General features: G+C 32.3%; 1 protein-coding gene across 1 annotated transcript; it reads right to left on the bottom strand.

Annotated features, from left to right (window-relative positions):
- Positions 1-30,750: 30,750 nt before the first annotated feature.
- On the bottom strand, positions 30,751-97,496 carry LOC129217467 (peptidyl-prolyl cis-trans isomerase FKBP8-like). Its single transcript, XM_054851770.1, has 11 exons — positions 97,162-97,496; positions 79,292-79,436; positions 74,894-74,981; positions 70,100-70,207; positions 69,164-69,238; positions 67,658-67,688; positions 61,834-61,920; positions 53,609-53,698; positions 48,135-48,212; positions 42,627-42,749; positions 30,751-31,005 (listed from the first exon to the last, which is right to left on the bottom strand). Exons 1-11 carry the CDS (start codon positions 97,306-97,308, stop codon positions 30,925-30,927), a joined length of 1,053 nt encoding a protein of 350 aa, XP_054707745.1. The 5' UTR covers positions 97,309-97,496; the 3' UTR covers positions 30,751-30,924.
- Positions 97,497-144,179: the final 46,683 nt, after the last annotated feature.

Below are 144,179 nucleotides of genomic sequence, written 5' to 3'. Positions count from 1 at the left end.
AAACGTTTTCGCTTTCGTTGACAGGGCTACAGCCCAGAAGAAAAAAGGAATCAAGCTGAAATTTCACACACATATTCCTTGTGCTCTACTGATGTGCCTTTTGTGCCATTTGACACCCTCCCCTTCCCCCCTCATTTTTACCCCCCATATTGCATCTTCCCGTGATTCTATCGCAGCCCCTCGGGTAGCTACGGTAATGATTTTTTGTATACATATTCTTGGGGGGGGGGGGTCATTGAGTACATATACAAAAATTCAACTCCCATGGACATCATGGGCCGGAGTAATTGAAGTTTGAAAATCACTAATTTTCCCTAAATTCTTATGTACTTACTCTCAGCTCATAGGGTTTGTTTATCTCGGACTGCAATTGCAAGGTTAGAACAGATCTAACAGTTATTCCAAAGTTGTCTTAGAAAATGAAATTCAATCAAGACTAAAACATATCTAACAGTTGCAACTAGACGTTAAATCGCGGATATCACAAATTTGCCACAGCGACTGCGCATGCGCGCAGACTTAGCTCATTGGGCTTTCTGTTTTCAGATTCTATGTTGTTTGTTTATACTTAAGCAGAGAAACAAATTAATGAATGAGATTAGAATGCTGTCCTCCCTCCCCCCAAAGTTTTGCCGATACGAAATTTCCTTCCCCTTGTTTTTCAGTTTTGATATATTTATGGAGGGAAGAAATTTTAAATGCCGGCGCGAAACTGGGGTTAAAACCATTACAATATTTTACGTGACAAATTATATGAAACTCTACGCATATGAATACGGCACATATAACTTTTTAATTGAGAGCGAAAAATAGCACTTTTTTTATTGGTTTGCTTATTTTCTAAATTAATGGATTTTTCACAAACAACAGATAATGAATTGAAAATATATGAAATACGTGTGTGGATATCCGCGCTTTGCAGTAATTTGTTAGCGAAAAAAAATTTTGCAATTAATTTAAGCAAGACTTTTAATGAGCTTAGTCCGCGCGCAATATGCGCATTCGCTATGGCAAATTTGGGATATTCGCGATTTGACATCGAGTAAAGTTGTATAGATCTTCTGACACATTCAAATTCAAAATATTTAATGGCTTAGTTTTTTTTTTGCTTGGTGATAACATGCGTTAATTTCGTTTTTTAAATGAACTTTTAAACAAAACTAAGTATTAAAAAAGACAAAGACTTCTATCAAGAAAAAGATCAATCACCAATCATTTAAAATTATCCCATAAAACGTAAAATAATCCACAGTTTAAGAAAAAATGTAATCAAACAAAAAGTGAAAAGCTAGATTAAAATAGCCCTCAAGCTGTAAAACATTTAAAGAAACCTTCATGAAAATGTTGAATAATCTGTTAAATAAAGAAACTGTAATAGAATTTGTTGCGAAGTTGTAAAATACTCGAAAACAATATAATTTAAAGTATAGTATTTATTATCGAAGAAGTTTTCTTTGTAACAGAGAGGATACAAGGATTGCAATAAAATTTAAACCGCCCAATTCTCGTAAAATGAACATAGAATCTTAATAGTCAAAAAATAACTTGACGTAAAATTAGGCTAGCCATTATTGTTCCTTAAAAACACAAAACAGCGTTGTTTCAATTGAAAATTTTCTTACTTGAAGTTCTCATTCTAAAAATAGACAAACTAATAATATCAATGCAAAAAGATGTGATATCTCATCGAAAACAGCCCTGTTGTAAAAATTTCCCCGCCAAGAAAACCTTTATCTTTTGCGCACAAAAAAGAAAACCTGCATCCTAAACCCAAAAACCCTCAGCCATGAAAAGTTAAATTATCTAGTTTGCCTGCCAAGTATCTGCCAAACGATCATCCTCCCTCTTCTTCTTTTTCATAACAGCTACTTCCATTAGAACCTCCTCCCACCTTCAACTCCTCAGAAATATGGATAGATCTTTTAAATTGTTTATCTTGTTTGGCGGGAAGCTTTTCAAAGTGAAGTGGTTGCTTGGTGAGCAAAAAGCTTCCCGCCAAACAAGATAAACAATTTAAAAGATCTATCCATATTTCTGAGGAGTTGAAGGTGGGAGAAGGTTCTAATGGAAGTAGCTGTGATGAAAAAGGAGAAGAGGGAGGATGATAGTTTGGCAGATACTTGGCAGGCAAACTAGATATCATAACTTTTCATGGCTGAGGGTTTTTGGGTTTAGGATGCAGGTTTTCTTTTTTGTGCGCAAAAGTTGAAGGTTTTCTTGGCGGGGAAATTTTTACAACAGGGTTGTTTTTGATGAGATCGGTTTTACAAACTTAGCTTTCTGGGTGCCTGAGTAAATGAACTCTCAAAACTCTTAAGCATCATTTTATTAACCCCCGACACACAATGGAAGGAGGTTATAAGTTTGACGTGTCTGTGCATCTGTGTGTCTGTCTGTGGCACTCTAGCGCCAAAACGGATGGACCGATTTCGAAAAAAAAAATTTTGTTCGAAAGGAGAGTTGATCAAGAGTGTTCTTAGCTAGGTTGCCATTAATTAACGAAGATATTAATTAAAAACCTCTAAAACGTTTTTCGCGATTTTTCCAGTGAAACATATTTAAAAAAATTTTTAATTTAATACCAAAATCAAGAGATTTTTTTTCCGCGTCTGATAGAATGTTTGGAACTTCCATGTTTCATATAATTCGAATTATAACGTTTTTTAAGAAGCGGATTTTAATGAGCGATAAGCCTTTATTCACGCGATTGATAACCGAATTCAGTGTTAGCCGACAAGGAAATAAAACGCAATGATTTAAAATTTTTATCTGATGCTAGTTTCTATTTGATAGAAAATAAAATACTGGTCGTTGATTTTTAATAATGTAAGGCTTTTAAAAGGATTTTCAACTTTCCCTCTTGATTCTGCAGTTGCGACTCAATCGAGGGTTTTTTTTTTTAATTTTTAATTTTTTGGTTGCTTGTAAAGAAACAAAATCGAACTTTTGACTGGACATGTAAGTTTAACAAGTCACAAAGGTTAAACGACTACTATTCTGCTCAGAACGCTATGTTATACTTTTATCAGTACTAATTAATTTTATGATTTCACACGAAGTTAATTAATGAATAAAAACTATACGTAAAAATAATAAGCGCTTCGCAACTTACAGTATTTTTTAAATCTTTAAGCTTAAAAAGAAAGTTCTTGAAAATAACTTGAAATCCCGTAATTCCAATGCATTCATTACAGAGATTTTGTCCTATTTTCAATCAACCTAAATGAAACATAGCAACTGAAGTTCTAGTATATGTGTGTTTTCTTCGTCGGGAGAGGAAACAACAAGAATTGAAAGAGTAAATATTAGGACGCAGACAAAAAAAAAGTACATTATTCATGAGTGGAAAGAAAATAGGTGGAGAAATTCTGATCGCAATTTAAGTTTTCTGTTCGAAAAAGGAAGTTAAAGTCATGAAGCTTGCATTATATATATATTTTTTTTCGGAGGTAACATTTGCAGATGTATTATTTTTCAAAACAGGACTGAAGTATTTTTCAAATGTGCACCACCTTTTACGTAAAAAAAGATCTTTCGTTTGAAATCTTACTCAAATGGACTGCGCTTTTCAAAATTTCTTGAAATAAGAAAGAATTTAAAAATAAATATTGGAAAAAACCTATTTTCAAATCAAGAGGAGTATTTTTACAGTACTTATTAAATATCTAAAGTCAAAAGTAGAAAAAAAAAAAGGAAAAATCTTAGCTTGACAACAAGGCTTTAAAGTAGTGGCTCTTGCGACTGTGGGGGGAGGGGGTAAAACCTCGAATAACTCCCTGGAGATCTACCAATACATACTGTTTAGACTTATCCTTTTTCATTTAATAATTCGTTGTTTACAAATTAAGATACTGAAAAAATAGTTGTTTAAATACTGTTAAGGATTAAATGCTTACCGTATACTACTTTTTGACTTTATGTATGTTACACATGTAAACCCAATTTTTCAGCTAAATAAAAACTAGGCAATACTTCCGTTTTCTACTTCCATTGTGCTTTATTAAACTTCTCATTTTGACTTCAGTTAATCCAACTTGTCGGGAAGTTCTTTCAAAATTTCAGGAACAAAACGGCCAATGATTGTTTTCTGCAGTTACTTTACTTAAAACCATTACTATGCCTCCGACGATTAGTGAAGGCCGAAAGTTAATGATGGAAATGGAGACGACTATTTAACAGAAATGTACATTTTCCTCGATGAAGCAGAGGCTACGTTAGCCAGCCACCAAATATCCTTCCAAAATGTTAATGACTGTGATAATTGCTTACCAACGGAGAGCGAATTAGCACTTTTTTTAACACCCCAATTGAACATTGGTGATGTGCTAAGCGTTCGTTGGTAATTATTGCACTTTAACGTTATGATAAGCCGCCGTTTAGCAGTTTCACAATAAACTGGGTTATTATTTCCACTAATGAAGTTACAGGGCCTAAAATTCAGCAGACTAAAATGGCAAAGTTGCTTTTCTATAATAACTGCCCTAAAATTCGATATTTCTGGAGGAATAGCTGCAAAAGACCAAATAAAAGTATTGGATGTTTATTTATGTTTAATACTTAAAGTAAAATTACTCATTCGTTGCTCATAGTAGAACTTTAAAAATAAAAGTAAATAAAATTTCAGTTTTAATGATTGGTTTTTGTGATAAATCTATCATTACGACGTTTTAATGAGACTAAATATACAGTGCTGGCCAAATTATTAGACTAAGACTGTTTTAAAAGCAAATTCTTTATTTATTACATAACTATAGACACATTAACAAACAGTGAAATAATTATCTAATATTTAGTATGGATTCCCTTGTTCGAGCATTTTAAGTCTTTTTCGCATACTTTTCACAAGGTTTACACCATTTCTTAACTTTTTTAAAAAAGGAGGTAAAAATTGCTTATACTCACTATTATATATACTCACAATACATATACTCACTAATTACCTAAAACTAACTTTAAATATAACAGAACGCCCTAATAAAAAGAACTAGTGAACTGTTTAAGCTGATTGAAGTTATGTTCCTGGTAGGTAGTATTGATCTCTATATAGCTATAGATATTATAGTTCAGATCAGTGGTAGGTAGATAAACAAAGAACATAAACAAAGCAGACAGTGCCGCCACCTGCAAGCATTAAATTATGCTAAAATAACGCAATAATCAGTATACAGTATGTATTATATTTTAACAGTAAAATAAATGGTATTTTAGTACAAATAGTGTATAAAAAACAAAAAAAAAAAACTTTTTAGTCTAATAATTTGGCCAGCACTGCAGTTGTGAGGATTACAGTCGAGCCCGCTTATTGAAATATCGTATAATAGAATATCCTGCTTAATGTAATAAAATTTCAGTGTACTACATCGTTGAAGCGTGTTATTTTTATCTCGGACAATGGAATATCCCGCTTATTAGAATATTTTTTCGTGCAAATTTCCTGTTCCATTAAACGGACTCGACTATTTTCACACGGTATAATGAAGTCAGTTCAACTAGCAATAATGAATAAGCTTGCTTAGGTATATTTCAGTATGCAAAACCAGAATACTTGACCTGGCACAGCATTGAATATTAAAGTAGTACTTATTTGTAAGTTATGGTATACAAGTAAGCAGTGCTCACCAGGGGAAGGGGGTAATGACGCAGATTTCACCATTGAAATTTTTAGGGGAGTATTTTAGGGACATTTTTCTCTTTTTGAGGGGAAGAGGGGCTCTCTTTCTTTTGGGAGTTTTTGTGGTATTTGAAAGGGTGGAGGGAGGGCACCATTTTTCTTGGAAGAATGAACACTTCTGTATAATTGCAAGCGTAATTTTAATGATCCTTTTTATGGAATGGAACTAAACACTGCATTTTGAAATAATATTTTATTCTTGGAAATCAAAAATTTGTAAATAAGAAACAGAAAATGAACAGTTACATTGAAATAAAACCTATTAAAATACTTTATTGCTCAGTTTATATATAAAGCTATTATTTCTGAAAAATATTTACAGAAATACCGCATTTCTAACACATTTGAGCTTTTCATGACCTGTAGATATATCATACATACTTGAAACACACACATGATTACAAAATATGAAGCCTCATGTTTTTTATGGAATTTAAGAAGATTCACAGGCACGCATCATACGAAGTTTTCATACAAGGTTTTCTGACAGTATTCATTTGTTCTGAGAAAGATAGTAGCATAAGATTTTCTGAGATTTGCCTGAAGTTTGCGAAATTGAAGAATCGGGACATATAAAGTTGGGGAACATCAATTTTGCTGACTTAGATCTGCAATTTGTTGCTGACTGACTTGTGGTGAAGTGAGTAAAGATTGTGCATAAGGGTTATCGGGGCGTAAGAGCACGAAGACTTCATCCAGTTGGGCGAGAAAAGTATTCGACTGCATAGGTGAAAGTACATTCTGATTGTTCAGATCATTTGGTATAAAATATCGCTAATCTGCATTGTTTAACCAAGCTATTTGCGTGAATTTTCATATTTTTTTGCTCTAAATTTATGGAATGGACTTCCTTAGATGATTAGTATTAGCACCAGTAGTTCTTTCTAGCAGCGATGTTGTTTAACTAAACGACCGCGTAACCTCTCCTACCAAAACAGCTGTGTTCGTGCATCTGTTACTTAGGAGAGATTGCGCACTCTTTTCATTTCTTTACATGGCAGGAGAGATTTGGTGGCCTATTGGTTACTTTGTATTGTAAAACGAAAATGGACAAACTTTAAATTAATCGAATTACAAAGTACCTAACTATGATTTTGAAAATTTTCTGACGTTCCTTGTTTTGTTTCATTTATTCCTTAAATTTCAATTTCTGAGTCCTTTCTAACAAATTTACATTTTCTGATTCAGTAATGATTCGGTTAAAATATTTACTACCACTATAATAAGAGTTGTATATGAAAACCTTACAATGATGTGGTTTTATGAGTTATTGCTGATGTTAACAACGTAATTGTATAGTTATTATTAAGAGCAATCTCTCTTACACATGCCTCCAAAACTCTCCGACCCTATAAGGACAGATAGCTCAAAACCACCCTCTTGGTTTGGTTACAACTATTGAAATTATATAAAAACGTAACAGCAAAATAAAAATGAAAATGCATGGACAACAAATGATGTTATAACTATGCATGAATAGTCCAGCAAAACATTGGTAACTATAGAGTGTTTTCAACTGTTCTACTGAATTTTGCAAACTCTCCTAGCTTTACCTTGTGACCTCGGAGTCTCAAGATGATCTCAGTTTTAGTGTATCACGTCAAGTTTTAAATCAACGTAGGGCTCAAAGCTACCAATTTCTGAAATGAAAGGCATTTTATTAAAATATAGGACAAAAGAAAAAAAATAGGCCAGAAACTATTACATACTTTGCAAACAATACGAATAAATTACCTCTTTATGTTACTAATGAACATGGAATTCTTTTACAATGTCCTTACGAAAAATTAAACGTTTTGTCGTGACAATCAAGTAATTCAAACTTTGTCACAAATAATAATAACACTATTTTGAAAAAGAAACATATTACGTCAATTTAAAAAGATTTAAGTCAGCCATTAAAGGTTTCTTGTAATACGCCCTACCAAGGAAAGTGGTCCCATTCATGTAAGGTGTAGAGATAAAATCTGACATGTTAAAAGAAAACTAACCACAATTCCAATACCGGTCTGCGAATTTTACTCTAAAACAGCTCAGGCGTCAGTAATCAAAGTACATGTGGAGGTAAATTAAGACGAAAATTAAAGAAAACGTTCAATTTTCTAAGATAGTTGGTGCGAAAATCACATAATATGTGTAATTGCTTAGTCAATAACTGTTTCTCGGAAAAGGAAGAAAATACATATGTTTTACATGCAATATGTCGTGTGTTTTATTAAACACCCTGAATAAAAATTAAAAACAATAACACCAGTTAAAAACTAAGTATTTTTTTAAACTGATTTCAAGAATGAAATTATGTTTCTCCGCTTCATTAATTCAAACGTAGTTAATAGCAGATTTTTATTCCTGTACAGGGCCCGACTAACTAAAAGTGAGGCCCAAGGCCTACAATGCTTTGGAGGCTCCCTCTCTATTTCTATCACTTTAATTCAAAGCAAAATAATGTTTAACATTTATTTAAAAGAGGAATATGTATTATTTTCACAAAAAATCATGATTTTTCTATGTTATTCATTAGTTTATTTTAAAAAAATTGGGGCCCCTGGTCCTAGCCCAGTTGGCCTGTACGGTAATCAGACCCTGTTCCTGTACCTTAAAATGCTGGTTGTAACGTAAACCCACCTTCGCGTGGTGAACCCGGGGCAACTTCTCCAACAGCAAATCGGGCAAATTTTGACTTTCAGTCGTGTATCGGCATTCTGGTATCGGTATCCTGCCAAGCCCATCTTGCCCACTTTGCAACAATGTAATTATACTACACTAGAATAATGCATCGCAATACAAGGAAAATCAGTGACTGAGAGATATTGCAGTAAATTCCCGAACACCCGCGGAATTGGGTTACACAAGTGCCGTGGATAATAAAAGTTGCGGATAAACCGCTAAAGGCTAAAATGAGGGACAAAATAAGGTACAAATTGTCCCCTTCCTCAAAAACTTAGTTGTATATGCTGTATTGATGCATATTTCTTTCTTCAAACAGTGAAAATATATACAGCAAAATTTTTTTGTATTTTTGCGCAACATAAATTAGCATCAAGCAAGAGCAAATGTAAGAAGAAATAAAATAAACAAATAAATAAAACAAAAGCAACTGAGTTTAAATTTACAATTTTTTGAGAAGAAAAAAAAAAACAGCCGTTGCTTTTTACTGCAAAAATACATGTTAATGATTGTTGATCGACTTGCGGATAATCCGCCCTGTGGATAATCTGCTCGCGGATAATCGGGAGTTTACTGTAAGTCATGAGACTGCGTGTGAAAAAAAACTTTTGTTATTTTTTTTTTTCCAATGGGGTTGTTTCTTTCAGTCAAAAGTAGTACTGTCATTGAAATTGATAAAATAAGCAAAAAAAAAAAAAAAATAAATAAAATAAAATAAAATAAAATAAATAAATAAATAATATGGACCCAGAAAATTCTTTCATTTTCCCAACAGTTATTTTTTAATTAATTTTTTTAAGTGTCTGATTTTTCAAACAAGGCGTGGTCTTGATGACATCACAAATGATGCTCTTTCGCGCATCTTTCTACTGCGTTTCCACGTTATGGTAATCAAGAAGCGAATTAAAATTGCGCTCTACGCTTGCTATTAACCATATCGTTACTAATACACGTGAGAAAATATGCGAATTAAATATTTTACTCTGTGAATGGCAACACTGAATGACATTTCATCATTTGTGATGTCATCGGCAGAAGCATAAACAATGAAAGCGCACCGATTTAAGTAATTGTTTCTAAATTTTAAACTTAAACAAATTATTTAAAAAATGGTCAGATCCTATGTTTTTAAACATGCTCTTTCAGAAAAAAAATACTTTTAAAATTTTGGAAACGATCCCATTTCTGTTACTCTTTTCTTCTTGAAATTTTTAAATGTCATGTACCCTGTCATTAGATACAACCTTTATAATACGTTTTAAAAGATACTGTGCCAATGATTTTATCTTATTAATATCCCGATGTTAAACAAGCATCGAAATATGCGAGTGTACATATTTCCCTTTACTTTTAGATTCCATTAAACGTGAAAATGCAGTTGAATTCTCTAAACTATTTAGATTCCCCGATATATGTTTCAGATTTATGCCATCTCTAAAAGTAATTACTTTTATGTCTGGAATACCACACTCAGCGAAATTGAATTGTTCCTTTGCGTTCTGAACCGTTCAATGTAGTCTACGTCGTTCTGAGAATATCAGTAATATCAGAACAAATTACTTCTGAAAAGCAATTGCTGAAGAACGTTACATTTTTATATTGATTAAAATTATGGAAAAACAAAGAGGTAATATTTTATATCACTTGACATTGCAGATGATTTAAGCCTCGTTGCGAATAAAAAAAAGGAAGGAAGGAAGGAAGGAAAGAAATGTTTTTTTCTAAAACGAAAAGTCTTTCGTTATAAATTTATAAACTTAAAACGATGTTTCGTTTTAAATTTATTCTATAAAACATTTTTAACTGTGAATCTAAGTAACCAGTTCATTTTCCTATTAATGAAAAAAAGAAATCCATATGTATTCTATATTGGTATCTATGCAACCGATGTTTGTGATAAAAAATGATTACAAAATAATTTATGCAATGATGGAAAATTCCAGAAATTCATTTTGAATCTTGGGGAAAAAGGAAATGGTTTGAATCAATTATACAAAGCTTTGCCATTTTTCATTTTATATTTATCAACCTAGTATTTTTAATTAATTTTTCAAAACCTTTTATTACAAAAGCAAAAAAGTAAGTAGTATTAAAATTGCGGCAGCTTTATTCAACTATAATTGCTTGAAATTTATCAGAGCAATAAATAAAGAAATTTCGCTTATTATTCGACGTAATATTATTGTATTCCAAAGCAAGAAAGATGTAGCTCTAAAACTTAAGTATCGGCGAGCACTCTTATGAATATTTCTTTCAAATATTTAGCAAATCCTTTTTTTAATCTCACAATTGATATTTCTACTACTTATTATTATTTTGTTCCACACTTATAACTACAGTGACTCCCAAAAGTGTTCGTATACTTTGAAATTTATTAGTGAAACCAAAATAACGCGAAACTGAATTCGAATATGAAATCCAATAGTTTTTCACATCATTCAGTAGTTTTTTCAAAATATTGACGGTTTTTTTTTATTTGAAATAAGTCAAAAAAAAAAAAAAAAAAAACCGAAGAAATAGAGAAATAGCACGCTACAAAAGTCATCGTGCACTCAAATATTTTCGAATAAATCCATGAATTAAAATTATTATACGTCATTTTTTTATTATTTTTGCATTTTGTTTACACTTAAAACTCATTTGGCGTTATTTTTTTTGTTTATTTATTCCCCAATATTTTGCTCATTACTTTAAATTTGCTGGTATTCGTAAAAAACAAACATCATTCGAAATTTGAATTTTTTCCTCACAGTAATGGTAAATTGGTTTGAAATGCCACTAAATTGGTTAATTTATTCAATTCTATAGTAAAGTGCTTGATAAAATGCTTTAAGACGGAAACAAGGAAAGAAAACGTCAACCGGCAAAGTTAGCAAAACGTGATCGAGATTTACAGTTAAAAAAAATATGAAAAATACACATTTAAGTGCTGTAAAAGTTTCTGCTGAATTTAATGAAAAAATTTACATTTAATTTTCACCAAAAATTATTCGCCAAGTTCTCTGATTAGCTGGATTAAATGGGAACTCTTCCCGCAGAAATTTTCTTGTTCATGCGAAAAACAGAAAGCTTACGCTTTACGCTGCAAAATAAATGGTAAATAAGCTCAAAACGTTTTGGAATAACGTCTTAGTTGCAGATGAAAATCAATTCAACAGTTTTGGTTAAATTTTTATATAATTGTAAACAGAAGAAAAAACGAAGAACTTAATCTTAAGAATTTAGTTGGATCAGTTAATCAGGATGGCGAAGGTGTTCTTGTGTGAGTGGGCATATCAGCATCAGGACTTAGTAATTTGAAATTTTTCGATAAAATTATGAATCATGCTGTTTATTTAAATATTTTAAAAAATAATTTTTTAACTCTTAGCCAAAAATTTGGCTATCGGAAACAACTTCGTTGCTTATCAAAATAGCGATAAGAAGCACACGGTTTTCAACGTCTGCATCTAGTGCCACGGAAGTTGTACTAAAGTTTAAAAAATATCGCCTCAATCTTCAGATTTGAACCTAATGTAACATATTTAGAGATATCTGGAGGCTAGATTACGAAAACACGACTTTGAAACAAAAAAAGCTAAAAATAGTAAGACTCGAAGTATTGTTGAACACTTTCTCAGAAATTACACAAAAAAAAAAAAGAAAAAAAGTTTGTGTGTGTATGTACGTGTGTGTGTATGTTTGTATGTGTAGGTGTATGGGTGTATGTGTGTGCGTATGTGTAAGTGTAGGCAAGTAAGTGACGCAACCTGGAGACGGTTTTTGCTAGAGGAACAGCATCGTGAGGCTGGCCGACGCTGGTGCTGCAGAGGGAGGCGGAGGGAAAATAAAATCACTGGAACATCAAAACAGTCAACTGAGAACAATAAGCAATCGTGAATGCTCAAAAAAAAAAAAAAAAAAACATTGAAATCTATTCTTAGTCATTCAAAGCTGTTGTGGATGTTGAATGATATTCTACTAAATAATAACTTAATAAAAAATTAGATTATTCATTAATATATAGAAATTTTTTAAAGTGGACAAAAACTTTTGTAAGAATATTTCCAATATTTTTTAGTTTTTGATTTCTTAAAAGTTAAGTTTTAATATTTCATTAAAATGTTTCATGTAGTTTTGTTAAACATTAATCATAGATCTAATAATTAAATACCTATTCCGAAAAATTAATTCTAACCAATGGATAGGTGCCCATTTCATTTAAAGTCGTAGGTGTGCGAACACTCTTGGGAGCCACTGTATATCGAATGGTAAATAAAGTAACTTCAGATTGAAAAAAAAAAGTTTTGGTTGCTCATGAAGGATTTACCGATAACAAGGAGTTAACATTTTTACTCCTTTTGAACTGTCACATGCCCTAGTTCATCTTGGGTAAGATTCATTAAACAACTGAATTAAAGATTAAGTCAAAAATATTTACATTACTGCATTTGGAAAAAAATCTTTTACGTAATTATTTCACGGAATTTATGAGATATATATTCCAAATAGAAAATTTAAGCATTAAAGTACTTAATTTTAATAAGCACAGCTATCAAACTTACAAAAAACTAGTTCAGTTTGGATGCTCTAAAATTCCTGATACGGTCTAAAAACTTTGTTGTGCATTCAGAAAAGTAAAATATTCGTCCCACTTAGTAACAGAAAATAAACATTGAAGTCTAAATATCTGTCGCAGTCATCTGGCAAAACGCCATGTTTGTTTCACTTCTAATTTTTCTGCATTATGCCAATAACTGCGGCAAAATAACAACAATCAATGTTCAAGAAAAAGTAAATCTAACTTTAAAAAGAGAAGAAAAAAAACATATACAAATTGGGTTTTTTAACGTGTGATTGATTGAATAAAATATTGGTCACCTATTCGTTCGATTTGACTTTGTGTTATATTTTTTAAGCTCAATGAAAAATGTTTACTTAGTTATTTCCCAGGTAGCTGTTAATTACATGTACATCATAATGCTACTTTATTACACACATGCTTCTGAAATAAATACAAATCGCAGAATGTTTTTTTCTAGTTAAAACTGAAACAACTCATTAAATTTACTTTATTTTAGGTTCCAGTGAAAGAAGCAGTAAAGGAAGTTTATTAACTCAATATATTTAAACACAGTTCATGAAGCGCAGATAGTTTATTCCATAAACCTAAAGTAAGTCATAAAAATGATTGCATTTTTATTTTAAGCCTCATTTATTTAATTCTAAATGTTTCTGCAAGCTTACCATAAGTTTGTAAAAGATTTTCATTTCCTAGCTAACCGTTTCTTTGAGATAAATTGTTCTTTAAGCGTTAGCTCGAGTTCTCTTTATTATTCTAAAAGTAGCTCTCGAAATTCTGCTGTTTGTTCAGAGATTATTGTTTGCAAGACGAAGAAAGATATAAAAGCTCTAAAAAAATATTAAAAACTTTTACTTGGGATTTGAAATTTAAGCTATTTGTTTTCAAATGTGTTTGACATTAGTTCTGTAATTAAACAAGATTGTAAAGAAAATTAAGTTAACAAATTTTTCTTTGAAATTTCCGAGTCTGAAAACCGTATAACAGTTTTAGAATGAACTTAATATAAACAATGCACTAAGCGATAAATTTTCGAAGTTCGCTAATTTTCGAAAAGGTATTGGCTGAAGTAGAAAGCAATATACATGTAAAGGAAAAGGATTAATCGTCGTCTGGCTTAAAACTTTCTAAGGAAAAAAAAACAAAAACTCACAAAGACAATTGTAGTTTCTAAGTTCTTTTTCCGGGATAAGTGGGGAGATTAAAAAAATTAAAAAATAAATTCATTTCCCATAACTTGATTATTTTGATAAAAGCACCGAAAAACCGAGTAATTAAGTCTTAAAACAACTGCTTGAAAATTTTCCTTAAAATATTACTTTCATTGCGTAAAAAAGGGAAGTATGTTTAGAAAAATATCTCTTTCAACAAATTCTGACTTTTACTATTTATATGTATTAGAGATGGGCAATGTCGTTCTTTTTAATGATCCATTCATTTGATGATCGTTGAAGTTTTTACCCGCACATTGAACTCGTTCATTCGAACGACCTCATTCATTTAAAAAAGTTGCAGATGAATTATTTTTGAGAGTTACTCATGCTCATTGAAAATGTTTCACTGAATCAGTAATATTCTTTTAAGGAAAGAAAGCAGTAAAACTATCTAACAGTAGGAAAATATGCGAATAAAAACTTAATTAAAAATATTTTATTTAGGTGAAGTTGTATAAGGCAGTTATAATTAATTTTGTAAGATATTCCTTGATAAACGAGTGACGGCGAAGTAAGACGAGACAGCTGTTTTTTATCAAAAAAGTCGCAGGCGCAGGTTTGATTTTAACATGGTGCAAAATTGGGTGAGTAAATTTTATTTAATTAAAAATAATAAATAAGTTGACGTGACGTCAGCAAACTTCTTTTAAAAAATCATTAAATACCGTTCCATAAAACATTTTCTCTGTTAAAGAGACAACTAAAAAAAAGAAAAAAACAAGATATGAACTTGCGTGAAATGTGCATTGTTTCTAAATAGAAATATCTTATCTATATATGTATATCATCTAGTATAGTATGATAAAAAATGAAAAGGAAACAAAATATATTTTGAATGTGTATAAAACAAAAGTTATATGAAAAGACATTTAAAAAATAATGTAAGAACTTTAAGTAAGAGAGAGAGAGAGAGATCTATAAAATAAATGTTATCGTTCAAAAAAAGACCGTTTATTTTTTAGACCGTTTATATTTTGACCGCACTGCACCGTTCATTTTAAAGAGTCGGGTCTTTTAGAACCGTTCGTTCAAGAACGATACATTCCTAATATGGATAATGTGGTTTCCTCTCTTAAGATTAGATACTTTTGCCTGCCCTGCAACTGGGTTGCTTTCCCGAAACCCCTCTAAAGTGACCACCTCATACTCATGTTCCAGAAAAATCGGTCGTTAAGGGAGGTGATTTCTTAACAGAGATTGCTTAGAAATACGTAGTTAATGTTATTGTTAAAAAATTGCAGAAATGTAAAAAATATTAGGATGTATTAATAAAAACTTCAAGAAGCATGTTAAAAACAAAATTAACTTTGTCGCATAAGGTAATAAGATAAAAACATGGTTAAATTGAAAATAGCAATAAAAATTGAAAACACGCGCTTTAGTGTTTCAACGATCTTCTTTTTCAATGCAAAAATATTAGCTTGAAACGAAAATATTTCCTACAAAAACTTTTGTCAGATATCCTTGTAACCCCGAAACTTGTGTTAACAATTATCATTGACAATTGTTCAATTTTAAGGTTGTTACTGCGATTTGAAATTTATTTTGCTTGACAAATAGTAGGACTGGACGTTTGCTAAAAATTTGAAAAATGTCCAAACTAATTTTCAGTTATTAACTAACTGTCAGGGAAATAACCACAGCAGTTTCTTAGTGAATGCTGTACAGAAAAATGCTAAATATTCTATAAAGTTCGGAGAAAAATGGAACATACTTAGAAGTGGGGTGTGGAATATCTTTCTCAAGAACAAAATGCCATTCTATTTCATCAAACAAACTATTGAGAGTACTTTCCTTTTTTCAGACTAAGGTGTGATACTGACCTAAATCTCACTTTCCGGCACACCCTTGAGGAACTTATCGGAAAATGGTTAGCGGTAATGCAAAGATCCCCAAGATCTGTTTAATAGAAGGAACAATAACACACATCCCTTTCATTATTTTGCACACGAAGAGAATGTGGTCGTTTCGATAGGGAAGCCATTATAAGGAGGTCGCTTAGTGGAGGCCAAGATGGCATTAAATTAAATAAGGGAAATTCTGTTCCATAAAATTTTGGTCTTTTAGAAATTGGTTGGTCTGAAGGAGCTAACTAATGTGCGTTGAATTCCATGAATCAACTCGCTTTAAAGATATCAGAATGCAGAAACGGTAATTGAAAGTTTAAAAGTGCATAGGGTCAGTTCTGTACCTCAAAACCAAACTAACGTAAAACACATAATCGCTACTTTACACGAGACAGAGAAAACATTTGCGTGGTACACACAAATAATGGGATTTGCGTCTTAAAACACTGGTAAATAATTAAAAAGGATTTTGTTATTTTTTAGAATTACGTTCATAGGCTCAATACAGAAAACGATTCTACATATGAGGCAGTGAGAAGCAAAGGGATGCAAGTGGCAAAATTAAAAATTTGGTGATAATCAGTACAAATGGTAGGTAAACCCCTCCTCTATCTTGGGGCAAGATATAGTACTATAGTATATTCCAATCTAAGTTGGCACTGAAGGGAAAGGTACGAGATGTGTTACTCCGCGATGAGAAGTATTTCTAGTAAATTTGGAGGTTTAAACGGGTGTAAATTCCCAAATGATGTGAAAAAAATAGAGAATGTATGTGGTTGAGACATATAGTTAAAGTTGTTGTGTGTTAAGTATACTTAATTTATAAGAATTTGATTACGAAAGGAAAATCAAAGCGCCGTAACTCGACTTTGTCTTGGCGAAGACTTGAGTTTTCAAGGTTAACCTTGGCGGGCTTCCTGTGGAACGGCAAACCCCCCAGAACTCGTTTCTCCCCACTTCGCATCGCCCAAGGAAAAACATCTGATTGTCATTATGACTCTTGAAAGAACTCTCCTTATTGTGGTCAAAGCATTTCTGCCTGGTCTTTTTTCTCATTTATGCTTTCCATCGTTATTTCCAAGCAATTGAATACATTTTTAAAAACAGTTTTCGTGAGTAAGAAATAAAAAATGAAATGAAAATATTAATTTTTAATTATTTACTTGCTGCAATTACAAATACAATGGGATTTTTTTTCTTTGAATTCGAGATTTATTTTACTTGGTAGTTTTAAATAGCTTTCGTTTCTTACATAATGAGCCCAAACTTTAAGAAAATTATTGTGAAAAAATGAAAGAAACCCGAATTTTGTTTGAATGTACCGAATACTTGTTGTGTACAAATCCTTGCTACGGCAAAAGTCGTTTTTTTCTTCTTTTCTTTTTTGGATCGTTTGAAAAGTTTATGGAGGAAAAAAATATAATGCTCTTACACACGTATGTACAGATTCACTATTACAAATTTACACCGATGAACTGCTGGATGAAGAAGTTTTACTTTTTCACTTTAAATTTGAAACATACACATCTCCCTTGAAATACGAAATTAATTCGCCCCACCCTCCCCAGGTTTAGAACCCCTGCCTTAAATTAATTTTTTATATTAAGTAAATTTACTCACTCCCAAAATATACCTATAAAGTAGGCTACATTAACTACGCTAAGGGTTAGTAAAATAATTTTTAATAAACTGAGTTTCGGGGTTAATCATATACTTTCACAGTCACGCAAAATTGAGAGCCATAACTTTTCTATTTGCATAAACCTCGATGCATTTTCGTTTATTATTTTTAACTTTTTTCATAAATAAGTTGAGCTTAAAATCGACCTTTTTTTTTTTTTTTTTTGAAAAATTCAAAATTAATATCTTCTCTGAGCTCCGAAATGCAGTAATAGCTAATTGTTCCCATGAAGTTTCTAAATTTTTTTATTTGAATAAATGTTTTTAGAAAGGGCAATCTTTTTTTTTTTCCGAAAACTGGTTATTTAATCTTGGATCTTCACCGTTATTACTAGAGTATAAAAGGAAAACGCGTGTACAGAGTTGAAGTATGTTATTTTAGATAATAAAACAACGCTGAGTTACACAAATTTGCCGAGAATTGCAGACAGGTGTTTCGGGGTTTCAAGGAACACCCAGTTTTAATGCAGAAAAGTGAACACGATCTTTTTTTTTTCTCGATGAAAAATCGGATCCTTGAAACCTCAAAACAGGTGTCTGTAACGAATTATCATTGTTACATTTTCTTTTACTTTTCTGCACAAAGGTACTTCTTTGATTTATATACATATGTATAAAAAGACACAATGGCACCTTTTCCGAATTCCGAAGAAATGGTTGGCATTGGCACAGTCGGATTTTTAAATCAGAGGGATTATGGAAAATAATCTATAAACATTAAGAGTTCCTTTTTTGTTGCAAAGATTTCAACGAACTTAGGATGCATTTCTCAACTCCAGAGAGCAAGTCGAGAGCATGTGAAAAATTAAAGAGAAGTTATTCAAAACAGAGGTAAAGAATATGGGGAGTAACAAAGGTTGCAGATTATTTCAAATATGCAATCAATTTTGTCCCGAAAGCTAAGTTTTATTTTTAAATGGCAATTTCAGTTTAATTTAGTCATTTTTTCTGAAAGCACAAGTTGTAAAGAAGCTATAAATTTATATATACATAAGATATGGATAAGAGGAGGCACATATGGAATACCATTTCCATGTCAGAGGCAAGGTAAAAGATCCACTTCTTAACAAACTAATAAAATTGCAGGCAAGGACTGAAAATTAACATTTTTTTTTTTTTTCGCTAAAGGCTTGTTGATGAACAGCCTTTAGCGAATTCTGAGGATCTGCAATAGAAAAACGAAGATGCGCTTTGGAGAACATGCATGATAGTTTTTCATTTGTTATACTTCTGAAAAGAACGCGGTTCTTTTCTATGCCTTTGGTACCCATTATTACTATGGATAAATGTTCACAGCTGTGTGCTAACGTTCTCCTTACATATATCAACTTCGGTCGTCTTATTTTTCCTTTTGAAATAGATGATATATACATACTGGATGGTCCGTATTTTGACGAGAGGGCACATGCTTTTTATCAGCGAACGAAGAAATCACCAGAGACAGAGTATGCGTCTTTCAGAGCATATTCTCTTCTTTTAATTATTACTTTTTATTTGTTTTCCTGCTAATTTTTTAATCATTCAGAATTATTTGTTAACTAGCAAAAGTACCCGGCGTTGCCTGGGTCAGTAATAATTATTAGAAAAAATCGTTATTTGCTTTTATTTTCTGTTTTAAGTGAAAGAATTTAAAACACATCTTTTTGACGTGATTAAAAATCGAGTTTCTTCCTTACCCATAAAACTAATAAAATTTCATATCCAGACGCGAGAAAAATTGTCCAATCTCGTACACCTACAACTGGACTTTCATATTCTGCTGCTGTAAAAAAAGTATTCAACACCATAAGCACACAAACTGAACCTCCAGTAAACAAAGTAACCAGCAATAAAATACCGAAATTTAAAAAACATGAAATTAATCTTCTCATGTTTAAAAAGATTAATCTGTTGATATATTTTTTTTTAACATGGAGTCTAAAACCTTCTCTGTATGGCTAATGAAGTACGAAGTGATTAAAAAAAAGTAGCTGCGCTCGTAATCCCCTTATACTTGCTTTAGTTATTTCGGGAAATTTCAATCATTGTGGCTCTTGGTGCGATTTTGCCGAATTTGCGAAAGTCGTATCGAGGTACCTTCGATGATGCTCCCCCATTCTTTCCTTACTTTGTAAAACGGTATGATATTAATTTTCGTTACAGAGATATCGTCGCCAGATGCTGAGATATTTTTGGTCACCATAAAATGGCGCTAAAGAGTTTCATCCGAAATGTTACCAAAATAAGTAATAAAATTTGGTGATTGTTTGAAATTGTGCAAAAAGGAAAATTAATGGAAGTTTTTGCGCTGTTTATAGATTTGCCTAATTTAGTTGCTGGATTATTTAACACAGTAAAAAAAGTCTTTTGAAAATTCTTTGATTGGCGATATTTCGTTTACATGGTGAAAGCTGAGAAACATTATGACGTAGTCTTCGGCTGCAAAAACAGCAACGTTGAAAAAACTGCCAAATGCATCAGCTACGGAAATCTTTCTGCAAAAATTTTGGCGATCTGCTGGTTGTTTGGATAATGAGTAAGTGTTCAATCAGCATAAATAATAATAAAAACTATTAATTACATTAAAGTTCCGTTTAAATGGAAAATCATCAGCCAAATCATGTTTTATTTGCCAATCTTGTGCAAAAATCTTACTTCAAGATTTGACTTGAGAAAAGCCTTGAACAATCACGAAAAGCAAAGAAAGTCAACAATACAACAATTGTCGCTATCGACAGGGAGTTGAGATGATACACTAAATACTGTATTGAGTTGAGGAAAGCCTTCGAACATGGATCTAAAAAGCTCATAACTCGTTTTTTATTCTACTTAGAAATTTCGAACAGGTGCCATCTTCAGCAGAAAAATCAGAGCTTTCGATGGACATATAATGTAAATATGTGCAAGTATTTTTTCATCCCAATATTAGAGAATTTATACAAAAATTGTGTTTTATTGCCCCCCTACGGGGGTTTTGCCCCCCATAACGGGACGAAAACTACCCTATGTGTTATTCTGATGCATAAGCTATATTATTGTAAAGTTTCATCAAAATCCGTTCAGTAGTTTTTGCGTGAAAGAGTAACAAACATCCATACATCCATCCATACATCCATACATCCATCCATACTGACAAACTTTCGCATATATAATATTAGTAAGATTACTTTGTGACCGATAGCTCTCCGCCGCTGTAAAATGAAATCCCATTCACAGCCTTGCATTTGTGATAAAAATATGATGAAATATATTTGAGACAAATGTAATTTCTTTGAAAACTTCAAGGATAGTTGTTTCGTTCTTGGTATTTTATATTTTATTTTTCCCTCGCTAAATTCGGCAAGTCGCGCCGCTGACTGGCACGCGCCCTACGCAGAGTAACCTCGTTTCCTTGACAACGGCTGCAATTCGGCTCGCCTAGCTTTCCCTTCAGTGCCAACTTACTGTGAAACGAAGTATAGTAGCCCTGGTAGGTGCTGCTGTATAGCATGATTTAGAAAAAAAATCAATGAAAGCTTACCTAGGTCGTTATCTTTAAACGCGTTTTACTCAAAACTTCAAAATGTCCACTTGCATCCCTTTGCTTTTCACTGCCTCATATAACGTACTAATAAATTAAAAATCGCAATTTTTGGACTTACGGCTAGTCTGACTGCGAGGTACAGAGTTAAGGGAGATATAGTTTCATTGCTTCAACTTTAGATCTTTCCCTTTCTTTTGCATGAATTGAGAAAAAACATTTTGTGCATTGTGTCCAAGATTGCTCTCTCTCTCTCTGACAGTAATTGGGTATGAAATATTTGACTTCATGTCTGTTTGTTAGCGAATCAAATCATGTTTTCTTTTGCCCCAGATACTAGAGGGTAAATGGAGAGATCCCATTTATATCTTCATGTGTTTGATACGCGCAAGATAATCGCAATATACAAAATTATTTTAGAAACTCACGAAGTTCTTCACCAAAAATACTTAGTCTGAGGACCGTATGTCGCATGCGACCCTCTGAATTCTCCAAATGTGAGCTGAAATCCTTTTAAAAGAAAAGTAATTTAAAAAAAAACTAAAGCATGCTCTGAATTCATGTAAAATACCCACAAAAGTGTTGTGTTATTTACATCAACAACTTACAAAAAAAAAAAAAAAGCAAGAATGAGAAAGATAGTTTTGTTTCCCAGTTATCCCAGCCTACAGCATTAGAGGAGGTGCCAAGTAAAAGCAAACAGTATCACTTTAAAAAACTTTCGAGAAAACACGAAAAACTATTATTTGTTTAATGTTGGTCTTTACACGAATAAAAAGTTGTTAATATTGTTCAGTTTGTACCTAAAGTGAATATTTTGATAGAAATATGCTAATTATTAATTATTTAACGTTAAAAATTGGATGTGTTCTTTTTTATTTGAACTAGGTGGATATGTGTTTTTATGCATGAACTAGGTTGGGATGTGTTTTCTTTTGTCTAAACAATTTGTTTTCCCAGTTTATTTAGTAAAAAAACAACAAATCAATGTACAGCCTGGTAGCTTAAATTTCAAATCCAATCCGTTGCAATAGCTTCAAATATCACTAGCTGGTGATTTAAAGCCGATGTTAAACTCGCAAAATAGTCTACAAACTTCTTTTACTTCCTTTTGCAAAAAAGGAAGTATTGTATTCGCGAAAAAATTTTCACTCAAAAATCGACCTTAATTTCCATTTTACTCACCCCCGAATGAATATTGAGTTTTTTTTCGACTCGACCACGCGTGGAAAATTGCCTAAGAACGTATAGACACGCGAAATATCCATAATGACGATTCCCGAATTTCGTGACGTCTGTATGTACGTATATGCGTATGTATGTCGCATAAATCAAGAACGGCAAGTCCTAGAAAGTTGAAATTTGGTACGTAGACTCCTAGTGGGGTCTAGTTGTGCACCTCTGCTTTTGGTTGCCTTCGGGTGTTTCTAAAGGGGTCTTTTGCCCCTTTAATATGGCGATATATCGTCAGTCTTTTGGTCGCCAAGTTTTGTCGTCAACTTGGCAACAAATTTGACTTTTTTTTTTTTTTTCAATTTGGCCACTGTTAGTGATATTTAGAGAGTAAACTATTGAATCACATTAAAATTGCCAGTAATGGGGAAATGACATCAAATTGGAGTAAAAGGAAGTCATGTGATGCACACATCAGCTCGTTATTTACTTGCAATGTCGTTACATCAACAGAGTTGTTTTATAATTGAAAAGTTTTGTAATATTAAAATCAGAATGCAAATAAATTCCCTTCGACTTTTTGCGATAATAATGACTTTCTCGTATTTTTAACTTTTTAAAAAACTCTCGAACAGAATTTTTCCCCCTTACAGCTTTTCTGCTAGTTCGATCACCATTACGATTTTCCTTTAGACTTAGATTTGTAATCAACTTTTTAGTTATATTACTTAACCCTTATTGCTTTCAATTGAGTAAGATGCATAAAAAACTTTTCACTCACTGGAATAACTTTTCCATTACTTTTGAAAACGCTATAATTAACATTGAATCCATTTGAGCATTGTATAGGAGTCACATGACCAAACTACAGCTTCCCATTGGCTGAAGTGGATTTGTTCTTGTTTGCTTAAGACACACGTATGGGTATGTTCTTTTATGCTCATAAGGTCAATTTTCAAACTTCTAAAATAATAGAATATACTTTTTTTTTTGAGTTGAAACCAACTACACTACTGTATAGGAATAAGGATAACAAGTAAAAATCAGTCATTAACTCAATGTTGTATTTTTGTGGATCTATTTGCTTTTGCATGGCACTTCCTCATTTATGGTGTAAAAGAAAGCACCTCAATTGCTCGTCAAATAGCTGGGGAGGTGAAATTCATAAATAAATGTGTTTAGTGAACTTCCACGTGACAAGTATAACTAGTTGAAGCCAGTTACTTTGCATTTGTAGGCGGACTGGAGAGGAAAATATGAGATCACTAAACTTTAAAAAACAACTTTTTTTCACATTGTTATCTTCAAGCAATGACTTGACGACGCATACACTGTTGTTTAGAATGCCGCGGAACTCTCAGAATGTCTTCTGTATGTTGCCTAGTCCTCACTCACCAACAGTTTAGTTTCAAAAATTACCACAAGAGTGTAGAAGAGTTTGTTCCTATTTACCCTATGTTCTGTTTTATTTAATAACCGTTTTGTTGTCCAGGTTGTTTAATATTGTTGGTTCACAACAATATTAATAGGAAATAAGGCTGCTTTAGAATATAGTGTTCCACTAGCGTGTTTAAGCAAAAATTCAATTTAGGATGCTGTGGTAAATGCATTGAAATAAAAAGAAAATGTGCCCTTAATCTTTTACGCCTTCTATGAAGTTTTTTAACCGTTCATCTGGCCGTTTGCTTAAAATTTAAACCGTTTCTAAACGAAGTTTTAGAGATCCTATATAGGGAGAGATTGGACAACAGCGCGTCGATCTCCGCCATGTTTAGTCCAAGTGTTGTCAGCTCGAAATGCTGCGCCGTGTAAATTTTTAGCTTTCCCACGGAATATAGGACATGAAATCTTTAAAGAATGATTTTTTGTTCTCCTCGTATTTTCATTAAACGGAGTGAGCGCCAAGTTTGTCAATCCGGCGCCAATCGTTTCGTATCGTCATAGAGCTTACAAAGAAGATTTTTTTTTCTCAAAAACTTGTTCATAAAGATAGAAAACAAACAGATATTAGTGATCTGCACATTGCATTTCATAATATCATAACTAACTTCCAATTTTTTCGATACAATGTACAGTGATATTTGGGGCAGAAGATGCATTACGGTCTACGGTGGGTGAGCATTTTTGGACATAAGATGACCGCCGTTCCGAAGTTGTCCAATCTCTCCGTATTTAGGATCTCTACTAAGTTTCAGTTTAAAAGAATAAAAAAGAAATAACAACGTTAAACTGAATTACTGCAGGCACATGCTTTGCTGTTGCAAGGAACTCCTTTTTCAACGCAAAGTGAGCTTATGGATGAAAACATATCAGGCAAAAGCTTTTGTCGGATGTCTTTTCCTCCATAATCGGCAATTTGTGCACTTTAGCGTTGTTATTTCTTTTTTTCATTTTCAAGCACAAAGGTATTGATTCAACTTAATTTTCAGTTTTTTAAATCAACTTGAAACAACCACAGCAGTTACTTATAATTGTTTTCAGAAGTACAAAAAAATGCTAAATACTTTATAAAGCTGAAAAGCTATGCAAGTTTTTTTAACCGATCGTGAAGTGTTGTTTGCATCACATCACTCTCTATAATTAATATATGATGGTTAGACAATAATTGTTCTTTTACACCTGTTTATCGTGTAATGTAATGTTGAATTTTCATTTCTAACCGCTCATACGACCATTAACCCGAAATCGATCCTTTGAGACCATTTAAAATTTTCCCATTAAAAATTTATAACCCCAATTAAAATTTCCGCAATTCCTAGAGTATCGAAAGCAACCCCCTTGAGTAACCTAGTTTGATACAGATAACAATCTGACTTCATTTCTATAATACCTAGAAACTGAGGGATTGGAAAAATAGCAATCTTTGAAAGTTTGCTTCTCTGTACTATGATAGTGATTGCGGTAAAACTACATGTAAGATTTTGAAGAGGGGAAAAAAAAGTTGACTTGGTTTTTCTCTCAAGTGTTGACAATATTTCAGATTGGAAGTAGGAAAAGAATTAAAGGTACAAAAAGCATCAAACTCTTTATTTTTCTTTGTACGGCACGCTGTTTTAAAATACGCATAGCTCTGTAAATGCCGGTTACATTGACACCAAAAGAATCTAATACATGTTTAAAAACATCATAACCTGATTCAATGCATACAACTCTAAAAGCAACAAGTTTTAGTACATTTTATACTTCTAAAACCTTAGAAAATATACATGCAAAAAGGCAGCGTTGTGAAAAAAAAAAAGGTACCCTTTAAACTTTTTACATTTTTTAAAATTTTCTTCAGAGTAATGGAAGGGAATAGGTACGTTTGCTAAAAAATCAATCAGAGAAATAACCAAGTACTCCAACCACCATTTTGAAGATTACTGCTCGAGTTATTTCGGGAAAATATTCTAAAATAGATGCAATCAATATATCAAAAACTATTTTACGTTAAATCCGAATCCAGATGCTTTCATGAATTTTGGATCATGTTTATTTTTGGCATTACAAGAAGGAATCTTTTCGAATAAATTTGGGTTTCATACCTTCTTATAAATATGACAGAAACATGATATTTATTGGTAATGCATGGAAAGTGAATTGAAAACGAAAATCTGGGAAAACAAATTTTGGTAGATTCAAGCAAAAGTTTGAGTTTTCTTACATGTTTCACAAGAAAAGCAATAAATGTTAAAGAAATACTTTTAGCGTTTATGTTCACATTTGCTTATATCATGGTTTTTTAACCGGCAGAGCGATGTAGTGGTTAGGCATTGGCCTCTTATGTCCAAAGGGGCGGGTACAAAACTCGGCTCCAGTCGGTTGATTTTCCAGATGAAGAAAATCGTTAGCCCCACTGTCGTATGATTATGTGGAATGCAAAAGATCTCCTGAGTATTCTTTTTTGGACTTGAATACTCGGGGCAAAAATTTAAAACTCCTAGTGAAGTTTCATATCAAAAAGAATTCGAGTGGCTCCATTTGGGGGGGAAACTGGCAATGAAAATTCTGTGACACTGGCTACAAGCCCATAAAGGTGAAACATGAAAATTTAGCAGAAAGAATAGAGATATAGTGTCATATATAGGTGTAGATATAGATATTAATAGATATATATTTAAATATGTAAGGATAAATGAATAGATATCTAGATAACCTAGATAAAAATAGAAAGATAGATAAAAATAGATAAGTATAAAGATACTTATATTTATAGATAGAAATAGTTTAGATAAAGAGAAAGATAAATATATTGATTAATCGATATGAATAGCTTGATACAGAAAATTATAGATAAGTTGATTTACAGGTAGAGTGAGAAATAACTGCATAAATAAAAAAAAAATTTTTTTTCTTTTTAAATTAGCACTGTGCTGTTATACAATTTGATTTTTTTTATGGGAGAGGTTATAACAACTCCCCTATATCAACCCTTTGGTATGTCACTAAGATAGCGTTAAAATTTTAAGTGAAGCCAAGCCTCACAGAAATGGATGAGATGAAACGATACAGATACATAGAGAACATAGTTTCTCGAAAATCGGTTTATGTATTGAACCGTTTTTGTTTTAAACTACCCCCTCCCCCCTTTTAAAAGTAAAAGTTTTAATTGATGGTTTCTGAGAGAAACAAGAATCATTAGAGAAAGAAACACTAGTTTAGTACTAAAATTAACGATAAATGAATTTTAAAAAATGAACACTAGAGACCTCTTGTTTCTTACTTAAACAATTTTTTCAACTCCTGAAAGCAACAAATCTGTTGTAATACAATTCCTCCCCCTCCCAAGATAATTTTCAAGATAAAAAAAATCTCATTGCCAGTGTTTTTCTAGCACTGTCTACATTTTTTTCAGCTATTGTATACAATTTTAAAGCATTAATTTTATCATTTTGCTGTATTTTTCATTTTATAATTAATTGCATAGTTTACAACTTGTACATACTATTTCCTCAAGCAGAAATAATGCTAATATTCAGTACTTTCCCAAAATTGTAATATAAATTTACTTACTTTAATGAAAATGCAGCACTTCTAAACTTGGGGGAAAAAACACACACACACACACAACACTCATTTAGAAAAAAATAAGTCAAAACTTTATAAAACTACAATAGATCTTCGCTCAACAATATGAAAAGCCTTAACCTGTTTTTATTCTGAATAATTTTCTCCATGAAGTTTCATAATGTAAAACTAAACCTATTACAAAGAAAACATAATAGGGCTATTCTATGAAAAAGTTGCCACGTTGTCTCCCATGTGACTCGTATATTTCATGAAAAAGTAATAATTTTAAAGGATGGTTAACAAATTTTGTTCACTACCCTTTAAAACTATTACTTTTAAAGAAATGTATGAGCTGTTATCATGTGTGGGACAAAATCTTTTTTTCGTAGAATGACCTATACAAATTGATCTCTAATTTGTAGTTGCACAGGTCTAACATTAAATGATTTTAAGAAGAATGTATTAGATTACCTATATTTCAGTTAGTTTGTCCGCTTAGAAACTCAGTTGGATTTTATTAATTCATGACCTTCTGAAATTCACCGTTTTGACACTAGCAATGCATTCTTGCATCTTGCCCCCCCCCTCCCTCAGGCTTCAAAATGAAACAAAATATTAGATAATGAGGCTATTTAACATTAGCATCAAAAGTGAAAACTGTTTATACTGAGAAATCTTTTTATAACACCTAGCAATTTTTCACTTTTTTTTTCCACTGGTACATTCAATCACGCTCAAATGCTAACTAGGGAGCAAAGTTCGCAAGTTGATTTATTTAAGATACAGCATATTGGTCAGAAGAGAAAAGATCCAAATTAGGTTCAATACTACACATGTATAAAAAAGTTAAAAGGGTTTTGTTTCTATTCAAAGAATCAACTCCTCTGCATTGTTTGTCCATCCAATGCATGGTTGGTAACTCCTCTGTCATTGGTTTCATTTCAAATTTTTTGTCAATCAATTTACATAGTTCAGTGGCATTTTTATATACTTCTATCTGTATGTGTAGTTTTTTAGTTTTGTGAACAGCTGTTGCTTCATGATATTGTCATTAACATACAAAAATGATATTTTTTTTAATGCTGTCACCGAAACATTACATTACAATTTCCTCCAAAGCTGCAGCTTTCTGGGTTTACACTCCCTTCATTCCCCCCAATTCAACATTAAAATTTCTTTTTTTTTTGAAAAATATTTTAAATACTTGTTTTCCATCTTTTTTTTTGCCTCAAAAAGGCAAAATATAAATCTTTAATTTTATCGGAAGAGGGGTAATTGTTATTCTCATAATTTATTACACCCAAAATGTAAAATTAAATGCTTTGTCAGCATATTTTAATTTTCCTTAAATGAAAATTTGTAGCAGTTTTAGTCCTCAAATGGATCACAATGCATCATATACCTATTTTGCATAAGTTTATACAAGTAAAAATTTAACATGGCACAGCCAAAAAAAGAAAAAAGTCATTTTATTCTATTGTGACAACTACTAAGAAAAATATTTAGTTATTTCACAAGTTGAATGGAATTGAATCTGATTGAAAATTTGAAGTTTCAATGTGTAAATTGACAATTTCTCCTCTTTCAAAAATTTAAACTCTGACGATTGGCAGTCATAACTAAATATGAATTAATAAACTACTGATTGCAGAACACATACTTACTGACATGATTTAAAGACATTTAAAGTGAAAAATTGTTTCATGAAAAACTTTTATAACTGAACATCTTCTGTACCATGGCTTTCACTAATTTTCCTATGTGTGACTTACCTTTAATAAGTTTTTGTTTTACCAAAGCTATAATTTCAAGAAATGATTGTTCAAATCAAAGATACTAAAAAGTATCTGCTGCATTAACATCAAAAAAAAACTGCTGGACGTTTGTATCAAATGCGGCGCTTAAATGAATCAAATAAACATAGTGAAACATTTCCCACAAACATGTGGTGCACCATTGATGTTTTTTGCTTAATTTTGCCTTCTTTTCACGGATAATTCTTTTCCATCTTTTACTAATAGTGGAAGGAGGAAGCGACAGAATATTGCATACTTCAAACAAAAAAAGAGCTGGAGAGAGATGGTGTTTTAAGAGGCTTCTGTGCTCTAAACTTATGTTTTTCGAAGCACAAGTAAGTTAATATTTGAATTTTGTGATTACTTTTTCTTAATATTTCATGATGATTTTTGTAAAAAAGAATTATTAAAGAACATGGGCGGCCATATGCAAAATTTTAAGGAAAGGCTCAGATATTTTCAGATTTAGTACAAATTACAGTTTCTAAAATTTGACATTTTTAATACCTTATTCACTAATGGCTGCATAAGAAATGTTTTTACATTTTCAAAGAAAAAAATACTAAAAGTAAGGAAGTTCAAATTTCCAAGGTAGGGGTTGAGTCCCCACTTATCCCCCATGTTAAAGAATGAACACTTTGAATGAACAGATACTTTTAACGATACATATTTCATTAATTAAATTGAATTCTCTTAAATTGTATGTAGGATTTCACTTTTGAAGAAAAAAAAATATTCCTCTCCAAAAGTCATTAGTTTCAAAACAAATTTTTTGTCAATCAATGTAAATTGCTCAGTGCCCTTTTTAATCTACAAAGATCCGGAATGTGTGGTTTTTAAGTTTAAACTACCAATGCTTCAGGACATTGTCATGAATATTTATACTGTTACAAAAGGGTTACAGGTTCTACAAAGCTGCAGTTTTTTTAGGGTTTCAAATGTTCCCTAAAATTTCAAAATGAATTTTTCATTTTTTTGAAAAAAAATTTAAATACTTGTTTTTCACCTCTTTTGCCTCAAAATGGCAAAATAAAAAACTTTAATTTTAACAGGAACAGGTAATAGTTATTCTTACAATTTATAACACCCAAAATGTAAAATCAACTACTTTTTCAGCATATTTTCATTTTACCCATTTTGACGGTCATGAGATGAAAATGGATCACTTTGTCATCACATGCCTTTTTTGCATTAGTTGATGAAAGTAAGAATTTAACATGGTATATCCAAGTATTAACACTATATTTCATTGCCATAACTAAAAAGAAAAAGAACAGTTATTGCACAATTTACTTAATTGCAGTATTTGAAGTTCCAGGTATTTTTCTAATAACTCTTATAAAAGGTCAATATGAATTGAAGGAGAATGAAGTTGTCAAAGGTGAATAAATGTCCAATACTTCGAAAGCAGACCTGAAAATTCATTTTATTTAGTTGCAGAGTGACTGGTAAACACTTTTAGCTTAGTGTTTGTCACAACATTTTAAGGTGTACATAACTAAAATCAAATTTACATCTTAGAAAAATTCACTAAAGTGCTGTTTTTAAATTTGCTAAGTCAAAAGACAAAATATGAAAAATGAATGTTTTTTTTTGTTTTGACACATAAAAATAATTTAAAAATTTTAAACAATGAATAATACATCAGAACAATACTAGAAAAAAAAATGACTTTATTAAATGTCGTTATAATTAGCTAAACTGTACAAATAATTTTCCTCATCTGAGTATAATATCAAAAATTACAACCAATATTTTGAAACAATCACAAATATGACTTCAATAGTTTCACTCATACACTGTACATATAAACGGTATATCATTTTTTCATGCATAATACTGTTTATATGCTACCATCGTTCCAGCAGCTACAGCAAGAAGTCCACCAGTGATAAACCAGTTCTTCATCTAATCAAAGATAGAAATTATAAATTTAAATGCCAAAAAATATAAAACAGTCAAGTATTTAATGATTCAGTGATGATATCCTGAATGAATCATTCTTCCTTTTGAATTCCAATGCTGTCTGAAATATTAAAATTCCAGAATTTGGACTTATTTGTGACTCAAGAGTCTAAAAAAGGAATTGTAGTTAGTTTAATGTTCTTATTTTGGCGAAAGGCAGAATGAAAGATTTTTACCGGTAACAATGAAATAAGGCTGAATTTTTTCTCTTGTTAGACTAAAAAACCTAAGAGATAAAATATTTTCAGAACTATGAGACTCCACCTCCTGCTCGTTAATGCTCACAGATTCCTTAAGATTGGTTTGCAAATATTTAAATTATCTGCTGGAAGAATCGGCTTATAATATAAGTTAAGATTAGAAAAAAAAGGGCAAATTATGCTCCCTTTCTGATAGTAGTAATAGCAGTAGAGAGTAGAATTTAATTAAAGAGCTCATTATAATTGGAACAATATGAAAACCTTGATGCCACCTGAAAAATACGCATAGCAAAACTAAAATCAAGTATTTAGCACTGAAAATGTTAAAATCAATGCAACATCAATAGGCGCAGATAAAGAAGTTAAAATTGTGAAATATTGTTTGAATGCAGGTTACAAATTGAATTTTTCTGAAGCTAAGGTCATTTGCAAACTTTCCACTGTCTGCGTGCTGGATTTTTTTGGAAACTTTTTATATACAGAAAACTCTCAGTATATACATTGCATAATGAGTCTTTTGCAATCCCTCACATTTCTTTGATTCTGCCAAACAAGTTCGATTTTGCATTTTCAAATACCTCAATAACCAATCGGTGCTCAGCAAATGCAGCAGCCGTCCCTAAAGTATTTAAACAGCACTCTTCAATGTTTTCTATCCTTCAGTTGGGCACTGATGAAGGAGGTGACTGCTCTCAAAACCAGTCTGCCTATTATTTTTATTTGCATCTATTGATGTTACATTAACATAATAATTTTTTTTTGTAAGAGCTTTGAAGAGCACCCCTCAGTTGGAGTCTAAACTAACTTGTACCCAATTTCCCAGATATTGGTGCTAAGAGGCTCCGAAGCATAGCAAATTGACTTGTTTTGTATGTTAGAATTTGGTAATTTTCAAAATTGTGGTCTTCCAGTAATATTTTGCTTTTTAGCTCCATGCTTGAAGGATAAGAGTGGTCAGAGAGCAAAAAGGAGGAAATCTAAAATTTTTTTGTAAAATCAAGCAGAAAAGGGATGATATCCGGAAACTGCATCAAAAAAGCCCCTGGAAGCCATGATATTCAAAAATGAAACAAAGAATGGCTAATTTAGCAGTTTCAAAGATAATTCGAATTTTTTCTGTATTAATATGTTTTTAATAATTGGGTAGCAATTAATACATGACACATTTTATTTTTAAAGCATAGTATTTGTAAAACAAAATTAGGAAAATGGGGATAACTGTTGTGCGTGTGTTAGAAAACTAGTTGTACATTAAAGCATTCTGTGATAAATTTTTTAGCATACATTTTTGGAGCAGGAGGCAAATTGAAGGAAAAGAAACTAAATCTCTTTTCGTCAAGATATTTAACTATGGCTTTGCTATTATTGCTTTTCTTTTGCTACTAATATCTTATTTTATACAAATTTGGGACATTGCACCATTTCTTGCAAAATTTGTTTAGTTTTACATAAATTTACATTTTGAAAGAGAGGCAGCAATTTCGGACCCGAGTCCTCAACTAAAGGGTTGATCTAGCCAGAGTTTAATCATGGTTAAATCACTTAATATTGTCAATTTTTCTTATTTTTTTAGAGAAAAGTATTTTTTTTAATAAAAAAACATTTGAATTTATGGTGTTGAAAATGAGAACGTAAATTTTAGAATTAAGTACATTTGTAAAGTAAAAATTTAACTTAGGTCTCCTTACATAATAGAACATATTTTTTATAGCACAAACTGAAAATAAATATATAAATGATTAATTATCTTTTTTCTTCACAATGGAACTCAAAATTTGGTTTAAAAAACTTCATAATACTATTTCAGGATCAAAAGCACAACTTGCAGTTGCCTTATTTAATCATGAAATCCCAAGAATTTTAACAGGCTGCAAAGGCTCAACCATTTGAGGTTCACCATAAATATTTTGTACGCTTACTTAAATATATATATAAAAAAAAGTAACTGCGCTAAGTTTCATTAAAATTCAAGGCTGCCGGAGTCGAACCAATTTTTTTCTACTGACTTTTGCATTTTTTCTAAAATAATTTGAAGCAATAAAACTAATACATGAAATACACCGCCAGCTCAGTCATTTCCAGCCGAGGACTGCAGTTTCGTGCTTATTAGCACTCATCAGCCTGGCATAGGAAAGTGACTGAGCTGGAGATGGAAAAACCTCTTAAGGAAGCCGAGAGTGCCAAACAAACTAGTTGCTAATATAGAATTAGCTCAGACCAGACGAGTGACCGAAACAATGGTTCGGTTCGACTCGAACATTGAAGGCAAGGCATGGTATGGTATATTCAGTAAGTTACCGCCCATTAGCCAGGGATTTCATGTATTTCTGCCTTAGCCCTGGCTAATGGGCGGTAACTTACTGAATATACCATACCATGCCTTGCCTTCAATGTTCGAGTCGAACCGAACCATTGTTTCGGTCACTCGTCTGGTCTGAGCTAATTCTATATTAGCAACTACTTTGTTCGGCACTCTTGGCTTTCTTAAGAGGTTTTTCCATCTCCAGCTCAGTCACTTTCCTATGCTGGGCTGAAGAGTGCTAATAAGCACGAAACTGCAGTCCCCGGCTGGAAATGACTGAGCTGGAGGTGTATTTCATGTATTTCTGTCTTAACCCTGGCCATAGGGCGATAACTTAGAATATACAATAAAACTAATGTTGAAATAATGAATAAAATAAGCAAATTTTAGGTAGCATATGGTAAAATACACCCAATCATAAAAATAATTGAAATATTTGGAGGAAGTAAAATGATTGAAATCTCAAGCAAGGCATGTAATTTTCAGTGAAGCATGTGTTTCACGACAAACTCATTTGGAAAATGAATACAAAAATTGTGAATGGTTGCTCACAAACACTGTTGAAATTGCAACCAATAAATAGCAATGTGTGTTTTTAACCACAACTGTTTTGCTTTTCTGATATTTGTGCAAGAGATACAAATCAAAACCAGGAAATTTTCAAGAATGGGACTGAACAGTACACAGCATTTGATTAAATCGAGCCGAGCAAGAAGCTGCCAAAAAAAGCAGAATTTGACATAGACATGAGCACAAAGATGCATTGACATCCAAACTAAAAATCATTCATTTTATGAAGCTGGCAATGAGGATTCAGTGCAAGTAAAACATATATGAGTCATTCACATCAAGTGGTCTCTGCTCAACCTCCCGGATTTGGCTGAAATTTTTTACAGGTGTCAAGAGCGCCCATATGCAAAATTATAAGGGGGGGGGGGGGGCTCAGACATTTTCCCCATGGTTTAGCAGGATATTTTCCACATGGAAACTGATTTCAGTGCAGATTAGAGTTATTTCAATTTGACATTTTTAATAACTTATTCATTAATAGCTGGAGAAAAAATGTTTTTACATTTTACAAAGAAAAAAGCACTAAAAGCAAGGAAGTTCTAAATTCTAAGGGGGGGGGGAGGGCTTGAGCCCTCCCTCTTGCCTCCTCATATGGGCGCCCTTGAGAGGTATAGAGATGCCTTTGAAACTAAGCTATGCAAGTTTTCAGCTCCCGAGATCGAAATCCTGAGGATCTAAGATCTCCCAAAGTAACAAATTGTGATCTTTAGGCTATGATTGCAGAAAATTTTATCACACTGGAAGCCTGAAATTTTGGGAGCTCAAAGCATGTTAGGCCGTTAATAAAGTCAAGTATTTTTGTTAACTTGAGCTCGTTGAATTTCGTGTAGCATGCATGAAAATTCATGAAAAAGTGCGATGGAGAAAATTTGTCCTGGATTTTAGGTTGGCATAAAATCTAAACAAAAAAAAATTCAAAAGATCCTACTTCTGATTCTACTATAAATATACTTATTTTTAACGGGTTACAGATACAAAGCTTAAACATCTATTTTCTAATTGAGGTTGCCATTGAAAATGGCTATCAAAACCATTCAAGTGAAAAATAGCCTATTTTCAAAGCGCTGTACTTCAAGTTCGTCACCTCTCATTTTCTTTTGTTAAGACCATTAGAAAGAACATGTTTTTCTCTATCAAAATAAGTTTTTTCTTTAATGGTGTTTTTCCACAAAAGGATCAAAAAATGAGCTTGAAATTATTTCTGTCAAAACAAATTGCTATGGAAGCTCAGGTTTCGGAAAATTTTATGACACTGGAAGCCTGAAATTTTAGGAGCTTAAAGTACTTTTGATTGTCAATACGATATAGTATTTTTGTGAGTTTGAGTTCATTAACTTTTGTGTAGCACACAAGCAAAGTCTTGACAAAATGCAGTGGAGAATTTTTTTCCTGGATATTAGAATGTCAGAAATTCTGCAAGAAAATGATTAAAAAACTCATACTTAGTAATCATGTTGTCAATATACATGTTTTTAATGGGTTAAACTTACAAAGCAATATTGATTCTGTAAAATATAGTCATCCAAAGTGGCTATCAAAATCGCTCAAGTGAAAAATAGCTAATTTTCAATGCAATGTAGCTCAAGTCTGTTACCTTGCATCTTCATTTTGTTGATTCCAAAAAAAGAAAAAAAAAAAAAACCATATTTTTTCATATAAAAATAGCTTTTCTTTCAGATAAACATGAAAAAATGAGCTTGAAATATTTTTTGTCGTTTACGATCTTGTTTAACAATGAATAAAGAATGGTGATTGCCATGGAAACCGTTTATAGTGATTTTGCAACTGTTATTATTCGGAAATAGTTTATTTTTCTTTTAAAAAGTTTGGCTGCAAATTAAATAAGATAGAAACAGAAAAAACACACAGAAAATCACTTGAAAATAACAAAACAAAAACAAAAAACTGTTCTTTCTAGTGGCACTAACAAAATCAAGATGCAAGTTAACAAACTTGAGATACAGCACATTGGAAAATAGGCTAGTTTTCACTAGAGCGATTTTGGTAGCCACTTTGGATGACAATATATTTTGAAAAATCAATTTACACTCTGCAACTTTTACCCCTTAAAAACATGTATATTGACAATAGAATGATAAAGTACGAGCTTTATGACATTTTAAAATCCAGGAAAAATATCTCTACTGCATTTTGTCAAGACTTTGCTTGCGTACTACACAAAAGTTAATGAACTCAAACTCACAAAAATACAAAAATGTATTAAGAACTAAAAGTACTTGAAGCTCCAAAAATTTCAGGTTTCCAGTGTGATTAAATTTTCTACAACCTGAGCTTAAACTTAGTAATTTGTTACAACCGACAGAATCCCAAGTTCATTTTTTTTATCCTTAAATGAAAGAACACCATCGGGTAGTTCTCAAAAGGTGGGAGCAAAAAAGTTAATTCTGAGCAATTTTTAAAATTTTCAAATTTGACGTCAATTTGTTTTTATTGCATAGTAGAAATTAGAACATCATACATAAAAATAAAAAGACAGCAGTAGCCCGGTCAATTTAGACATAAAAACAGTGATCAAATAACAAAAATTCCGGGAAAGCTAAATTTTTGTATAGACCTTGGGTTTAGCATTACAAATAAAGTGCCAAAAGTCCCCGTCGATCCCATGTGCGCTAAAAAAGTTATTTGGAGTCAAAGGTCAAAATTTTAGGTTTTTTTATTTTTCTCAAAAATGGTAAGTTTTATCGAAAAGTACATCAGACCAAAGTTGTAGATCTTGAAATTCTCTATAAAAATTGTCCTCATGATTTTTCTCCAAGACCAAACCATTTCCCAGATATTGCGTACGGTAAAAAGGCAGCCAGTCATTTACAGAATCCCCTCTACTCGCATGGCCTTGAATAACATCTGGCTATTTTAGTTCGTGTGGCGTCGTTCACATACCCAGGGATGCCCAATCCACTAAGGGCATGGGAGCACCCCTCAATTTTGCGGAGCCCCCCTTCAAAAGCAACAGCCCCCCCTCCAAAAACTGAGAAAAATACCCCTCAAAACAGCCCCCCTTTAAATGTTTTTTGAGCTCTCAAACGGTAACCACATTTCATACAATAAAACATAGTTTGGCTGGTGAGTTGCATTATTATCTAGATTCCTGACAATGTTTGGCCTTAGTGATACATAGTGGGTAAGATTTCTGGATTGTAATATGACTCTAAGTAATCTATCTCTCTTGGTTAGACAACAAACCGTGGTTGACGCTTCTTCATCTAATTTTGCGCATCATCTCACTGCTTTAGTATAATGTGAGGTATTGGAAATCATATAATTCAGTAGTTATGCCCTCAAGCACCATTTCTTTTAAAGTTTTATATGATATTCCTTTTTTAAGATGATCCGAGTTTTCTCACTTCTGCTTATCAAAGAACTCAAGTTGAAATCAGGGATTGTAAATTTTCGCTGTACAATCGAATTCTTCAAACTTGCCACCGTACTATGTTTCGATCATCAGCTCTCGTTCTGCAAATTGGTTACTTTAAGAATCTAAAAAATATAACACTAGGCATTGTGGATGACCATCATCAGAGAACTTGTTTTGAGACGGATTACGACGACCAGTTCGAAGATGGACAATGAACATTTATAATTCCAGATTTCAATTTTGAAGCTGAGGGCCTACTATGGAGCTCATCGATAAGCAGAACCGGTAAAACTCGGCAGCTCCCTCAGTCAAAAAGGGGATTTCCGATAAAACTTTGAAAGAAATTGCTTGATGGTGTACCTACTGAGTAGTATGGTTTTCAAAACCTCAAATGTCATACTAAAGCAGTGAGACAATAGGAAAAATAAGAGAAAGAAGTGTCAGGTACAGTTTGTTGTCTAAACCAAAGGGATGGATTTATTAGAGTCCAATTAGAATCTAGAAATATTAAGCCACAATACCATCAAGCCACAATTTCAATCAAGAATGAAAATTATGAGAAGTATTATAGTTCAACTCGCACGCCAAACTTTTGTTTTATGTGATTACAGTTAGAGGGCTCAAAACCCATTAAAATTTCCTAACATCTTTTGTTTCAAAGGGTGATTTATGTGGGCTGTTTGCAAGCTATTTTTTTTTTAAATTTTATAGCTAACCTTTGTTCTCTATATTAGGTAAATTTGACATTTTGAGCCAAAGTTATGGGTTAAGAGGAGAATTAACATTTTTTTTTAACTAGATAAGAAATGCTTTTACTACTTATTTTTTCCTTATCTATGTAAGAATTAATTAATATGAAAGCAAACTTTTACAAATCATAACTTCTAATATTTTTTCTCTTAGTACGGAGCAACACAATGTTATTCAATTCTGACACTATATTGGTCAAATTCAAGATTCAACATATGTGTGGAACTTTAAAATACAGTTTATTATTAAAATGATCTTATGCAATGTGTAATCCACACAAAAAGTCTGCTCTTAAGACTGATAAAGTCAAATTTATCCAATTTTGATATTTGATGAAATTATTGTAACTTTTTCCAGTTTTTAAGTATTTATGGTCAACTTCAAGGCGCGAGCGACACCTCAAGATATTTTTGCGGTCAAAATCCTTTTGCATAACCAAATATCTCTACAAAAGGCAACTTTTCCGGGCTATTACTTAGCATTTTTCAGATTTTGATTTTCTTCAATCCACCCTAATGAACATATCCAGTACTTCAAAAGTAAGTCCACCTCGTACTAGAGGGGGATTAAGTGAATCTGAATCCAGCTTCTGTTGTAAAAAACACTGCTTATTTTGTGGCGAGAAAGCGGATGTAGAGGCTGAGAAGAACAAAACGCAGAATTATCGCAGAAAAATTCATAAATTTTCAACACTTGCGTTCAAAGAATCCCTTTTACAATTAGCTAAAGATCGTTCTGAGGTGTGTCAAAAGTTGCCCTTGCACGTTTTAATTTTGAGTATGATTTAGTCAATGCTTTATGCATTTTTCTGCGATAATTCTGCGCTTTCTTCTACTCAGCCTCCTTATCCACTTCACAGCCACAAAATAAGCAGTGTTTTTGAAAACAAAAGCTGGATTCAAATTCACTTAATCGCGCTACAGTACGAGGAGGACTTACTTTTAAAGTACTGGCAAGTTCATCCTCACATTGCTGCAGAGATTGAACTTTTCCGGGTGTATGATTTTCTGAAATCCGCGCGACTTGTAACGAACTTTTGACTTCTTAAATAATCAGCATTCTTATAACTTCTCCCGACACTTGCATCAAATAAAGTTCGCATTCCACGACTGCCCAGCACAACAGTTTCACCTTCAGTCCAAAGTTTATTGCAAATAAAGCAAAATTGTGACATTTTTCTTAAATATGGATCAGCACAAACAACAGTAGATGCTTGTAATAAATACGTTTATTCACTCGAACTGCACGTTTAACTAAAAAAGAAGCAGGTACGTCAGGGGTGCCCACCTAGGAGGGGTCATGGCCCAGATTGCAACATCGAAATTTTTAGGGAGATTGTTTTGAGGGGTATTTTTTCATTTGGGGGGAGGCTTGCTTTTGGGGGGGATCTCTGCGATGATGAGGGGCGTGCACCTTTGCCCTTAGTGGGTTGGGCACCCCTGGGTATGTGAACGAATTCACACGGACTAGAATAGCCAGATGTTATTCAAGGACATGCGAGTAGAGGGGATTCTGTAAATGACTGGCTGTCTTTTGAGGGTAGGCAATATCTGGGAAATGGTTTGGTCTTGGAGAAAAAATCGTGAGGACCATTTTTACAGAGAATTTTGAGATCTACAACTTTGGTCTGAGGTACTTTTCGATAAAACTTACCGTTTTTGAGAAAAATCCAAAAAACCTAAAATTCTGACCTTTGACCCCAAATAACCTTTTTAGTTCACATGGGATCGACGGGGACTTTCGGCACTTTATTTGTAATGCTAAACCCAAGGTCCCAACAGAAATTTAGTTTTCCAGGAATTTTTGTTATTTCCATTGTCTAAAATGACCGGACTACAGGTACTTATAAAACTTATTAAATAGCTAATTTAATGATCGGTCTGTAGGTAACAGATTTTGGGTATTATCATAATGTAAGTTTCACAATTTTCAAACTTTTCCAATGAAAATTTTATCCATTTTTAAATTCTGCAATTAAAAATAAGGAGGATTAATGTAGTACTTGAATGACTTTATATACTGGTCTTTAGATAATAAAATTTTGCTATGTTTTTTAAAAAAACCAACAAACCATCCATTTTGCCAGTGCAGGTAAAAAAGTCTCCAAAACTGACGCGATTGGCGAAAACAGGAATTACCCGCTAGTAACCCTTTGCTTATCATACGCTGTGAGTTGTCGCCAATCGAGGTTTGCTTGGCCATTTTTGTGCAAAGAGAGAAATATCTAGACATCAGAACATTGAAGAATTATTTATTTAATAATTGCTGTTTAGATATCGATTTGTTGTCGTAATTTGAAAACATTTTATCCAAAATATCAGCAAAATAACAGATAATCATGCTGAAAATGTTGCAGAGTTATGAGCTGCCGCAGTTTTGTTTACTTAAATGTGTTCGTTATGATCGGAAACTTGTGTTTCTACTGTTATTTATGTAATGTTCAATGCATTACACATTAATTATGCAAAATACCAATGGGTTAACGAAATTAACACTATAATAACCTTTTTTATTAAGGTTATAAGACAGTAGATCATTTATTATAATGAATAAATGGACAGAATTATTTGCGTCTAGATCATAACGCAATTTGGACATCTCACATGCATGTTTATGAAAAATGATTTTGCTTCAAAGATACTGCACAAGCATATTGAAAACACTTCAAAAAAATAAATAAATAAATAAAAATTGATTCTGAGGATCGAAAAATACCTTTCAAAGATATAAACCACTTTTTAGTTCTCAAATAATAGCATTGTCCAAATCGTAACTTTTGGACATGCATAAATTTCCCACTTACTTTTTTTCTAAAATCATTGACAAAATAAATAATCTGTCTTTACTTTTGTAATTTGTGGAAAATATTATCAAAAAATTATTCAGTTTGAGATTCATACCCTTAATTTTTTTTGAAACACTATGGAAATAATTCAAAAAAAATTTTCTTTGATGATACATTAGCTCAGTTGAATGTCCAAAATTGTGCCTCTTAGCAAAGAAAACATTTTTTAAGGGTATCACTAGAGCATTTTTTCCATAATTTATGTCAATTCTTGTTTCTATAGAGTATTATAATTTTACTCAAAAATATTTGAGTGAATTAAAATAAAAATTACTTGGTGTTAAAGCTTCCAAGTTTAGTTCTGTGTTTGCTCCCACCTTTCGAGAACTGTCATATCAAAGAAAAACTTATTTTGGTAGGAAAAAATCTGATCTGAAAAGATCTGAAACGAATAGAAGATGAGAGGGAACAAACTTGAGATACAGCGCTTTGACATTCTATCTATTTTTCAATTGAACGGTTTTGATAGCCACTTTGAGAGACTATATTTCTTTGAAAATATATTTTTAAGCTCTGCAACTGTTATCCATTAAAAACAAGTATTTTTACAACAGAGTCACAAAGCACAAGCCTTTGAATAATATTTCTTAAGATTTTACGACATTCTAAAAAATACAGGAAAAAATTTCCCCGCAGCGCTTTTTCACAAGTTTACACGCATGCTACACAAAAACTAACTAGCTCAAATTCACAAAAATACTTGAGTGAATTAATGGCCAAACATACTTTAAGCTCCCAAAATTTCAGGCTTCCGGTGTGATAAAATTTTCTGCAATATTTTGTCACAAAAAGCTGATCTGCCATTTTGGATCATATTTTTGGGAGAGCCTAGATCCTCAGGATTTTGATCTTGAAAGCTGAAAATTTGCATTGGTTAGTTTCAAAGATATCTCTACACCTCTATAAAATTTCATCTAAATCGGAGAGGGTCGAGCTGGGACAATTGAAAAATTAGGTCAGTTGACATGGAATTTCTCATATATTCGTTCTGTGGAGTAAAAATATTTGAAACATTTAAAAATGCATTTTTCTTACACTTAGCTTAATCGAGTTGGTATCAACTGTATCGCAAAAGCTATTGCACTGGCCCTTTTGAAGTTGCACATTTTTCTTTACATTAATGGTGATATAATTATGCAAAGTTTATTAATTATAATCATTATTTTCTTTATTTTAACGCATTTTAAAAGAGGAATGATTTTTAATCTTTTTGGTGAAGAATCAATAATAAAACATTTTCAGAAACTCATTAGTAAAATCACTTTGATTTTTTCATTTCAGATGATCCAGTGATGAGTTATGAAGGCATTATTGAGGCATAAAAGCAGAAAGTTGCTGTCAATGGCTCAGTTCTTTTTGAAATTCAGTGAAAACTTAACAAAATATTCTTCACATGTTACTTCATTGAGTAGTAATTGTAGACATATATAAATAAATATGTATTAACTGTATCATCAAAAATATGCTTTTTATATGTCAAGAGAATTGACCTTACTCCGCCCTTCAATGCTTAGCACTTACTTGTGAAAGAGGGTTCATCTTTTTTGGTTCACTTCTTGGAAACATTCTTTGGTACATGGCTTTTTGTTTCATCTCTTCTTTTTTGTGTTGATTTTTTAACTTTGTCAATTCAACTTGAATTATCTAAATGTAAAAAATAAAAATAAATGATAGTGTTTAGAAATGAAAATAAATCAAACTTTTTTTTAACACTTATTTTACTAAATATACAATAGTTAATTGTACTAAAATAGGAAACTTAAGACAAATGTATCCCTTTTTTTTTTTTTTTTTTTGTAGCATTGTCAATTTCCTCTCCCTTTATTTTTCATTCAACGTTTTAACAATCACAGGGATCAAAGTGACCAACTGACAAAATATAAGCCATTTTTTGAAAAAAATATAGAACACATTTTGAAAAAAATATAGGATTTATAGAACACCAAAAAAAAAAAAGATTAAATTTTGCACCCTCTAATATTTTTTTCTTTTATGTCAAAGCAACTAAAAATATTCATTTGATTTTAACAACGACAACCCGTGCCGACTTGCGTCTGAAATTGTGAACCAGCACTTACGTACTAGGCTGAATCAAGAAAATTTTTTTGGGAAATTAAAATATCATGTTGATAACACGTTGCCTCTATAGCCCCGTAAGTACCACAAAAACATTTATCAAAATCAAAAAATATTAAGGTAAACAACAGGAGGCCTTTTTTCAAAAAATGATTTTTTCTATTCATTTTTTTTTTAAAAATATATACAAAAATTTATAAAAATCAATTTCAAAAATTATTAGCAAACACATTTTCAAATCAACATTTGCAAGTGAGTAATAAAAAAATAATGTATTTAAAATGAAAAATTAACTGAAACATGAGAAAACCCATATTTTGAGTACTATGTGGGAGATTGAAATACTGCATGATAGCAAAATCTCCTACTTAATGCTAATAATCTACTTTATAGTTTATATTTTTCAGCTTTATAATTTCTCAATATTTACCTTATGATTTTTAAAAAATATATATAAAAATAGTTTTCTAAAGAAAATTATAAATTTTAGGCCAAGTGCAGGATACTTTAATGTTTTTTAACTTGAATAAATGTTTTTGTGGTACATTTGGGGCTATCAGGGCAACGTTTTATCAACATGAAATTTCAAATCTTCTATTGGATCTAACTCAACTATATTTTAAACAGTTTTCCCTTTAAGAACTTCTTTTTTGATGAAGCATGGCATAATTTTCGATGAAAGGTCACATAACTTGTATGCATAAGGTGTAGAATTCCTCTGGAGTACCAAAAATATAAGATTTTTTTCGGAAATATAGGATTTATAGGACATATAGGATGGTTTTTGAACTTTTTTGAAAAATATAGGATTTATAGGAAATATAGGACGACTTTGGTCCCTGCAATCACGAAATTTGTGTTCAAATGAGTTTTCATGCAAGAAAAGAAAAGTTATGTTCATCCAATTCATCCAAATCAAATCTCCTAAATATATTAGCTTTTCTTATTTCATTTCATATTTTTCAATTTTAAAATTAATTTATTTTTCTTTCTTTCTTTCTTTTTTTTTTTTTTTTTAATAGGTGCATCAAAACACCCAACATCTGAGTTGAAGATGGGCTTATTTAGAATCACTGCATATTGTCTTTGAAATGCTTTTTAAAGACATACATTGTAAAACTGTATCCTGATTTCAGAACATAAGTATAAATAGTTTCCCATACACAGCTTAGAAAACATAAAATCATTCTTTCCCAAGTCTGATATTTCTTCCATGCCCTTTGAATGTTTAGATACACTATTCTGACGTGTAAAGGTTACTGGTATTGAAGTCGTTCATGAAAGTCAGTTGTATGTACTGCACTCTTATGGCATGTGATCACTGGTTGTATGGTTTCTTGAAAGGACAGATATTTTGTGGCATTTTTGCAACTGAAATAAAAATTATCCCTAGCACTACCAGCCACTACTACTGATTCTGAAATGCTGTGAAAATCCTTGACATGGGTGCAAGTATGGTGATGTGTTCAAGACGGAAAATATTTTCAGCCCCCCCCCTCCCCCGCCCGCATGCGGGCTTAAGGAAAAATTTGTGTATAAATGTTGTAGATTTTAATAATGCCAGTTTTGGAATTTGTGTTTGATTTAAAATTTAATCCTTTAAATTGCAATATTTAAGCGTTTTGGCATCATAATTCCAAAAAACCTAATTTCCGGCAATAAGGGGGGGGGGGGTCTGGGGGCTCTCCTCCAGACATTTTTCCAAATTTGAGTCCAAAACATGCTATGGTAGGCCATTTTGATAAAGTTCCGGGAAAGGAGGGGTTCAGGGACTCTTATATCAATTATTTCAAACTGATAGTCCGAAAATCACAATATTGGGCAACCTTCAAAAAATATTAGGGAAAGAGGGGGGGGGGGAGGCGCTCTGGGCTCTCCCCGAAATTGTAGCTTTAAAAACGAAATTGTACTTCCTCTTTCATAACGTTTGTACTCCCTTTGTTCAAAAAACGCAATTTTAGACGATGTTGGATAATGTTAGGGGTAAAAGCATTCGCAGCTCCCCACCATTAGTTTTTTATCGATCGTAAACATTTTTATTGTAGCAATAAAATCGCTTAGGACATAAGATTTTCACTTTTGCAACATAAATCAGTTCTGATCGGAAAGTCTACCCAAGGTAGCGCCAACAAAGCACAAAAGAAGGAATGGTGTGGGAAGGGTATGGGCGACTAATGATAATGAACTGGCACCATTCCCCCCACAGTCTTCATTTGAAAAAGAATTCTTTTATAAGATAGCAGATGGTGAAAATAGCAATAAAAAAAAGCTTCAGTGAAGTAGATATATTTTTTGAACAAGGTACCCTTTCCAATATTCATTAATTAAAAAAAAAGTAATACGGGAACTGAATCCTAACCCCAGGCAGGTTCCCCGAATCGCATCCCTCTTAAGGCACTCAAATATAGCCTAAAGTGGCGCTTTAAATATTTCAGCATCAAAATATTTTCGCTCTGAGTTCACTACAAATGTCCTAAATTTCAATTTTTAAGGCTTCAGTTCCTTTTTTTTTTTTGTAGGAATAGTACTCCCTTTACCTATAAACATGACTTATGACCGCCTAAAAAGTTTTAATACTTTGATTTCGGAAACTTTTTGAAAGATTCTTCCAACACCCTTCCCCTTAAGTCATCCAAACATAGCCCAAAACAAAACTCTAAAAATTTCAGAAATGGAAATATTTCGGGCTGGGGTGCGGAATAACACCCCCCCCCCCCTTCCATTGTGTTTACTAAACGCAGTGTAAGTTTTTGTTTAAGATTTATTTTTCTATTGAGAAAGCAACTCCCCTCCACACATCGCCATAGACAACCCACAGTTTTAAGATCTCAATTTCGAAAATGTTTCGAGAAAGGCCCCTGAATTCCCGAACTCTTAACTCACTCAAAAATAGCCAAAATAACATTTCAATACTTCAGCACGGAGAAATTTTCGGGTAAAGAGACCCCCCCCCCCCCGAACTCCTTCCTCTAAGTTCACAAAATTTGACTTCAATTTGCGGTTTCCACTTTTCATCACCGAAGATTTAAGAATTTAAATTATAAATTTATTGAGATAAAGGCTTCCGATTCCCTCTTCTTCAGTCTTCTTAAGATTACCTAAAGCTGAGTTTCGAATACTTCAGCTTTGAATATTTTTTGGGGAAGAGGAACCCCGAACCCAAAGACGGTCTAAAGTTGCGCTTTTAAGACTCCAGTTTCGGAATTTCGCCCAAAGAGAGCCCCCTCCCTCCCTCTTGACATTGCCAAAGACAGCCTAAAAGTTCTAAGACTTCAATTACAAATACTTTTCGGGAGAGGGTCCCAAATGCCCTTTCACTTAAGTCATTTAAGTATAGCCTCAAATAGTTTTAATACATCAGCTACAAAACATTTTCACGTTAGAACACCAAAACCTTATATCATAAATTCACCAAAGATTGCCTAAATTAGTGTTTTTAAGACTCCAGTTTGATTTTTTTTTTAAACTTCCCCCTCCCCACTTTTACATCATTAAAGAGAGCCTAAAACTTTTTGACTTTTAAATTTTTAAGAGTTTTGCAGAGGAGAAATATCGAACCACTCCGAGCTTCAAAAACGGTTTTCAATTCATTTTTGATATTTTATGCTGGAGTCCTTGAGTAGCCCCCCCCCCCCACTCCTCTCAGATTATCCAAAATATAAACGTTTTAAGACCTCAGTATCGTGGGTCAATTTGCGGACTTACCCTCTTTGCAAGAGCAGCGTTTTTTTCACAAACTCGTGCTGCCTTTATTTTTCTCCTTTCCTTTCTCTCCCCCTCCCCATATTTCTATTCTAGCGAGTATTAGATTCAATGACATTGGAATTTAGTGATTCCTCAAGTCTTTGTCAAAAATGCAGGAACGGTTGCCCATCGGTGCTTCCAACCAGCTTGAAATTTTTCCTCGATTATTTCCAAAATTCCCAATTTCATTAAAGTATAAAAAATCCCTGAGTTTCCGTTTTACCTGGTATGCGGATGCCCTTTGCCGTGGCGAAAACATTTCATCTAGTCAGCAATCACTCTCATTCGGTGGTTCAGATTCAACTCTTAAGACATTTTAAGAGCGTACATAGCTTTCATAAATGCGTGTAAAGTTTGCAAAAAAAAAAAAAAAAACACGCGCAAATGAAAAAAAAAAAAAAAAAAAACGAAAAGATGATCGAAAATAGCATAAGAAAAGGCTAAGTTTTCAATTAGAGTCGATTATTTCGAAAAATCGGGAAGAATAGCGAGCAACTCCTTGATCTGCAATGCAGTGAGTTTGAAATAACAAAGCTATACCTAAAAAAAGTCACATGGCGCGAGTCGAAAAGCCACTCCTCCAAAAGTACGTTGCAAACGAAACAAGCCCATGGCGGAAAACCGAGAGAATGTCGATGTAAATTCGTGTTTATGAACGGTCCAGTAATATATTAAAGCACATTTTTCAAGCACTCAAATTTTCCTTTTTAAGTAAAAACTTAGAGAAAGTCAGCGAATTTATTTCCGTCCCGACCTCCGTCTCGGAAATTTTGTCCAAGACGGAAATCCGTCCTGAGACGGAAAGTCTTGCACCCATGATCCTTGAATGAAGAATTATGCAATAATTTTTACACATAGGTGATGAAGGTCAATGGAATATTGACACATACTACTTATTTTAATTTGTGGATTATGTTTGTTTTTAACCCCACTTAGGCACTGTCATGCAACATTGTTTTTTTCAATTGATTAAATAAGTTTTCAGTGTTTTTTTTTTTAAATTTTATTAACATTTTATAAACTACTAAACAGCATAATACTTAGTTTCATTGCAATAAATATTTACAAGTTTCTTTAGATTTTTAGACTATAATTTAAAGAAACTGTTCACAGGTATGAGTCAGAATTATAAGTAATTTTTCTTCAACTTAATTTATAGTATTAACAGTTGCTCAAAATTACAATACTCTTATAGTTGAGAAAAACTACCTTGGAATCTGGTTCTAAAGCAGCAGCAGTTTTCAAACAACTAATGGCATCTTCTGTCTCACCTAACATTGACAAAATCTAGAATAATAAATCATTACATTACAATTGTACAATTAGAAAACACCAATATATTAAACACCAACCTAACTACAAATATAACCTACTTGTTTCTGTAATTGAAAACAACATCATTACCATTTTTGCTTAATATATTCCTAAAGAATATACAGAACAATAATTGTTTGGTTTTATCTATCAATAGTAAAAAAATAAGTATCATATTCATAGGAAGGCAGACATAAATAATTTTCAACGTTGAACCAACAACTATACATTCCAAGAGAAGGATCAACAAGAAGTGGAACATCATTTTTTTATAACAGTATGTTTATGAAAAATAGTGTGACATGCAACAAAGGAAGGGAAGAGGGTAAGGCAATGTGTAACTTTGTGACACATTGAAAAATGCTGAAAGAAGGTGTGACATCATTCATGGACAGCCCCAAAGCTAAGAAATAACGAGAGAAAATGTTCATTATTTAACAAATATCTCTGCAACATATTAACTACTTATTTACCAGTGTTAGCATCATTGAAATAAAAAAATAGTGTTTCAAAAGGTATTCAAAAAGTTATCACAAATTTGCAAACTTTTTTTTAATTTTAAATTTTAAAAATATTTTTAAAAAAGAAAAGAGTTGATGCACTATGAATAAACAATTTCTAAGAACAACATAATCCGCCCCTTTGTTGATGATTGTTAATGAGAATTCATGCTAAGTTGCTATTGTATGGTTTGTACACAAAATTGAAATATTTTTCAAAGTGTATTTAAGGACTTCTCAAGGATAAAATAATTTTCCAAGGAATCGTTAGGACTATTTGAAAGAGTGAACTTTTCTACAATAATAAATTAACAAGTGTTGATTTGGTTACAGTTCACATAAAAGTTTCAGCATTAAACAAATCCATTTACCCTACACTATTAAAGCTTCAAAATCAAACTTTAATAGATTCTAAGGATCAAATTAACTACCACTGACTTATAAGATTGAATAAGTAATATTTAAAAATTAAAGACTGATGCAGAATAAAAATTTGCAAAATTTCAGAAGACATCTCAAGTTCTACTGTGACTGAAGTTAGGAAACATATGATATTTTTGCAATGATTGTTTGCGTTATACAAGCCATGATTTTTAATGTACATATATATTTGGCATCTAATCTATTGTTAATAGTCGCATGCGATTCAAGAGTACCAGTATTTCAACCTGCATATTCGGCAATAACAGTGCTGATTGATGTGGCCAATTATTTAATAATTAAAATAAAATTAATAAAATAAGTGAATTGTTAAAACAAAAAATAAAATAAGCAAATTTAAGGTAGCAATGTTAAAATAGTCCCCAACTTTTAAAATATTTGTAAAATTATCAAGATGCAAAAGGATTTGGATTTCAAATACTGCATGCACACTTTTCGGCAAAGCATGAGCTCAATGTTAGCGAGTTTCAAAGACAAGATTTTTATTAAATGAGTCAATTTTCATTGAGAAAATTTAGTTGAGTGAAAGATTTAAACAAGTCGATTCTTTCAGTGGACTAAATTTGTCACTAGAGTTTTAAAAAAAATCCCCAAAACAATCTGATTTTTTGGGGGAAAAATTAAGATTTTTGTAGTATACAAAAAAAGAAAAAAAAAAAAAAAAAAGAGAAAAAAAAGAGGAAAAAAAAAAAAGAAAATCTCCTCAAAAATATTTTTACAACTGTTTTAAATGTACCTTTTTAAAATAAACCACTAGATTCAAAGATACACATTTTGATATTTTTCAAGGCTTAAAAGCACTTGAAAATTAAACTTTTTCAAGCAGTTTTCAAGGTGTTTTAAAAGCGTACAAATGATGTATTCACTCACAATTTACTAAGCAATGTAAATATTCAGATGCTAAAATAATTTTTAAACACAAACCAAATGAAATAAATTTAAAATTAACTTCTTCTCTGTTCTTTTATATAGTCATGTATCATGCAATTATTTTTAGAAACACTAAATTATTAAGGACGTCCCATTTTAAAAAAAATACATGAAAATGATAAAAGCACGAAGGAAAATTCATCAAATTTGATCTGGTCTCTTAATATACAGAAAACAACATTATTATTTATGTACAGTTGTTAAGTGTACAGAATATATTAATCTCTGCTTTAGCATTTCAAACACTTTTTTTTTTAACCAAATTATAAACATTAAAGAAAAGAAAAGAGAATGCTGTTGATAATTTGTATCAAGGTATCTACTTGGAAACAAAAAGGGTTTGTGACATTAATTCTATGCCTTGAACACAACATGTTTTCTAAATATAAATGCAAAACTTGAGGACATAGAACAGTTTTCCCACATAAGATAATGTGCATTATTATACTACTCAAAATATTTTTACATAAAGAAAAATTCATAAAATACATGAGCTTATTTCAATTTAAGGGGAGAAACCAGTTTAGGAGGCTAAAATTTTAGTGTTTTTCATGATTTTTTTTAAACAGGAAAGAAATAATCAAAATTTCTTTAAACTTAGAGAGTCTTAGATTCATCTTTTTTTGAAGTGCACTCAGTAATTTTTTGAAGTCATTTCTACCAGAATTAGTGGCATTAGAAGCTGCTGTCCATGGAAGGTCCCCCATCAGGATTTGTTGCTGGTAGGCATTTTTGAAGCCACAGATTTTGTATGCAATCATTACAATTTTTCTTTCTCATAAACAACATATTTTCTAAGAATATGAACCTGTCATCAAAAATGTTGAAAATTGCACATTTCTGAGGCGTTTAATTACAATGTTATGTTTTTCTATCTTTTTTTTTTTCACATGTCTTGCATTATTATTATTTTTTAATTCATAATATTATCAAAGAGTTAGGTTCATACAGAGTATAATTGACTAAAGAATATGCACATAAATTTTCAGAACGATTGGTCAATAACTCTTTGGGTTAGAATGCCCACCAGTTGAAAAAAAGTTGTTTTGAGAAAACATGTTGGGGAAAAAAAATGCTGTGAGCGTTTCTGAATCTCCACAGTCACTTAAAGTGCTCATAGCAATGGAACTAATTGGAATTTTTCCCTGAAATTTTGGCAAAATTTTCTTGAATAGTTTTACTAATGTTTTCTGACATAAAAAAGTGAATATTTTTACCCTTCTAAACTGAATAAAGAACTTAGCCCCATCCTTAGTGATATTTACATGCATTACTTTGAGGTCAAGTTGTTTCAGAAACTACAGTTTCAATTCTATGTTCGCTATGTTGATGACTGTTTTGTTCTTATGAACCACGGTCAACTAAGCATTGATGATACTTTATCCATTTTAAATTCCATTGATCCTCATATTCAATTCTCTTGTGAAAAAGAACAGAATAATTGCCTTCCATTTCTGGATGTTCTCGTTTCTCGAACTGAGTCCGGTTTTGAAACTACGGTTTATCGTAAACCTTTTGCTGTTTCCTTACCCCCACATAGATTATCGTCTCACCCTCCTAATCAAAAATATTCAGCTTTCAACACATATGTTTATCGTGCAATGAATATTTGTTCTTCACCTGAGCTTCTTAATGCGGAACTTAACTATATAAGAGCTGTGGCTGTTGATAGAGACTATCCGCCCACCTTAGTTGATTCCATTTATAAAAAACTTTGCAAAAAATCTCAAAATGTTGTTCTTAATAGAACTTTTAACACTAAGAATTTAGTTGCTCTGCCTTTCTTCACTGGTATCAGTTTTCAGGTTGCTAAGATTCTGAAGCGATTCCAATTCCAAGTGGTATTTTCTCCTATTAATAAACTTTCTTTCTCTTCTCTTAAAGATTCTATTCACCCTCTTAATTGCTGTGGGATCTATAAAATTGTTTGCAATTGCGGACTCGGATACATCGGACAGACCCGCCGTTCTTTGAAATTTCGGTTAAAAGAACATCAAAGCTATGTGAGAAAACAACAGCTGAATAAATCCAGTATTGCTCAACACTGTTGGGAATCGAATCACTCTTTTGATTTTAACTCTTATCAAATTATCCAAAAATGCCCCAATTCGTTGGATCTTGATTTTTGGGAATCTTTTCACATCCTGAGGAACCGTTCTAATTTAGTTAACGATCTTACTGCAATTCCCTATTTTTCTTCTGTGTGGACTCCTTTGTTAAAATTGGTTTAGATTTTCTATTATTTTTATGTAAACGTCGTACATTTCTTACTTTTATTTTTTCATTTTTTGCTTTCTTATTTCGTTTTGTGATTAACTAATTCCAATATGTTTATCCTTCACTCTGTTTTTTCTGCATTTCTCCATTTGATACATTGCTTCCATACATAGTTTTTCCCGCTGGTAAATTTATTGCTAATTTATTCAGAGTGGTTTCATTTTTGGACTTTTTGCATTGTTTATGGGTTTTCTTTTAAAATTTATTACTTAACGGTTTTTTCCTGATGGAATTATATAATAAATTTTGTCTCCATGTGTCATTTTATCTTTTTTGTTTTGTTTAATTTCTATTTTTTGATATTTATACTACCTCCTGTTCCACCGTGTTGCTTTTCTCGGATGACTTTTCATCCAAAAGCTCACACTTCTTTGCATTGAAAAAGGTGTTCCTTGTGACACCGAAACACGTGTCTGCAATCATTTGCAAGTTTTGTGCTTAATAACGTTGGATTACTGACATTTTAACCTTCTAAACTGGTTTCCCCCTTAATTTCCTACTAAGACAAACCCAATCTTTTTGTTTTGTATTAATTATTTTTTTGAACCAGTAACTGTTTTGTGACAAATCTAACTGTATAAGGTACAGTTTGAAAAACATAAAAAAAAAAAAAAAATTGTGAAGTTTTAACATTTAATTGAAAATATAAATTAATAAATTTAAACAAAAATATTAAAGCCACGTCTAAACATAAACTACTTAACTAATTTTGATTACCGACACATTCAAGGCTCATCCTATTTGAAAATCTATATCCTAACAGTCGATATAAATCAAAAATATGGTATTAATGGAAATGAAAAAACTGATACACAAGTTACATTAATAATAGAATTTTACAAAACCAACACTATAATACATTTTGTGCAAAACATAGCAAAGAAATGGCAACTTTGCTAATTGTTCCCTTCATGTTGAAAACTTTCTTGATTAAACGGAATTGTAGATATTTACAGAATTTCAAAGAATCTTTCTTCCTAACATTCAACTTAAGTAAAATACATTTCAAAATGACAAAGAAAGAAATAATTAAAAAGAATTAAAATTTTAAAGTTAAGCTGCTATTCTAATAAAGAATTTCTAAGTTTGTTCATTTAAAGTAGGAAAATTTCTTATGTCACACTAAGGAACACAAAAAATTGAAGAACAATGGAAATAACCACAATTAATAGAAATGCCTAAAAATATAATTCTAGATATATATATATATTTAAAAAGTACCTTTCCTTTCCTAAAAAGTGCTTTAACATTTTTAGGTTGAATAGCTAGGACAGAATCAACAGATTTCCGAGCAGCACTGTAGGCAGACAACTAAGGAATAAAATACAATTAAATTACACTACTTTTTATTTTAAAAAAAATGCAGAGAGAAAAATGCAGTTTTAAAAAAATGCAGAACATAAAGAAAAAAACCCATTATAAATAAATGTCATACTTACTTTCAACATACCACACCCCGGCAAGGAAAGTGACACCATTAATTTTTTTTTATAAAAAAACAGCATTGAAGAAAATTAAGGTTTTATGCAATAAGTAGTTTCAAGTGATTTGATTTCAAATATTACAATAAGCTAAAAACCATTATGATGTTATGTTTACTGGCTAGCTTTTGTTGTTAAAATTAATAATGCATATTTAAAGTATGAAATTTTAACAATTTGTTACTATTGATTATATTGTTTTTACTCCAGCAGTTATCTAAGCTAACTTTGTGTGAGTTTTGTGGAACGAAAAAGCATTAAATTCGGATTTAAAATTAATAGCAAGTATGTTTTTCTCCAATTTTGAGTTGTGTCACTTTCCTTACCGGGTCACAATATAATGCTACCTGAATATTCCCTTTGAATGAGTTTGTAAAATTTTTAAACATAAAAAGTGAGAAATTATTAAGGGTCATGCATTGTTATATGAACTAAATACAGTAGAGCCTCGATAACTCGACATCCGAAGGGAACATGAAAGCATGTCCACTTAAGCAGATGTCAACTTACTGAGGTTCCATAATTTTAATTTCAAAAGAGTTTCTGTATCACTTACTTACTAGTGCTTAGCATTCAGATAAAATATAACAGAAAACAAAAAGTCTTGCTCACGCTTGTTTGAAAAACATGCTTCATTTTACCTTTTTCTCAAGGACTACCCTGGGTACATTTATTCTACTCCTTCCTAACCTTTTATTATTGCACTACCAGAACAAAGTGGTGGTTGACTTCTCTTAATGAAAGATGCAATTCTATGAAAGTGCTTTCCAGAAAAGGATTGACTGATCAAGAAACTACAGTCTAAAATTCTGAGAAAAGGTTAATATGGAAGAATGTTGGTAGCAAAAGTTGGACTAACATAGCAATCAGATGTTGGCTTATAGGGGTTCCTGCAAATGTGTGTCAAGTTAGAGAGGTTTTAGCCCATTGAAATTAGCAATGGTCAAACCAAAAGAAAAATAAATGTTGAGTTATTCATGTGTCAAGTTACCAAAGTTTCACTGTATTCTAGGGCAAAAGAAATGAGCACTTAATTTTCAACAGAGAAAATGATGATCATCATACGGATTTATTCCTTGTGCGGGTTTTTCTTAAAGAGCCAGATGGTCCAAGCGACATGTATGGGACTGATCACCAACAAGTTTATCCTAAGCCAACTATCTGAAATGATTTTCTAGTTGAAATATGCATTGTTTGTATTCAAATACTTAAGACTGCTTCAGACACAGTCAATTCAAGAATTTTCTGCCTTCAGTTTCAAATGATTCAAAAAGATGACTTTTGCCATAAGGTTCATGTATCAAATCATCTTCCTTACGATTAGTGAGTGACATTAAAATATTCTAATTTATTGAAATCAACAAACTTAATAACTCCTAGGGCTAAAAGTAAACATGAAAAATTTAATAAAAAACAGTAATTTAGCAATTTTATTAGGTATTTACAGATCTTTAAACATCTTATCACTTTTTATGATGTGAGGCACTCATTTACAGTATGTTCCAGTTTGCCACTCTTCGTTATTTTCTGTTCCAGATGCTTGACCATAACATTTTTACTATTTCATCTTTATCATCAAGCTTGGGGGTGAGCTGGTTGATCCTCGTCCTGCCCCTGGATAGCTGTTTTTGTTAACGGTGAACTGAACGCCAGCACTCCGTTTGGTGACCGGAGCAGAATAGTCGCAACGTAGTCCATGTGTGTCGTAAAAAGTGACTAAAATGGATACCCAATCTAAGGTGTGAGGCACCGTGCTGATGGATGAGTGGCATCTGGGTTTTCTGATGTCTCAAACGGTCCCCTCGAGGAACCAGGCGAAACCTCGTTGTATCCAGCCTTGCACCTGTACAGGGAGGCTATGCGGGTGTCGACATTTTTTCACCTCCCAGTTCTCAGGTTCTCTTATGGATAATTCGATTATAAATAAAGAAACAAAAAATGATTTGGAAAATAAAAACAACAAAAAAAATGAAGGGTTGGGTTCTTCTGCTGAAGGTACCCAATCAGCCTGTGAAATGGCTCCTATGGAGCTGGATCCTGGCGTAAAAGGTGTAACAAGCAACCTTGCTGTTGGAGGCGGCGAGGATGCAGTTCTGCAATCTGCCAACTCTGCAGTAGGGGGGCAGGGTGCACCTTCAAAATCACAAAAGCGCAGACAAAAGAAAAGAAAGCAGGCACGGGAGGCGAAAGCTACTGGGCCAGCCATTCCTGAGAAGGTTGGAGGAACCAAACGGCTTCGGTCGGAGGTTTCAACCCCTTCTCCTGCTCAAACTACCACAGCTAAAAGAGTGAGGACAGGTCACTTGCTGACCTATGCTCAGGCAGCAAGTATGTTTAAGTTGGCTGTCATTAGAGAAACCTATCCAAGGGAGAGGTTATCCCAAAATGAGGCGGAGAGGATCCAACTCGAAATCCTCAAAAGAACGGATCTGATCCCCACTGGGGAGCATACGCCAAAAATCCAAAGGGCTGTCGCACATGCTGGTGCATTGATTGTCCATTGTGACGATACTGAAACCACTGTGTGGCTCTGGAACATACTCAATGGCAATGTTGAAGTTGTTGGTGGCACTGCACTAAAGGTTGTCTGGGCTAATGAGTTACCAAAGCCTATTAAAGTTGCCTTCAAAACCAAGGATGTCTTTACTAGAGATGCAGGAGTGTTGCTTAAAAGAATCAACAGATTAAACTCTGAGTTGAAATCTGAGGAGTGGCGTTTCATCCACAAAGTGGAGGAACAATACACCATAAGATGGATCTTTGAGGTTGATCTGGAGTCTGCTGAAGCAATCAAAAATGCTGATTATGGAGCCTATACTGGCCTTGATTGTGGTACCTTCAAGATTCTGAGTGATCCCAATGTCAAGACCGGTGTGGCTCAAGTGGAGCAGGCTTCTACATCAAAGGAGCAGGGTCCCTCTTCACAGGAGGAAACCCCAAAGGTAAGCAGCTCTGAAGAAGAGAGTACTATGCTCTCTCTTAGTATGTTAGAATATGATTCTGGCTCTGATGAGACTCTCACGCCTACTTCGCCTATGTCGCAGGATGAGACTTTATCTGAGTCTAAAGGGGTGGTGGCTGTCAAGCCTCCTTAGTATTTATTGGGCTTTTGCCCCTTCTCTCTTTTTTTTTTTTGCTCTATTATGATTATGGGCATTAAGATAGCATAGATTAATCTTCACCATAGCCGTGCTGCTTCTGCTCTTTTAAGTGGGAGGATGGCTAGAGGCGATTTTGATATTGCATTGATTCAGGAACCTTGGACCAGACATGGTAAAATCCTTGGTCTAAATGTTAAAGATCATAAGTTGCATTATGATCTTACCTGTGCTAGACCCAGAGCCTGCATTTTTGTTTGCACTAGGTTAAATGCACTTAATCTCATTAAGTACTTGGACGGAGATAATGTTGCTGTCAGGATCACTTAAGGAGATGTTAGACACAAGGAAGAAATTATCTTTATGTCGGCTTACTTACCTTTTGAAAAGCAAGAACCTCTCTTTGAGAGTATGAAGGCACTCATTGAGAATTCTAAAAAGTAACAATAAGAAGTTCATCATCGGTAGTGATGCCAATGCTCACAATGTTGTTTGGGGCAGCTCTGATTGTAACAAACGTGGTGATAACTTGTTGGAGGACATTTTAATGTATGACCTTTGTCTTTTAAATAAGGGCAATGAACCTACCTTTGTTACATGCAATAGGAAGGAGGTTATTGACCTTACAATCTGCAACAATTCTTGTGTTGATCAGGTTACAGATTGGAAGGTATCTGATGAAACAACTTTATCTGATCACCGACTAATCTCTTTCTCTGTTACAGGTCTAAAGAGACATACTTTCCCTTTTAGGAATCCCAGGAACACCAACTGGGAGACCTTTAAGGAGGACCTCAAGTTGTCAATTCACGGTTTGTCTGGTAAGTTTAATTCATTATTGGATTTGGAGTTGTCTGTTGGCCAGTTGCAACGTGCCATTCTCCAATCCTACTACCAGAACTGTAAGGCTAATGTCACTGACTCGCCAAGGTCAGTTCCTTGGTGGTCTAGAGAGATCAGTAATCTACGTAGCAAATGCAGAAAGCTCTTCAACAGAGCTAAGAAGAATGGTGATTGGGGTACTTATAAAAGCACCCTCACTGATTACAATAAAGCCATCAGGGATGCTAAATATGCTTCCTGGAGGAATTTCTGTGATAATATTAAGGATGTTCCTGCTATGGCCAGAATTACAAAATTCATGACCAGAGACGGGAATTGCGACCTAAATACACTAAAGCGCACTGACGGTAGCTTCACTGAATCTGGAGGTGATACCCCAGCAGAGATGCTAAAGGTCCACTTTCCCGGTTCAAATGTTATAAATGGCCCACTCCCTTCAGCCACATTACCTGTTAGATGGTGTACAAAGTGCAAATGGGACTGTGCTAGAAGCATTGTCATTTATGAAAGGGTTCTTTGGGCAATTAACTCATTTAAGCCTTTCAAGACTCCTGGTATGGATGGCATCGTTCCTGCCCTTCTTCAAAAGGGTATTGAGGTTCTTGCCCCTGTACTCTGTAGGATTTTTAGAGCTTGTATTGCTTTCGAGCACGTTTCAACTGCTTGGAGGCATACCAAGGTTATCTTTATACCAAAAGTTGGAAAAGATAACTACTTTGAGGCTAAGTCTTTTAGACCTATTAGTCTCACCTCCTTTTTATTGAAGGCTTTGGAGAAGTTGGTTGATAGACATATTAGGGAAACAGTGTTGAAAGTCTCCCCTCTCTCTCCTTCTCAGCATGCTTGTCAGCCTGGCAGGTCTACTGAAACTGCCTTATATAGTCTCTCCTTTATTTTGGAGAAGTCTTATAAGGACAAGGAGTTAGCTCTGGCTGTCTTCCTTGATATTGAAGGTGCCTTTGATAGAGTCCCTGTTACTGCTATCTTGAGAGCCCTTGCCAGTAGGGGTATTGATGTAACTATTGTAATTGGATTGAAAATTTGTTACGGTATAGGTTTGTCAATGCCTCTCTTAGTGGTGTCGATTTAACTGTTCACGCAAATGCTGGATGTCCACAGGGTGGTGTTCTTTCACCTATCCTTTGGTGTCTTGTTGTAGATTTGCTGCTTGAAAGCATTACTTCTTCTGGCCTTTTTTGCTGTGGCTATGCTGATGATGTGGTCATTATGGCCAGAGGCAAGTTCTTAGACACTGTCTCCTCAATCCTATCACATGGTTTAAAATGTGTGGAAAGATGGTGTCATTCTGAGGGTCTTTCTGTAAATCCTCTTAAGACCACTATGGTTGCTTTTACATGTAAAAAGCAATCCAGGTGAGTAATATTACTTTTTTCGGACAAACTCTCAGCTGCGCTGACGAGGTCAAGTATCTTGGGATCTATTTTGACTCCAAGATGAACTGGAAGAAACACTTCACCCACTGTTTGGCAAAGGCTAATAAAGTCCTTTGGTCTTGCAAGAGAGCTATTGGTAGAACCTGGGGGCTCAGCCCCAGTGTTATCCATTGGATCTACAAGATGGTTATCTGTCCCATCATTACGTATGGCTCTATTGTCTGGTGGTCAAGAACTAAACTTGACATTGCTAAAAATGAGCTTAACAAGCTGCAGAGGTTAGTCTGCATAGCCATGACTGGCTGTATTAGGACAATGCCTACTGCTGCGCTGGAACTATTTTTAGGTTTATGTCGCTATGCGGATTGAAGCTGAAGCTTTCCTGTGTATGGAGAGGCTTCAGCCTGAAAAACAGAAGTAAACTTGCCCAGAGGACAGGAATATTCAATACCATCGCCGGGACAAAAAGTCCCAGCCCCAGTCCTTTCATTCATCTTAGAACCATCAAGTACTTTGATGAGGATGTACTTACTCATCCTCTTTCTGGCCTGCCAAGTGACTACATGCTTGGCGAGTATGCTTTTGATAAGCCATATCAGGTTATCTTTCCTTCTAGGAGTGACTGGAGGGATGTTACCTTATCTCATGGTAAAGATTGCACTCTCTGGTACACCGATGGTTCTAAGATGAATGAAAGGACTGGGGCTGGGGCTTTTTGTCCCGGCGATGGTATTGAATATTCCTGTCCTCTGGGCAAGTTTACTTCTGTTTTTCAGGCTGAAATTTATGCTATCCGGGTGTGTTGTGGTATTTGCCTGAGTTGTGGCTATAGAGACCGTTGTGTTCATATATGCTCTGATAGTCAGGCTGCCTTAAACGCACTCAAGAAGGTTGTTATGACATCCCACATCGTTTGGGAGTGCTATAATTTGCTCTGCAATCTTGCAAAGCAAACAACAAAGGTTACCCTTTGCTGGGTACCTGGACACTCTGGAGTGCAGGGAAATGAAAAGGCCGACTATCTTGCTCGGAATGGTTCTGATATCCGTTTTGTTGGCCCTGAGCCAGCAATTGGGATTTCGAAAAATCTTATTAGAACTGCTGTTTTTGATATTTTCGGTAAAAAACAGTATAATAACTGGCGCAACCTTGATGGACAGCGGCAGGCGAAAGAACTTAATAGAGGTTGCCCTAGTATTAGGGCAAAGGAGCTCTTAAGTCTGAACCGCAACAGCATCAGAAGAGTATTGGCCTCCTTACTGGTCACTGTACCTTGAAGCGCATCTTACTATTATGGGCGTGTCTGATGACCCAATTTGTAGAGGCTGTCGCTTTCATGAGGAAACTGTTGCACATATTCTGTGTGATTGTGAGACCTTTTCTGCCTATAGGTTTGAACACCTAGGCCGCCACTTACTTGATCCTTGGGAAATCTATGACATTCACGTTAAATGCCTGCTAATCTTTGCTACGGCTACTGGTCTCTTTTTAAGATTTTTGTTTGGGGTTTAGTACAATAGACCTCTGGTCGCAGTGCTTGGCTCTGCTGAGCCCCCCTCTTTTTCATTTAATTTCATTCATTCATTTCATCATTAAGCTTGGCATCAAAGCACCTTTTTGTGCCTAGCCCTTTTCAAAAACTTCTCCCACACAGCCCTCTTTCCATGTATGGATCTCCATTTTTTATTCTCCACTGAACTGAAGTCTATAGCAGACAGTCTCAATATCCTTTCTTTTTGATAATTATATTTACAAGTAGGGTTCGCCGATATATATCATGATATATACCACGATATATATCCGATATTTAATTTGAAAATATGATATTTTTTATATTTATTTTTCGAAGTACGACATTTGCGATATGAAAATTAAATGTACTAATCATACTAATATTTTTTTTATTGTTAGAAATAATAAAAAGTAATAAATTCATGTAACATATTAATGCATCATTAATATAATGTAAATAATATAATCTTCCTTCTTTATTTTCTATTCATAAAATTATTAGTAATGTAACAATTTTAATTGGTCAGAAAAGAGAAAAAAAATGTTTTATGGATGTGTACTGACTTATGCATATTTTTTATTTCTGAAGTACACAAAATTTAAAAGTAGTTAACCAAAGAAAAATGAGTAAAGTATTTAAAGCTTATGTAATTCAATTACAATTAATAGAAATGTATCAGTTATGCTATATTTTATTTCTAATAGATTAAATTATCACATTTCAGAAATGATTGTAATAAATATAATTTGTACTTATGTCATTCAAAGTACATAAATTTTTATATAAAATACATATTTATGATTATAAAATAATGAAGGAAACATTAATTTTAAAACTGATGCATTATAGTAATAACATAAGAAAAAAAACAGCAGTAATTTGAGGGAGCAGTTACTATTTAATGACTTAAACTTGTGTTGATTGAAAATATTGGATAATATCAAAATATCAGATATTTTCGAAAATATCATGATATTTTCAAACTGTCACTACTGATAATTAAACTTCAAGTGAACATAATAAGAAAGAAGCTGACAAGCTGCATCCTGATCAGAACTTATTCGAAAAAAATTTAGTAATTAAAGAACTGTGTACATAATAATTATAAAAGAATTACTTTCAGATGAGTAGCAGCAGTGTTGTTATAAACTTTTAGCCTCAAATCCACTACTTCTTGGAGCTCTGCATTTGACGAACCAGAACACTACATGAAAAGAAAATACATGGCTATAGCATATTTTAATCATACAACATAATTCTACATTTAAATAGATACAGTTATTATCGGAAATTTAAAAAATAACAAGTTTAGTAAGTATCATTGTTAATAAAGCCTATGGCAAATCTTTATCACTTCAGCACATCAGATTATATTGTCGCCTCAGAGCAACAATAGGATATCTTAGCGTTATTCCTGCGATTAATCGTCTTTCTTAATGTTGCTCTGAGTCGATATGTCAAGAACTAAATCATGGCAACATCATCTGCATATGATTAGCTTTCATAAATAAAGATCAATCAACTGGTTGTTCACTAGTATGACACAAGCACAAAAAGATGAAGAACATTTTTTATTAGCCGTAATGTAATTTCTTACATTTATCTAGCATTCATTATAACAACAGCTTGTATGAGGTATTTTATTCTTTTGCCACACACTGTGCTCAATCTTTACTAATAATAAAGCTGAAAGTCTGGATCTCTAGATGTCTGCATGCAGGGCCGGATTTAAGGGAGGGCAGGTGGGGCTACTGCCCGGGGGCCTCCACAACAAAGGGGCCCCCACAATAAAATTTTTACAAAATATCCTAACTTTCACGGGTCGAAAATATCGGATATATATATATATATATATATATATATATATATATATACATATATATATCAAAATATTCAGATATATATCAAAGTATCGGATATTTTCGAACCCTGATTAGGAGCCTCCACACTTCCGAATCCGGCCCTGTGTGCATGTCTGTGACATGCATAGTGCCTGGACCGTTCGGCCGATTTTTATGAAATTTTGCACAAAATTTGGTTAGTAGTTTGCTCTATGGGGGTGTACATTTCAAAGCTATTATTAGAATACTAAATTTTGTTCCTTTTCTATTCTAATTTTAAGAACATTTTCCAGAGCAAATTATCATAACATGGGCGAGTAAATTACCATAACGTGGACGAGTAAATTACCATAACATGGACGAGTAAATTACCATAACGTGGACGAGTAAATTACCATAACGTGGACAAGCAAATTACCATAACGTGGACGCGCAAACTAACATAGCAAATTGGCGAGAAATTCATCATCCATTATTTGTAAATATACAGGTGAACCAAATGACCTTTTAATTGTCTACTATGGGCAAAGCTGTGCGAGTACCACTAGTGTTTTCATAAAAGGTTTCAATAGATTTACTTCTAAAATACAAATTAAAATATAAGATCTGACAAACGTAATACAGTAAACTTCCGATTATCCCGGAATAGGGTGGCTCGCCAACTGCAGATAAGCAGATAATCCGTAAACTGGTTAAAACGATGCTTGTGCACGCAAAAGCTTGAAAATACTAATAACACTTGCATAAATTCAAACTATAGCTTAAAAAGTATATGTAGAAATGTATGTGAAGATTAAAAAAGGATAGCTCATTATTGTGCAGATTACACACATACACCAGCAAATTGTGCAACCAGATGACCTGCATCAAATGAAACTAAGTTACACCAAAAACACACAGGGGAGAAGTGGAGAATTTTTTGATCCAATCACTCGTTTACTTGCTGAAGTAGTGCTGATCTGAAATTTTGTAAGTGGGTTAGATCTGAAACTTAGTAAGCAGTGTCAGGCCTGGATTACCCAATAGGTCACCCTAGGCCCTGGCCTAGGGGCGCAAGCTGAAAAGGGTGCACATCATAGCAAAAAAAAAAAAAAAATTATAAACAGCTTGTTGAAAAAAAAATGTGACAGGCTAATAAAAATGAAAAAAAAGTTCAACTAGAATAGATTGCAACCAGCCCATTAGGCAGAAATAAGAGCAATTGGAGGATAGGGAAGGGGCCCCCTAAAACACCCCCCCCCTAGGTGGGAAACTCAGTTAACAAATTAATAAACTTATGCTTAAATAATCAACTGAAAATTTTACTTTAATTCCAGAAAACAAAGATTCACTCTCTCTAAAGATGCAAATTAGCATCTTAAATACAGGGGTGCCCCCCTAAGAGCAAGAGTCCACCCCCTAAAAACCATAAATGTTCATAAGATATAATGGCACCAAAGCGTGCATTATTAAATTATTAATACACTGTAACCATATTATTGTTTGTATTTACATGTCTCTCTCCCATTGACCATTAATTTTGTACATTGTAACAGAGTTTTATGTTGAATAATACAGCTTTTTTTATGCAAGAAACGGTAATATATAGTTAAGAAATGGTTCAAAATAGTGTGAGAGGTGTTTACAAATGCCTAAAATTTTTTAGTGTGTTTCTAAAAATCCAAATTCATACATTTTTCTACTACGCTAAATTTCAACTTACGCGAGAGGAGTAGTGAAATGCATTTCTCCCGCAAGTCGGAACTTGATTGTATTTTAATTTTCAACACGGCCGCTCCTCCAACTTCAAGTGCTTTGATATGAACCATTTCAAGGTCGACTTTTCACTTCAGCGTGTTAAAGCAGAGAGAGTGAGAGAGGGAGGGAGAAATTATTGGCAACATACCATCAGCAGATTCGCGAAGGAGAGGGGGGACGATGCGGGGGAATGCCAGAAGCTAGGTTTGAAGAGGTATGGTCGTTTTTGAAGCAGTAATTAAAAGAGAAAGCATCATCAAAAAGTTTATGAAACAGTGAAAGCTTTAACTGTAATTTTTGCAAAAGTAAATTCAAAACTAAATCCTCATTTCGTACCGGATAACCCCACATCAACCCCGGATATCTCTCGCATTTTTACCGGATAACTGCCTGGATATCCTGCAAAAAACTGTCGAATATCCAGATCCGGGGTGGCTTGCCGGATCGGATACCTCATAGTTCCGGATAGTTAAAAAATCAGCCGGATAGGCCGGATACCGGATAGTTACCAGATATCGGGTGCATCCCTAATTTGAATACTATTTATTACACAAAATAAGACCAAGTTCTTATAAGCTTTAAACAGGAAACATGTTAAAAGCTTGGATACTTATGAAGTGGAAAAAAAATGTTACTTAAAGATTTTACTTGAGAAAAAAAAAGTTTGTTGAAAAACAGAACCTTGAACAGTCAGATGAAAGCAATGCAATTCTAGCTATAGACAGGGAGTTGAGAGGATACAGTAAATACTGAATTGGGTTGACGAAAGCCTTCAAACATGGAACTAAAATGCTTATAACTTGTATTTAATTCTACTAAGGAATTTCGAACAGATGCTACCTTCAGCAGAAAAATCAGCATTAATTTGCACAAGTATTTTTCAACCCCATATTAGAGTATTTATGTGAAAATTGTGTCTTAAATTGTCAGCAGATCTCCTCAAAAATCTGCCATGAACATCACAGCATCATGCTGTTTCTGGATTTGGGGTGCTGGGAATGTACCCTGAATAATCCTGACAGTCGACTGTTTTTCAACAAAATATATGCTCATAATCTAAAAATACTAAAAATGAAAGAAAACCAACACTTAATGAGAAACAATGGTTCCATTCTAGGACAACATTGTAGGGAATTATGATTCAAACTGTAAGGTACCCGAGGCTGTTGATGATACCAAAAAGGGAAAACTAAAACAAATGTACGCAGAAAGTTTAAAGAAAGCAGTTGAAAAACAGATTAGGAAAGGCAAATTTTCAAAACTTAAGGTAAATACTAGGTGACTTTTGGTTCATTCTCTTGTCGCTACTGAACAGTTCAAAAATTTGACTCTACTTCGTATTTTAATTTAAATGTTTTCCAAAGAGCAAAAATCAAAAGTGTACTCCAAATGGTAAAAAGTTTTAAACTAAATGCATTTTCTTCAAAATCTCTTTTTTATCCCTATATCTCTCAAATTTTCTGAAGTATGTTTTAGGAAATCTTTCAGGTTCATTTGACCATCAGAGTCAAAGACTTAATTCATAAAGCTATCTTATTTTTGCTTGTTTTTGTTCTTTTAAGGTTCTGCCATTACCTACTAAAGTCACCTTTTTTGGTTGAATTCAAAATGTTAAAAAAAAAAAAAAAAAGCATAACGACGTCGACTAGCATACCAGGAAATTTGAATTTTCCGGCATGTCACATAATTTGAAGTTAAATTTGCAACAAAACAAAAGTAGATTTCCTCATTCAGTTCCAATCAGAAAGCAAAAGCAAACCACTGCAAGGAAAAAATTAATAAATCCTGAAAGTAACATACTTTCAAAAAAAATTGTGTATCGCATAAATATGTGCTTGGTATTTGGTCATTATTAACGGCTTTAATTATATGCCAATAAAGTAATCAATTCAGATGCAATCATTGTTACTGGGATTTGTTCATACTTTTTTTAAATAAATTATTTTAGGTTCCTTTTAGAGAGGGAAAATTAGTTTTTATTTATTGAATAGCTATAGTAAATTCTTTAGCACTGGTTTAGGGCAGTAACTTACTACCTAAATATTTAATTACTTTTAATTTAATTTTTATAAAATTATTCATTAATAAACAATATTTTTTTGTTAACATAACAACTGACATTGCATTCTTACAAAATTCAACTGTTTATAAAAACTAAAAAGATATTTATGAAACCTATATTAATTTTTAAGCTGAGCGTATATTTTCTAAAATATTTTTTCCCCCTAACCTCGATTTTTCCGGCATAAAAAGGACCAGGCAAGTGTTATTGAAAATTATATTATTATATTAGCAAGCGCACTCATGTACAAAATATTGTGCCACAGTATTACATTTCTGCAATGTGTAACTAGATCTAGTTTAATTCCCATCTTGTTATCAGAAACAATACAGAAGATGTGCTACAAAATTATCAAAAAGTGGCACAAAGTTTGCACTTGACCATATGCAAGTTGTAAAAAAATGCATAAAGGCATTCTAATTTCTTCAATAGCTTCTTTTTTGAAAATATACACAAGCAAATAATTAATTTAGTTTCTGGTTAAGTTTTTGGAAAATAACATTTTAATATTTGTTTTGCCAATACTATAAATGTCTCCTCATGTTAAGTTTGTGTCACGGTTGTTTTATTAAATTTTGCTTATGAAAAATAGCAATTAATATAACTAATTGTTCACATATTGAATTTATTCAACACATTTTTTTCCAAACATTGGACAGAATAAGAGAACTTAAATGTATGAATTATTAGATTATTTCAAACAAAATAATAATAGAAACTGCAATTACCATGCTTGATGGGTGTATTAAAGCATTTTCGGTTTTACACATGAATTTTCATGAAATAAGTCAGCAGCTGTCAAACGTTTGGAAAAATTAACGGAAATTAAAAATCTGGTTACCACATGCCGAAACCTTGAGAAAGGTTTAAAAAATAGCATGTTTTTCTTTCTTTCTTTTTTTTTTTAAATGGACGTTAAAACTTAGAAAATAAGCTGAAAAATAAGCAAAAAATGAAATCAGTTTTACGGGCTATATAAATTATCTTCATTAAAACCATGTATCAATATCTTATCAATCAGGTATCAATACTGACACAGAATAGTATTTGGCAATTGCTTATACAAAATTCATCTTTTTCATATTTTGTCCCATTTAAAAATAAGGAACAGTAATACTTCATACAGATAACAGCATGCCACATTAAAAACACATTACAAGAGAGCTAAACTCACCACTTTTACTCAACAAGAAAGTATTTCTGAAAAATGAAAAAATTCTATCAAAACTATTATTGACTGATATGAAATGTTACTGAAATGTAGCTTCATTAAGATCATCATCATTTCAAAGTGAACTTACATCTCTTAGACTGTCAAGATATTCAGCTGCCCTACAAAATAAAATTGGAAAAACGATTAAGGACATAGTTATATAAGAGCACAGTTATGTTTTAAGTATATTTTTCACACAAAACAATTATAGATAAGTAGCCAATTCTTTTGTAAGATAGCTATTTATCAATAAATTTTTCAGCTTGCTCTTTATATAATAAAAACAGAAGTCTTTTAGGCATTTTTTTTATATTTACACAAAAAAATCTCCAAATTGCGGATTAAGTATTATTGGAAACTATAGTGTAAAGTGATTAATCATCACTGCATTTTTGATCCCAGCAATATTACACACAGGCAGATTCAGTGTGCTTGGAGAAATACATAAAAAACATGTACCAAACTGTACGTCTATGTACCAGTTTTTTTTTTTTTTTTTTTTTTGAAAAATGCATTAGAAAAATATTACAATGTGCTACATCCAGAAATGTATGCACACAACCACTCCACAGGGTGCATGCAAGTCTAAATATGTGAGGTTGATATCTTAAAAATTCCCCCACCTGCAAAGATGGATAGACGTGAATTAAATAGATTTTTTGTTTTGAAAGATTGAATTCAAGGTCATACTTCTTTCTTGTATTTTTGAGTTTTTTTGTGACCTTAGATCGATGGGGGAGGGGTTGGGGAGTAGGGATAATATTTTTATTTGAAGGGCTCTTCCTCTTGGAGGTCTTTACAGCTTTCGGAGGAGTGCAAATGTTCTTGGGGGCACAGACCCTGTTGTAAATGTCCACTTTTTACACCACATGAAATGTTACAATTATTGTGTAGAAAATGTAATCATTTAAGCAAAACTATGGAAATAAATTTTTTAAATAACTTTTGGTAATATTGAGTTCAAAAATGAATCCAGTGTGTATTTCAATGATATGTTTTGAATAACAAATGCTATAATTCAAGTTAACTGCTTGGAGTTTTTATTTAATTTTCTAAACAATATTTCAAATAGCATACTTAATTAGTATCATAAAATTACATTATTATTTAAAATGATTTGAACTGAGGCTATTTATTCTAAGCACTGTTGTAAACTATCTTTCAATGAAGAAATTTTTTTAAATGAAATTAAGAGCCTTTGAAAGTGATTATGCTCAATTACAAAAAATATTTATGTTTTCACAATTACACAACATTTCTTTGAATTACTGTTTCAATTATGCATTCAAGAAAGCAACAAAATTAAATTTTGGCACAAGTAAAAAAAAAAAAAAGAAAGATAAAGAGGGGAAAAAAGAAAACTTAAAAAGGAAATTTTTTAAAAGACATTAGTTATTAAAACAATAGGAGAAAATTAATACATGAAAGGGATAAGATATCAGGAACAATATGTAAAACATGCACTTGGTTAACAGAATATGAGATTCTGTTTAACAACATTGATGGGAGAAAAAATTGAAATCAATCCCTTATTGAGCTGGGTATGAAATAAAAAAAAGCTGGCTCAATAACAATATAGTAATGACGTACCTACCTTTCATAACATTGAATGGCTGCCAGATATTCACCTCTCTCATAAAAATAGTTCCCTCTGATACGCTTGCCATTTCTAAGTAATATAGAATTCAAAAATTTAGATGAATCTGAAGTTTTTGTGTATAAAAAGGTAAACACATATAAGGTAAACACACCAGTAGTGGCCAGAGCTAAGTAGTGCTTCAGTAGTGGCCACTTGAAGGTTTATATTTGAAAAACAAGGATTCCAGGTTTCCCAATGGATTTAAAAGTGCCCAAGGTAATATCTCCCGCACATTTATTGCACTTTTGAATCCATTTTCCAAATGGAATACTATTTTTTCAGATCAAACCATAAAATGGCGGCTACTGAAGCACTGGCCACTACTGGTGTGTTTACCTTACTTATTAAGTATAAAATTCAAGTAAACAATATGTATTTATAAACAATACGTATTTTTTTTTTGGAATAAAAGATCTTTTATTGCCAGAGAACTTTTCTGGTTTCAAAATGTAAATGAACAGTTTTTAATAAAAACATGATTGAGATTAAGTATATTTTAATGATAGTAATACAAAACAAATAGTTGTTACGTTAAATACTGTTATAAGCTTTAATGAAATTACATAACATATTACTGAACACAAACTATTGCAATAACAACCATTTAAGTAAAAATCTACCTTTGTAAATAGAAATAACTTATGCACAATAAAAGTTCAGACTAAAGGAGCATACCCTCCATCATAGCATACCTCAAAGAATACCCTCAGTGCGGGAGGGGGGGGGGGGCACATCCTTAACGAGTCCAACAAAGTGAAATAAACTAGCACTAAGACTTATCAACATTGCAAATATAATTTTTCTCAAAACCAAGCACTTTCTATGACATTTGAGATCATTGCATTATGATTATGATTGTAGTATTTTAAACAAAATAATATGTAATGATACCCTAATTTTAAGCCTTCCGAAACACTTAAAGAATCCTCGTTGACAGGTTCAATATCTTTAAGCTCAATTTCACACTCAATAGAGGAATCAGGTGGCACATCAGGTTCTCTAAAAAAAAAAAAAAATCTATATTTATGTAGGAAAACAATATAGGAAAAAATTAAATAAATAGTTTGATTTATGAAACATTTAAAAAACAAGGAGATTTTACATCATATTAAAAGTTATGCATAATTGATCCCAAAAGTAGTTTTTATAAAAGTATGAAATTGTCAAAAATATAATAAAACATTAAAAGGTTATTTAAAAACATTTTACTGATTTACTGTACTTTATTTTCTTAATGTTTTAAGCATACTAGTTGATTTTGATCATACAATTTTTGAAATAATACTTGAAAACTTAGAAGGAAGCAAAAACAGATTATTTATAACAAATGTTAAAAATCCAAGCGCTAGTGATAAGAACTATTTACCCAATAATAGAAAACAAAGTTAAAAAAAAAAAAAAAAGAAGAAGAAGCATCTTTATATATTTATAGGCAAGCCATTTTCTTTCGTTACCGATTCCTCCTCTGTTTGTGAACCGATTTCCTTCATTCTTTTTTTATTCAGAAGCTATTGCAGAGTTTTAGTTTCATCAATAAAAATTTTTGAAATTGAATGCTAATTAATGGAGATATTAATTAAAAACGCATTTTCGTCCTAAATGGCTCTTTCTACGCGAACGGATGGTCCAATTTTTTCGAATTTGATATGGTTGAAAAGGTCCTTAAAAAACACTCCTAACGAAAAAATTGTCAGGGCGCCCAAGGTCCAATAACCTAAATCCACTAGAAAAAATAGTTATAAGCGTTTTTTAGTAAGCAAAACTCCAAAATTTTAAATTTATCTCTTTTCCATTGTTGAAACTCATTGTTGGAAGCGTGAAACATTAAGTTTTAATTCATTTTTTAAACCGCTCTTTCATACGAAAAATGCATTTTAGTGCTTCGAGTTTGGTATGGTTGGAAAGATCGTAAAAAATACTTCTAAAAACGTCTCCCCCCCCCCCCCGGTTTACGGCTCAAAAACTGAAATTCGCTACGATGACTAGAAAAAGAGCTAGAAGCAATTATAAGTTAGCGAAAATTCATTTTTATTTGCTTTTTCACGCAGCTTAGTTAGCATGAAGAAATTGCTGGATAACATTATGTGTTGCCATTTCTCGCTTGAGCGTAAAGAAATTAAAGTATTGCATTTGTTTTTTATTATTGAGGCTTTTTGAGTAACTACGGGCGATGAAAATATTTTCATTTTGATTATGTTTTCGCGATTTTAATATTAAAGTAAATCATTTTCCGGAGCGAGGGAGGACTTTCAGTTTCAATAAAGTAACCGCCCTAAAAAAAAATTAACAAAAAAAAAAAAAAAACACACACACACAAACAGATGTCAAGGTGAAATTTTCGATATAATTGGCGTATTATTACGGCGTCCAGTGCTTTCGTATGGACAGTTATATTTTTCAGCGAGTACAGTTCGTTCATTTGACTGTTGGAAATTTTGTATTTCTAACGGCAAAGGTCATGCCTACTTTCACAAAGAATATTTTTTGTGCAGAAGTTTTACATAATAAATGAGTTTTGCGAGATCATTTCATTCAGGAAGACTTCCATAATTGTGAAATTGGCAAACTCCATCCATTGGTGTCAAATTTTTGGCACCAATGCCAGCACAAGAAATATTTTTCTTTTGCATTTGTGAAAAAAGAGGAGAAAAATGTCTATTTGCAAGGAGCTGACTGCGAATGAAGTCCCTTTTTAAGGTGGGGTTCATTAAATTGTAACCTTTCGTGACAAGGGGAGGAAATAAATGATAAGAGGGACATACAATATGGAGAATGTGACATCAAGCCTTTTTTGATAAGAACGTTTATGAAAACAGTGTGACATGTGGCAAAAGGAAGAGGGGGTATGGTGAAGTGTGATACTTTGTGACAAAAGGGAGAGAGAGCAAAAATTTTGAAAAGTGCATTAGCCAGCAATACCCTAAACAGTAAACAAATCACAAAGATGTTTTTTTTTTTATTTTTATAAAATTGCACTGTTATTGCGACGTCCAGTGTTTTTGAATGGACAATTTTTAATTTAGCAAGTAGGATTCGTTCATTTGACTGTTTGAAATTTTATATTTCTAATGGCAGAGGTCAAATGTGACTTACTCAATAATATAAAACTTTTTAAACGAAATGTGTTCATGCAGAAGTTTTACGTATAATCTGAGTTTTGATGCTTCATTTCATTCGGGAAGATTTCAACAATTTGGAAATTTGTGCTCTTCATCTATTGGTGTCAAATGTTTGGCACCAATTGCAGCGAGAGAAATATTTTTTCTTTGCATACATGAACAAATAGTAGGGAAATATATATTGCATATGGTTAACACAAAAAAGGGGCTCTCCACGAATGAAGTCCTTCTTAAAGATGGGGTTCACGAAATAGTAACAGTTTGTGACAAGGGAGAGCAAAGAAATGACAAGAAGGATATACAATGGGGAGAACGTGACAATAAGCCTTTTTTCAATAGGAACGTTTATGAAAAACAGCTTGACATGTGCCAAAGGAAAGAGGGGGTATGGTGAAGTGCGAAACTTTGAGACAAAGTGGGAGAGGGTTGAAAATGTTGAAAAGCGTGACATCAGTTATGCTCCGCCCTTAACCATAAACAAATCACAAAAACGACCTTTTTTTAAAAATTGTGGTGTTATTGCGACGTCCAGTGTTTCGGAATGGACAGTTATATGTTGCTACGAATAGAGTTCGTTCATTTGTTACTTGGAAATTAATATTTCTAATGACGAAGAAGCAACTTACTCAATAATAGAAGACATTTTATAAGTAATATTGTTCACACAGAAGTTTTACGTATAAACTGAGTTTTGATGCTTCATTTCAAACGGGAAGATTTCGAAAATTGGATAATTGGTGATTTTTATCCATTGAGGTGAAATTTTTTGTCTCCAATGTCAGCGCGAAAAATGTTTCTCCTTTGCATACATAAACAAAGAGTAGGGAAATATCTATTTGCATAGGGTTAACACAAAGCAACGTGGTATTCAAAATACAATTATTCAAGCCAAGAATTTGACAACCACACCAACGTTTCAATAGGGTTATTTCCTTCAGTCAAAAGTACTATTTTAGTCACTGAAATTGATGGAATAAGCAAAAATAAATAAATAAAGTGGAGCCTGAAAAATCTTTTGTTTTCCCAACAGTTATTTTTTATTAAATTTGTCAAATATCCGATTTTGGAAATAAGGCGTGGTCTTTATGACGTTACAAGTGATGTACTTTGGTGCGCTAATCCATTGCCGCACTAAATGTTTACGATTTGCTGTCAACCGCGTTTCCAAGTTATGATAATTTGCGATGTGCACTAATGGCATAAGTGAATGGCATTTCATTGCTGCAGGAGCGTAAAAAATGAATTTCAATCTGCGCACTGATTAAAATAAGTGTTAAAAATATTAATATTTATCAAATTATTTAAAAAGTGGTTAAAACCCATGCTCTTTCAGAAAAAAATACTTTTAAAATTTTGGAAACTACCCCATTACCGAAATATCTCCTTTCATCCATTTATTTTGAGATTAACAGACAAAAAGCAAAATTGGAACGAATTATTACTGTTTGGTATTGTGTATACATATAAAAACTATATGTTTCCAGATGTGCAGTAAACATGAGCAAGAGTAGAAAAAAAATGTTGCAAATAGTTAAATTCATACAAGTTTTTTCAAATATTCATTTATGAATATGGTCGAATTTCGACCACTGGGCGAACACTAGTGAATATAATTTCTGGATTTTTTTTCTTCCTCAGAAACATCAACTAAGAGTAAAATTTGTAAATAACAAAAATTGTGATTGCAAACACGAAACATTAACCTAAATTCTCTATCGGAAAACGAAACCTACAGTAAGATGGAGGAAGAAAGACGCATTTTCTATCGTAAATGTTCTTTACTTTTCCCTTTTCTTCTTTTTATAGCACTTCTTTTCAAGAAAAATGCAGCAAGACATTTAACTTTTTTTTTTTTTGAAAATATGGAGAGGACTTCTATGAATATAATTTTTTTCTCTGAAAATAGAAGGATCGAAGTTTCAAGCGAGAAAATCAATATTAAAGTACATAGCAAACTTTTCTAATGCAGCACACAAAAAGCCAATTTAAGAAAATCACAAAACCATGTTAGTGGTAAAAGTCGATATGTTGCCTGTCATAATTTCCAGAGTTGATCACAAATTTCCCCAAGTTTTCTAGGATTCTTTTAAAATTCCCTGTTTTCCAAGTTTCCAGAGTGAGTGGCCGCCCTATCTATACTGCAAACAATATTTATAAACTAGAAATTCGCCCGCCAAGGTATGACGGGTGAAATTTGCTCCTACTCTTCTGCACTTGAATGAAGCAATTGCCTGTTAGGTGACATTTTGATAGTTGAAATTTTGAAATTTTAACCCTAACACCAGTGTATTAACCCTCAACTCCAGTAGATAGCGTTAATTGTTTTCGTTTCTTCATTCCCCGGAAATGACAGTCTTACCAGTAAAACTGTTAAGTTACCGAATCGAGTTCAGCCTTGTCACAATAAAGCCTTTCCCTGCATGTTGAACATTACCAAAACATATCATCAAATTATTATGCTGTGGCGTGAGTTTCATTGTTCAAACATGCGGGTTACTCAATCATCGGTTATTACTTATATGTGGATATATAAAACAACAAGGGATTCATCTTAACAAATAATTACCTGCCTACTTTTCCATATGCAAACTTTGCAGGAACCTTTACTCTTGCACTCTCTTCTTTTTCCATTAGACATATAACCAAATCAAGGCCTGGAAAAGAAGAAAAAGTTGAAAAGAAGTCCTATACTGTTAAACTAATAAGAAAAATAGAATTTGACTAATTACTAAGGAAATTACATGAGTTGTCAAAGAGATCTATAATTTAAAAAAAAAGTTAGATAGACAGGAGAGAGGTGAGTGGATGTGATTGTGCTGCATTTATCCAAAAATAAAATATGAAAAACTTTTCTAGGTTGTTAGCAAGAGTCTAAAGCTTGTTCATCTACTGGGCAACCTAGAAATAATTTTTCCCATTTGATTTTGCATAAATGCAGTACTGCCCCATTTCTTTTCTCCCCTGCTGGAAAAAGATGTTGGAGAATATTCCTAAATCAATAAGCAATTAATAAAGTTACATAAAATGTTCATAAAAGTAATGAAAAGAATTATTTTCCTGATTAATAACTAATGTTGATTAATTTAGAATTACCATTAAAACAATTCAGAATAAACTTTTAAGTATTTTTGATTATTTAATGCAAACTTAATGTTTAACTGGGGGGAAACCAGTTTAGACAGGTCAAAAAATCCCATTTTTTTTTTTTTTTTTTAAATGTCATAAGATGTTAGTAGAACTGTTCAAGAATATGTTGCCAAAATATCAATTAAAAATTCTGTTTTGTTCCAACGCTATGAACACTTAAAAAACTGAAGATTGGAAAATGTCCACAGCAATTTTTTTCAATTGTGTTTTTCTCAAAATAACCATTTTTTCAACTGGTGTACATTCTAGGTCAAAATGTTATTGGCCAATCATTCCTACATTTTGTGTGAATATTCTTTACTCAATTATACTCTATATGAACCTAATTCTGGGATGCTATTATCATTTTTAAAAAAATCCAAAAAAGATGAACAAAAATGGTAGAAAAACGTGAGTTTTGTGATCAAACACATCAAAAGCATGAAATGTTTTATTTTTTTAACCAGAATTAGGTTCATATTCTAAGGAAATATTTTGTTAACAATAGACAAGAATTGTAATGATCACAGATAAAAATTGTGACTTCAGGAACACACACCATGTTGTTGGCATGCATTCCTGATGGCAGCCATCCATGGACATCAGCTTCTAACTCTTCGAAAAAACTACAAAGTTACTTCAAAATATGAAGAAACTATCCTTCCAGTTTGAACAAATTCTGATTATTCATTCCCTGTTAAAAACTGAACTTTCTGCCTCCTTAACTCCCCTCTTAACCCAGTGATTACCGAATAGTAGTTCTGATGCAAATAGAGAAAATTTTTATGCTTCAAGTGTTAGTTTTTCGGATGAGAACTGAAGCATTGAAGTGAAACTTAAAATGTGTTTATAAATTCTAGCAAAGTCATAAAAACACTAAGTTTTTACATATAAAAGGGAATTGTTTTTGTTGCTTTCTGATAAAATTTGCGTTGAATGTACACCCTTTGCTGCCCCTGGAAAAGTTCAAAATGACTGGTCTACCTTTGGTCAAATAGTTTGGAGACCTCTGCTCTAGTATATAAATTGCAAATGTATGTTCTGCTTAAAAAATATACTCTCCATAATTAAAATTTAGTACAGTAAAATCCCATTGCAACAAACTGTAATGGTCCCCAAATTTTGTTTGTTGTAATGGAATTCAAGCAATGCAATGGAAATTGAATAAGGATCAAGAAATTGACATTTTGCTGCATTGGTATTTCTTGAAAGAGGATTTCACTGTGTTTACTTTCTTTTAAAATTGTGAAAACATTATCCATGACTAAGCACAGCCTCTAATTAAACAGAAAATTTAAAATATTTAGAGTCATTTTTTACTGAATGTGCTATTTATTGCATGATGCTTTCTTTCAGAAAATATTTTTTTTGCAAAATATGTACTACATTAAATACTACTTTCATCAAGGAAAAACATAGTTGTAAAATATTGAAATAGAGTAAGAGAACAACTTTTAGTACAAATGTTCCCATGTACTAGTCGAGTTGAAAATGTTTAGCAGTTGACCTTAGAATAGTGTCAAATATATCATTTATCATTGGAGAAAAACTGTACTAAGATCAGGGTTCATACTCTATTTGGATGAAAAAATTCCATGACTTTTCCAAGATTTTTTCATGACTTCAATGAAACTTTTCATGATCTCGTTACACAAAGAGAATAGCACTATTTAATCTCAAACTTGGTAATATATGGAAATGAGCATTAGCAAAACGTCTATATGAATGCCTCAGCCTCATTGAAGCACTTACTCGTAATGGAAAAAATATAAGTGCACACTTAAAAAAACTAAACTATTCTTATTTGTCTTCATCATATAAATTTAAGTAAAGCAAAAATGCAGTGAAGCGAATATGATGATGCTTAAATGTCTGATATTTCTTTAAAAACAGGCAGAATGATATTGAATGTGACAAAGGTTGAATGAGTCATCACTAAGTTTCAATAAATTTGCTTCAAAAGTTACCTTTTAGTGTCAACAGTGCCTTTAATCCACGTAACTTGACAGTATTTTGGTTCTTTAAACTAAAGCCACATAGTTTAGTTCTTTATGTTTTTCTAAACCAGATCTTTTTACTTCCTTTTACAAAAAAGGAAGTATTGTATTCGCGAAAAAATTTTCACTCAAAAATCGCCCTTAATTTCCATTTTGCTCACCCCCAAATGAATGTTGAGTTTTTTTTTCGATTCGACCACATGCGGAAAAGTGCCTAAGAATGTATAGACACGCGAAATATCCATTTTGACCATCACCGAGGTAATTACAACGACTTTTCTCGTGACGTCTGTATGTATGTGCGTATGTGTGTATGTGCGTATGTATCTCGCATAACTCAAAAATGGTATGTCCTAGAAAGTTGAAATTTGGTACATAGACTCGTAGTGGGGTCTAGTTGTGCACCTCCTATTTCGGTTGCATTCGGGTGTTTCTAAAGGGGTCTTTTGCACCTTTTTGGGGGGAAATCATTGTTAATTTCGATGCAAACTCAAGTGGTGTTATAATTTGGCGGTCACTTGGCGATATATCGCCAGTCTTTTGGTTGCCAAGTTTTGTCGCCAACTTGGCGAAAAATTTGGCGATTTTTTTTTTTTTTTTTTTAAATCTGCTTTCAATGTGGCCATTGCTAGTGATATTTAAAGAGTTAGAGAGAGAATCCCATTAAAATTGCAATAATAGGGAAATAGCATTAAATTGGTGTAAAAGGAAGTCATGTGATGCACACATCAGCTCGTTTGAAAAAACCATTCAGTAATGAATCAATCTTCTGATTCAAAAGTATATTTGTTTTGTTTACAAATTTGAATATTTTCAAATGCATATAAATTAATAGGTTCAGAAATTCCAGAACACGTTTAATTCCGGACATTGAACTTAGCAGTGGGTCGCATGGAATAGTTTTGCATGCCCTATGTCTGGCACTCCTGTTTTAGAGCATCAGAATTCTTCTTTTTCTGTATTCTATCTCCTGACTTAAGATCTTTATTTTCTAAAACATTCAACAAATTAAGATAAACTCTGATAAATTTAATAATAAAGTCCTTACGAGTGATGGAATCAAACTCGCATGCAATTGAATTGCTTTTTTTTTTTGAGTGGGAGTAGCAAAACTAAGAACATGAAATTTTGCTACTACAGAATATGAAACATAAGAAGTGTTGAAAATAACAGAAAATTCAAAATAAGTGATGTCCAGGAAGTAAAATCAAATCGCAAAAAATGGAAAGCGGCTGCAACAGAAGTGGATGCAATGAGATTTCAAAATTCAGATTTGATTTTTGGATCATTCAATTTTCCACCTTTAATAGCTTTTATGTGCTATACTGTCAAATCACTCAAGATTTCTAATGCTCCTTTAGCTACTGTTCCTTTCTCTTTATCCAGGAAATTTTTCCATGACTTGAAATAAATTTCCATGACTTTCAATGAAAATTTCAATTTTCCATGACTTTTCCAGGTCTGAAATTCTGTTATTTTTTTTCCATGACTTTCCAGGATTTCCATGACCCGTACGAACCCTGTAAGATTGAATTCAGATTCATGCCAGCAATTAAGCAGTTGATCTCAGCTTGAAATTTGAACATTAATTGTCAATGGCAAACAGTCAGTAAAAGAACCTATCAATAAATTCACTCATTAAGCCTAATTAATGATATTTAACATTTTAAGTTAAATGATGAGTTACATTTCATAAATTTAATTTAAGGAAAAAAAAAGAACTTAATAAACAATAAAATATTCTTTACAAAAAGCTGGTAAGAGCTAGATAAAATTTCAAGAACTTAGATTAATTATTTACTCTACCCTGAAAATTACAATAAAAATATTCATAAAAATACCTAGAATTACATCCATATCCCCAACGATAAATTTCAGGTTTTCATTTTCTTCAAACACTTTATCATTTATGAAGTACCTAATACTGACTGTAGCTTGATCTCCTTTATTGGGACGTGTTTCAAAACCCAATCCAGGCTTTAGCACCTGTAAAAAAGTCGTAAACACTTGTTACATTGAAACAAAATCTGGTTAGTTATAAAAGTTAATATTGTAAGTAACTTTCAGTTACCATGTCAGCAGTCAAAATGTAGCACAAAAGTGCCTGCAATCTTACACTGACATTACCTAAACTAAAACCCATAAGGAGTATTATTCATATACCCTAATTATTGCCAATAAATGATGGATGGAAAAGTACTCTCTGTCTTTAACCTAGGCCATGTTCAAGTAGAGTTTCTGGTTGACCTGGGCTTCATGACGTTTGATTGATTATATGACATTGAACGTTTGATGTTTCACGTCAGTGATTAGTGCAGTGTGTGTCCATAGAATGTTTTCAAATACAATTAGCTAACCGGTAATACATTAGAACCCTTTTGGTTAGTCATCAGTGAGCTAGGGTTAACCGGTTGCTCTATTCAAACATACTCATGTAAAGAAATCTTGCTTTGTGTTTAAACATTAACAGTAGTTATAAACTTTGCTAAGCGTGCTTATTTTGGCACACAATGATCTTGATAATAACTGACCCCAAAGCAGAATACTTTACAATGTTCTGCAACATAAAATCATTTGACCGAAATTGTTCTGCAAGTACTTCAAGCATTGTACGCGAAAAAACATGATATTTTCCACAAATTGGGTGCCAAAAATCAAAATGGTTCATATCCGAGTTTTTTTTTTTTTTTTTTTAACTGGACTGTTGCTATTTATTTCTGTGAAAATGAGATATTTCCAGAAACATCACAGCTTTCAACCAAATAACTAACTAAAGAGCACTGAATTTGGGAAATTAGTTGATCATGAAAACTATAAAATCAATAAAAACTTTAATAAGATGTCAAACCTAAACCGATTGAGATTTTCCAAAAATTGTTTGTATGCTTTCTAAAATGCATAGAAAGAGCAAAGATACAAAATTTTATAAAAATTAGAACCTAAGTGTCAACCACATTTTTTTGGTTAATTTTACATGGCATGAAGGAGCAATTAAAATAATGTTACTAAATAAAGAAATTACTAAAATAATAAATAAAATGAGTCTAATTTGGGTTGTATACACTCAGGAACATTGAAAATAGCACACCAACAAAGAAGAAAGGTACAATTGTGAAATTTTGCATATAAGAAGAATGACATCTGATATGCAAATGATCCAAGTTTGGTGTCAATGCGCATGACCATTTACCCCACAGTATTGGTGAAATTGGGGAAAAAGTTCTATAAAAAACCAGTGCATAATTTAAGATTTATAAATGTTACGATTACATACGGATTGTCGGAGAACTTTAATGAGAGAAGGATGCCAGGTAGACAAGTTAGAAAGCGTTTCTCACAGTTAAGCAAGTTTGATGGAGGTTTGGTAATCGGCATGAGAATTGCAGGCTGGAACCCGATCCTCGTTACTGCATAGGTGAACCGTTCAGAGTGCTCCGTTAGAAGCTGCTGGAGGCAGTGGACTCTGAGATGGTACCCACGTGCAAAAACCCGGGTCTGGAGGGACCGGGAAGAGAGATGCAGAGAGAGGATGGAAGGGTAGTGTGGCAAGTGTTCGTGGATCCCATAGTGACTCGTTTCACCATACAGTAGACGTAGGCAGGGCTGCTGAGAGGGGGGGAGGCAGCAAGGGCAAAATTCCCAGGGCCCGGCCTGAGAGGGGGCCAGGAGGCCTCCTCAAAAAGAAAAAGAAATTTTTTTCAGAGTATATGCTGCTAAGTGAACTTGTTTTTGGTGTTGGAAAAGCAAAAACTTTGGGGAAAATAACATTTTAGAGTAGTATCAATACTTGAGCGCAGTGGCGAATCCAAGAGAAAAGCTATAGGATTGTAACCCCCCCCCCCCTTCTTACACCTGATCCCACAACATCCTCTAAGAAAATCATTTTGGTTCAGGGACTTCCATCCCTACAAACTTCTACGAGAGTCCCAAATTCAACTCCCTCTACCATCATGAGACGCAATCTAGAATCTAGAAACGTTCCTGGGGAGTATTGGAGGCGGGGCCTCGTACCTCCCAAGTCTCTCATTGGTCAGATGAATCCTCCGGAGAGGAAATAGCTGAGTGGTCGGCAAGTTAAGCCGATGACGTAAAAAGCTTTCCTTGGCGGTCAAACATGACTAAAAATTTGGAGTCCAAAAAAGAAATTAAATGAAAAAGGGGGATAAAAATGAAAAAAAAAAAACTTAGTCCTCATCAGTAAAGATTTGGACTAAAGTTGAAATTTTGCCTATTAGGTTTTCCTGAGTTTTTAGAAGAGGGAGGGCCGTCCTGAGCTTGGAAAAGACTTTCAATAGATTGAAGATTTTATTGATTTCAGGAAAAAGTTGCATGAAATCGGAAATTACATTGCTGGAGTTAGGCTCCTTAATGTTAGGGGTGGAGTGCCCAGGGATATTTCTGGAAGTAACCTCAGAGTAGGAGAGACCTACTCAGCGGCTAGCACCGCTTTCGCGCTTAATGGCTCGCTTGCCTTCCAGGTTGATTTTAGGTTTGGGGAAGGCCACGCAACCCCTATAAGAGGCTACGTGATCACCCCCACAATTAACACAATTGGGCTTTTCCTTGTTAATTTTGACTGGGCATTTGTCGCGAGAGTGTTCCCCCCCGCAAATGACACAGCGGACCTTACGAAAACAGTTTACTGCCAGGTGGTTGAACCCCTGGCAGATGTAGCTTGAAATCAAAACCTAATGTTTACAAAGAGGGCTTATAACTGTGTTTTTAGGACCAACAATTAAAAAATTTTCCGGGCAAAGGTTGCTCTAACCTCTTCTGTTTCCAAAACTTTAACAAAGGCGTTAGCAAACATAGCAATTTTAGGATATTCATTTCCATTTTGGAAAAATTAGAGAGCATCTCTGATACTCCTGTCTCCCCCCCCCCCCTCCTTTCCTCTCGTTAAAAATTATCAAAAACTTCATTTTTAGGACTTCAATTTCAAGAAATTTCAAAGTTGACAAGTTTTAACCCTTCATAAAGTGCTCGAACTTTTCTTCCTAACATTGCCAGCGTCCATGTAAACTGCAATTTTAGAACTATAGTTTCAAACATTTTGCGGGAGAGGAGGACCTTCACGAATGTTACACTTATGTCTGTAGGTTCATATGGTTATTTCTCTTTTTCTGCTGAACGCAATTCTCTAAATTTGATTGTGCGATACTAGTAATGACAGCCCCCCCCCTCCAAACAAAAATGTAGACCCTCTCTCTCTCTCTTATTATATATATGTTTGAAAAAAAATTGAATGACTTAAAGAATTTGGAAAAAAGTCGAGGTCAAGATGTTTGTTTAACATTAGTACGGTTAGCTTTTTTTTCTATATTTAACCAGCTTTTTTTATACTTTTTACAAAGAAAAACTATTAAATACGATCCCGTTTTTCCACTGTACACTGACTTATGGTATGACGCTTAAGATTACTATGAAACTGATGTCGCGGTGTAGAAAGCACACTAAAAAGTGAGAGCAGTCAACAGTATTTTTTTGGTGGTTGGAGGGGGGCCCGCATCTCACTATTTTGTTCCGGCGCTTGGGTTGAGCTATCGGCGGCCCTGGATGTAGGGGGTAGCAGTTGCTTCCGGATACATTTCTAAACGTTTTGCAGAAGGAAATCTGCAGTCCAAGCGTCCTTTCAGAGTACTTCCTTTAACACCAAAACATGGTAACTCCGTCTGCAATGGTGCGAAGACAGAGCGATGCCGGATGTCACTGATTGGCAAAAGGTGGTGCTCAGTGATGAATCTTGATTTGTTTTGGGGTCTGATAGTATCCGCGCACGGATGTGGAGGCGCCCTGGAGAAAGGTACCACTTCAGCAATTCTATCGCATGACACACTGCTCGTACAGTAGACATTGTGGTCCGGGAGGCTATAGCCTATGATAACCGGAAGCTGGGGGTGGAAAATCCCTTAAGGATCCTTAAGAGGTTTTTCCACCCCCAGCTCAGTCACTCCTATGCCAGGCTGATGAGTGCTAATAGGTACGAAACTGCAGTCCTTGGCTGGAATTGACTGAGCTGGTGGTGTATTTCATGTATTTCTGCCTTAGCTCTGGCTATTAGGGCGGTAACTTACTGAATACATACTTAATGCCTTTTAGTCAACTCTCCATATAACTCAAATATTCTCATATCTCTAAATTGTCATTGGGTCTAAAACACTTCAGAACACTGTGGGATTCATTCATAATTTAAAGGTTTTTGGCTTTATTCCCCTAAGGCAGCGTTTCTTAATTTCTTTGATTAGTGAAACCCTTTTTAGTGTTCATTTTTTTCGTGGAACCCCTGGTGTTTCAATAGTTTGCAGTGGTGTAGCCAGTATTCTGTTTTGGAGAATGCCCAGCTTCTTTCCTCAAAGAGACTATCACATTAACTAATTGTCATTAAATCACTAATTAAATACACATAATTATAGATCATTGAAATTATTGCCGATTATTAATAATTATTTCATTATTTCTTTTTGTAAAATACCAGTACACTCCTATTTGTGATTCTGAGAAATACTCAGAAATTTTAAAAGAGATAAATTACCTCAGAATTTATGCATGAGTCAAGATGATTAAAATAACTTCTTAATTAGGAAAAGAAATACTGATGTGCTTTACCTACAAAAGTGTTAATAATTCATTTACATTTACGTAGAAAAAGTTTTTAAACCTTAAATTAAAAATTTAAAATATCTCTTATCTTTCAACATTTTTTTGATTTATTTCCAAATCAGAGCAGACAGAATTAAAGTCATTGTATAGGATATAGGGGTCTTAGACAGAACTAAACTATTTTGATTATTGTGACCAGTACTCCTCCTTAAATCGGTCATCACTCGTTAAATGCTTAAATTGTCCTTTCAACTTCTGCCATAGATACTTTTCACTCCAGTGTCCCCTATACCTGCCACTACTTAGGGCTTAACCAGTTGGATGGAACCCTGAAGACAGCTCTGATTTTTTAAACCAGACCAATAACCGAGCAATCCCTGTACCCCTAGAGGTATTGTTTCACTTGGAGGACTTTGTGACCACAAGCATATTTAACGTCGCCCAGTCACCATTAATTAAGATGGTGGATCTTAGACCAGCGAGGATTGAATCTAGGACCCTCCGGTCACAAGTCCGATGCCTTACCACTCAGGCCACCACGGCCTTGCCATGGATACTGTGAGAGTGGCTAATATCAAGCTCAAAATATTTAAAATTGATGTCAAAAATCGTAATTTATGTCAATATTTGGTAATGTTGTAAGAGAGAGATTTGGGGTGCTTTCCCGAAGTGTGTTCAACCCAAATCTCCCCTCCCCCAAAAAGGAGTCACTTTTAAACTATTTTTGGCGATATTAGGGAGTCAATAGCTTCTTCCACAAGTTTTTCAAAATTGAATATTTTAAAATCCAATTTTATGATATCTTTGGAGACAGTAGCTGAAAAATAAGCATTTTGGAATTGATGTTGAAAAATTCTGAAGTTAAAACCTTAAAGGCACTATTTTATGCTATTTTTGTATGTGCATTATTTTAGGCGAGAAATAAAATTGTTCCCATAGTGGCTAGCATGGGCGGATCCAGGGAGGGGGCCATGGCCCCCTCTGAGAAAATTTCAAGAATAGTTAAAATCCCCTTTTTGAGGAAAAATGCAAAAAAAAAAACCCTTATAATACATACTAAGTCTAACAATAAGGAAAACGAGAAGGGGGCCATGGCCACCCTGATAAAGTTTAAAAATAGTTAAAAACCTTTTTTAGAGTTAAATATAAAAAAATCCTTTTATTCCTCGAAGTCTAACAAGGATATAAAAACAACGTCGGGAAGCCATAAAACCACACTGAGGAAGTATCAAGTATAGTTTTTCAAACCCCCTTTCCTCACTTAAATTGAAAAAAACAAAACAAGAAAAATTTCATCGTAATTCATCTGAAGTCTAACAAGAATGGAAACAGTGCCAGAGGTAGGGCATGGCCACCCTACGGAAATTTCAAAGATATCAAGTGAATACCAAATATTTGGGTTCATTTAGCATAATGGGCTCGTCTTGTTAGATGTGTTTACTTCCCCCATGGAAGAAAGAAAAGGGATATGTGTTAGTAAGTGTCCAAGAAAAAGTTATACATTTAATGATCGTGCATTAAGTCAAAGTTAGATTCAAGATTTAACCAGACTTTATGCAGTGCTATGCTGCAATGTAATTATTCTTCATTCCCTTTTCAATGTGGGAACCTCCAAACCACTCCTCTTGTTAATATTACCAAAGATTGTCTATAAGCCACGTTAAAAAAAAATAACTTGTAAAAGTTTCCAGGGGAGGGTCTCCCAACTCTCATTTTCGTCAACATCTTCGAGATCGGCCTACATTTTCAGGGCCGGATTCGGAAGTGTGGAGGGCCCCGGGGCAACGAAGGAGTGGAGGCCCCTAACCAGGGTTCGAAAAGATCATCATATTTTCGAAAGTATCCAATACTTTGATATAAGGTAGGTGCGGGTAATAAGGCCTACCTAAGGGAGATTTGGAATAAAATGGAAAGAAAAGGATCCGAATCAGCAAATTTAATTAAAGTACCATTTAATTACTACACGAAAATAAAAAACGGTCTTTCTTGCCGAAAACAAACATAAAATTAATTATTTAAAAAACCTTGCAATTAGGCCTTATTATACTACAATAGGGTAATAAGGCCTAATATTTTAACACTCGTAAATAATCAAAATAAGCTATTAACATTGGTAATTGAGATCATTTGTAATATCCTTAAGCATTACTCATGCTGAAAATCTTCAAAATAACAAGAAAAAAAATTAACAGCCATCAGGGCACTCAAAAATATCTTCGTCATTGGCTGTCAAACCGACGCATTGCTCGTGATACCACCTGTTGCATTTTGAACAGGTCCTCATGTCAATCATTTTATCCTCCTCACAAGCGTACAGTACCAACAAGCGTCTTTTTTTTTTTTATCATCTTTCTTTGAGGGTTGACGTCATTTTTTGCTTTTTCTCTTTTCTATATTCTTCAAACAGTTCTTTGGTGACTTTAATTCCTCGATAATTAATAGATTTTCTTCTTAAAATTGATGTTTTTTCAGTATTTTTCATTGAAATACGCATAAGCTCCTGAAATGTTTTTTTTTTAGTTGAGCTAGTGGTACATTGTCCTCTTCATCGTCCGAACTAGAACCGTAAATCATTCCGTACGTCGTTCCAAGAGGTTTGTTTGGGGTACTATTAATTATTTAATCTTGTGCTGTTGATGTGGAAGGCCTTAGGGTTATTGGCGTGAGGGAGGTGCGAGGTTGCGAATTTTTTTTTTTGAAATTTGTCAGCTTCGGGAGCTGGAATTTCTGTTAATACAGACGGAGCAAAAGCTGTTTCTGAAATAGCATGTGGATTCAATGGATACAAACCAGTGGCTTTAAAACCGCTTGTAATGTTAATATGTGTCATGCATTTAGACCAGACATTTGAAAGAATAACATTAAACCGTGCCTTGGTGAGCTTTTTGTCTGGGTTTTGTTCCATAAATGATAAAACTTCTGCATCCCAGTGGTGTTCAAATGATCGATAGACGGCTTTATCAAGGGGTTGGAGTTCATGAGTGGTGTTCGAAGGTAAACAGTATAATGATATATCGAGAGAATCGGCGACTTCAACGATTGTTAAGTCTAGGTGACAAGCCGCTCCATCAAATATTAAAAGGGACTTTCCTGCACTTTTAAATCTAGATAGGTGCTTTAGAAATTCTGTAAAAAGTTCATTAGTCATATAACCCTTTGTAGATTTTTCTACCAAAGAACTCGGTGGCAAATTGTCATATAATTCTGCATTCAACCGTTTGCTTTTAAATATTATCATTGGTGGTATAGCAGTATCAAGTGCATTTACACATCCAGCTATTGTGACACTTTCGGCATATTCCAAAGACTGTAAATGCACTCTTTTAGTCCCCTTCTTTGCCAAAACAGTCTGCTGGTGATGAATTGTGAGACGGCAGCCTTTCTCATCCATGTTGTATATTCTTTCAGGATGACTTCTCAAGTACAGATTATCATAAATTTCATTCAGTCTGTTAAAGTGATCATTAATGATAAATTTGTTAAGCTTTTGAGCTCTGGCCAGGTTCATAAATTGAGCTTTTCGTCTAGATATTTCCGGGTGTCTTTTCATAAATGCTTTAAACCAATCTTTACCAGCAACTTTAACAAGTTTATTAAAATTATGCTTTATGTTATTAAGCTCACAAAATTTATAAACCAAGCGTTGGAGAATACGTGGTGTCACAGGCAACCCTACTTCAGCAAACCTCAAAATTCTGATGACAAGATGAGCTTCCTGGTCATCACTGAGAATAGATTTTCTACCAAGTGTTTTTTTCAAACTTCCGGACTGGAGATGGTTTCTAATGGTTCTCCTGGGAACGTTATACCTCACAGCTGCTTTATGTGAGCTCAGCATACCTCTTCTTACTGCTTGGACAGTCGACACTAAGTCATTATCAGACCACAGTGCTCGTTTGGGGGGCATCGTGATGTAGGCACTAAAATAAGAATGAACCAAGTCGTAAACAGTCGCAATTACTAATAAACACTCATACCATGTTGAGAAAGGTTCAAAATAAGATTCACAGCTGAAAAACTACGTTACAAAAAAAAGGAGTATAATAAGGCCTACGGTCAACTTTCGTAAGCCTTATTAGCCGCTGATGTCGAATTTAAAAAAATACAAAAAAGTACAATAATTCGATCATATTATTTCACTAAGAGATGAAATATCGATAGAAGCATGAATCATGGATTGCCTACATTTGCAATTTAAAGAGTTCAATTTTGAAAAAATTTTGGAAGTGGACCTCAGAATATCTTCAACCCCTAACCTTACCTAAGGTAGTCTAGAATGCATGTTTAAGTCTAGAAATTAGTAAAATTTACTGGGATGGGTTTTTTGATCTCTCCTCCCCTTAACACCACCCAAAATTGTCTAAAACAGCCTTTTTAGAGCTACAATTTCGGGGGGAACGTTCCAAACCTCTCCTCCCCTACCATTACCAAAGATAATTAAAATGCAACTTTAAAACTCCAAATTAGAAAAAAAAATTTGTGTGAGCCCTCGAATTCCTCCTCCACATATCATCACGAAAAGATCGTATTAAACTGCGTTTTTGTCTCTACAATGGCAAAAAAAAAATCCGCCGGAGAAACCATGAACCTCCCTCTTCTTAACATTATTGGAAATAATGTTTGCGTTTTTAAGGTTTCAATTTTGAATAATGGGCAGGGGGGGGGGGGTCGCACTCGAGCCCTTAATACTGCGAAAGAGTTAAAATGCATTACCAAAGATCGTCTAAAATGCATTTTAAAGACTGCAAATTCAAAAGCTTTCCGGGGAGAAACCCCCGGGCCCCCTTTACTTCGTAAATAATATTATATACTTACGATTGGTTCATATCGGCTTCCTCTTAAATCAGAAGTCCTATACAGTCGCCTCAGAACACAGCACTGATTACAGGAATACCACTTTGAGGCGACGATATATACACACGCTTGTTAAGAAAAGAGGAAAATTATTGGGAAGTTTATACAGCCTTTTTGTTAAATTTGCGTCACCTAGTGAAAAATTTCTTAAAAAATGATCTAGTTAAAGATGGGCTATATTGATATTTGTAAAATTCAAATTTTTTCTGAAGCATCGTATTTTTCCAAATGGCCCCCTCCGAAATTTCTGTCTGGATCCGTCCCTGGTGGCTAGGGTCAGGTGGGGTGAAATGGGGCGGATTTTGTCTATTTTTTAAAATGATGCCATTTGCAACCCTATAAACTTTTTTTTGTACTTTTCTAAAAATTTCATCTTTACATCTGATTCTTCCCCTTTAATTTAAGCTGCTTCTCATTGAAATTTGTGGTCATTGACAATCTGAAAATTGCAATTAAAGTATCTGACCCATTTCACCCCATGGTGGGGTGAAATGGGTTTTAATGGGGTGAAATGGGTCACAGCAATAGAAACATACAATAACTAAGAAATTATTACCAAAACACGTACAATAGCTGAAAGAAATTGTTTCCCATGAACCATTTATTTATTTTAACTTATTCAACACCAAAATATTTTGAACTAAAACAGAAAAATATAATGTCCACAACAATCAAATTCTGCTCGTTCAATGTCTTCAGAATTTGACATCTAGAAACAATGTCTATATCTTTCTACTCAGGAAAAATGTAGTATTTGCTTGAGTTGGCTTTTTGTAGAAAATTTACGCTGTTGTAATCCTGGTCATTGACTTCTGTCAAGTGATCAACAAATTCTTTTGATGATTTCTTGCTCTTGTATTAGACAAGCGTCCACTTCCCAGGTGTTAGTTCTTGCATAAGTAACTCAGACATTTCTTCATCCAAGAGTTGCGTTTCATTCGGTTGCTGCTTCTTAGAAGATGTAGTGGCTCTTGCTTTCATGAGCAATTCTGGCTTCCTCTTACATAAGTGGCATGCCGACCTTTTTTCGAAACTCCTGGCCCACTCTATGCCAAGAGTGCCACAGTTGCATTTTTCAGAATTGGCCTTTATGAAAACCTTAGTAACAATGATTGTATCTTTCGATCAAATGGGAAACCATACTTTGTAGAGCTGAAGCATTACATTTTTCTTCTTCTTCACTTAGCGTTGTACGTCCAACCACCCTTTTCGACTTAGTGTTTCGGGGACCCATCTCCTCGGCGTTTTTCTTGGCATATATTTCCTTGCAGCTGCAGGAATTGCTAAACCACCTTCAACTTCAATTAGTGCAGCCTCTAAATCAGAGTCTGAATATTTCTTTTCCCTTTTTTTACATACACCCCAGGCATTTTCATGAATCAATAAAAAATTTGAATTAGGAAAGAGTAGGTAGGTAATAGGTTGTAAATATGGATGGCAAGTTTAGCTTTTGAATTCTACACATTAATAATACATACTTAATTTTACGTTACCTTTACTTTATACATATGTTACATTTAAAAATCTTCTAAATTTCCGTTTAAGGGTCATTCCACAGTATTCACATGTTACGTACGGGACATTTCACAGCAAAAGTTTAAGATAATAGTAGTTTTTTCATTGACAACAATTAAAGTAGGTACTTTGTAACTATTTTTTAAGCATTATATACAACTTCAACTAGGTGTCTGTAAAATATCTTTTTATTTTATTGATTTGTTATTTTTTAAAAAAATAATCAAGTTTTGTTACGTACGGGACATCACAATTTTTTTTTTTAAGTACTTTCAGTCAATTGGACTTTGCTCTGAATTTATCAAATATTTTTACAAATAAATATAGTGAGTGAAAGCAGAAATATACCTGCTAACAATTACCTCTTTAATTATTTCTGAAAAAATCTCATTAATTAATAAAAACTAATTATTTTTGTTATGTATGGGACAAAGCTGTTTGTTACGTACGGGACATATGAATTGAGATCTCAGTTCTATGAAGAATTTTTATCTAAAATGAGCATAAATTTTGTGAACTTAATAAATTTATTATTTAACTAGTTCAAATAAAAATAAATAAAATTTTCTTGAATATTTTAATTGTTTTTCTGTTTAAATCAATAAATTCTGGTCTACATTTGAAAAAGAAGAAACAAACCAGTACAATTACAGTATAAATTACTGCAGATCTGAAACATTTTTTTATATTAGTCCTAAGAAATTAATAATGTGTTCAATCTTTTTGACCTCTTCGAATGGTAATGAAAAATGTCCGCGGCTATTAATTGAACTAGGTGCATTGCGAAGTTTTGCCAAAATATTTTTTTTAAAGATTCTATCCTTTTCTGGAACTTGCGGCCAGAAAAATTTGTTGTGTCCCGCAGGTTTCATGAAGGATACATACAAATACTGGTTGTCTATATCTTCTACCACCCCTGGCCACCAATTATCATCATATAAGACTGACACCCAGTCTGACTTTTCAATTAACACAGAAACGCTCTGTGCAACTGATCTAGATTCTACCGGAACCAAAATTTTGATTTCTTCATCAGGATTTTTTTTATGGGAAAAAGAAGAATTTATCCAAATGCCAAGAGTGTCTGAGCTAATTGGTTGGGCGAAATGAATCCGGTGAATTCCCGTTTAGGTGGCCATTTCCCACTTTTCACGAAAACCATTCTTTACAATGCACCTTTGAATATCATCTTCACTTATGTATTTGATATTTATATGGGGTGTCTCCTTTTTGGCAGCTTCAAAAAATTCCATTGCTGTATTTATTATATATTGCTTCCGTAATATGCCGAGCCAAATGTTCCTTTTTACCACTGCCTCTAAACCATCCACTGCACCTTTTCCATGTGCAGTTCCAAAAAAGTTCCAGTCTGCTGAAACACCATAATAATGCATGTGGAGCATTAAATTTTGCATATTATATCTGTTTTTAAATTGTGCCCCACAGCCATCAGACTAGAAATGAATATGACTAACTGTCAGGGTCCGTTTGATATCTTCAATTATTGTATAATTGAAAGCAAATACTTCATCCTTAGTGTGGTGTAAGTCATCAGAAAAAGACAACATAGTTTTTAGGTTCCAGCTCCAGAGTCTCGCTGTTTTTATAGTATATAATACACGTAAATATAGTCACTTGGGATGAGTTCCAATGAGCTGCCATAATCTCTCCTTGTTGCTTCAAAGTAAAATTTTCAGCGAAGTCTTCATGAATAATTATATTTTGAGCTTTAAGATTTTCTTTTATACATTTGAATTTGGTAAGCTGCTTTTGGGCGGTATAAACATGCATGGCAAAAGGTTTTAAAAGGCTTCTTGTGCCTGGAGTAAGTCACAAACAACTAGTTCTTTTTTCATTTTTCCTTCAATTCGCTTCCATTGATAAAATTGGATATCCATTTCTTCGTCCCAGTTATCACAATTTATTGTCTTGCTTGTCCAAGAGTCCACACCACATTCTTTGCAATTTCTGCTGCAACAATTTAATGATTTACTGTCATTTAAGTTGAAGTAGCATATTGTTTCTTTCACTGCAGTTTCTGCATTAGTTGGTAATTTTATTGAGGCAATTTTATTGAGACCTTCTAAGAGCATCTCAACATTTTCATATTGCATGCACATACAAACTTCGTGATCTCTCTGGGATGCTAGAAATACTTCAGCAGGACGAAGTTCCGCAAATGTACTAAACCCTATGGATAAATTGGCTTCTTCTTTAAACAGTTGATGTGCTTCCTTTAGTTTCATTATTAATATTCGTTTTTGATACTTGGTTCTTTTTCCTGAAACAAGGTCTTTTACAGAAACATATTATTTTTTTCCTGGCAAGATTCTACTTATGGAATCTTGTCTGTAAAAATCTATCACTTCCTGTTTTTGGTTTTCGGTAAGTGCATCTGTCCTTTTTTTTCTAACATCCTTCTCTTTATTAACTCCCTCAAGACATTTAATGTTAATTTCCTTTGAAAGTACCTTAATTTTTTCTGGTGACCAATTTTTTATAACATTTTTAAGAATTGGTATTTGTTTGGTTGGTGTTGATGGTAATACACTTTTGACACGCTTTAAAGCTTTACCTAAAACTTGTGGTGTCATCATCATAGAATTTGAAGGTTGTTCTTCATGTACAGTCATAGTTTGACATCTCTTGCTTCTTTCAATTTCTTTTTTCTGAGCTCTTTTTCTTTCAGTTTCATATTTCCTTTGTTGGTAAAATTCTTTTTTAGTCATAGTGAACTTTTTCTTCTCCCTGTATCTTCTAATTCTTTCCCTTTCTTTGATTTTATCAGCCAAACAGTTATCTACATCATTTTTACTTTTCAGTCTGTGTTTTCTAACTCTCTCTTTTGAAGTAATACCATAATTAACTTTTATAAATTATAATTATTCTAATATACTTTATATTAAAATCAAAAATATAATCAAAATGTATTTAAATACCTATTGCGTAGTAAATAATCATACATATATAACTTTTTGAAGTTAAATAACTGATCAGTTATGATTCCCAAGTTTCTTTTCCAATTTTTCAAGCATTCTATATTACAACTAATGGTAGCTCTAGTTAACAGTTAACCACATGTGTTCATTTATACACTGGTTATAGCTGGTACTGCCATCTATGAAGTAATATTCCAAAATATATCTAAAAATTATATTTTATCCAAATTTGAAATTAAAATTCTGCTTTTTGTCCCGTACGTAACAAATTTGTCCCGTACGTAACACACTTTTAATTATTATCTCCTGGTTCTAAATTAACAGTTAGAACATTTTAATTGAATAAATTAAGAAGTTGGTTCAATAGTTGAAGAGAAAACAAAAAACTGTTTTGTTGTCATCAGTATTATTGGTAATAAGATTAAAAATAAGCTTAGAATTGTTATGTACGGGACAGAAAGAAAAAAAATATTGAAAATTTATAACTAAACATTCTTTAAATATGTTTCTTACTACTTCATTTAATGCTACTACTATAGAGGTTTAAATAAATTATAGGAACTTTGAATTAAAATAAAATATTTTTTGAGTTATGGTTAAAAATAAAATGTCCCGTACGTAACAGACTTTTCAACAAGTCCATAATAAAAGCTCAGTAAGTTTTTTTAGGGGTAAAAATAATGATATTATTTTAATAAAATTTGAATGTGGAGATTTCAAGCTTTAAAATGATATATAACACTTCAGAAAAAGTAGAAAAAATTTTTTTGAAGCTCTGAAGCCAAATACTGCGGAATGACCCTTAAGACCTATTTATGGATTTTAAAAGTCAATTTACTCTCATTATGAATTAAAATTCGCTAAGCCTAACTATGCCCCATTTCACCCTACCACATGAAAATAGCAACAAAAGAAGAAAGAATTGATACTTTTCCTACCAGTTTTTTGCAAATTGTAGATGAAAGTCTGTTCTAACTGATAACACTTGAGAATTTCAAAAGAAAAAAAATGTATAGCAAGATTTTAAGAAGTTTGTCAGGCTTCATAAAAATTCACATGTGACTTCAGAAACAAAATGTCAGTATAGGGCAGTTCTCAAAAGGTGGGAGCAAACACAGACCTCAACTTTGAAGCTTCAACACCAAATAACTTTCATTTTAATTAACTCAAAAATTTGAGTTAAATTATAATACTGTATAGAGACAAGAATTGACATAAATTATGGAAAAAATGCTCTTTAAATGCCCTTAAAAAAATATTTTCTTTGCTAAAAGGCGCAATTTTGGACATACCAAAACGTTAACTGAGCAAATGTACCATTAAAGAAAAATTTTTTTAAATTATTTCCATACGTTTCAAAAAAAATTTAAAGGTATGAATCTTACACTGAATAATTTTTTGTTAATATTTTACACAAATAACAAAAGTAAAGACAGATTATTCACTTTGTAAACGATTTTAGAAAATAGTAAGTTTGAAATTTGATGCATGTCCAAAATTTACGATCTTTACAATGCTATTTTTTGAGAACTAAGTATATGATGTTTTCATTTTAAAGGTGTTTATCGAGCTTCAGAATCAATTTTTAATTGTTTAAAAGTGTTTTCATAAGCTTTTATGCAGTATCTTAGAAGAAAAATAATTTTTTTTAAACGTACATGTGAGATGTCCAAATGGCGTTACGATCTTGACGCCGATAATTCTGTCCATTTATTCATAATTTTTGATGATCTACTGTCTTCTAACCTCAATAAAAAACGTTATTATAATGTTATCTTCTTTAATCCATTGGTATTCTGCATAACTAATATGTTACACATTGAACAATACATAAATTACAGTAGAAACATGGCTGCTTATGATCGAACCGAAAACCATTTTGCGCTAAAATCGCCAAGCAAACCTCCGTTGGCGACAACACAGTATACGATAAGCTAAAGGTTACCAGAGGGGAATTCCAATTTGACAAATGTAGTTTATCGTCAGCTGTACCAGTTTTGGCGACTTTATCACCTGCGCTAGCAATTTTTTTTTTTTTTTTTTCCGCTTTTATTATTTTAGAATTCTTTTTCTCTTCTTTCTTTTGGAAACATAATTTAACGATCTCCAAATAGAAATACGAATTTCTTTCTTCAATATTTTTTTTAGACATCATTTTAATTCTTATGACATTAGAAAAAATATTCATTATTAAAATGATGTCACTTTTTACAATTGTATTATTTTTAATTTGAAGCTTTTTTTTAACTTTGCATCAATTTCTTCAAAATCATTCCAAAACTTTATTAAATGTAAGGAGCAGCATGTATAGCCATTCAAGTATTTCATTAACATCCTCTTTATTATTAAATTGCAAAATTTAAAAAGTAGTAAATAAAATTTTCATTGGAAAAGTTAAAAATCAGATTAACAATTGTCAAAAATGGTGAAACTTACGTTATGATGATGTCCAAAATCCGTTACCTACAGGAAAACAATGTCCAAAATCTGTTACCTACAGATTGCTGATTTAATTTGCTAATTAACAATTTTTACAAATACCTGCTGTCTTTTCATGTTCATGTATTGTGTTCTAGGTATGCATACTATAGAATAAAATCAAAATTGATGTCAAATTCGAAAATTTTTGAAATTGCTCAAAGTTAACTTTTTTGTTCCCACCTTTTGAGAACTGCCCTAAGTGCTCCCAGCAATTTACACAGAAACTTTTTAATAATCAGAATTGTAGCCAAAAAGCCCCTCATAACTTGTGTAAAGTTTGAGAAAATTCAGCCACATCAAAAATTTTTACTAATAAAAATACACAGCATGACCCATTTCACCCCACCTGACCCTATCCCCGATGGGTAATTAATAATGCTTAGATTAGATGCAAAGTGACAGTAAATGTATTTTTGAAAAGGCGTTATTTTTGTCGATTTAATAAGTGACAAATTTGAAAGGTGTGAAAAGAAAACATAAAAATCTCACGGCACCCCTGAAAGAGTTCCGTGGAACCCTCTGATTCCGTGGAACACAATTTAAGAAACGCTGCCCTAAGGACTTCGAGTTATTTAGAAATGACCGTATATGGAAAATACATGCACAAATATGCATAATTATAATATATTTTGAAAATCTGGGAGAAGGGGGGGGGGGGGCAATTGACCCCACAGAAAATGATACACTTGCACCCTTTCCACTTTGAGCTGGGTACGCCCTTGTTTAGTGGTCCCAGCTCTTTGCACCAAAATCTAGAGTAGGGGAAGAGTCTAATGGTTTCAATCGAAATCTGATTCTGAAACCAATAACATTACATAATCATCACATGAAGAAAAAATTTAGCACACAAATGAACGGAGAAAAATGGGACCAAGTGGTTTTGTTTACAATAAGCTGTTGATAATATAAAATTGATCTCAAAAAGTGAAAACAATTGCCTAACCAAAGTTAATAATAATGAAGCAATAATAATTTTAGAAATAAATAAATAAAAAGATGTAAAAACTTAAAAGTTTTTAACTTTAACAACTTTACAAAGATATTAATATTTCTGCACAAATTCAAACTTTTAAGCAATCAAACGCTTTTACAATTAGATCCTCTTAAAAGTAGGTCAGATTTAAGAACTATAAAAACAAATAATTTTTTATTTAAAAAAGTGGTAAATTATTGTAAGATATACTTGTGAATAAAAGAAACATCTAAGCGCCCTAATAATTAAAAATAAGGATACATTAAAAGTTAAAGACAGCACTTTTTAAAAAAAGTTTCCGCCAGTTTCATGAAAATTATATACATATAATTCTTGTATCATAATTTACCTTCTTCATCAGTTCTCCGCTTCCTAAAACATCGACCCATTCATCTTCTTTTACTTCAGTATCAATACCTGTCGTGGAATTGTTTTCAACATGTTTTTCTATATGTGTATCCTCTTCAAAATTATCAAGTTTTCGAGATGCTTCCATAGGTGATTTATCAATTAAATTTAAATTACTATTTTGCACAGGCACAGAATTTAAAGATTTGTCTGACAGATTCTCGTCTGAATTTTCCAATTGTAATTTTGAAGATTGTCCATCATTATCTATGAGAAAAACTGGAGTTAAAACTCCCTGAATTTTCAGTAGCTGTCATGTTATATTTACTCTGCTACGGGAAGGAAAAGTAAAAATCTTTAAAGATAGTTGAATTCACTTCACCTTTTTACTGCTTGCTTAGATAAAGAGGTTAAAGAGCTGGAGTAATAAACTTTTAAGACAGGACACACAAGATTCTTTTCACTACAACTGTAACTTTTTGTGTAGCTTATGTGTTTACAGATTTTTGTCAATCATGTCAAATTAGGAATATTTATACAAAATCTTTTTTTCCAGCATTTTTTTTTCTTATGTGGAAGGTTTTTTGCAGCTTATTACGTTTAAAAATCAATTTTTTACAAAAATGTTCTGGTACATAACTCTTATTTTTGTGTTACTATGAGACCTTTCAAAAATGTTCCAATACTATTTATACCTTTTTCTCCTGGAATATGAGAAAGGAAGTGGCCTACAGCAAATATGTTTCACAAAAAGAATAATGTGCACTTTTTCTATTTGGAACAACAAGTAACTTGATTAGCTGCCTGACCCGATTAAATGTACATTTGACAGTAATAACATTTTGTCATGTGTCACCGCATTCTATTTCACTTTCGTAAATGATATTTCTGATAAACTATTGACTTATAATATTTTTTTCTCTTTTTAAGAAGAAATGTCATATGAAAACTTTGCACAGTTACTACGATATTATATTAATATTACTACAGGGTAGTGGTAACACAACCTGGAAATCAGGAAATTTTTTTATTTCCGGCAAAAAATCAACGAATTAAAAAGGGATTTAAAAAAATTCTCCAAATATCAGGGGGGAATAGCATTTGCAATCGCTAAATCGACTAATCTTGGTATTTTCTTAATTGTAACTTCCTTCAATGAACAAAATGAAAGCAGTATCGTTTTTCCAAACAAAACCCTTAAAACGAAAAAGAAAATTCGGAGAACAGCATTGTATTTTTGCAGTCTGCTTTATATATTCTATTGTTCAAAAAATAGTAAGTTGTATGATAAACCAATAGCAAATGTTGAAAGATTGCCACTCAGTTGCTTAATGGACAATCATTAAAGTGCAGTACAAAACTGCAAAAAATGCTAATATATTTCTGGGTTACAATAAAAGTGACCCTTTATTGTGAAGAAGGGAGTTAATGGAAAAAAGACATAAGACCATTCAAATTTAGTTGCCCTTAGTTGAAGGTTTTTTTAATCTATTACTACTGCTTCTTTTTGCATTCTGAAAGATGTTCTTTGTAATCCAGAAACAGTTCTGCAATTGTCTGTGTAAAGTCACAATTGTAAAATCAGGGATATTTTTGAAACTCAATCAGGGAATTATCAAAACTTTCTTTCTCAGAGTTTGTCACCACCATGTACTGGCAAAAGATTACTAACTTACTGTGAAGCAAGGTTTTTGACACTAGGGTAAATACCATGGTGAAAACTGGTTTTTACCTTCCTGTCCAAAAACCCTTGTTTCCGAAAGTATTCAAGGCAACTTTTTCAGTTAATTAAATTTTGTGTACAAATATCGAAAACAATAAGTCTGATAAGAAATACTTTTTTAATTGAAAAAACTTTTAGTTAAAACCTAATTTATTGAAAGTGAAACTTTCAAATGTAAACTTATGCACCCAATTCTAAACCTTGCTTCTTCATTTAGTCTTCATTTTAAAAATTTCAATTAGTTCTTAATTTGAATAATTTTGTTTTACTAGCAGCCAACTTTCCTACATATTTGTGATTTTAGTACATGATAGTGTTCAAAAAGAGTACAAAAGAGGAATTACAATATTAATGATAAAAAAATTTCACTTTAGAGAAAAATGCTCTTCTAACCAAAATAAGTAGGTAAAGAAAACAAATGAGTTAAAGTGAACTTTTTCAATACTAAGATTGCAGGTGATAATTTTTGTTATGTGTGACATAATTATTTGTTTCTCATTAATTAGGCTTTCATTCATTTCATTAGGTGTGGTGTACATTCAGGAGACATAAAGGGGATCTGATTCCACTACCATCGATGGGAAATCGGTCAACTTGACATCGGCTTACCTAAGGTCCATTCCCCACACAGTCATGCAATTTGCTATCTACCAATTCCAAAGCAAATAAAAAGTTCACCAAACCATGGCCTGGTGAAATCAATAAGCAATTTTAATTGTTAGAAGAAAAAAAAAATATGCTGAGGAAATAAATATATTGTCAGATTATTTTAAGTGACTTTTTTTTTGCAACACTATAAATAAACTACCTGTTTGAGTGATAAAATTAGTTTAAAAAGTTTTATAAATATTTGCAACCTAAAGATGTTCATTTAAAAAATTTAAAAAGACTCTTAGTTTTGGAAACTTATTAATTTATATATAGTGCTTCTGGTACTTATTTAAATAAATGTTGTTAAAATAAGGTCACTAGCATTTTCTTAAATTATTTCAGCTATCAAAAAGTTTTAGTAAAAATAGTTTTAAATATTTCATATTGCTTTAAATTGTTCATTTGCAATGCATTTAAGAATCAATAGCTTTCAAAAATTTCAACTAGATAGTTTATCAAAAATGTTCCTTTTCGTGATTAAAGGAGTTTATATTGTTGGCTATATTGATTTTTGCAACACGTGCAATATTAAATTGGCCGAAGTACTGTACTTTGCATAGCTATCATTGATGTCAAAATTCAATCAAACTGGAATAATGCTGCAGAAAAATTTTCTATTTGTGTCTGCTTTTAATTTTCTGTTCAGCCATAAAGGTGCCTACAATAAATTAAAAACTATCAAAAGCAGAACAAGATGAACAAAAATAAATCAACAGTAGAGGAACATTGCAAGAACGATGGCACAGATGACTGAATTATTTCACATGATCTGACGTATACTATTCAATCTAAAGGAAGAAATTTTTTGTCAATGTGGGATTGTTGATAAAATGAAGCAAGATTTGATTAATGTGAAACTTCCAATGTCACAAGGGTTCTTAAGATGCATCCCCGCCATATGATTTGGGGATCCTCCCAACTCCTACATTTTCATAGGGTAAAACTAAACATGTCTTCCTTCAAAATGTAACTTTTCCTCCTCCAAAATTTTTTTTCTAACTATGCTTCTGCATCACGTCACGGTGAAGCTCATTCCTTTTATAATGTCATCTTGTCATTATAAATATGAAAAATCTTAGCTTTTGACATTACTCGAATATCTTAATGCGATAGAGAATGTGCAAAACATTTTATCCTTCTTGCCAGAATTGAGAAAAAAATAGCTAAATTGCAAAACCTTAAAATTGAGAAAGTTGGCTTCAATAAAATATTAATAATTGTGTAGCTCAATTTAAGCTACACAATTATTGATGTACAGTATGGTATTTTGATACTATTAAAAGAAACCTCATTTTAAATCTAAAAAAAATTAATTGAAATTCATTATTTTAAAATCAAGCCATATCAAAACCATGTCATATTAAATTTAGCTTTATTACCATGCAATACTGAATCCGTGTTATAACACTTGCAAATTTTGTACTGTGTAATATCGAAACTGTGTTGTGCTAGTATTCTGTTGGGAGGCCTGTATATATATAAAAAAGTGATTTGAAATTGCCAAAAAAAATGATTTTATTGCACGTCATAAATGTTTTTTTTTTAAAGTATTTTCATTTTTCGTATCTTTGAAGGTATTCCCGATACAAAATGAAAATGCAGTACATTCAGTATGATATGCAATACAGTTTGCAAATTCTTGATAAGATAACATGTACTGGAGAAAAAGTCCTCTATGTATTCACACATTAATGTTTACTCAAAATTAATTTTTATGCAAATTAATATTGCAAATTAAATCTCTAACATAATAATCTTTTTAGGTATGTGCAGCGCTCCACAAGATGATCTTTACTATGAAGTAAGCCAGGTTCATATTGATGGGAAGAAGAATTCTGTTTTTGTATGTAAAGTTTTTTCTTACACTGCAGCAAAAAGATGTGGCTTAAAGAGACATATTTTGAAGCATACTGGAGAAAGGCCATTCACTTGTGATTTGTGTGGTAAAGCATTTCGTTTGAAACATCACTTAAAAAATCATTTGCTTCAACATCAAAATTGAGTATTGATGTGACATCAGCAGTTCATTTCATTGATATCATTATCATTTGAATGATGCTCATACAACTTTCTTTTTTGATAATTTTTTAAAGCTATTAAACAGTTATTCAACTAGTGTGATTATTTTCCCTTTAACTATTTTATGATTTCATCCAGATGTAATTTTTGTAATAAGTATTTCATTGCATAAGTATGTACAACACCTAACAACTGTGCCATTTGTACTCTGTGCAGTTAATTTATTACAATGTATAAAATTATTTACTTTTAAACTTTTTTTTTCCAATGTTTTTTAAAATATTTTTTATGTTAAATTGAAAACTATAGAACCTAATATGCTTTTATAATTGCTATTGAAAATATTTTTAACATTGCTACACTGCCATTCACATTGATGGGTTCTTAAGGAATTGTTATTGCACATTACACAACATAAGAAGGCTCTTTAGACAGCTTAGAAACTCCTTTGTGATAAAATGTAATTTCCAAGGTATTTAAAACTCCTTAGCTTGACAAAATACTCCTTGAAACCTCCTTAAGTCAGTAAAAAGTACAATTTATATTACTTCGAATAAAAAAATATGATATTAATTTTGCAGTTAAGTGAAGAAAAAAAAAACATTCTTTAAAAATATTTTCTGATACAATATTTTCGGTGTCAACATCTTTGTTTGCATTGATTTTTGTTTGCACCTAATTCAGGATATTAAACAAAATTCGTTCTCAACTAATATGCATTTTAAAAATATGTTGTTTTGAACATTCAGTTTTGTTTATTGGGTTTGAGTGTGCTGATTTGGAAATTTAGAGTTCAAATGCATTGTTTAAAGCACATGATTTCTAGTGTTCTCACATAAATATAAATTAGTTTGAATTTTCTAAAGTGTTTCGAAAGATGAGATTTTGTCTCGAAGCTTTAGTTGTTTTTATTTAAGTATGTGATTTTCGAATTTTCATTTGAAGAATAATACTGACTAATGAGATTACATTCATATGTGAGGCTTTTCAAGTTTTGAGAAAAACATGTTTAAAGTTGCAGTCCTAGGTAAGCTTTCATTGAAAACTTTTTCCATACAATGCTTTATATCAGCTCTTACAAGGACTATTAGTGCTATATCTTGCCCCAAGACAGAGGAGAGGTTCACCTACCATTTGTACTAGTTATCTGCACGTTTTTTTAAATTTTGGCACTTTCATCCATTTGCTTCTCACTGCCTCATATTTGAAAAAGATGATGATTCTTAAAATGCACTTAGGTGCAAATTCTGAAATGTGTAAGTAACAAAGGCAATTATATTTAAAAGCATTATTTTTTCATAAAAGTAATAAGCAAAAACTTACAATGTAAAATTAGGTTACAGGAATGAGGTTATTTAATTTAGATAATAAATATGTATTATGTTATTAATTTTGTTGATTTTTTTCTGTTACTATAATAATGACAAAGTGTTTTCTCTTGCTTTGGTCTCAAAATAAAATGATGTGGTTTCCGGAGGGGGACAAAAAGTTTTCATACAGAGCCGGATTTAGCATCTCTTTTAGTATTTGCATATCCCAGCATGCATGCCCGGATCTGCGTCCCTGCAGTTCGGTGGGTGGTTTGGTACATCCATAAGGGGCCCTATGACGTATAAAATGGGGGGGGGGAGAGTAGCACTAAGACTTATTAATGTTGGATGTATAAACTGCTGGCCTCTGGGGACAAGGACGGATACAGGATTTCATTTGGGGGGGAGGGGGGTCATGCTCAAGGGGGAATGTTCATACGATAAATTTCTAGAACTTAGGTTTTTTTCTTTAGGTGTCAACAAAAAGCACTAAATGAGCCATTAGCTGGATGACAACTTAATTAATTTCGTAGGAAAATAGTTAAGAAGTGTTATTTCAAATTGCTAGTTAAATTGAATTACAATAGAATCTAAGAAATTACGGAAACCATATCCATTTTTTTTAAATTAAATATGTAAACATGTTATTTTAGCAATCTTAACAGAGAGAGATACATAAAAAAAAAAATCAAGCACTGTTTCAAGCTCTATTATTTTTTTCACAAAAACAAAATCATGATTTAGCGAAAATATTACAGTTTGCAATACTAATTATTGATATCTTTTGCTCTAAGTGAATTTAACAATAGTCTTCGTACAAAAAAAAACATGTAAAAAAGCGTAATACTCGACACACATCCATATTAGAATTTAAATTTGCAGATAATCGACACATCCATTTTATATGCAGAAAAATACAAATTAATAACACAAAATGCGGTGAAAATCAAACTAAAAATTAAATATCTTATGAATATAATTCGGACATTGACAAATACTCACCGACTGATTCTTTTCAATAGCAGAAAAATCGGAGGTGGACGAAGACGTCGCAGCCGCTGAGTCTGATGCAGGAACTCCGGTTCCATCGGTTTCGTGTTTATCTGTTTTTTGTAACTTTTCAAAAAAAGACAGCAAAGTTTTGTCACCCAAACGCTTCATTGCTTTTTGGGTGGTCCTTTCTTGACAAACGCAGCTTTCTTCCGCACAGTTTCCGTCTGAATTTACGAGAACTCTCGTATAACGAGGTTTCGCGACACGAAACTAAAATTTTACATTACTTGCATGGGCGCCCATATGCAAAGTTGCAAGGGGGGGCTCAAATATTTTCCCCGTGGTTTAGCTGGATACTTCCCCCGTGGAAACCAATTTCAGGACAGATTCGAGTCTTTAAAATTTGACATTCTTAATAACTTATTCATTAATGGCTGGAGAAGAAATGTGTTTACATTTCTGCAAAGAAAAAAGTGCTAAAAGCAAGGAAATTCTAATTTCAAAGGGGGGGGGCTCGAGCCCCCCTATATGGGCGCCCTTGATTACTTGCACGACACTGATTCCAAAACACTGATTAAAACTAAATAACTATTTACAAGACATTAAAAAAATAAAATCAGCACGAACAAAAACGATACACCTAAAAATCACAATCACAAAAGACGGAAGTAGTTATCTACATAGACTTTACATAAAATATTTACTCGTTCAAATATTTATCAATTGAATCGATGCGTACAGCACAGGAAATAGTTTTACAATAGCGGTCGTCGGTTAACTTTGTTGTATAAAAAGCAATCGGTGGGCGCCAGACATTTCTTTGCTACTTTTTTTCATTTGACTGGCGCCTGAGGACGGCTCAAAGCAAAGAATGACTCAAGCAAATATACTATTTTACTGTCAACACCTTTTATACTTATGTATATGTAAATAGAAAAGTGACATGTAATATCCCCCCCCCCCCAAAAAAAAAAAAAAAAAAAGGAATTCAAAATTTATTTACTTGGTATTTGTCTGGATCAGGTTTTCTTTCCTTTTTTTTTTCAAGCGGTCATTTTGCCTATTCTAATTCAATAAACCTTATAACATATTGCAAAGCAATGTCGCAGATTGGGAGGGGACGTCACAACCCCATGACCCCCCCCCCCCTTCCCCTTTCTTGTATCCACCCATTCGTACAACACCCCAAAAATTTAATCAAAAAATCTTTTTTTCAAGCAAGCATTCATATATTGTCGCGGGTTTGGGGGGGGCTCATGACTCCCATGACCCCCCCCCCCTTTGTATCCGCCACTGTCTGGGGAGAGGTCCTACAGATTTTGTTGCAAGGGGGCCCAAAATTAATAAAACCAGACCAGCCAGCATGAGTTAAGATCAGTTTTGTACACTGCTAAACTATTTATGTAATATTGAAACAGAATTACTCTACAAGGTAGCTACTGAAAGAAGTGAAACTATTAATAATTATTGTGTATTAGCTTATCTGTTGCATCAGCCTAAATATTGTGCAATGTTTTACTTGTTATATAATGTTTGTATTTTAGTTTATACTATAGCTTTTTGTAATTCTGCATATGTTTTGAGAGCTTTCAAGTTGAACCTTTTGTAACTGATATATAAAAGAATTGGACAAAAAAGAAAGTTTTTTCTTTTTACTTACTGTTCTTATGACTTTTCCTGTTCTTGGCTGCCTTTTACATGGATTAATATCTTCCTGAATAAAGCCGTATGTAGCAACAGTTATGTAATCATAATTTCTGTAAAAATTAAATCTTAAAATAATTTGTTATATTGAAAACTAATTGAATCTTTTTTTAACCTTTGTAACCCATTAAGTTATTTCCATTGTATATTTTTATTCAAAATTAACTTAGTTTCTTTCTGCTTACATCTAAAATCTTAGAATGTTTAATCATTTTAGATTACTGGTCTAGAGATTAAAGGGAGTTGACTGTGTGTTAATGAAAAGAAAATGCATCTTTCCATCATTAATGTTGTTGAATCCTCATATATATAATAGCCAATGATCGAGTAATGCTCCTGACGTCATTAACAATGAAACTCGCATCACGGCATGATTTGTTGATAATTTTAAATATATTTTGTGTGTGGTAATGTTTAAAATGCAGGGAAAGGCTTTATTGTGACAAGGCTAAACTAGATCGGGTAACTTAACTGTTTTATGGGCAAGACTGTCATTTCAGGGGAATGAAGAAACGAAAAAGTGGACAACAATGAACGCTATCTACTGGAAAGTTGGGTTAATCCACTGGAGTTAGGGTTAAAATTTCAACTATCAAAATATCTCCAAATAGGCAATGGCTTCATTCAAATGTAGAAGCAATTTTCACCAATCATACCTTGATGGGCAATTTTCTAGTAATTAATAATTATTATAATACTTCAAAATTTGTTTTTTCTGAAAAGCATACCAGCAAAGGATTATTGTTATTTCTTTTTTCAGTTGGTCAAGCTAGAATTTTCATGGACTATACTGGATCATGTAATTCAATTTGCTATAGTATTTGATTTTGTTTGGAAAAATTTATTTTTTATTAGAGATGAACCATATATTCTGTTGGTATTTGTTACACTGCCCGTAATGCAAACAAACCAATTATTTGGTTCAGCTGGATGTTTTCATATTTGAGAACCAAATAATAAACTAACTTAGTCAAAAACTGTTATAAAAACTCAAATTTTTTTCAACAATGAATGAAAGCTATAAGCATTAATTCAAATTATTACTTGTCAAGGACAAATCCAGAAAAATTTCAAGGAAAACACAATTATTTTTTACCTTTTACTCTTTTGAACTTCAATTTCTAAAAATTTTCGGTGGAGTATACTAAATTCCATCGTTTACCCTTACGCAATCAAAGGTGTCCTACAGTTGTGTTTCTTTCAAAAAATATGCACTGAGAGCCCTCGAATCTATCTCTAATATCATCTGAGATCTTCTAAAATTGAGGTTTTGGAAATTCAAATTCGAAAAAAAATCCTGTAGAAAGTTTCGGTCCCTATCTCTAGATTAGAGTAACAAGACATAGACTGCGATTTTGTTTTCAAGACTTGAATTTCGGGAAAGAGCTTTCTTTATCTTTATGCCATCAAAGAAGACATAAAATCACATTTTTGGAACATTAGTAACATAAATATACCTCAAGAAAGTTCCTGTACCTCAATTTAAGAAGGGGGCGATCGCCCGTATCACCCTTTCCTTTTATCCGTCCTTGTTACCTGTTAATATATTATCACAATCACAGAAACTTTTATAGTTGAGAAAATATTCAGATCTTAAATATTCAATTACTACTATCAGTTTATTAGTTACTGAAGGGACTAAAATAACAGAAAATCATTTAACAAATTGTAATTTGTAGTGATATTTTAAGCATTTTAGTTTGTAGAAATGCAAGATTATTTATTCATAACGTAACCTGTTACCTAGATTATCAGTTATCAAATCCACTAGATTTTCTCATCAGAGAATCCATTGATTATTTATATGAATGCAGTTATAAAAGATTAAATTATTGGAGCTGTTGCTATTTCATATGATGTACAATTACCTTCATCATATTTTATCTTAAAAAGTTTTAATGAAAATATATTTTAAAAATTTATATTCAAAAACCAAAGTTAATGAAAAGTGTGCTGATAAATTTATGTAATCTTTAAAAATAATTCTCTTTATGAAAATTTGATAGATGCAGCATATTTACCAAGCTTGTGTGGAAACCATCACAGCAAAGTACATGCCTTTCATTGGAATACCCAAGATTTGTTAAAGACTGCTGTGTACACTTGTCCTGTGTGCGGATATATCACTAATAGAAAACAAAATATAAAGCGGCATAAACTAACTCATACTGGGGAACGACCTTACAAATGTAACTGTTGTAATCAAAGATTTTCTTTAAAACAATCAGTCAAGCGTCACATGTTAGTTTTTCATCCAGATATGTATAATTCACTCTAAAATAATTGTTTACATTTTTCTTTGACGTTCCTTTTACAATAGTTTGATTTGTAATTTGTTAAGTCATTCATATTTTATTCATGTTTATTTTTGTGATGTTTGTTGAAATTAAATTTTTATGTATTTTACATCTACTTGTGTTGATTAAGAAAAGTTGTGTGCAATATATTTTTCTCTATAAAGGATGTATGATAATTTTTATAATAGGTATTTTAAGTCCTACTATTATTAAAGTTTAAATTTGTATAAAATGATTTGAATATTAATAAAACTTTATTTATTGTTTGCAATATTCGTGTATATTTAAGTTCAAGCCAATTTAAAAAAATAATATACTAATGAACTTTTGCTAAAGTTACAAATTATTGTTTCCTTTAATTATATTTCTAAAAAATATGCTTTACGATAATGAATAAGTGCTTAGTAAAATCTGTTTTGCTGAGTATTTGGCAGGCTTGAATTGTTTTAAAGTCTATGATTATTTTCCTCGTTAAAACGTCAATCCAAATAATTCATTGATTTCTTTTTTTAGATAATTTCTCATTTTCAATGTTAATTTTACTTCTTCATATATTTCATTTAATAAATCAATTTACCTTAGATGTTCTGTACGGAGTGCAACACCAAGAGGGAGTTAATCAAGAATTTAAGACAAAAACTTTCAAGTGTGACTTATGTCTATACCAAACCAATAAGAAGCAAACTATTGAAAGACATATTAGGATTCATACAGGTGAACGACCATTTAATTGTCCTGTGTGTTTTAAGAAATTTCGTCTGAGACATCATGTAAAAAGCCATATGCATCTTCATCTAAGTTAAGGTAGTTTGTGTAATTTATAGAAAGAAGAGCTTTTTTTTCAATAAATTATTCTTGATTTGCTCATTGTTGTGAGTAAGTGCTGCACAATGCTAAGAGGGAAAAAAAAGATCAAGTTAATTGTAATTGTGTCAAGTGAGTGTTTCAACCTTTTTTTTTCTGTTCAATAACATTACTACCCAGTTTTGTGAAACTGATCACAAACCCTTGAACTATGACTGATATTTTTTAAAGATCTATTTTTCAGTTGTAGTCTTCTGAATCTTTACAAATTGCAGCCAATTGCTGTTTCTGAAGTCATTCATTGCAAATGCTTGATTCATGTACGCTTCATAGAACGCTAATAAGATATTTTTAGTAAGTATGTAAAATTACAATGTTTTAATCCAAGAGAATAGCAGAACAGTAAAATGAATTTTAGTACCACAATTCTTTTTTCGATAGTCAATCAACTCTTTCTACAATAATGAAAAATTACTCTTTGATTGTTGGGAAAAAAAAACTATTAATTTACTATATTTATCAATAAGGATTTTGTTGCTATAATGATCTCATCTCAGATTAAAATATCATGGCTCCTTACATTGCAATTAAAAAAAAAAAATCTTGAGAGTGTTCTGTGAGGCATGCATAAATCGAGCATTCGCTGCAACTTAAGAAACTACAATTTTCTGCAACCCAACAGTATTTGACTTTTAAGGATTTATTTTATTGCAATTTTTAATGACACTTTTTTAATTCTTCATTCGCTGTTTTTGCAAACAATTGAATTTAAGAAAAAGGTTTGTCATTGAATTTAAGAACACTGGAGTATTTTTCTGATGACTTTTTTCTCCAGGCAATAATCAAACCTTTTTTTTAAAGACAAGATTTTGCTTTTCAACCTTTTATTTTCTCCTTCTCATATTTGTATTTGTTTTTTCTATATAATATACTGTTTTATTTATATTTTGTTACATACATATGTACATAAAATAAAGAGTCCATTCTTATTTTTTCTTTCATAGTTACTGTTTGTGGCAATGATAGTTTTAAGATTTCATAGTGAAGATTATTGATCAATATGCTAAGGGAATACAGTCAAACCCCGCTATAACGAACCCTCAACGGACCGACTTGAGAGATCGCTATAACCGGGGGTTCGCTACATCCGATTTTCAAAAAAATAGTCAAAATTCGATTAGAACAGACAAAACCTTTTTCATTAAAATGTTCGGCAAATTCATTTGCCTTTGCCTGTAGAATGGCTCCCGTCATTTCTGTTCCTCTGCAGAGTGAACCACTTAAATAACACTTCGTCTACATTTCCCCTTTCTGCTTTCGCATGAAAGAAGCATAAACAGTCGTTTATGTTTCGTTCATAGGCAGAAACAATTGCATCACGGTTCTTCCAAATAGTGATTACAGTAGATTTTGAGAGCGAAAATTTTTTGCAAAGTTAGGATTGGGTTTCACCACTATCTAATTTGAGAATTAATTGCACTTTTTCTTCAACAGAAAATGCTTTGCGTTTATTTCCACTGGCCATGATGATTCCTACCTAGTTCAGACGATTATCCGCAGTGGAAAGAAAATTAAAAATCAGAGCACGAGTGACCAATAATCTCGTCCTCTGACTAAAACCAGTTGAGAAAATTGAGGGAGCTCGAAAACCGGCTCCCCCCCCCCTGAAGAAGCAGCAGCTTTGCAAGGAACAATAAAGGAGGAATGTGGTTTCCTAGAAAAAGGGGTGAGCATTGTAAAAGATAGAGTTTTCTAAGAGAACAATTGCTAAAGAATTTCATTGGGGCTTGTGCAAAGAAGAACTTCAAAATTCAGACATTTTAGGATCGTTATAGCCGATTTTTTCGTGTTTCTGGATCGTTATAAGCATATGGAATTGTATTAATGACATAGGGCTTCAGTTCGGACTAATTAAAAGGTTCGCTACAACCGGGGGATCGCTATATCCCGGGTTCACTATAGAGGGGTTCGACTGTATTCATACAAAAGGGACAAAATATCTTTTGTAGTCATGATGGAGGAAATATTAAGGTAAAGCTTCATAATCTACCTTAAAATTTTAAAAAGCAAAAGGGTCTCAAAATCTCGACTCTTTTTTTTAAATTTAAAATGACCTCTTTTTATTCTACCTTCAAAACTTTGACTTTGAAGCAATTTCACTTTATTGCTGCAAATGGGATTTTATTCAAATATTTAATTCATTGTAAAATGAAATGAATTTTTTAGAATGTGGGTGTCTTATGTTTTTGTACATAATACCTATAAAAGTTTAAAATTTATAATGAGTAATAAAAGCATAGAGTTCAATTTTTATTTTGTAAAAAAATGTTGCAAAAAAGATTTTGATTAATGTGTTTGAAATAAATTGTTCTTATTAATATGTGAAATTTGTTTGCCCTGTGTTTCTTGCAAGATTTTTGTTCTCTAATTGGTAAATTGTCGATAGCAAGGTGATGTTGAGTTTTTCTCTCCCAATCTAAGTTTTTTTTTTAAATGCAATAAACAATCACAGTAGCATTTTGTGCGTGGAATATTCTACAATGATTAGTATCTAAAAAACTGAAATAGGGACACATGTTGTGTATTTGTCAACTGTGAATTACGTCTACAATACTGTTTCTTTTTCTTTCAATTGAGATATTTATTCCTCACAAGCTTTGGAATTTTGGTAGTGATGGTGAGTACAAGACGTATTTGACATATTGTGCATTTTGGAAACTGATATACAAATTACACAGGGAACAATTCGGAACACAATTTCTGTTGAGTTAGATTTCCGACTTATTTTAAAAGTAAGAAAAGCATGCTGACTTCAAAACTAGTTTTTTTCCCCTCTACTCCTTAGATGACCACTTTTTGTGTGAGTGCATATCACAGGAAGCCTTACTGCTCTCCTGTTGACTGGTAAATTGAAAAAATATATATATGTATTGTATACATACATATCCAAAATACTATTACAGTAAAACCTGTAAAGTTGACCACCTTTGTAAGTTGACCACCTGTCTATGTTGACCGCTTTTGTCAGGAACGGAATTTATCCTATCTTATATAATGAAGGAAAACCTCTGTAACTTGACCACCTCTCTATCTTGACCACCTGTCTATCTTGACCACTAATGTACACCAAATTTGGTTTGTAGTATTGTAAAAAACCCTTTGTAAGTTAACCACTTGGTTTATTTTTTAAAACTTAATGCACCAAATTATTTTATTTTATATTATTATTTATTTTACAGCTTTCCAAGAATATTTTCGATGCAGACCAGCATTTTACCAACTAAATAAAACAGCAGCATAACTAAACCTAAACCTCAACCACATATGAAAACTTCTAAGAACCCTTTTATTCTGCAAACTTGTTTTTCATTTGTTGTTCTATTTGAGATAGCCAGCCTTTTGTACTCTTTGTTCAATGAAAACAGGTGTCAGTAGAAAAGTACAAAGCATTTTTTTCCAGTTGCAATATTTTGTTGCAACATTGGAATTGTGCCAAAAAGTAAAGTTACTTGCATTGCAGTATTTCTTGTGCAAGGGATTAAGAGATATGACACTTTCATTTTCAACTGCCTTTTTGAACTATGAGAGTCCATCTTGTTGTTCTTTGTGCTATAGTTTTACATAAAATGGCTTCAAAAAGAAAGTTAGCTGAAGTTGAGATTGATAAAAAGTATGAAATATTAAAAGTAATTGAAATGGGAGAAATCCAGAAAAAATTAGCTGACACATATGGAAATTCTAAAACTAGTGTCTAATAAGTGCGCCAAACTTCAATAAGGAATTATTTTGTTGAACAATAGATAACCATGGTTATGAATGAATATGAGAAAAAAATAAAGCGAAAAATTTGTTATTTTTGAATAGCTATAAATTTTTAGGAACTATTAATATCAAATAAGTAACTTTTCATAAACAACAAGATATAATTTTTTTTTTTTTGATCAATTTACTGAAATTTTAAATTTACATGACACATTATACGTCATTCTGGGAAAATTATCTCTAAAAATATTTGAATAACATTTTAAAATTTTTGTTTCAAAGTAATGTTAAACAGTAAAAATGAGTTGAACAGAAAGAGTAAGTGTCAATTAGTCAAAAAATGAATACATGGTGCAAGAAATGAAAAAAAAAAAAACGTTTCCCCCTTTATAAGTTGACCACCTGTCTAAGTTGACCACCAAAGTATTACACCGCAATTGGTCAACTTACACAGGTTTCACTGTATTATTAACTGTGGCAAATTTTAATTCATGTTTTTTGATCAGCAAAAAAATGCATTTTCATTTATGAAGTTACAACTCTGTGTTCATCAGTAACATGAGATAATTTTTTGTACTGTGCATGCAATGTTTGTAGTTGCTGTTTGACCAAAAAAATTTTTTTTTACCTATATTTTTCAAAAATGTCCTAAGTTGTTGAATTGGTCACTTTGAGCCTTATTTTGCTACTAGGTATAATAAATTAAAACTAAGATTATCTTTGGATGCAAGCTAGTAAAAAAAATCGTAGTTTTAAGACAACCATTGTTTCCCAGTGTTATTCATGTTCTGTAAATTATTTGCCAGAAACTTTATTTATTTATTCTGATTGAAATTATTTGTATATCTTCTTTAAGTGCTTTTTTAATTTACAAATTCCAAATAATCGTAAAATATTTAACAGAGATGATGTGTAGAAGAAGAAATGAATGGATCAGTGAAGACCAAGTGCAAGTGGCAGCACCTTTGCTTAACTGTGCGCAAAGTATTTCTGAGGTATTCATCGCACCAGACATATCCTTTTACAAATGCAGTCTCTGCTCTTACTGCACAGGAAAAAAAGCAAACATGAAAAGGCACGAACTTACCCATACAGGAGAGCGTCCGTTTGAATGTTCATATTGTGGTCAGCGGTTTTCTGTGAAGACAAATCTTAAACGCCATGTTTACCTCATTCATCATGAGACTCTAATTGATTCATAGTTTTTTCAACATTGACAATGGAGTAGACTCTTAATTTCTTGATCCTTTTTATTTTCAATTCATCTTAGAGTGTTTCTGAATCTGAAGTCCTAAACTGATCAACTGAAAAAATATAACCCAAAGGAAAATTTGTTTTGTGAATATAAAAGTACGGTTTACTCATCTCAGATATTTCACTGTGTGGTCTTTCTTAGACTAATCTTCATAGTTCAAAGAAAATCCAATTTTTCCTATATGAAATATGCAAATAAAGTGATTTTGTTTAGTCAATAATATGCTTTTATTACTATAAATATACTTTGACGTTTTCTTTCAGGATAAAAATAAGGTGTTTAAGGGAAAAGGTGGAAAGCTTTTTAGCTCTATTTTGTGTCATTAAATTGAAAAATATGACATCAGTGTGTACATATTTTCTTGACATAATATGATAAAATAATGTTATAACTTTTAATCAAAATTTTACCTTTTTTAATTGTTTTGCCATAAATTTGAGCCATTGAATTTACTTGAAGTTTTGAAACAGTATCTTAAACATGCATCTGTATTAACTAATATTATTTATCCTTGTTAAAATATTTTTAACTTTGTTTTATGTGACAGGTGTAATATTTTGCCTTAAATTCCAAACATTTTTTACTGTTCTTACTCACACTCGCACATGCACTCAAAGTTATATTTACACCAAGGAGCCCCTGCTCACTTACCTCTCCACCCAAGGACGGATACAAGGGAGGGGCGATGGGGGCGATCGCCCCCTCCTTGAGCAGAGAAACTAGTACTTTCTTCAAGTATATTTTCGACATTAAAGTTTCAAAAACGCAATTTTACATAATCTTCGATGGTGGATTGGTGTTAGGAGAAAGGGAGCTATTCCCCGGAATTCTTCCAGAATTGAAGTTTTGAAAACGCAATCGTAGCCCATCTCTTATTACTCTGCGAATAGGGACTAGAACTTTTAACAGGATTTTTTTTGAGATTGAAGTTTTAAAATCTCAATTTTAGACGATCTCAGATGATAGTTAAGGATAAGTTCAAAGGCTCACCCTGGATATGTTTTGAAAGAAACACAACTATAGGACACCTTTGTTTACATAAGAGTAAGCGATGGGGTTCAGTACACTTCTTCGAAAGTTTTAAAAGATTAAAATTTCAAAGAGTGAACAGTAAAAAACAATCGCCCCCTCCTTGAACATTTTCTGGATCCGCCCTTGTCTCCACCCCAACCCTCCTACATTCTTATTAACTTATTTTACACTCACACTACACCCACTCACACATAATTATTTGTATATGTCTGACAAAACTTTATAACTTTAAATCATCCTACTTTGTAGATAAAAATGTAAAATTATATCAATACAGACATAAAATAAAATTTAGAAGACTTGTTTGATTTGATTTTCCTCGAAGTTTTAGTGTGGCTCAAATGTTTGAGCCCACACAATATTTTTTAAACCTTAACTGTACATTAGGGTGGTCCAAAAATATGAAAGCTCTTGATTTTAAGGTTTCCAACCTTCAATTTTGTTTTAGTATGTCTATAAGTAATCATGGCAAAATTTAATCACAAACAAACAGACAATATCAAGAATAGCTCAAAAAAGATTAAATTTCATAATTTATGGCACTTTTTGTCGTTTTACTTACAAATATAGCTCCTATCTCAGCATATAAGAGCTGTTTAACTATAATTTAGAGTCATTTATGTACAGTTTACAAACAATTATTTCATTTGTAATTAAAAGGCAAAGCAATGACAAAATAACCTCAAATTATGAAACTTGAGCTTCCTTAATCTACCTCTAAATACCGGTTGGTGTTTACATTTTGCCATAATTACTTTTTGATACATTGGTACATAATAAGGTGAGAACCTAAAAATTCAAAACTTTTTTTTTTTTGGACCACCCACTGCACATTCTATAAATTACATGGTTTTTTTTAACTTAACTTTTTTAATGGGAGATTAACTTTTTCTTTAATTTGCAAAATGTTCACATCTTGAAAGGGAGAGTTGACTAGGAGAAATGGGAGGTTTCAGCAGTGTGAAATGTTTTAACCATAAATATACAGTTGGCTCTCTGTTTAACGACTTTCAAGCAACCACAAAAAATCATCCTTAAATAGAAAGCATCCTTAAATAAAATGCTTTTAACACTATAGTGGATCATCTGGGACCTTGAAAAGCCATCGTTAAATAGAGAAAGTCATTAAATAGAGCGTCATTAAACAGACGGCCAACTGTATATGTATATGTACATGGAGATTAATGTTTTTTTTTTTTAAAGGTGCAATAATTAGTTACAATTTCATTTTTTAGATGAGACTCCATCCGTGTATGTTTCATCATGCAGAAGAATGCCATATCCAGAGAAATTTGTGCACAAATTTAAATGTCACCTTTGCCCGTATTCAACAAATAATAAACACAACATACAAAGACATTCCATGGTTCACACTGGTAAAAAAACGCATCATTGTACAATTTGCTTCAAAGGTTTTATTCAAAACAGTGATCTTAAAATACACATGTTGCGTCATTCTGCAGAAAAACCTTTCAAGTGCGATGTATGTTTCAAGACATACCCTACTCGTACAGAGCTAGCTAGACATCACTTTACTCATGACAAGATCAAAATGTTTCCCTTTCTCTGAAATTTTGGTTAGTTAGTATCAGAATTTAAATATTATTGTCGAGATACTTTTATCCTCATTACCATTTTTAGTTAAACAGAACCATCGCAAACATTCTATGTGTCTTGTTGTGCTTTCTAATGTTCATAACATGTTCATGTAACAAATATTGCTTTCTTTGAGCTTGTTTTGAATGTGTTTTCAATTGATCCTGAATTGATTACTGATGGGACTTCTTAATCACTTTTGTTTTCTCATTGTGCTGTATTTTGTGAACTTTCCAGTGACCAGTTCCAGTGCAATGCATATTTGTTAAATAATTGTGATATAGTAGCACCAACTGATTTGTTGTTCCCTGAAACTAAACTAAAAAGCTACTGGTACTTGAACACAAGTTTTTAAACTAGTTGAAAACAAACAAACAAGTAATAAATAGGGTTAATAGAAAAGCAGCCTGAAACATGTGCATAAATGAATATAATACCTATCACAAGCAAAATTTTTCATCAAATTATGTACATACATGAGAAGCAGCTGCAAAACCTTCCTAGAGCAGTCCCTTCTTATATAATGCCAGAAAACAATCATTTAATGGAAAACTATTGAAAAATGAGTGAATCGTTAAAATTTTGATTCGAGAATAATAAATGCCCAGAATTCTAAGTAGAATAGTAAAATAATGAAATTCAATTATAAAGGTAAAATATAAAGTTGGCAACTGTCTCTAGACTCTACTGTACTGGTATTAATCAATCTCCAATAAAAATCATGTGCTTCCTTGAAACTATACATCCTATTACTAGTAACAAATGTTTCCAGCAACTATTCCAGGTACTATTGAAGCAGAAATTTTTGTTTAGCTTGATTATATTTCCTCTTTCCATCATTTACTCCAGACTACATCGGAAGCTTTTCTAAGTCTGAAATCATAGTCTAACCCCCTACCCTCTCTCCTTATAATGCATCCTCGTAAATAATATTTTATTTTAGATTTCATAAAGAGCAACATATTAAGGTACAAACTTGAAGTGTCAGTCAGATGGTAACAGTAAGCTATTCTTAAATCTTGGAAAGGGGTTTTGAAAAATGTTTAAAAGTAGTAATGTGATTAAGCATGATCATGCTAATAATCTGAATTGAATTAACTTGTTTAACTCTGAAGAAGTAGTAGTCATTTGAGGAAGAATTGTATGTAAGCTGTTGCTTGCTATCTAACTTTGTTTATTCCGTAAAATTGTAATAGTTTTTGAGAAATGAGTTTTTTTCAAAGTATTTTGAGCATCAAAAATGATTAATGCCTCTACAGTAAATCTCCAGTTATCCAAACTCATTGCATTCAAATCCCTTTCAGAATTTCAGGAGAGAAAAAAGTATCCCAAAACACATTACGATTTGCCAAATAATGATTCTGTCTGTGCCACATTCTACGGCGAAGCTATTATGCAGTTTACTTTGAGCAAGCAGTGACTTTCATTTAAAGTACACTACGTACCTGCTATACCATTGCACAGCACTTATGATTATGCTTAATGTGTAAAAGTATGCCTTTTCATTTGATTAATTAAAAGCCATTCTTCTTTAAAAATACTTTTTTTCCTCCCATTTTCAACATACATTCAGTAACTAATTAAAATAAGTTTTTTTTTTTTTTTTTTTTTTGAAAAATGCATTTATCGGAATTTTTGATTATCCAAATGGGCCTTGTCTTGTTTGATTCAGATAATTAGAGTTTCTACTTGTATGCTTTAAAAATATGACTTTTGCCTCAAGTATCAAAATACAATTGTTTTTTTTTTTAATGATTGTGTTGCATTTTATAGCTCAAAGTTTTGAACTCTTCAGATTAAAATTAGTGCAAAGATTTTTTTTTTTGGCTGAAATGGCTAGTTTTAATGTATGTTCCTTTATACAATAAAAATTTAGGGACAAGATTACTTCCCCTGCAGACCTTTCAAAAGGTCATTTTTAAGTATGGCTTTGTGGTTTGGGTGTTAAAAATAAGCATTTTGTACAATATTTTCTTGACCACATATTTTATTTTTTCATTTAAATTGACTTTGAAGTATTTTTGTTTTAGTTCAGAAGAAGTTAAAAGCAATGATTTCTATTAATTGGTTAAAAAAGTTTCATTTAACTGACTACTATTCTTTTGTTTGTTTAGTTTAAGATTAGTTTTTATTTTTACTTAAGGTTTATTTACGATAAGATATATTTTGTAACAGTTTTTTAAGTTTATAGGAAATGTATTATTTTTGTAAATTAGCCATTGATATATATTTTTTTTTTCACTTACTATTCATTTTTCCTCCTCTGAACTTTTATGTTGTACTTTAGTCACATCAGCTTGTATTGTATTATGTAGTTTTTTTTTTTTTTTTTAATTTTTAATGTTGCACAGTTAAACTATAATATTTAAATTTTGAAGACAAAATTAAATTTTACATTAACAAATATGGTAATGTCTTTAGTTGTATAATTTTATTTGCTTCCCTTTGTTTAATGTTTTGTTTCTGTTTTGTATAATTGACTCTTTTAATTGCTTATGATGATTTGAATAGGAATGTTATCCTTTTTTTAATTTTTTTCAGAAATGTGTTAGAACAATTTAGAGTGAATGACATTTGTATTACTTTTTACAGAAAGCTGTTCATTTGTATTTTCTTACCAAGTGTATTATTCTTATCACTATACAAAGTTAAGCATATACAGCATTACTGAATTTGTGTATTGTGCTGACCATTAAAGTAGCATGTTAAAAGAAACATTTTAAAGTCACATTTACTGTCAAAATTATTGAAGGTATAAAATAAGAATGATAGAATTTGTCATCAAAATTAGAAAAACTTAAAGTAGCTAACATAATTTAAAATGAGTAAAGCAGGGAATGCTGAAGTAGCTCAAATCATATTTCACACATGCTTGTATATAAATTTCATATAAACTCAGTTTTTTTTTTTTTTTTTTTCCAATGGCTGGCAGCAAGAAAAGGTTACAAAGAACAAAATAGCAGAAACAAACACAATACACAGAACAAGGAAAAATACAGAAACAATAGGGTGAAATATTTAGCTGCCGATACGCTCTCTTGCTTCCCAATAACGGTCACACAAGCTACGTCTGGAAAGCTGGGTGCAAGTGTGCAGGTGACGAATGTCCATTTCTTCGTTTGAACTGCAAAGGGGACAATCGGGACTCTTCACAATCCTTAAGCGGTAAAGATGTTTTGGTAAACAGTCATGGCCAGTTAAAAGGCGAAACAAAGCCACTGACTCTGCTCTTGGTGCTGAAGGGACAAAATCACGGTTTGTAAACCAAACTTTGTGGTTGCTTCTACCTTTTAGGTCTTGCCAAAAAAAAACTCTTGATTTTTTCCTTATATATAACTTTATTGCATTGAATGAGACTGGCTCATTTGGTAGTTGAATAATAGCAGATCCCCTCTTGACCAGAGCATCAGCAAGCTCATTTCCTCTAATCCCACAGTGTGCAGGGATCCACTGCAACACCACTTTTATATTCTGCTGCACCAGATCGTTAATGAAACTGCGACATTCAGAAATTTCCTGCGATTTGCAGCTCTTTATCGATGCTATCGCCTCAATAGCCGCTTGAGAATCGGATAGGACAACGCATCCCTTAAGTTTAAAATCACGGTATTTCAACTGATCTAGAGCCAGGTGTATAGCTTTTACCTCTCCATCGAATGCAGAGGCATATTTACCAACAGGAATAGAAAAATAAAAGTGCTCACTGTAGACGCCTGCACCTGCATTTATATGGTCTGCTACTCTTGACCCATCGGTATATACATGTATCCATTCACTTTCGGGGTATTTAGTGTAAATCGTCTCCAGAGCAATGGCCCTAGGAACTACTTGGTCAGTCTCACTCTTTAAAACAGGCTGTATCAAATTTAAATCATAATTCACTGGTTCGTATTCGCATGGGTTTGTTGGTAAAGGGAGCGACTGCAGGTTAGAATTGATGTCATACGTTCGTTTTGTATCAAGCGCAAACTGCACAAACCCCTTTTGCGTTTTGAGAGATCTCGGGTGCAACTCCGGTTTCCATTCGTTTCTAAATGGTATTCTTTGCATTTTTTCAAATAAAAGTAGAGTTTTCTCCTCTATGTATGATTTTATTGATCTGAAATTAGTAAATAAAAACAATGCATCCAAACAATGCATGTTGATTTCACGGCTCCTGTTATTAGGCGGAGTGCTTGGTTATGTATAGTTTCAACTCTGTTCAGGACATGTTTTGATGCAGTGCTCAGTACCTCACAGCAATAGCTCATTAATGGGAGAACAAACGTCCTATAGGTAATTTCAAGCGTATTACGACTACAGCCCCATTTGCAGCCCGCTAAGCGTTTCAATACGTTTAAACGTCTGCATACCTTTTCAACAGTCTTCTCAACGTGGGATTTCCAATTAAGCTTGCTGTCAAAAGTTACTCCCAAATAATTATATTCATCAGTATGGGATAGAATATCCTGTTTAAATTTTATTTCAGGTTTTATTTTCTTATGTGCAAGCGAAAACGTATGAACAGCTGACTTTGAAGCATTTAAAAACATGTTATTATTATCACACCAACTGGACAATGCCCCCATAGCTCTGTTAAGTGTCTCTTCAATGTTCTTGACTCCATTGCGTTTTTTAGTTTCAGTCCATATGACCAAATCGTCAGCAAAAAGAAGGCATTTAATACCTGGAATAGATTTAATCGACTGGATCAAATCATTGATGTAAATGTTGAACAAAATACAACTCAAAATTGCTCCCTGGGGCAATCCAGTATGAAGTAATTTGTATTTTGAAAAGTCAGTTCCACATCTTACCCTACACAAACGTTGGTTGATAAAGGTGAATAACCAATTAAACATATTCGAATGGACGTTCAAATTTTTTAACTTAAGAAATAGTTTTTCCTTCCAAACCAAATCATATGCAGATCTAAAATCGACAAAAACTGCAGTTAAATAGTTGCTTCGATCTAGAGCATCTTTTACATCTTGACTCAATAGAGCCACCTGCTGGTTTGTAGATCTATGTACTCTAAAACCTGCTTGTTCATCAGCAAGTAATCCCTTACTTTCAAGGTACAAATTACGTCTATTAAAAACCATTCTCTCCATCGTCTTACCGAGTACACTAGTGAGGGAAATCGGGCGGTAGTTTTTCAAATCATTTGGATCCTTGTCCTTTTTTAAAATTGGAATAATCAATGCTTTTCTCCATTGTGAAGGTACTATACCTGTTCTCCAAGATTCATTAAATATTTTTAAAATTGTCTGCAATGCGTTAGGGCCAAGGTGCCTTAAAAATTCTGGATGTATTCTATCTTCACCAGGTGACTTTTTGTCCTTCAAAGAGGCAATCGAAAGACGTAGTTCAGACATGGAGAATGGATTCACGAAAATATCTGTGGAAAAACCTAACTGGGGTTGAAATTTTGATCTTGCCTTAATTTCTCTCTTCAGGACCTTCGAATTTCTTCTTGCAAAAGGACTCTTCTTTTGATTTTGTGCCAAAAACTGTACAAATGCATTTACTGTATCTTTATCAGAACGCAAAGTTCTGTTATTGACCTGTAAAAAAAGTCCTACATGGAGATGATTTTTTACCTTGTATATTCGCAAGAAATTTATAAGATTTAAGGCTGTCCGATTGGTAATTAATTTCACTAATAAACTTAGTGAAGGTTTCACGCTTAGCATTAATAATAGCTCTCTTCAAAATTGCTGCTTGTTTCCTCCATGCTCTGACAGCTACAGGCCTACCAGTTATCTCAGCTTCTTTTCCAAGGCTGTTTCTCAGCTGTTTTTCCTGCTCGAGATTTTCATTCCAAAAACTTCTATAGCGTTTAACTCTACCTCTTGGTATCCACTCTTTAGCGCACGCAATAATAACCTTATTAATTGTATGACAAGTTTTGTCAATGCTGTTTGAAAAGTCAAAATTCTCCATCTTCAGCGATTCTTCTAAAGATTCTTTAAATTCCCTCCATTTAGCCTTCTTGAAATTCCAAGACATCTTGGATACAACCTTTGGAGGTTTTGGTTAAACTTAGCAATATCGATGTTTGCCACAACCATTCTATGTCCTGAACCAGGGTCATCAATGACTTTTCTTGTAGTTTCTTGGGCGAGATCTGCAGAGACCATCAGGAGATCTGGTGATGTTCCAGTGCCGTTATAGTGCAAAAATGTGTGTGGGTCGTCAGCTTTAAAAATAAGTTCCAATACGCTTGTATTCAAAAGGTCTTCAACTTCTGTACCTGCTGTATTTACATCCTTATATTATTGGCAGGCACTCTATAAACTCAGTTTAAAATGTGTAATTTTTAATGTGAAATGTTTACACAAAGAAAGGATTAATAATGAAAAAGAGAAAATTAATTTCAAGTCTATGTAACAATAATAGTGTACGGAAAAATACTATTCAAAACTACTATGATCTGAGCATAGTTAATATTTGAAGAACTAGCAGTTAGTGACAGAAGAGTTTGTTTATTGAAAGTATCAGAATTATTTATCAAAATATTGGATTTTTCACAATATTTTGAAAATTATCATGATATTTTCAGACCTTGCTTTTGAGACATTCAAGTGGGTTGTCAGGATGGATCTTAACATTCGATAAAATCTTTAGTAGTCATGTTAATTTTTGTCCAGCTTTTATTTTATGTTGGGCTCATATCGTCGCCCCAGAGCAACAGTAAGATATCTTAGTGTTATTTCTGGGATTAGATGTCTTAGTGTTGCTCTGAGGCATGCGATATGCTGTGTCATCTTCTGTTTATTTTTTAAAAATTAATATGGGTTTGCTATATAATAATAATTTTCATTGATGTTTCACTTCTGAAATTATTTTTTTTTTTTTTTTTTTTTTTTTGTACTTGAAAATGTAACCTTAATATTAAATAATGCTGTTTTAGATGGTCCTGTTAAAGCGCAACGTTTTTGGTCCCTTCCTAACAGAATGCAATACAGAGCAAAAGTCCCTCAAAGATTTACTTGTGAACTTTGCCCATATTCTACAAACATCAAAGCAAACTTAAGAAGACATTTTATGGTGCATACAGGAAATCGTCCTTTTCACTGTCCTGTTTGTGCTAAAGGATTTATTCAGAAAAGTGATCTCAAAATACACTTGCATCGTCATGCTGGAAAAAAGCCATTTAAATGCGTTAAATGCTCTGATGTATTTGAATTTGAAACTGAACTTATCAAACACTATTTTTTCCATTTGTAAGCTTAAGGTATGGAAGTAAATAGCATTTTTATACAAAACTGCTTTTAACTGCATATTTTATGTATTCATTTATTCTTCTAACCAAACTTTCAAAAAGTGCTAGGATACAGTTACAATGTACTTAAAACAAAATCGCCTAATTTATTTATTGTAAAATTGGGTCAACATTCCCTCATATATTTGTATTCTACTCATATGGGTCACATTTTAAATTCATTCATTTTTTTTTCTTGAATGTTACAAGTAAACTCTTCAAAGTCAAGCTGAGGCAGGTGTCTCTGCTCTTGTTTTAACATTTAATAAATATGCAAGACAATGTGTAGTAAATCATCACTATAAGTCAAGTAAATGAAAAATATTTTTCAGAAAAGTATTTTGTCAAAAATCATTTCTCATATTGTAAATTTCCTTACAAGCAGAAATATGGTTGAAAAGAGGGGAAAATGTGTAGGTATGCAGTAAGCAGGCTGGTGCCTAAAATTGCAAGAATCAAGTACTGACATGAGCCATGAATGTGTTTTAAAAACAAACATAGACATTTCTGAACAAAGCTTTGCTGTTTTGGACAGCTCAAAAACTTGCAGCTTACGGTTAACAGCTTACACTTTGTAAAGAAAACTGTATCCTTTATAAATCTTGATTTTGCTACCTCGTTTTAGTTTTAAACTTTTTCAGAAAGAAATTTTGAAATTGAACATGTTGATTGAATGAGTTTTTTTAAACTGGATTAAGGGTGTGTTTGAATAATTCAAGACAATTAAATATGAGCTTGAGCACCAACAGGCAATGGCTAAATTATCTCTTCAAAATTAGCAGTGCAAGAAATAACCTTTTTGTAACTAAAAAGGAAAAACATTTCAGCAATTCTGAATGTGTTCTTAGTTTTTTACTGTAAGAAAAAGGAAAATTTATTATATAGTAATTGAAAGCAAAGAATTTCTTCATATACATCTCATGCCGAATCATCAGATCAATATTGTTAAATTGGTACTGATAGAATTAGGAGTGAAAGTTTTCTAGGGAGCATATGTAAGTGACCATTTAAAATTATGGTGTAGCAATTTTAATAATTTATAGTTATTACTTTTTTTTTTGTAATGTTCAATTGTATAAGTTGCTGTGTATTTTTTTTTAATACTTTTAATAAGTGCTTTGAATTGATTTAAGCAATAATACTATGTTAAATGTTTTATTATTATTATTGTTATTTTGTGCATAGAAATTTGATTTAAGTTGAAAATTGATGTAGCAACTTTTTTTCCTTATATAATTGTTTAGTTAATATCTGCAACTTGTTGGAACATAGAAATTTTCATTGTTGCTAAAAATCACAAAATTAATGTCCAATATTTATAGTATTATAAATTTATTTGAAAAACAACTGAAGCTTTTGTAAAATTACATGACTTTTGCATTTTTACAACTACTTATTGAATTTATTATCAGCAAATTTAATTTGTTTGTACGTCAAATATGTTGTACTTAACGTTTCAGCAATATTTCATTAATCTTTCCATCAGTCCAAACTAATTATCTTTTGTTCTTAATTTAAACTTTTTATTTATTTATTTTAAATGTGTGTTGCTTGCTTTTCTGTGTTTTCCTTCCACTTTACCATTTTGATCTTACCAAATAGACACTTAGGTGTCCACAAGAGGAGGTGGGGGAGACAAGGGGAGCTATTTACCCAACAGTAGAAGTTTTGATATGCAAGTCCTTAAATTAAAATCTTCATAATGGGGACTAAAGATTGGTTATGTTGTTATTTACCTCTTAACTTGAACTATTTCTCTTTTTTTAGACATTTTTTCTGTAATTTGTATTGATGTTTAATTCATAGTGTTTGAACTATTTTGCCAAATGCACTAAAATTAATATTAAAAAAATAATAATAAAAATTAATTTGAATTTTGACATTTGAAATTCAAATTAAGTTTTTCACAATCACGAGTGTGTGTGTATGTAGGCATGTGTGTTTGTGTTTGTGTGCAGGCATGAGTGTGTGTTTGTGTGCAGGCATGAGTGTGTGTTTGTGTGCAGGCATGAGTGTGTGTGTGTATGTAGGCATGTGTTTGTGTCTGTGTGCAGGCATGAGTGTGTGTGTATGTAGGCGTGTGTGTTTGTGTCTGTGTGCAGGCATGAGTGTGTGTGTATGTATGCGTGTGTGTGTGTGTGTGTAGGATATGGACGCAACCTGGAGACTTTTTTCTAGAGGAGCAGCATCATTAGGCCGGTCAACGGTGGTGCTGCAGAGGAAGGCGGGTTCAAAATAAAATCATAGGAATTCAAAACAGTCAAGTGAGGACAATAAGCAGTGTGATTGCTCAAAAAAAAAAAAAAAGATTGTTATGTTCCTTCAAACAATGCATGTGATGGGCCAATGAGAAGCAAAAATAATTGAACATTTCTCCTGTTTACTAATTATTTATAACTAGAAAATTGCCCGTCAAGGTACGACAGGTGAAAATTGCTTTTACATTTGAACAATGCAATTGCCTGTTTGGTTATATTTTGATAGTTTAAATTTTAACCCTAACTGCAGTGGATGAACTTTAAACTCCAGTAGATAGCGTCCATTGTTGACCACTTTTTCGTTTCTTACTCTACTAAAATGACAGTCTTACCACTAAAACAGTTAAGTTACCCGATCCAGTTCAGCCATGTCAAAATAAAGCATTTCCCTGCATGTCGAATATTGCCAAAAAATATCAAATTATCATAACATGGTGCGAGTAGTTCCATTGTTGATGTTGGGAGCATTACTCAATCAGTGAATTTGCTATTATATATATGAAAATGACACAAGTAACAATACCTAAATTTAAATTAATTACCAATTGAGATTTAATAATACAATGTTTTGTCCCAATGTATCCGAAGATCTTTAGCGCAAAGCTAAGGATGTCGGCAGAAAAAGGTCCAACTTCCAGTTTCAATTTCTTAGTATAGCGTGTCATCTCTATAAAAATTTTTAAAAAAGTTTTAGCCTACTTTTATTATTGAATTGCATATTATATTTATATCAGTGTTGAACTTTTTAAGGCATATTTGAAATTCTTGATTTATTTTCATGCTAGTAATTTATAGTTATTCTAATGTATTTTTTAACATATTTGTGAAATTTTACCTACATACCCTTTTTAAACTTTAAAAGAAAAAAAATCTTCCTAGTTTAGATAAATTGTTTTGTTGGACCATATTTAATCATTAATGGCTTTTCAAGGGGGAAAATAATTGTTATTTGTAAATATTTTATTAATATTTTGTAAATAGTGCCAATAAAGTGCTTTCTTGCAAAACACATTGCTTGTTTACTTTTATTTAGATTCTGTCAGCACTCTTTCTTTTAATATTCTAAAATCTGTTTTTAATTCAAAAATTGAAAATAAAATTAATTTTTGTACAGTATAACTTTGATTTAACAATACCCGATTTAAGGATTTCCCCAATTTAATGATACATGCACTGTTTTTAATTCATTGGTCCGGATTTCACTGCATTGAATGTATATGCTCCTTGATTTAACAACATCCTTGAGTTAATTATCCCTTTTCTATTCCCTTGACAATCGTTAAATCAGGGTTATACTGTATTTTTTAAATTAATTAATTTGAAAATTTCAAAAAGTGGGTGTTTTTTGAATTTTTAAATATATTTCTTAAATTTTTCCAAAGAGGATAATTTTTAAATTTCTGTTACTCATATGTATTTGGTGAGAAAGAATCATATTAATCTTTTTTTTTTCTTCATATTTTAGACATTCCAAGTGTATTCAGTTACTTTTGGGGTGATGCAAGATTTCTTCCTAAAAATGGAAAGAAGTTTCAATGTCGTATCTGTGCTTATTCTAGTGACGTAAAGTGTAATGTGCAGCGCCATTTCATGATTCATACAGGGAATAGACCTTACCGGTGTCATATTTGCTTTAAAGGATTTATCCAGAAAAAAAGTTTACATCTTCACTTATTAAAACATCATGAGCACACATCATAATTATTTCAGCATTAATTTTTACTTATAGAAATACATCGTGTTTAAATAAATGTAAATATTTTGTGAGCTCAGAACACTTGAAAAATACATAATCAATAAAAATTATTGCATATGACATGTTTTGTTTGTTTTTTTTGCTTTAATTCAGATTTGTTAGAAAGTTATATTTGCAATTAACTATTTTTTTTTTTTTTTGTTATCATTGGTTCTAGTGCCTAAATTGTTAAATTATGTAAATTATTTATAAGAAATTCATTTTGGTGATTCTAAATTGCAAGTGCTTTAGGTACCTAATATTTACTTTACATATAAAGGAAGAGCCACTGGGGAAAACGAATGTCCACTACTTTAAAAAAAAAAAAAAGGGATGTTTTTTTAAGTTTTAAGTGGTGTATTTCATGTAAGTTTTTCCCTGTTATAGCTCAGTGACAATGACCTTTCTAGCCTGAATGATATTACAGTTAAATACTGGCTGCAATAATCTACCAATATCCATGATAACCTGAGTGTGGTAGAAGAGAAGGAGTTAGATTATTTTTCCCTGTGGCCCTTCATATGTAAACTCTGCTGCTGTTTGTAGGTTTCTAATGTATGATTTTTTTTAGTTATATATAATGTGAAATGAATACCTTTATACAACAAAGTAACAATAGTAAACTCAAGGTTGATAGAGCACTGGATTGCAGACAGCTTTAGTGTTTCAAGGCAACCCCTTTTTTTGCATTGAAAGAATGGTTTCTTGAGGCGCCGAAACATGTGTCTGCAATCAGTTGCTAATCTATGCCCTATCAATGTTATGTTTACTGCTGTTACTATGTATAATATACCGGTGTTCAAATAGGACTGATGATTTTCAAAATAGAATTACCAGAGATCGGTAGCAGGTATTAAATTTATTCTTGCAGATTATGATCATGTTTAGTCAAGAATTTTTACATTGATTTTTCATTTTTATGCTGTGCAAAACTTCTGCTGCTACCACATGTCTAAATAGAAGCTTCTTCTTCTTTAGTCAGAATATTTTTCACATTAATCACGGACAACCCTTTTGCGCCAAAGAATACACCATTTTTTGACTTTGTGAATGCTAAAAATTATTGCACTCATGTCCACTGTCAAGGGCACTAATGAGTTTTCACAAACATGCATTGTGCACAACAGCAATATGAAACTGTAGCACCACCAGTGCCAGATCTTTATTTTTTCAGAACCGGAGCTAAAACTTGAAACTGCCGCCTTTACCTTCATTCCTTCGAGTTTTTTTCTTTGTTTTTCACTCTCGCACATAATGAATGGTCCTTGTCAGTGCAAACCAAACTGCAATGCCATGCTGTACAGAACAATGGATTGTTTCAATGGTGTGTACCTGCTCAAAAATAAGTTATAGCCTTAAACATTTAGGGCTACTTAAACCTATTAAAAGTTCCCCAAGAAAAATTTATCAGTGTTTTAAGTATAAAAATGTTTTTTTTTCATAATTATAACTTTTCATTGTGTAAAATGTTGACATATTCAAACATAATATGGGCCATACATGGGATAAAATATTAAATTTCTGGTCTTTATAATTGATATCATTTTATACAAAATTTACTGTGTAGTGATCAATTCACCACATTTATGCTAAGTGATGTATGTCGTAAAAAAGTGTTCTTCAAAATATTAGATAGTACAGTCGGCTCTCTATTTAACGACTTACAAAGGACCACAAAAAATCGTCCATAAGTAGAATGCGATGGAAATAGAATGCTTTTAAAACTACAATAAAGCATACGGGATTGTGAAAAGTCATCTTTAAGTAGAGAAAGTGGTTGAATAGAGCGTCCTTAAAAAGAAAGCCAACTGTATACATGCTTTTTCTCCCTGAATGAGTCAGTTTTATCATATTTTTATTTCTAAATTTCTTAGCTCTGAGCAAGCATGGTAATGTGAACCAAGATTGGAGCGAAAGTTTATCTGGTCTCATGAGCTCAAATGTGTGCTCAGTATGTGGCTACTGCACTTTTCGTAAGCAAAGTTTTCTTAGACATATGCTTACGCATACAGGAGAACGTCCATACCCTTGCGACTACTGTGATCAAAGATTTTCAAGAAAGACTTCTGTAAGAAGACATATCGCTGCTCGTCATCCTAACGCTACATAAATGTAAACTGTACATTTTCTCAATTTGCTTTGTGATATTTTTAGATATAAATAAAGTTAACTTTTCTGTATCTTTTTTATACTTTGAATTGAGTTGATGCCCAACAAAATTAGTTTAAATATGGAGCTTGCAAAATATTTGTAAAGTGTTTATGTTTGGGTAATTTTTCATTTAATTTGCTTTGCATGAGGTTTTAAAGCATTAAACAAAAAAGTGGGTTTTAAACTTTTTCTTTTATGAATCTTTTTTTATGAATCGAAATTTCTTCTTATGCAGCACATTTTAGAACAGCATCTCAAGTTCGTTAATACATGTATATTCTAAAATTGTGTGTATTGCATTGAAATATACACTTTTTTGCATTATTGCTGTTGAACAATTTTATTGAGAAATTTACAGTAATAGTAGTGATTTAGAAACAACTATTTTTTTAATCAAATAGTTTATTGATTTGTAAATATATATCTTTTTGAGCAATCAATATTGTTTGCTGTGCTTACTCTGCCCTTAGTCTGACATTTATCTTAAATCCACGATTTGAGATAAATGTTCGTCTTTGTTATTGCTAATGTAAGGTATATGATCTTTTTAATTTCTTTAAATAATTTCTATGTGAATAACTGCACAAATTTGATTTATATGTTAAAATTCATTTCAAATTCTGTCTTTTTTTATGTCACTTTCAGAGATCTTGATAAATTAACCATCTTCCAAGCTTTGACATAAGAAAATATGCCATATCTATAACGCTATTATAGCAAAGGGATTCTTTCTCCTATAATATCTTTTTATCCTTTAACCATCCAGAAACAAAATTACTCAACAAATGTGCAAAATTTCAATCTATCAACACATCCAAATTTTCAGAGAATATCTACATTTTATCTGTAGTAAGTTGAAAGATTTTGAATTTTTCATAAGTTTATTTTTTTACTTTAATGTTGAATGCTTAGGTTTGATAATTATGAATAATGCTGAGTTATGGCAGCATGGTCTATTGATATAAATAATGGAGTTGGTGAATTATTTTACATTTAAATGAAATGCTTGATGTACTTTTTTGCATTTTTAGAAAACTTATTTAGCAAATTATATTAAACTATTATAAACTCATAATGTTTTTTTTTTTTTTGTGTAGCCTATTTTGTTTTTTACTGCATTTTCATATTTTGATGACTTTTTGGATTGATGAGGTGCCAAGATTTTTGAAAACTTACCACCACAACAACATTACTGAAACCTGCCAACTTATTAACTGTTACAAATACAAATGTGACGACCAGCAACAGGCTCTGGGCCCAGCTAGGCTGGTCCTAGTCAATTAATTAGTCCCCAATGAAGATCAATGGCCCTCTTAAAGCTATCCACTCCCTTGCTCATTACCGCCTCTTCCGGTAAGCTATTCCAAGTGCCCACGACCCTGCTAAAGTAGTAGTTTTTCCTGATTTCCAAGTTAGCCTGAGATTTAAATAGCTTAAAACAATGACCCCTTGTCCTGCTTTCCCCGCAAAAATTTAATCCATTTACATCTTTCATTTTGATAAATTTAAATAACTGAATCATGTCCCCTCTGACTCTCCTTTGTTCCAGGCTATACATGTTAAGCCTATTAAGTCTGGTATCATAATCTAAATCTGAGAGTCCCCTTACTAATTTAGTTACCCTTCTTTGAACCCTTTCCAATACAAAAATATCTTTCTTCAGATAAGGCGACCAAAACTGAACAGCATACTCCAAATGAGGTCTTACTAAACTCCTATATAAAGGCAGAAGAACTTTCTTAGATTTATTTGAAATAGATCTATTGATAAACCCAAGCATTTTGTTGGCTTTGTTACTAGCAATACTGCACTGTTGACTAAACTTGAAGTCCTGATTTATAAAGATACCCAGATCCATAACATTTTCTGCCTGATTTATGACTGAACCCTGTAAACGATATCTCATATGCTTATTTCTATGACCTAAGACTTGACATTTCCCTACATTAACTGCCATACCCCATTTATCTGCCCACATAGTAATATGGTCTAAATCCTCTTGCAGCTGTTTTACTTGTTCTTCATTTTCGACAATCCCCATAACTTTTACATCGTCAGCAAAACAATTCATGCTTCCAGAAATATTTTCATTGATGTCATTCATAAATATAATAAACAAAAGAGACCCTAAAACTGATCCCTGAGGAACCCCACTTAAAACATCACTCCAATTCGAATGATTTCCTCTCACAACTACTCTTTGCTTCCTACCAGTAAGCCAATTTCTAACCCAAAGTAAAGTTTTTCCTCCTATTCCAATGTCAGCTAACTTGCTGAGAAGAGCAACATGCGGTACCTTGTCAAAAGCTTTTTGAAAATCAATATAAACAACATTCACACATTTTTTGTTATCTAAAGCTGAGGTAACCTTGTCGTAGAAATGCAATAAATTAGTAGTACAGGATTTACCTTTCCTGAAACCATACTGCAAACTAGTCAACAGACTATTAGTCTCTAAGAACATCATGATCTTAATTTTGATCAAAGTTTCAAAAATCTTACAAATCACCGAAGTCAAACTTACATGTCTATAATTCCCAGCAATACCTTTAGACCCCTTCTTGAAGAGTGGCGTTATGTTAGCCAGCTTCCAGTCCTCTGGCACCGTCCCCGAGTTATAAGAAGCATTGAAAATATTCAAAATAACATCCACTAATTCCTCTGCACATTCAACTAAAATTTTTGGATAAATATTATCAGGTCCCGGAGCTTTAGTTGCTTTAATCTTTTTCAAATGAAATGAAACCTCCTCCCTGGAAAATACAAAATAATTACATCATTTACAACATTACAATTAATTAGTGTTTTACTCATATGATATTTAGAATGAATAAAAAATCTGAAACCATAAATTCAAATTTTTGCAAAATGTTGACTTTTAGAAATAAAGAATTACAGCAATTTTTAGAAACAAGGATTGCAACCAGGTGTTGCAACCCTTGATTACAAAAACTCTAATCTGTCAGGAATTAATTAAAGTTTCCTCTCCTTTTTTCCCATATTGATTTTATGTACTTAGTCTTGTTTTAAGTTGTTCATTTAAGACTTGTATTATTAATAATGAATAATTTGTTAGATTCCCACAGACCTAGAAAATTAAGCCGAGAGTGGACAGAAAACACTGAAGATCTTGTTCCATCTAAGCAAGATAGTCTATATGTATGCTCTGTTTGTGGTTATGCTACTTTTCGTAAACAGAGCTATCAGCGGCATATGGTGACACATACTGGAGAACGTTCTTACAAATGTGAATATTGTGGTCAGGCCTTTTCTCTCAAACAATCTGTTAAACGTCACGTGTTTAGCCGTCATCCAGAAGCTATCAGGTTATTGTGTTCATAATTACATTCAAAGTGTGGTTCCTTTTGAAATGTTCTCACTAAGTTATGCCGTGGAATTCAATTTATGCATGAGAAAATTTCCTCATTGTCTTTGTCGTTTTTTGTGAAATTCTATAATGGTTATTGTGAAATGATGCATCTTTTCACAACTTTTATTTTTCAAAAGCACTTTTTTGTTGTTTTTAATTCTGTAAATGTTTAGCAAATGAGATATTGAATTTTCATCTTTACTCATTAATTTGTATTTCTTTTCCATTTCTCTCTAAAAATAATGTTTATAGTTTTTGAACTATTATTATATACATCTATTGAAAAAGTCACTGGGGTAGTAGAATTTTCATTTTGTATTAAGCGACTTCTGCAGAGAATATTTCTGTTTAGAAAATATTTTATTTAGTTCATTACATGTTTGATTATATTGTTTATTCAAGATGTAACTCTTTAGCACAATTACAATGTATATATATATGTATAATTAATTTAGTTTTGTTAACTTTTAATTGTACTTATTCCTCTTTCTGAGTAATTTTTTTAAATTTCATTATTCTTCTTATGCCGTTTAGAATTTAATTCTTTGCGCTTAAAAATGTGTTCTGTTATTTAAAGAAATTGTCAGTTGAGTTAAAAACAATGTGACCTTAATTATCCTAAACTATAACCTAAAATTCATTTTTTTAGTAACTGTTTAATTTCTATTATTTTTTATGCGACAACTCTCTATTTACCAAAACTCATTTTTAACGCAGTTCCCATCTCTTAAACCTGGTCATGTTTCAAGTGTAATTTATTCCCCATCACATGTCTATATACATTCCAAAAGGTTTGGTATGGCTAGAGAACAAAATTGCAGAGCTAATGTTATTTAAAAAAGTAGAGCTGCAAATTTCGACAAATGAAAATGCACCAAATCGAGCTTCAAATTTGTGTAATAAATTGATTTATTTCTCTTATGCCACAGCTTTCCTTTTTTATAACACTTTTGGTAATATGCAATGAGCAATAGTGTACATAATTTCGTTTAGTCTTAAAATTGAAGATTTTCTTTATTAGTCAAAAATGTTGGTTCTTTAATAACAGCTGGTTCAAATTACTTTGGGCGATTAAGGTGTGTATACTATTTGTGTACATATATAAAGGTTAGTGATACTTGCCATAAAAAATACAGTCAATTCGCAATAACTCAAATCTAAAGGGACCAATGAAAAACTTTGACTTATCAGAAGTTCAACTTACTACTAGTTTCGTTTTTTGACATTTTAATGATAAAAAAACCATTGAATATTTTTAGTAATATGTACATATAACAAACAAAATTTAAAAACTTATGAAGTTTTTAAGCACAATATGCACAGTTTAATCAAAAATATTAAGAGAAGAAAATCAAAAGCATGTTTTGATTTCAATACTGCTGGAACCAAATGAATCGAGCCGATCGTACCTCAGGAAATGTGCACATCTTCATTCACTTCTCATTCGAATTCATTGATTCTGCCGCTTTAGAAGTTTCTCTTTTTCTTTTAATGTGTATTTGCGTAGATATCTTTAATGGTAAAGAAAACTCACTCTGTCTCTCAGAAACTTACAGCAAATGATTGAATTAAAGAATGAACATATTTTAACTAAGGTCAGCCTTTAAATAAAGGTACAATCTGTTGACTTGACACCTTAAAAGCACATATTTTAACTAAGGTCAGCCTTTAAATAAAGGTACAATCTGTTGACTTGACACCTTAAAAGCAAATTTGTTGAGTCCAGCAACATATCAAAGTGTAAACAGTACAGTACAACAAAAGAAAACAAGCTACCTCATTTCCGCACGTGTTACGCCTTTATAGCACTTTGACTCAACAGGTGATATTCTTGCTTTAGAGGTCTATAGTCTCATAGTCTCTCACTTGTTTCTTTCTTTCTTTTTTTCGGTTCTTTTGAAATAAATTTCATGTCATCTTTGAAAAAACTTTGAGTTAAAGGAAGTTAACTTTGAGATATTGAGAATAATTAGCATGGAATTAAAGAGAAAGGGGTTGGGACTTGATTGATAAAAACTTTGAGTTATAGTAATATTCGAGTTATCAGACTTCGAGTTATTACGAATGGACTGTATGTAGTTAAATTTGTATATAATATATAGTGTGTTCCTAAAGTTTTCCCTGATTACAAGAACTTATTGTGCAAAAAATATAATTTTCCCTGTCAGAAAATTTACCACATGAATTGAAAATAATATACCTTCAAGATCAGGGTCACAGTTGTTGCATCCAGCAAAAATTAAAATGCCGCCCTAACGTTTCTTTTTCCACAAAGAGTGCCCACACTTATAGATATGAATGCAAACTGTGTTAGTCAAGCTGTGTAACTGTCTTGATATTATATTGTTACAAGTATATGTCTAATCAAATTACTTTTCGTACAATTAATTATTGTAACCAGGGAAATGCTTTTTGACCACACTATACTATGCAGTGCAGCTTTTTCCTATATTGTTCTTGAAAGTGAAGTATTTAACAAATAAACATTTTAAGCTTGGAATTCTACGACAGTTTTTGGATACTTTTGGGAAAAAAAAAGGAATTAATTCAATTAAACTTGTATGAGTAGCAAATCCTATTGATTTCAACCTTGATTCAGTAAAGCAGTTTCTTCATTTTTACCATGTTCTCATAAATCATAGAATGATATGTGCAACCTTTCTGGTGCTGTCCTAAAATTCTTGTATTCATTTTTTTCTTTTTTTAAAATATTTTTGAACCATCAGAACAATGCATGTTAAGTTCCTTAATAAAACTCTCATAAGGCAATAACATATTTTCAATGAACAAGCAATAATAAATCACGTTGAAATTGACCATTATTTGAGATATTATTAGTTTCAGGAAAGGGTAAAAGCAATAATTTTCTTACATGCCTTTTTATTGTCCTCCTGTTCTGTCCTTTCTCTATGTGCAACGTGCATGTGCAGTAAGCATGGTTTTTGAGAAAATGAATATGGTACTAATATAAATTATTTTTATTATTTCATATGTTGAAAAAAGAAATTGTTTTTGAAAACACTTTTTCTGATTGAAGACAAAAGAAATAGTAGATGTATTTGCTCTTTTTGTATGTTTGCTCCTGAAACTAAGAAATGATGTTCATTTACCTTCTCTGACAGTTTTCCGTTTTTACTTAATATTCAGTTTAACATTTTATTTTTTAAATTATTTCTCTTAAAATATTATTAGACGTAATTTTTGTTTCTATTTTAGTCTATTACTAAGGTTTAGATTTATCATACTTATTTATTTGATGATGTTATATAACTAGGCTTAAAATATTACAAAACTAACTTATGTTCCTTTACACAATTTTCTTCTAAGAATCATGATTATGTTCTTTTGAAAACTTAAGCTATGTCTGAAGTATTACTATGAATAGATATGCATCTTCATGATGAGATTAGTAAATATGCATTTAACTTTTAAGCATACTTCTTGATTTTTAATCCAGCAATAAAGTAGCTTTTAGTAAATCAATATTTAGTTCCTACAATTGTTCCTATTTTGCATCCTAAGCATTTTGTTATGTATTAACAACTTTAATGATGATGACTCCTGAAAGTTATTTGATTTTTTGCTTGTTTCCTTCTTTTTTTTTCTTATATCTAAATATATATTTCTTGTTTCTTCCAGTTCGCTATAGGAATTATCCAGCATATTATGCAGATCGCCGTTTCAAGTGTGATAAGTGTTCTTACTCTACAAACGTCAAATGTAGCCTCAAGCGGCATATGATGGTACATACAGGTCGTAGACCTTATCACTGCCCCCTGTGCCATAAAGGTTTCATTCAAAGAAGTGACCTTAATATTCACATGCTCAGGCACACTGGTGAAAAGCCGTTTGGTTGTGAATTATGTTCCAAAATGTATTCTCGACGTACTCAACTTAGAAGACATATTCTCGTTGCTCATATGCAATAAAAAGTTTGTATTCATCCAATAGTATGGAAGACATTTTTGTACTTAACAAAGTGTCATTAAAAAAACTATACCTTGATGTTTCTTTTGGAATTTCCCCTTCGCTTAAACTAGGTTTAATCAGTGGCAGCTTGATGTCAGTAATTTTTGTTATTCTTGGTTGCAAATAGTTTGGCGTTTTGAAAAATGTGCGACCATGTGTTCCATTTATGTGCAAAAGAAAGTTACCTTTTATGTTTTCCTCTTCTTTCTTATAACATACTACATTTTTCTCCTGTTCACAAACTGCAAAAGCAGCTTTGTTTTTTATTTTTTGAAAAAAAAGTGTACTCTTCAATTCATGGATAAACTAATTCTTCATATTATATTGGGAAAAAAAAATCGTAATTCAGTTATAAATTAAGCTTAAGCAAAAAAGAAAAGAAATTATCCCGTAAGTAGCCTGAATTCACATCTCAAATGTGATTTTAGAGGCTTGCTATTAATATTTGTTGGTACAAAGTACCTATTTTTAAATCTTGATTAAAACTTGCCGGAAAAAAAAAAAAACGAAAGAAAAAAAGAAGAAAAAAAAATCAGCACAGCATGTGCTATATTTTGAGTTAAAAATGGTTAGAAATGTGAAGAAATCCAGAACCTATAAAAGGGCTTTGTGATGACGCAAGTGATAAATACATGAGAATGCATATTTATTGTAACTAGCATCCTTTGTGATACAAATTTGACAAATTGTTTTTAGTACCGTAAAGTGGGGCTTCTTGGACCCAAAATTTCATATTTTTTGCGAGTTTTGCACTGAATTTTTGATTAAACCCATAATGTGAACTGACAACCTTGTTTTATCACTTTTCAGACGTTCTGCTACCACCTTAAGTCTTTTTTAAACAGCAAATTTAACTCTTTATATATATTGTTTCTTTTTAAAAAATTGGGTTCAAGTACCCCCGCTCTGGGGTTCAGCAAATCTGAACTCAGCAAATCCATTAGAAAAAACTATAAAACAGGTGGTGGTAACATGAAGGACCAATGATTTTGAAAGAAAACTTAAAACGTACATTCTAGTGAGCAAACTATTTATATATCAATTGCAAATTATTTATATGAATTAATATAAAATCAACGTATACATAAAAACATATTTTTAGGCAAACATAATTTCTCAAATAGAAATATAATGTAACTACAGCTGAAACCAATTGAATGTTCATTTTTTAAACATTAGAAAGAATGAAAACTCCTCAATTTAATGGCTTGTGTGGATTTATTTTCTCTGATATTATTTAATAGTACCTGCTCTTCCTCGCTACTAAATATCGAAATACAGTCAATTCTCGAATATTAAGGGACCGACAAAAACTTTGACTTATCGGAAGTTTGAATTATTGCTAGTTTCGTTTTTTGACATTAAGTATTAAGAACCATCGAATATTTTAATTAATATGTACATATAACAGACAAAATTACTGAAGTTTTTAAGCACAATATGCACAGTTCAAGTAAAAATATTGAGAGAAAAAAATCAAAAGCCTGGTTTTGATTTTGATACTACCGGAATCACTTGAATATAGCTGATTCTACTTCAGGAAAGGTGCACACCTTCATTCGTTTCAAATTTGGATTCATGGATTCTACCACCTTAGGAGTTTCTCTTTTTCTTTTAGTATCGTTGACAGAGAACTCGTTAAAGAAAACTCAATCTCTTAGAAACTTGTCAGCAAATGATTGAACTAATGAATGAAGAGGAATACAACTTAACTTAGGTCAGCCTTTGAATAAAGGTAGAATCAGTAGACTTGACAGCTTAAAAGCAAATTTGTAGAGTTCAGCAACATGTCAAAGTGTAAACAGTACAGTACAACAAAAGAAAACAAGCTAACTCATTTCCGCACATCTAACTTCTTTATCACACAGTGACTCAACATGTGTTCTTCTTGCTTTAGAGGTATATTTTGCAGGAATTGCAAGTGAAAGTGAATTAATTTTTCTCTCATAGTCACTTGTTCTTTCTTTCTTTCTTTTCTTTTCTTTTTTTTTTTTTTGTTCTTTCAAAATAAATTTCAAGTCATCTTTGAAAAAACTTGAAGTTAAAGGAAGTTAACTTGGAGATATATTGAGAATAATTAGCAAATGGAATTAAAGAAAAAGGGCTTGGGACTTGATAAAAACTTCAAGTTATCGTAATATTCGAGTTATCGCGAATAGACTGTACTTAAGTCAAAATGGGCTGATACCAGTCTCTAAGGCATTTCTCCGGAATTAGTTGAATCTGGACACAATTGTAATTTTTCCTCTGAATAATCCGTATTATTTCCTACTTCAAGGGGTTCTCTTTTACTTTCGGACCCTTTTTATCCCCAGATGTGCAAGTAAATGGGTATAAATTGTAACTAACCTCTTTATTTTAAAAGATTACAAACCTTGCTTAACATAATTTAGTGATGAAATGTGGTCTGGAGCTGCTTAAAAGCTGGGTTCAAGTAGCCCCATTTTAAGGCAACCAGTGCACTTTTACCAACGTATATTAGTTATTGTATTAATTATATAGCTATAACCTCGAAACACTTATTTTACTAAAAAATAGAATGCAAACATAAAACTATTGACCTTGATGATATCAGATGTTTCCACGAACTTACATTTGAAAATTTGCAGAAACTAAAAACATTTGTTTAAACAATTTGCAATCATAACCTCAATCAAAAAAAAAAAAAAAAAAAGGTGGGAATATCAGAAACTTTGTTTCATGCACCAGCCTCTACCTAGTACTGCTACCTGTCATGGAGAAAGTTTTTTAAGTCTCTGCATTGAGTTTTATAGGACCAGGACAGATTTTAAACACTTTTTTTTCATGGATTCAAGTAGCCCCTGGAGTCTCAAGTAGCCCCACTTTACAGTATCTCTCCTATCTCTTTTACTTTCACTCTGATCCACAAGTAGTTAGAAGTATAACAAAAATAAATTTTCTAAGTACTTTCAGGCAAAAATGCAGGTTTTATTTCAAAATTAATGATACATTTTTAATCCCTGATTAAAAACATACTACAGATGAACTTTTGCAACCTTTGCCACTCTAAAGTTGTGAAATATAAGTAATTATTGCTTAAGAAATATTATAGCTACAAGGGAAGCGAAATTATTGCTGTGAGACGGAGCTAAGAAATGTGAACCAAAATAGCAGAAAATGTAAGACATTAAATATAATTGAAACTAGTGGTCAAAAATATATCAGATGAGAGAAAAAATAAACTTAATGCTTAAAAATACTTAAGTAAAAAATGTGAGGAAAAAGCTAAAAATCAATATAGCCATTTTATACTTCAGGAGAAAAAACTAATAAAGATAAAAAAATAAAAAAGTATAAAAAAAGACGCAAAAGCAGCTAAGAAACAAAAAAATATTGGGGAGCTTTGCTTCTATTCTTTCAGTATTAATTACTGACCTAATTTATTAAAAAGATCGAACAACATCAGTCTCATGTTAAAAAATCACGCCTTTCTAATGGTATGAAAAATGAAAACACTCGAGGAAATCCCCCCCCCCCCCCCAAAAAAAAATAAGAAATTGATGAAAATTTAGCTTAAAGTTAGTATAAGAAAGAAAATCAAATTTTAAAATTTCTTTTTTATGCACATCCATAACAAAATCCTGTTTGAATGATTTCAGTTTTTCCTTTTATAATTAGTACTGAAAAAAGTTATTGACAGCTTTCAATGTTGACATAACAATATCTAATTGAATAGTTCTTCAGACTTGTGTAAAATGTTCGGTTGTAGAAATATAAAAATATTTAAAAAATTTACACTTATTAAGCAGCTTTTTTAAAGACTGGCATGTCTTGGAAAGGCTTTTGTATTTCAGTTACATGTCATACTTTATGAAATACTTAAAATGTCTGACTGATGTTCAAAAAAATTTATGACTTTTTGAACTAATCAAGTTTTTTTTTTTTTGTTACTAAACCATTTTCTTTCCTTTTATAAAATGTTACTACATTTCACTGCCAGATGTGTTGTATTTTATCTGTACTATGACACAAATAAGGTAGTATGTTGTATGGGGGAGAGAGCAGATTAGACAAAATTTTAATGTATTGATATTTATAGTTCTTTCTATACTTGATTTTGTTCTAATGAAAGAATTATTTAATTTAAAATAATGTTAGTTAACATTTTGTATGTGCTTTTGTTGGTAATGGATTATTTATAAAAGAATGTTAAACATTGGTTTTTGGATATTTAAAAAAATTGTATGGTGTTATGTTTAATTAATATATTAATATTGAGGTAAGCAAGGTTTTTCTTGATACAGTTGCATAATATTGTTTGTGAATTAATTATATTTTAGTAAGTAAATACATTTCTAAAGTTGTTTTATGTTGATTATTTAATTTTGTAAAAATAAAAATATAGTAAACTATTGAGTGTTCATGATTTGTATGTTGTACATAAGGAAACCAAAATGCACAAATGATCGTTCAAAAGATGTTTTAAAATTGTTCGCCTATCCAACCGGCTGATGAAAAAGAAGAAAAATGCAAATAAAACAAAATATGGAGAAGAAAAAATTCTGATTCATAAAAAGCGTTTCGTTTTAATATAAGTTTGATGATGTTTTCCTGGTTTTAAAAGAGTTATTTATGAATTAATATTTGTATTTGTGGTAGCAAACATGAAATCAACTAACTGAATTTTTTATCGGAAAAGTTGATAAAAGATTTAGTAAACAATACAATTTTGCTGCCAAAATTTGTGAAAGTTTCAGAAATATCGCATATATTTTTATAATTTATTTTGTTTCAGACAACAAAAAAATTATAAAAATGAAAGTTGAATTACATTCCTCCATACACTTAATTCATTAAATTTGATGAACTATTTTTTTTCACTGGAATTCTTTTTTATAATCGGGTAATACAAATGATTTATTGATTCTTTATTATTGCTATTTTGAATTGAAAATAATTTTGTATTTTTGTCAGCAATTAAATTATTTTTTTAAGGAACATCCTAAAATCTAGCTGTATTTGTAGAGTAGGGGAGAGTGTTGTACCTTGGGACACTTTTCATATTTTAATTTTTAACATCAATTATTTGAATCAAATTTAAAATCTGAAAGTCACATTAAAATATTCCAACATATTGCCATGCAATATACTTTTTAAAAATCAGACAGTTTGAAAATAAAATGTTGAGAGCCATTTTTAAAGTAAAAGTTCCAAGATCTTCCAAGGTCCAAGGTACAACATCCTATTCTACCTTGGGACACTTCCTGTTTTACCATGGGAAAGTCTTCATGATTCAGAAAACAGCCATATACTTGAACCAATTTCGCATCAGAAAAAAAAAAAAATCATGGCAGTAAATTATGAATATTTAATAATGATGAATAATGAATTATGAATTATTATCTAACATTAAATGTGTTTAAAAGACTACATAAGATTAGAACATTGTTCCACGTTCCTAAACATATCTTAATTATTAAGAACCATGCATATGTTGTACCTTGGAACCTGGCCTGCGGCAAGTCTGATCAGCGCCGTCGTGCAAATGTCTTTTGAGCACCTTTATGCAGTGGCATTCGACGAAAATGTAGTTAACACATGGCATGAGGTTTTGTAGATGAATATGACATATAAAAAAAATTCGTTTGGCATTAAATTTATTAAAAAAAATAAACAATATAAAAATGTATTTTTAATTTTGGATTAAAATGTATGTTTTTACTTCATATCTTGAAGTTATTTTGTGTTCAGTAGCTCCTCTAATATGGTAATGCGTTTTGGAAGAAAAAAAAATTTTAAAGATCAAACTTAATGCCGCTCTAAATATCTCCCTAATCTTTAATTGTTGAAAAATTAATCAAACTTTTATGTCTGTTAAAACATGACAACAGGGTACTCATTATGTTGCTAAATTGAGTATAGAGGATATTCCACTTTAAAATCTGAAACTGAAAACGCTTGCGGTAAAATCAATAATTCTCAAATAAAGATGGCGTCGAATATAATATCTAAGAAATATGTATTGTCCAAAACTCATTTTTTGACACACACATAGCTAAAGAAAAAAGAGGGGGAGGGAATCGAGTAATTATGGTCAAGTCGTTACTTTTTGGACCTAAAAAGTTAACCAAAATTATTTTCAACAATATACAAATATTACACACAAGTGATCCAAAATAGGTAACAGAAAATTTCTCATGCTCAGCCTTTTGTACACTAATAGACATACCGAAACAGCATTCACAGTTCCATATTAGGAAGAAAAATGCTAATGTATGCATTAATTAGCATAACTTCAGTATAATAGATTAATCTTTTGAACAGCATGTTTAGATGCAACAAGTCCATTATTTTTCTTTTTAGATAGGTAGCGAGAGGAATGCTTGTTTCAATGAGTAGCGTAGTTTCACCATTAGAGCATTAGATATTATCAGGGCCAGATGAACACACGGTCCGACAGACCATGAACCAGGGCACCACAATTTCCCTTTTTTTTTAAACTTCCACATGAAAAATGTGTAGATTTTCTTGTGAGAGGGGCACCAAATTTTACCAGGAACTGGATATAATGAAAAGCTCAATTTTATTATTATTTTTTTTTTTGATTGGAGATATTACCTCCATTTGGAGCATTTATTAATTGGAGTTCGGCGCCTCTTTGACGCTAGCGCCGTCGTGCTTTGCACGACCTCGCACACAGGGACGGCGCTTTCCTGCGTGGAACGTGTCTTAAGGTACAAATGTTTGGCTGTCCCAAGGTACAATCACCACATGGTTTAAGAAAAACAAGAATGATGATCAATATAGATGCACTATCATTATTTTCTCATAAGCAAATTATTTAAATTATTTATCTTTTCCAACAAAATAAAATTCAGTTGATTAAATTTACAAATACAAAGACAGAAAATGAAATAAAAATGAAGAAAATATTTAATTTTTCAGTCATGAAATTTTCTTTCTCTCACAAAATCGTCAATTTTACTAATTTGATCCTGTTTTTACTTTCTTCTATATTTAATATATAGAAGAAAGTATTGGATTCGTGCAAATTTTCGAATTTTGACGGATTTGAACGTTTTAAGGTGTGCTGAGTCCATTTCGACCATTTTTGGAAAATGTTTGTCTGTGTGTGTGTGTGTGTCCGTGTGTGTGACCAGTTTTTGTGGCCGCTCTACAGCAA

Source organism: Uloborus diversus, chromosome 2 (assembly GCF_026930045.1).
Source record: "Uloborus diversus isolate 005 chromosome 2, Udiv.v.3.1, whole genome shotgun sequence".
Taxonomy (NCBI): domain Eukaryota; kingdom Metazoa; phylum Arthropoda; class Arachnida; order Araneae; family Uloboridae; genus Uloborus; species Uloborus diversus.
This window is presented reverse-complemented; position numbering and strand designations above follow the sequence as displayed.

Coding starts and splice junctions, on each gene's coding strand:
- LOC129217467 (XM_054851770.1), bottom strand. CDS start 97,308: ATGGAAGCATCTCGAAAACTTGATAATTTTGAAGAGGATACACATATA. Junction 79,437..97,161: donor GCGGAGAACTGATGAAGAAG/GTAAATTATGAT, acceptor ACTTTTTTACAG/GTGCTAAAGCCTGGATTGGG. Junction 53,699..61,833: donor CTGCTGCTACTCATCTGAAA/GTAATTCTTTTA, acceptor TTTATTCCTTAG/TTGTCTGCCTACAGTGCTGC.